Source organism: Dendrobates tinctorius, unplaced genomic scaffold (genome assembly GCF_039654945.1).
Source record: "Dendrobates tinctorius isolate UK_male_01 unplaced genomic scaffold, ASM3965494v1 ptg000005l, whole genome shotgun sequence".
NCBI lineage: Eukaryota > Metazoa > Chordata > Amphibia > Anura > Dendrobatidae > Dendrobates > Dendrobates tinctorius.
Genome location: NW_027361673.1, coordinates 25,027,566 through 25,158,199, shown reverse-complemented (window position 1 = coordinate 25,158,199; position 130,634 = coordinate 25,027,566). Strand labels below are relative to the sequence as shown.

Sequence of the window (130,634 nt, the reverse complement as noted above, 5' to 3'; positions counted from 1 at the left end):
CACTGGCGTTTTGCGTGTACCATTTAATGAAGCTGCCAGTTGAGGACCTGTGAGGCATCGATTTCTCAAACTACAGACTCTAATGTACTTGTCTTGTTGCTCAGTTGTGCAGCGGGGCCTCCCACTTCTCTTTCTACTCTGGTTAGAGCCTGTTTGTGCTCTCCTCTGAAGGGAGTAGTACACATTGTTGTAGGAAATCTTCAGTTTCTTGGCAATATCTCGCATGGAATAGCCTTCATTTCTAAGAACAAGAATAGACTGTCGAGATTCACATCAAAGTACTTTTTTTTCGGGCCATTTTGAGAGTTTAATGGAACCAACAAATGTAATGCTCCAGATTCTCAACTATCTCAAAGGATGGTCAGGTTTATAGCTTCTCTAATCAGCTTAACTGTTTTCAGCTGTGCTAACATACTTGCATAAAGGTTTTCAACCATCCATTAGCCTTCTTACACAATTCGCAAACACAAAGTAGTATAATAACAATGGAGTTATGGTTGTTGGAAATAAGCCTCTATACACCTATGAAGACATTGCATTACAAACCAGACGTTTGCAGCTAGAATAGTCATTTACCACATTAACAATGTATAGAGTGTATTTCTGAATCATTTAATGTTAGCTTCATTGGAAAAAAACTGTGTTTTTCTTTCAAAAATAGGGAAATTTCTAAGTAACCCTAAACTTTTGAATGGTAGTGTACACACACATAAATCCTACAGTATCTACATATCATAAACTCTACAGTATCTACATATATATGTACACAAACCCTACAGTAAATATATACACAAACATAAACCTTACAGAATCTACATTTATATATATATATATATATATATATATATATACACACACATAAACCCTACAGTATGTACTGTACATATATATGTACACATAAGCCCTAAAGTATCTACTGTGGTAGGGTGATTACTCGTCTGGACACAGAGGTAAATCTGGAACACTGTCTCTTTAAGGAAAGGCTTGGTTTATTGTATCAGCATATACCAAGCTTAAGGCCGGGGTCACACTTGCGATTGTGAAGCAAGAAACTCGCGCATTAATAACCGACACTGCCGCCGGCACTCGGGACCGGAGTGTGCGGCTACATAGAAATAGATAAAAGTTAAATCAGCCGCACTCAATTTTATTCTTTGAAAGATGATTCTTTTAATGATTGCAGAGAAAACAGCACCACCAAAAAGCAAGGTGAAAAAATATAGCGTATATGTTGTGACTTTTTGACCAATCTAGGTCTTAAACAATGCTAAAAGACAAACAAAACAAAAATATACCGTACAATATTTCACCAAATAACAATTGAAAAATAGAAATAACAATTTACATATTGTGGGTATACAGACAATGGTAAATTCCAACAGTTGCATAATTGACAAAGTGTCTGCTAGCAAATATACTGCACAAAATACGAAAAAAATATGAATGCACATAGAATATAAAGTGGAACACTAAAGAATAACATTCACTGAAACAAAAGAATATCTCACATGGGCTTGTAAGAAAAAAAGACAATAGAAAACAGCAAATGCATGTCACATATTATGAGCTCATTTAAGTAGAGGACTGACCTATAATGTGTCAGTCTTATGCACCATTGATTGCACAGCGGCAGAAATGTGAGGTAGCATTGGGAACTTTAAGCTGAGAAGAAATGAAGGAAAGAGGGTTTTAATTATGGTCCAATACAGTTAAAAATGGTTCTGGAGGGAATGTAACCCCTGAAGATAATATACTGTTAAGGGCACAGTGAATATGAAAAAGTGTAAATAGTCCAACTGGTGGGTATGTCCCCTGAAGACACTTAAGGGTTAAGGGCTTAATGCCAGTCAAATCGAATGTTATAATTAGATTACTAACCTTGCTGGTATGGTGACTGAGTGAAGAGGTAGGAGCGCATAGTTGCGCTATTGCTGCCAGGGTGCCGTGTCATTGGTGGCAGTGGATCGCCATAAAAAGGTGCCAGGGACATTGCTTCCGGTTTGCATAACAAGGAAGTGTATGTAGCACAGTGTATGCGCAGTAGGAAGCATGCGATCGAGGCTTGGAGTGCGGTGCGCATTGCGCATGCGCAATGCAGAAATTCATGGGTTAGGACTAAAACAGAAGCTTGGAGCACACCAGGTGGTGCGCAGACACACTGAGTGGCAGGGGGCCGATGTATGGGTACTGTTACACTTAGCGATGCACCAGCGATCCCGACAACGATATGGATCGCTGGTGCATCGCTAAGTGGTCGCTAGTGAGCTGCCACACAGGCAGATCTCACCGCAGGGTTCGGGGGTCGCTACTTACCTGTCAGACACGGCGATCCTGACGTCCTCCCGCCCGCGTCCACGCGTCGCTTGTCGGCGCCACAGGAAGCCCAGCAGGAAGCGCCTGACGAGAAATGATCCAGGACCTTCTCGCGTGATCAGCGATGAGCAGCGGGGGAGCCGGTCGGAGGTAAGTATCAGACATAGCGATATCGCTAGCAATATCGCTGCTACGTCACAAAATCGGTGACGTTACAGCGATATTGCTAGCGATATCACTATGTGTAACGGGGCTTATGTTGTGTGTGTAGGAAAAAAGGATGTTGAATAAAAACTTCAAACCTGGGTTTTGTGTACATAGTATGTGGGGCAAATGAGGGACCTATTGTTAAGAAGATAGAATATAACAGGATAATAGGAAAAATAATGGATGAAATCGGGAAAAAAATGGGCTATTGTTAGTGAAAAAAGCATGAATCCTGTAACAAATACAGATAAATATAATGGAACAACAATTTTAATGGTAATATAATCATAGAAAAATAATCATGGAAAAATAAAAAATAAAAATAAATATGAGAATAATGAAAATTAAAGAGGGTAGAATTACTGCCAGAAAATAAAAAATATGAAATAAAATTAAAAAAATATAAAATGAAAAATAAAAAAGGAGGGAAATAGAGAAATGAAGAAAAATAAAAATGAAATAAAAATATAAGAAGATAACAATTGGAAAATGAGAGAATATTTTATGTTCAATCTATTTTATTGAGCATTTTACAAACAAAGAATATATTATATGCAAACATATAATATATAGAATCATAGAAAATATCTAGTATTCAAAAATGAGAATACAACCATCTATCAGTAAATCAAACATACCATGGTAGACAATAACAGTAGCCATTTGGCGAACGCCAACAAGGTATTCAAGAGAGGAAGTATCCTCTATATTATGCAGAGGACAGACATAGGGTAAAAAAAGAGGGAAAGACAAAGGAAGAGGGGGAAAAAGGAAAAAAAAAAAAAAAAAAGGTTATGGATAAAGCAGTCCTTAAAATCATGTATATATTAATGTGCAAATTCCTATGTAACTGAAACATTCAGCGGAAGAAATTATGGAAATCAGGTGAGTCCTGAAACAAAATCCATCCACTCCAAATCCTTCTAAATTTATCGTTTGTACCATTGCAGTCTGCAGACAGCTCCTCCATTCTACACAGATTGACCATTTCCTTATACCAGTCTAATATGTCAGGGGGGTTTGTAAGTTTCCAAAACCGCGGGATTACCATTCGTGCTGCTGTTAGACAAAACCGAAGAATATCTCTCTTCTGAGTCCCTATTGAAGAAGGTAAAATTGACAGAAGAGCTATTTCAGGGGACCTTTCTACACGGTTTCCCGTGATTCGTTGATAATTGTCGAAAACCTTCTCTCAGAATGGCTTGATCTTAGAGCATTCCCACCAAATGTGAATCATAGAGCCCACCTCCCTCTCGCATCGCCAACAAACCCCTGAAACTGCTGGATATATTGCATGTCGTTTAGAAGGGTAATGATACCATCTCATAAGTATTTTATAGTTCTTCTCTTGTGCAATCCCAGCACTAGCAAGTTTATGAGTGAAGAGAAACCCCCTTTCCCATTCCTCAGGAGACAAGCTTATCCCCAAGTCTCTCTCCCACGCCTGCTGAAATGTTAACTTCTCCGCTTTTCCCCCTCTGCTTAATCCCCCATAAATCACAGATATAGCATGTGAAGGCTTATTTTCCTCTACGAACAATTTCTCAAAAAAGGTGAAGTTTGAAATCGAAATTTTATCAAAATTATGTGTTACTAGGAAGGATTGTAATTGCAAGTATTCAAACCACCTAATTTTCTCATTTGGAAACTGAGCCTGTATAGAGACAAAAGAAGGCAACTCCCCATTTTCTAGCACCTGAAACAATCGGGTATCCTCCAGTGCCCTCCGACTGAGAAAAGATCCGCGCAAGTATCCAGGGAGAAAGGATGGATTGAAAAACAATGATGTAAGTGGGCTAATATTCCTATCCGGGAACCCCTTCTTTCTCAGAGTGTGCCATATTTTAAGTGTGTCTCTAGTTAAATTACAATTGACAATAGTCAATGACTCCCCAGAACACCACGGCAGATGTCTTAAAGGGACATCTAAACCCTCCTGTTCCACCCTCACCCATTGTTTAGCATCAGCCCGAAAGTGCCAGTCTAGAATCCTAAGTAATGTAGTAGCCTGAAAATACCTCTTAAAATTGGGAAAACAAGCACCACCTATAGATTTAGGTCGAGAAAGGGTCTGTATGCTTATGCGAGGTTTGAGTTTACCCCATATGAATTTGATTAAAGCTGATCGTAATTTACAGAAGAAACTATGAGGGGGGGGAAATCGGTATAGTTTGGAATATGTATAAGAAACGGGGTAAAACGTCCATTTTGATAGCATTCATCCTTCCAAACCAGGATAGTTTAAATTTACTATAATTTGCAAGGTCTCTGTATGTTCTGCTTAATAAAGCTTGATAGTTAAGCTTGAACAATTTATTAGGATCAGAAGGGACCACGACCCCTAGATATTTCAATGACTCTCCTTGCCATTTAAATGGAAATTTATTCATGATTTCAAGGACCTCATTCTGAGAAAATGATATATTTAAGGCTTCTGATTTGGAATAATTGACTTTAAAATTACTAAGCGATCCGAACCTATCAAATTCTTTTAAAATCATTGGAAACGATATTTGTGGTTGTGAGATATAAAGGAGTAAATCATCTGCATACACAGCTGTTTTATAAGAGTTAGGTCCTATCGTGTATCCATGAATATTGATATTATTTCTGATAGCGTTGGCTAGGTGTTCCATTACCACTACGTAAAGTAATGGAGAAAGTGGGCAGCCCTGTCTGGTTCCATTGTTGATCTTAAATGGGCTGGATAATGAACCATTTATGAGAGAATATTTTATGAAAAAAAAAAGGGGAGGACATAATGCGGGAAAATACAAAAAAAAAAAAAATGAAAATATGGAATAAAAAATAAAAATAATAATTGGAAATGAAAAGGGTGAAGGAACTCATAAAGGGTACTTACTCTGTGTAGGATAAAGGTATTAATGGGTCTGAAAAGAGAAAAACATATGAGTGAGGAAGTAAACAGGTTGAAGTTAACAATCCAAAAATAAGGAAGAAAAATTATCACTCAATAACAGAACCAGAAAAATAAAGGACAGGATATATCCTTAGTGAACCAGAAAATCTAGTTCCCTATTGAGGCCCTTTGGAGTCAATGTTTGTAATGTGTGAATCCAAAATGATTCCCTCTCCTTTAATAACTTCACATGATTGTTGCCCCTACAAGGTCTAGCTACCTGTTTCAAAACTTGGAATCGCAATTGAGATACTGTATGGTTCATGGTTATGAAATGTTGAGGAAGTGGAAGCCAAATCTTTTTGCATCTGATAGTGGACTTATGACTTGCAATTCTATCCCTTACGTGTTGGGTTGTTTCATCTATAAATAACAGACCTCAGGGACATTTAACAGCATAGATTACGAAATTACTGTCACAAGTGAAATAATTGGGTCGCCCTCCTAGGGCCGTAGGGTACTCGGTACCGGGCTGTGTCACAGCGGCGGTGATCCGGACCGTTGCCCTGGGCGCCCAAGTAATAGGAAGATGTGAATGGTGAAATATAGTTATATGAATAGTTCGTGACACCACCTGTGGTGCTCGGCAAGGGAGGTGTTAAGCCGACGCTGCAGACAGATCCTCCGGGACAGATGGTGTGGAACTTACAAATTTTTGTAATGCTGAATAAACATTTCTTATACTAAACTTCCTAATGTGAGAGGCACTCATTCTTGAACGTTGCAAACAATTTTTATTTAACTATCTAAAATCTTAAGTCAAAAGTGCAATTTTCCATACTATACTTAATTCGAGGTACTATTGTCTGTTACTCACTGTCACTTCAGTATTCTTCATCAACACATTTCTTTTCTCTTTTCACATTTTCTACTTTCTCTTAACTCTGAGTGACAACCGTGGTGCCTGATTCATCATCTACATTTTCAATTCTTTATTATTCTCTATCCAAATCTCTTATCTCTTTATTTTAAACATTCTATATATAAAAGCCATTTACTCTCATAAAACACATCATTATCAAATACTTCACATTAAACTCTTCAATAATTCTTGTAAGTGCTGGACACTGCTCCCAGCCGGGATCTCTTGCAGTGTCCTTTGATTGGAGTCATGCTCCAAATGAGGTAGACGTCATCTTCGCAAAGTGTCTATGTAAAACCAAGAGAGGGCACCTAAAGAGGTGCAACTATTTACAATTGCAGTTCTGGACCATTCAACGTTCATGATCTCCTTAGTTCAATGGAAAGGCTGCCAACAAAACAGGGCAACACTGGAAAAACAAAAACTAAAACATAATAGAAAAAGCACAACTGTAAAAATACCCTCCTGGGTAACGAGAGTTAGTTGTAGGTTACTAGTGCTGGTCCCCTACTGGGGTTCTGGAAGCTGCTGATTGGGAACTGCTACCAGATGTGATACTTTGGGTGTCTTCATACTGTTGTTGGTTGCTTGCTAGTTCCAGTGCTCTGCTGTGTGGCCTAGCACCGAGGGATGCCGCAGCTTGTTGGCGCTGATAGGCGACTACATGAGGACTTGGCAGCCAAGGGATCCCGAGGTCACTATCCCAAAGCGATCTAGACTCCTCCAATCCCCGAAGATGCTGAATCATGCCCGCATGTTCCAGCCGTACCCTTCTCAGTAGAGACCTCCTCCACCTCCCCATTTCCGACAGTCTAGTGCCCCCAGCTGACTCTTCCAACTGCCCCATTTCAAGTTCCCGCAAGCCTGCCTCTAACAACGTGAATTCGGGGGGCAACCTATTAGGAGGGCTGGGGTGTATACCTGGTACCTCCCGGCGGTGCGGTCTCTGCTCCGGCGCAGGCGTAGTGGCAGTGGGCGCTGCCCGGTGGGACAACGGGGATGGTGGTGCAGCTAATGGCGGCTCCGGGTCCACAGGGGTCTATGCAGGGACCTGCGCAGACGCGTCAGGTCCGGATGGGGGATTCTCTTCCTCCGCTTCAGCTCCCTGTGCTGTGTACAATTCCTCTGGTAGTAGCGGCAGGGAGGGAACAAGGTACGCTGCCGGTGGCATGGCAACTGTTCCAGGCTCCCCAGGGTCCGCCTGGAAGAGGTCCGGTGCAGCAGCGGCGGTTACCGCCGGTGTAGGCCCCTTCCAGGCGTGCTGCCTCCACAAGGCCTCCTGCCTCAGTTGCAAACTGAGCGTCAGCTGGGCAATTTCGTCCTCCCGCTGCTGGCGGTTCATCTCCAATACTGGGTTGGAGCCTTCATCCATGGCGCCAGGGAGATCCACTTCCCCGCGCTCCGCAGGCCTCCTCCCGTCTCTCTCCAAGATGGCGTTCTGGCGTTCTTCTCCCTCCTCTCTCGGCCCCTTTCCCGCCACTGGCTTCTGCCCCTCCTTCTTGGGGCGGTGTCTTCTTCCAGCACCTCCATACCAAGCCAGTATACAAACCCCTCGGGGGGCGGGCCATGTTGCTCTCACATAGTAACTCAGGCAGGGGAGGCCCAAGACTGTTCGCGGTCTTTTCCTAGGACCTCCCATCTCGTCACGCCCTTCTTCTCCACGCCAACGGCCATTTTTAATGTTCATTTTACAGTCTATTAAATTGGGTCTTCTGCACATTCTCAAAAGTTTTAAGTCCAACAAATCCTAGGCACACAGAACCCGATGGCATCAGGTCTCGTCATCCTGTTCGTGACGCCAAGTTGGGTCACCCTCCCAGGGCCGTGGGGTACTCGGTACCGGGCTGGTATCAGCGGGATGTGTCACAGCGGCGGTGACCCGAACTGTGGCCCTGGGCACCCAAGTAATAGGAAGATGTGAATGGTGGAATGTAGTTATATGAATAGTTTTTGACGCCACCTGTGGTGCTCGGCAAGGGAGGTGTTAAGCCGACGCTGCAGACAGATCCTCCGGGACAGATGGTGTGGTGCAGCAATGATGTTATAGTCCTCCACAGGCAGGGCTGTTGTCCCAGGGCAGTGTAGATGTGGAGACTCTTAAATGGTGTAGTGTTTGGCGCAAGGGATGTAGCAGTGCCAGGCGGATGGACGCAGGAAGGAATGGAGGACACCAGGGCATGTAGTTCCAAAGCTTTACTCACAGTCTGTAGTGCCCGCTTCTGTGCCGTGTCCTCCGGGTCAGGGACTCAGTCAACCTCCAGGCAAGATGGAATGCTCCCTTCCAACACTCCGCCAACTTATGTACCTTTTCTGAACGTCTCCTCTATAGCACCTTTAAGTGTGAAGATCTCCTAGTACTGAGTTACACTGGAGTTCCTCCTGACAGATGTTCCCAAGAACTCTACTTGTACGGCAGACAGCTGTAGCCTGCTTCGGGGACTCTCTACTCCTGAGTCCCGGCTCTCCATCCGTGTTGCTGTTGTGCCCTCAAGTCTTATATGGGAGTAGTGCATTTACAGCCCACTACTCCACCGGTGTCTGCTGCAGAACCATTAGTGTCCATACAACCTCGGGGACCGGGCCCCGGCCTTGCGCTTAGAACTTCTAGGCAGGGTTCTTCCTCTAACCCACGTCCTCTGTGTTCCCTTTTACTCCTACGTTCCGTACTTGTCTTTCCCTCCTATGGAAGCTCACGCTTCAGTTCAATGTCTCTCTCCTTTCCTTTTCCGTGCCAGCTGGCTCAGATCACTGAGGCAGCTGCAGCACTCCTTCCTCCATCCCTCTTCCAGGGATCCCCACTCCTCTCCGAGTGGCTTCCTCTCCCTCAGACTCTCCGTCTGACTGAACCTTCTCACTGACTTGTAATCCTAAACCATCCCGCTCTTTTACGTATTCTAAACTCCACCCACCTCCCAGCACGTCTAGTATTCCAAGCAGGGAACCACCAAAGGTGCTCTGCTTCTCTCTAAGCAAAGAGCCGCAATGTGGTTTTGCTGAACTACTCTATTGTGTGGGGTGCGAGTGTTGGAGCGTGGTCAGGAGCTTCCAACTTACCTGGATGGTGGGGCACCACACCTTAGGAGAAGGTGCAGTACCTCTGTGGCGACTGAGCGTCAGGGGCGCCACATAATTCTAAATTGGGTAGTATGATATGACTAGATTTGATGACATTTGAGCAGGCGGCAAATCCTAAACAGGGAATGGTGCCCATCCGTTTTGTACCAAGAAATGTTTGCCTGGGATGTTTCGAAGAACTACCAATGTCTGCTCTAACCAGGTGGTCTTTAAGGTTGCGTGGTCTACGAGTGCACATTAGTGCAGGATTTCTGAAAGCCTCAATCTGTGGATAGGCTTGATTAAGAAGAGGCCAATGATTCCGTATCACACCGTAAATTCTGGGCATTATAGGGTGATACGTGTGAACAAAAGGGATAAGTTCTGGATGACTAGGTCGTGATACTGATGGTGGTTGACTCAATACTCTATTCCTTTCCTTTATTAATCAAGTGGAGGGATAGTCCCTGTTGATGAATTTTGTGTCATTTCGGTTAAGCGAGTGAGCAATCTCTTCACAGCGGAAACTATCCTCAAAACACGTTTAAATTGTGAACGAGGCAGACTGTGTTTGGTGGATTTGGGAAGACAACTTGAATAAAGTAGAAGATTATTGCAATCAGTGGGTTTCGTGTAAAGATCTGAGCTGAGTTTGCCCCAGTTATCTTTTTCAATTAATGTGTCCAAGAATGGAATCTGTATGGTGTTGTATGCCAATGTAAATTTCAATTAAGGTTGGATGGAATTAAGATATTGATGGAAGAGGAGTAATGAATTTTAAATTGTCAGTCCATATACGGAACACATTGTCAATGTAACGTAAACAGCATTTTGAGTGTTGTATAAAATGGTTATTGTGTATATGAATTCTCTTTCAAACGAATCCATATAGCAGTTTGCGTATGAAGGAGACACATTTGACCCCATAGCTGTACCACCCGAGTGCCGGGTATTGATGCTTGAGTTTCTTGCATCACACTCGCAAGTGTGACCCCAGCCTAAAAGTAAACACAGCCCTCTGAGGAAAACAAAGAAGCAAAAGAAAGAAACACAGTCCTTTTCCTAGTGGGATCAGCCCGCTAACAGGCAGCAATGTGCACGGTTCAGTTAGAACTTACCACTCTCTGGAGTCCTATCTCTCCAGGAAGCACTGAACACTGGAAGCTCTGCCAGTCAGCCATTTAAGCTGACCTTGTGACTGATCATGTGACCTGACCTTGTGACTCCATCATGTGACTGATCACATGATTTTGACATCACATAGGGCCTTGCAGTTTTTCAGGAGGAGATGCGCGGACATTCTCCCTCCCGCTCTATGAATGTCCACTAAAACCAGCCCATCATATAATTTTATACAGTGGGGCAAAAAAGTATTTAGTCAGTCAGCAATAGTGCAAGTTCCACCACTTAAAAAGATGAGAGGCGTCTGTAATTTACATCATAGGTAGACCTCAACTATGGGAGACAAACTGAGAAAAAAAAATCCAGAAAATCACATTGTCTGTTTTTTTTTCATTTTATTTGCATATTATGGTGGAAAATAAGTATTTGGTCAGAAACAAAATTTCATCTCAATACTTTGTGATATATCCTTTGTTGGCAAAGACAGAGGTCAAACGTTTTCTGTAAGTCTTCACAAGGTTGCCACACACTGTTGTTGGTATGTTGGCCCATTCCTCCATGCAGATCTCCTCTAGAGCAGTGATGTTTTTGGCTTTTCGCTTGGCAACACGGACTTTCAACTCCCTCCAAAGGTTTTCTATAGGGTTGAGATCTGGAGACTGGCTAGGCCACTCCAGGACCTTGAAATGCTTCTTACGAAGCCACTCCTTCGTTGCCCTGGCGGTGTGCTTTGGATCATTGTCATGTTGAAAGACCCAGCCAAGTTTCATCTTCAATGCCCTTGCTGATGAAAGGAGGTTTGCACTCAAAATCTCACGATACATGGCCCCATTCATTCTTTCATGTACCCGGATCAGTCGTCCTGGCCCCTTTGCAGAGAAACAGCCCCAAAGCATGATGTTTCCACCACCATGCTTTACAGTAGGTATGGTGTTTGATGGATGCAACTCAGTATTCTTTTTCCTCCAAACACGACAAGTTGTGTTTCTACCAAACAGTTCCAGTTTGGTTTCATCAGACCATAGGACATTCTCCCAAAACTCCTCTGGATCATCCAAATGCTCTCTAGCAAACTTCAGATGGGCCCGGACATGTACAGGCTTAAGCAGTGGGACACGTCTGGCACTGCAGGATCTGAGTCCATGGTGGCGTAGTGTGTTACTTATGGTAGGCCTTGTTACATTGGTCCCAGCTCTCTGCAGTTCATTCACTAGGTCCCCCCGCGTGGTTCTGGGATTTTTGCTCACCGTTCTTGTGATCATTCTGACCCCACGGGGTGGGATTTTGCGTGGAGCACCAGATCGAGGGAGATTATCAGTGGTCTTGTATGTCTTCCATTTTCTAATTATTGCTCCCACAGTTGATTTCTTCACTCCAAGCTGGTTGGCTATTGCAGATTCAGTCTTCCCAGCCTGGTGCAGGGCTACAATTTTGTTTCTGGTGTCCTTTGACAGCTCTTTGGTCTTCACCATAGTGGAGTTTGGAGTCAGACTGTTTGAGGGTGTGCACAGGTGTCTTTTTATACTGATAACAAGTTTAAACAGGTGCCATTACTACAGGTAATGAGTGGAGGAAAGAGGAGACTCTTAAAGAAGAAGTTACAGGTCTGTGAGAGCCAGAAATCTTGATTGCTTGTTTCTGACCAAATACTTATTTTCCACCATAATATGCAAATAAAATGAAAAAAAAACAGACAATGTGATTTTCTGGATTTTTTTTTCTCAGTTTGTCTCCCATAGTTGAGGTCTACCTATGATGTAAATTACAGACGCCTCTCATCTTTTTAAGTGGTGGAACTTGCACTATTGCTGACTGACTAAATACTTTTTTGCCCCACTGTATGTATCACTGACGCGATCCTACACACATATCTCCCCTCCATCACTTCACCACTGACTCTGCCACACTACATATATATTCACATAAACCCTAAAGAATATATATATATGTACACATACACCCTACAGTTTCTACATACCATATTTTTCAGATTATAAAACGCTCCGGATTATAAGACGCACCCCAAATTTTGGTGAGAAAATAGGAAAAATGTTTTTTTAATAAAATGGTGGTGCTTCTTATAATCCATGTGTGTTATTGATTACTGAGAGCGGTGGCTATGGTGAAGCGGGGTACCAGGGTCGCTGCTGGAGGAGGCAAGAGTGGGGTGATGCTGCAGGCCGCAGGCTGGAACAAGGGGGTGTTCCGATATGTGGCGTGCCGCTGCAGGTAACTGGTACTGCTGCTGTGTCCGATGCTGCTGCCGTGTCTGATGCTGCTGCAGGTGGCCGGCGATGCTGCCCGGTGCTGCTGCGGGTGTCTCCGGTGCTGCGGGTGCCCGGTGATACAACGGGGGTGTCCGGCGGTGCTGCCCGGTGCTGTGGGTGTCTGCGTTGCTGTGGGTGCCCAGAGCTTCCGGAGCTCTGCTGACATTTTGTGAAAGGCCAGAGCCCCGGAAGTTCCATGGTTTCCTGTGCGGTGGACTCTGAGAAAATGGCTGCCAGGGGTGGCGCATGCGTGGATGGAGATCTTGGCACCAAGATCTCAAGAGATGAGATTTCAACTTTTCCAGGAGTCCACCGCACAGGAAACCATGGAACTGCTGGAGACACCGCAGCAGCACTGCCGGACACCCCTGTTGCGCCGCCGGGCAACCGCAGCTCCTTCAGACACCCCCTCATCCCAGCCTGCGGCCTGCAGCAGCAGTACCGGTAAGGTATATAGGCATTATGAGACGCACCCCCATTCTCCCCCCAAAATTGGGGGAAAAAAGTGCGTCTTATAATCCGAAGAGTATATGCACACACAAACTCTAAAGTATATATATACTGTATATATACACACAGTGGGTACGGAAAGTATTCAGACCCTTTTCAATTTTTCACTCTGTTTGTTTCATTGCAGTCATTTGGTAAATTCAAAAAAGTTCATTTTTTTTCTCATTAAGGTGCACTCTGCACCCCATCTTGACTGAAAAAAAAATAGAAATGTAGAAATTTTTGCAAATTTATTAAAAAAGAAAAACTGAAATATCACATGGTCATAAGTTTTCAGACCCTTTGCTCAGTATTGAGTATAAGCACCCTTTTGAACTAGTACAGCCATGAGTCTTCTTGGGAATGATGCAACAAGTTTTTCAAACCTGGATTTGGGGATCCTCTGCCATTCTTCCTTGCAGATCCTCTCCAGTTCCATCACGTTGGATGGTGAACGTCGGTGGACAACCATTTTCAGGTCTCTCCAGATACTCAATTGGGTTTAGGTCAGGGCTTTGTCTAGGCCAGTCAAGAATGGTCACAGAGTTGTTCTGAAGCAACTTTTTTATTTTACCTGTGTTCTTAGGGTCATCGTCTTGTTGGAAGGTGAACTTTCAGCCAGGTCTGAAGTCCAGAGCACTCTGGAAGAGGTTTTCATACAGGATATCTTTGTACTTGGCCGCATTCATGTTTCCTTCAATGACAACCAGTCGTCTTTTCCCTGCAGCTGAAAAACAAACCTATAGCATGATGCTGCCACCACCATGTTTCACTGCTGGGATTGTATTGGGCAGATGATGAGCAGTGCCTGGTTTTCTCCACACATACTGCTTAGAATTATCACCAAAAAGTTCTATCTTGGTCTCATCAGACCAGAGAATCTTATTTCTCATATTCTGGGAGTCCTTCATGTGTTTTTTAACAAATCTATGCAGGCTTTCATACTGTATGTCGCACTGAGGAGAGGCTTTCGTTGGACTACTCTGCCATAAAGGCCTGATTGGTGGAGGGCTGCAGTGATAGTTGACTTTGTGGAACTTTCTCCCATCTCCCTACTGCATCTGTGGAGCTCAGCCACAGTGATCTTGGGGTTCTTCTTTACCTCTCTCACCAAGGCTCTTCTCCCACAATTGTTCAGTTTGGCTGGACGGACAGTCTAGGAAGACTTCTGGTGGTCCCAAACTTCTTCCAATTAAGGATCATGGAGGCCACTTTGCTCTTAGGAACCTTGAGGATTGCAGAAATTCTTTTGTAACCTTGGTTAGATCTGTGCCTTGCCACAATTCTGTCTCAGAGCTCCTTGGCTTGGCCAGTTCCTTTGACCTCATGATTCTCATTTGGTCTGACATGCACTGTGAGGTCTTATATAGGCAGGTGTGTGCCTTTACAAATCAAGCCCTATCAGTCCAATTAAACACAGCTGGACTCCAATGAAGGAGTAGAACCATCTCAAGGAGGATCACAAGGAAATGGACAGCATGTGACTTAAATATCAGTGTCTGAATACTTATGACCATGTGATATTTCAGTTTTTCTTTTTTAATAAATTTGCAAAAATTTCTACATTTCTGTTTTTTTTTCAGTCAAGATGGGGTGCAAAGTGTACACTAATGAGAAAAAAGTGAACTTTTTTGAATGTACCAAATGGCTGCAATGAAACAAAGTGTGAAAAATGTAAAGGTGTCTGATTACTTCCCGTACCCACTATACACACATAAACCTTACAGAACCTACATATGTATTGTAGCGTGGCTAAGGGTCGTATAGTCGATGGGAGGTATGTGAAACAGAGATGGCTTGTCTCTGTGATGTAGCCCGGAGTGTTTTCTTTAATGCACATAAGCACAAAGGGACGTCATCGTACCTCTATGTGTTTGAGGACCTGCGTTGAAGTCACGGTCATGTGACTAGTCATGTGATAAGTTCCTTGGTGTGGTTATACCTATATAATGTAGGCTACTGCTTAACACAGGGCTGTATGTGGGGAGGGGGAAGCCTCCTGTGTGTGTTGAGGCTCCAGGACCGAGCCTGACGTACTGAACACTTGTACTTTGTTTTGCCTGAGCTAAAGGCTTTTTTTTGTTCTGTTTTGTGGGTTTGTGAAGCACTAAACCCCGTGAACTTTAAAAGAAACGTGCCTCCTGATTGCCATCCATTGCACCCGAGCGAGTACAATCCCTGCAATTGGTGCTAGACATGCGGGCAGTGTTCCCAGCAGAGACGAGAGACTGTTACTGCATGTCCTAGGTCAAGTCTGTAGCAAGCCAGCAAGCATTGCCGGAAAAAAATGGAGGACCTGCTGAAACACTTGGTCCAGTCGCAGTCACAGCAGCAAGAGACCAACAGGCTGTTGTTGCAACAGATACAATAGCGTCAGCAGGAGCAACGGTGTCACGCTCATGCCCTGACTGGTGGGCGTGAGTCAGGGGGTTGTGGCCCCACTGTGCCACAAACCAGACTACCCTGGAAGGGGCGGGACTAGGACAGCTACCTTGGTCTTCGCTGGTGAGGTCAGGCTTGTGCGGCAGGTAGCTGACAGGTGCCACTCCAGGGTGGTGTCTGGCTGAGGCTGCTGATCCCATTGGGGAACAGGACGCTTGGAGAGGAGTGACAGACAGGCAGGTGAGCACGGCAGGCACGACAGGTAGTCTGGCAGGCGGGGACGGCTGAGACACTGGCAGTGGGCACGGCTGAGACTGGTAGGCGGGCACGGCTGACTGGGAAGGAACAGGGACACGGACAGGAATGAGTATGGTATGGAATAGGTATAGACTTGTTCACACAGGACGTGTAGGTACTAGTACGGGAAGGATGGAAATATGGATGGGTATGAAGGAACAGGTTTGGACCTGTTCACACTGGAGAAGAACCACAAGGCTGCGTAGAGGAGCTGCAGTTAGCAGCAAGGAGGTTCTGCAACAGCAGTAGCAGAACAAAGCAGATCAAAGCAGAACTGCAGGAGTGCGGAGCATAGGGAGAGCCGCAATAATGCGGAGCACAGGCAGAGCTGCAAGAATACGGAGCACAGGCAGAGCCGCAAGAATACGGAGCACAGGCAGAGCCGCAAGAGTATGGAGCAGGCAGAGCCGCAAGAATACAGAGCACAGGCAGAGCCGCAAGAGTATAGAGCAGGCAGAGCCGCAAGAGTGCGGAGCACAGGCAGTGCCGCAAGAATGCGGAGTGTTGTGATAGGGTCACCGAGGAGGAAAGGAAGACCAAGCTAAGCCACAGAAAACCAGGGAGGTTGGTAACTAAGCGGATTGCAGACCCCTGATCCTATCCACACAACTAGCAGTAGCCGTGGAGCGTACCTATGATGATTCTAGGCGCCTCGACAAAGCAGAGAACTAAATAAGCCTAAAGCAAGAAAGGGGAAATCTAAACTGCCCCAGAGCAGACCCCAAAGGAATAGATAGCCCCCAAACATATATTGTCGGTGAGACAAGATGAAAACACAAATGCAGGTAGGAAAATAGGCTGAGCAAACGATGGGGCCCAAACTAACAAGACAGGAAAGGAATGACACTGTCTGCAATCACGCAAAAAACCCTGCAAAAAATGCCCAACACGTCTGATAGAAAAAATACTGAAGTCACTAGACTTCGCCCACTATATCAGCACTCTGGCCTCTCTGTGCTCTGTTTTCAGAATATACCAATCTAATAAGGGACAAAAACAAACTGGGACAAACAATAACATAAGGATGAAAATTCAGCACAGCCCCAGCCGGGGCTGGCTGACCACACAAAACTGAAATAGACAAAACCAAATCAAATGTGAACAATAGCAAAAGAACACTTAGCTTGAGTATGCAGGGACTGAGCTGGATACTAAGACCTCCGGAGGCAGCAAAAAAATCACCAGCAGGGAGAGAGTCGGCTGTCTTAAATCCAGTCAGAAACTCCTAATGTTCAATCGTCCTCCTCATTATCAGGTGGCAGGCCTCTTAATTAGATCAGCTCCATTACCTCCTGTAACCATGAGAGGGAGCCCGGAAAGAGAACACGTGACCCCTCTGTCAATACAACCATCTCCAATAACTTCACCAGCAACCAGAAGTAGGCCAGAAAGTGAATTCATAACAGCGGAGCATAGACAGAGCCGCAAGAGTACGGAGCACAGGCAGAGTCACAAGAGTACAGAGCAGGCATTGCCGCAAGAGTGCGGAGCACAGGCAGAGTCACAAGAGTACGGAGCAGGCAGAGCCGCAAGAGTGTGGAGCACAAGCAGAGCCGCAAGAGGACACAAGGAAAGATACAGCAGGGAAAGGAGCCACAGACGAGTCAGAGACAGAGGTAGGACTGAGTTCAGACAAGGCAACGGTACAAAACAAGGTACAGGAACAAAGACACAAGGACCGGTACAAGACAAGGCAAGGAGCAATAGCACAGGGACTTGGATATTCTGCCTCCTGGAGGGCGGTCAGACAGGTACAAGGCAAGACTAGGATCAATAACACAGGGACCAGGGTATTCTGTGTTATGAACGGGTCGCCGAGGAGGAAATAAAAACAATACAAGCTAAGTCTCAGAAATCCAAAGAGGTTGGAAACTATGCAGACTGCAGACCCCTGATCCTAACACGCAACTAGCAGCAGTCGTGGAGCGTTCCTACGGTGGTCCTAGATGCCTCGTCACAACCGGAGAACTAAATAAGCCTAAAGCAGGAAAAAAGAGGAAAACTAACTGCCCCAGAGCAGACCACAAAGGAAAGACAGCCCCCCACATGTATTGACGGTGAAGCAAGATGAAAACACAAACAAAGGCAGGAAAATAGGCTGAGCAAACGATGGGGGCCAAACTAACTAGAAAGGACAGGAAAGGAAAGACACTGTCTGCAATCTGCCAAAAACCCTACAAAAATGTCCAACACAACTGATAGCAAAATTAACCCTGAAGTCACTAGACTTCTCCCACTATATCAGCACTCTGAAATATTCTGAGACAGAGCAAAAAGAGGCCAATCTAATAAGGGACAAAAAAAGGCAATTTGGCAAATACAGATAAATAAGAGTGGAAATTCAGCACAGCCCAGGCAGGCTGGCTGACCACACAAAAAAACTGAATTGACCAACAAGAGCAAGTGTGAACATTGGCAAAAACAAACTTAACTTGAGAAGACTGGAACAGAGCTGAGTCCAAGACCTGAGAAGCAGACTGAATCACCAGCACCAGGATAGGACGTCGGCTGTCTTATATCCAGTCTGATACTCCAGAGATCCAATCGTTATCTTCCTTACCAGGTGGCAGATCACTACCAATTAAAACCAACCTCACTACCTCCTGTCACCACCAGAGGGAGAACAGAAAGGGAACTCTCAACTGGTGGAGCAGAAAATGAGCTCATAACAATTCTGCCTCTTGAAGGGCAGTCAGGACAGGTACAAGGCAAAGTTAGGAACTAGCCTTCTGAGAAGGTGAAACACAGGACAGGACATGGCAGCTCAGTAGCAAGACACTAACTGTGTAAAGGCATTGCACAGGCAGCTTCCACCGGGTGGAGCTTCCCTAAATACTAGAGGCCTCTTGGTGATTGGTCGGGAGCATATTAGGCAGGTGCACACTGATTCCATAAGAACCAGAGTGCCGACGCCACCCCCTATGCACACAGCCAGGAAGCATGCTGAGAGCAGGCAAGAAGCAAAAGGCACAGCATGGAGCAGGCAACAGACAGAACCCACAGCATGGCCTGGAGTAGTGGTTACATTGGTGTGTAAGGCAGGTGGGGATGGGAGGCCATGCAGTGAAGCCAGCAGGGTTGTTACAAATGGCAGCAGATGCAGCTTCTGGCAACCGCCATCCAGGGCAAGACGTGCGCCCCAACTGCAGGTCTGGCTGATGACGCCCATGTCCGGAAGGCGGTAAGATGCGAATTGCAGAAAATGGCCCCTGAGGATGATGTTGAGGCCTTCCTGACGGTGTTTGAGAGAGAAAAAATTCCACCAGAGCAATGGGCAGAGGTACTGGCGCCATACCTGATGGGGAGCCCCAGAAGGAGTACTATGACTTGACTTTGCAAGACGCCAAGGAGTATCACAAATTGAAAGCAGAGATTCTCGCACATTTGGGGGTGACAATGACTGTCAGGGCACAGCGAGTTCACCGCTGGGCCTATCACCGGGACAAACCGCCTCGCTCCCAAATGTTCGACCTGTTGCACCTGGTCCAGAAATGGCTGCAGCTAGAGTCCTCTACACCTGCGCAGATGGTAGAATGAGTGGTGATGGATCTGTTTGTGCATTCCCTGGCGAGAATCCTACAGACTTGGGTTGTCCAGGGTGATCCCCAGAAAGCAGATGGACTGGTCAAGAGATACCAGGGGATGGAAGGCTCCTTGGGGAGGCAGCTCATTTCATGTCGGGGGGTCCCAGCAGGGGGCGGAGTCCCAAAAAGGGGTGGGGCGCCCAAGGTCAAAAGGGACGGGGGAGGTGGTGCCCAAGGGCCTACGGGTGATGTTATTTGTTGGAGGTGTCATGGGCCAGGACATATAGCTGCCTGTTGTCCCCAGACCACCGAGAAGATGGACTGCAGCATGGGACGCCATAGTTCATACTATACATATCCAGCCTGCAGTGTGAACTCTCCACCTAACGGGCCTCAAGTGTGTCCCGTGAAGTGAACGGTTGAGCAGTAATGGTGCTGCTAGACTCTGGGAGCTTGGTGACCCTAGTGAGGACCACTTTTCCTCTCAACCGACTCCTGGGAAAAAGGTCAGCTTTACATACATGGTGATGTAAAGGACTACCCTATGGTCAGAGTGAACATTGAAATGGCGCATGGCACGGAGTCCCATGAAGTCAGCGTAGTTCGGGACTTGTTGCACCCATAATTATAAGCCAGGATTTCTGTTTGTTTTGGGATCTGTGAGGAAAGGGTTCCGAGGTCGCTAGCAAGAGCAGGGAACCAATGAACCCTAATAAGGTATCGCCACAACCAGAGGCAGACGGGTTTCCTTTTTGTGTCCTTGTAGGGGATGAGGGGGAAGTGTCCCCTGTATCTGATACTCTGGAGTTAGGGGTGGCTGGTGAGAATTTTGGGACTGCCCAACATAGGGACTCAACTCTGAGGGAAGCCTTAAACAATGTCACCGTAATTAATGGGGTTGCACAGGAGACAGGGGCTGACACAAGATTTCCTTATTTTATGATGAGTGGGGAGTTGTTATACTAAAATAAGGGAGGAGTTGGTAGAGTAGTTGATAGTGCCAGCCCCTATAGATGGAAAGTGTTGGACATGGCCCATTCACACATCCTGGGGGGACACCTGGGGGTGATTGTGCAGAGATTCTATTGGCCTGGGTGTCACCGGGAAATAGTAAACTATTGCAGGTCCTGCCCTACATGTCAGTTAACTGACCCCACCTTTCATTTCCAGAGCCCCCTTGTGCCATTGCCCATTATGGAGATACCATTTGAGAGAATTGCCATGGACTTGGTCGGTCTCCTAGTTAAATCAGCCCGGGGCCATCAGTAAATATTAGTCATCTTGGACTATGCCTCACGCTATCCTGAGACAATTCTCCTGAGAAATTCCTCCGCAAAGAGTATAGCCAGCGAGTTGGTCCATGTGTTTTCCCAGACAGGTTTGCCGATGGAGATCCTGACCAACCAGGGGACACCTTTTATGAGCAAGGTGATGAGGGAGTTGTGCAAGGTTCTGCAAATCTCCCAATTGAGGACTTCAGTGGACCATCCTCAGTCAGATGGCCTTGTTGAGAGATTTAACAAGACACTGAAGCGCATGCTAAGACAAGCCATAGAGAAAGACAGAGACTGGGACTGTCTCTTAATGTATCTGCTGTTTTCCATCCGTGAAGTTCCACAAGGCCTCCACGGGGTTCTCATCCTTCGAGCTTCTCTATGGCCGACATCTGCAAGGTCTCCTGGATATAGCCAAGGAAACTTGGGAAGCCGAAGTCACACCCCACAGAAGAGTCATTGAGCATGTAGCACTGATGCAGCAGAGTATTGCGAAGATGATGCCCATCATGAAAGAACACCTCCGCCAGGCACAAGAAGCTCAGGTCAGAGTCCATAACTGGTCAGCAAGAGTGAGGCAGTTCAATCTGGGAGACAGAGATCTCGTTCTAGTTCCGACGGTGGAGAGCAAGTTCATGGCCAAATGGCGAGGGCCGTATGAGGTGGTGAAGCTTGGTGAGGTAAACTGTTGTGATTGGGTCACCGAGGAGGAAAACAAGACCAAGCTAAGCCACAGAAAACCAGAGAGGTTGGTAACTAAGCAGATTGTAGACCCCTGATCCTATCCACACAACTAGCAGTAGCCGTGGAGCATACCTACGATGATTCTAGATGCCTCGACACAGCCGGAGGACTAAAGCCTAAAGCAAGAAAAGGGAACATCTAAACTGCCCCAGAGCAGACCCCAAAGGAATAGATAGCCCCCAAACATATATTGTCAGTGAGACAAGATGAAAACACAAACGCAGGTGGGAAAATAGGCTGAGCAAACGATGGGGCCCACACTAACTAGAAAGGACAGGAAAGGAAAGATACTGTCTGCAATCATGCCAAAAAAACCCTGCAAAAATGTCCAACACTTCTGATAGCAAAAAAAAACCCTGAAGTCACTAGACTTCACCCACTATATCAGCACTCTGGCATATTCTGAAAACAGAGCAAAAAGAGGCAAGTCTAATAAGGGACAAAAAGCAAACTGGCACAAACAGGAACATAAGAATGGAAATTCAGCACAGCCCCATCCGGGGCTGGCTGACCACACAAAACTGAATAGACAAAACCAAATCAAATGTGAACAATAGCAAAAGAACACTTAGCTTGAGAATGCAGGGACTGAACTGGAAGGCTAAGACCTCAGGAGGCAGGAAAAATCACCAGCAGGGGTAGAGGGAGTCGGCTGTCTTCAATCCAGTCAGACTCCAGATGTCCAATCGTCGTCCCCATCAGGTGGCAGGTCTCTGTTAATTACATCTTCATTACCTCCTGCAACCACCAGAGGGAGACCAGAAAGAGAACTCACGTCTCCTGTCAATACAACTAGCTCCACCACCCTCACCAGCAACCAGAGGCAGACCAGAAAGTGAATTCACAACAGTAAACTATAAGATTAACCAACCAGAAAGACAGAAACCAAACCAGGTTTACCATGTCAACCTCATCAAGCCATGGCAAGATAGAGAGCCAGAGGTAACTCCATGATTGCTGGGCAACCCAAAAGGTGAGGTTGGAGAGGTTACTTTAGCGGAGATGCTATTGAAGGCCCAGAGACAGCAGTGTCGGGAGTTGCTCCAGAAGAACAAGGAGCTGTTTTCAGAGTTGCCGGGATGCACGAAGGTAGTTGAGCACGAAGTTCTGACAGAGTCACATGTGTGGGTGAATGTGAAGCCTTATCGAATTCCTGAGGCCCGTCGATAAGTAATCTCCAAGGAGGTGCAGCGTATGTTGAAGCTCGGGGTCATGGAGGAATCCAAGAGCGGTTGGTCGAGCCCAATTGTTCTGGTCTCAAAACCTGATGGTGAATGGAGGTTCTGCAATGACTATCGGAAGCTGAATGAGGTCTCCAAGATCGACGCATATCCCATACCACGCGTTGATGAGCTCATCGAAAGACTTGGGCCCACCAAGTACATAACCACCTTGGATTTGATGAAGGGATATTGGCAGATCCCCATGGCACAGGAAGCCACGTAGAAGACTGCATTTTCTACACCAGACGGATGCTTCCAGTATGTCCGGATGCCGTTTGGCCTGCAGGCAGCACCGGCGACCTTCCAGAGGGCTATGGATAGAATCCTTGCACCTCATAAGCTATACGCCACTGCTTACCTGGATGATATCGTCATCTTAAGCCCGGACTGGGAGAGTCATCTGGAAAAGGTCCATGCAGTGTTCAATGCTCTAAGGGAGGCAGGGTTTACAATAAACCCGAGGAAGTGTGCCTTGGGTAAAGAAGAAGCCAAGTACCTGGGATATGTAGTGGGTCGAGGCGAAATAAAACCCCAAGTTAGTAAAGTGGAGGCAATTCAAACATGGCCGAGACCTTTGTCCAAATAGCAAGTTAGAGCCTTCCTCGGGATTGTGGGATATTACAGGAGGTTCATCCCAAACTTTGCCATGGTGGCTGCGCCTCTGACCGATCTTCTTAAGGGGACAAAATCAGTAATGGTCAGATAGTCCGAAGAGGCAGAGTCAGCCTTCCAAGAAATGAAAGGGGCTCTGTGTAAGCAACCCGTTCTTTATAAAAGAACCCGGACTTTAAAAAGAGAGTTTATTCTTCAAACAGATGCCTCAGATGTCGTGGTAGGAGCAGTCCTTTCCCAGGAGCATCCTATTCTCTACCTCAGTAGGGTTATCTTCATGTGAAAGGAATTACTCAGTCTTAGAGGAGTGCTTGGCCATAAAGTGGGCGTTGGATACATTACGGTACCATCTGGTGGGACATAAGTTTAGGATGGTATCTGATCATGCCCCACTCAGATGGACGAGGGAAACAAAGGGTAGAAATGATAGGGTCACTGCTGGTTCTTAGCCCTGCAGGACTTCAGCTTCCATGTAGAACAGAGGTCAGGGAATCTACATGGTAATGCCGATGCCCTCTCAAGAATCCCTTGTCTAGTGGGGGAAAGTGCCAAGCCCCACAGCTTTAGGCAGAGGGGGAAGTATGTAGCGTGGCTAAGGGTCGTATAGTCGATGGGAGGTATGTGTCACAGAGATGGCTTGTCTCTGATGTAGCCCAGAGTGTTTTCTTTAATGCACGTAAGCACGAAGGGACGTCACAGTACCTCTATTGCTTACCGGGGGTAGTGGCTGCAGTGAAGCGGAGTCACGGGTCGCTGCTGGAGGAAACAGGAGTGGAGAGTTGCTGCAGGCCGCGATGAGGGGGTGTTCCGATGTGTGGCATGCCGCTGCGGGTGTCTGGTGCCGCTGCTGCGCTGTGTCCCGGTGGGCGGCGCATGCGCAGATGGAGATCTCTGCACCAAGATCTCGGGAGATGAGATTTCAGCGCTTTTAGCACCTCTCAGTACAGCGGTCACTCTGCAGACGGCGGGGCCCAACCAATGCGGCCCGTCACGGTGCCGGCACTCGGGGGACGGAGCGCGCTGCTCAGCTGACTGCACGCTGCTACGAGTTGGCACCAAACTGCCTGCTGCTGCGCGCGCTTTTCTTTTTATGTAACCCCAGGTCATGAGGTTTGTCCGGGTCCTCATTTCTTTCCCCATGCAACATGAAAGGCAGCATCAACAGTTCCGGACCAGCACAGGTAATCTCAAGTCCAGTCCCTCTCCTTAAACTCCCACTCTCCTTTAGCTCGCCATTCCACAGGCGAGAGTTTTTGAGGTAGATGTCGACACTCCACTTCTTGGATGATTCGCTGCCAAATAAACTGATCTTGCTCATAATGATTGGGGGGTATTCCAGCTGATGTGTCATTTGGGGCGGCTTAAGTCAGGTTGGGTAGTCGAGTCAGGTTGGGCAATTGTGGATGTGGACGAGTCTGGGTTCAATGGAACAGCCATCTTGGGAGTTTCAGGTTCTCGCACTTCCCCCGGGCTAGTGGGGAGAGGGCCTTAAGGATCAAGGGGTAAGGCAGGTTTTTCTTCATCACAATCGAAGGTCACTGGAGTGGACACTTCGGGAACACTTTTTTGGGATCTCGTGACAGGCAAGGACGTAACGTGCTTCGGTGGACTACTCGGGTAGGGGCTCCTTGTACCCCCCTCAGGCTGAACTTCATAGACAAGACCATAAGATCCAATCCCACGTTTTACCCGATACGGGTTTTGTTCTCATCGATGATCCAACTTGCCTCAAGGTCACTTGTCTCGGACCAATATTCTGTCTCCCACCTTGAGAGCTGTCCCTTGCTGGGGCTTCATCTCATGTGGTTCAAGTTCCCGGAACCTGGTCTGTAACAGTCGATATAAGGTCTGTAAGCGATGATGATGTTCACGGACCCAGGTGGGTAGTGGGTAGTCTTCCTCTGGGTCCAACTTCACCTCGGTAATCTCTTTCGACCAAACAGCAGGGTTTATATCCGGTTGTACTGTGCACGCGGTTGTTGTACACCCAGACCAGCTCAGCTACATACTCGGTCCAGTAGACTTTCTTGTCTTCCTCCAACATTCTTAACATCTGAATCAGTGTCCGATTGAAATGTTCGCAGCCCCCATTTCCCTGCATGTGATAAGGCGTTGTTCTGGACTTCTCAATCCGATACAGACGGTGGCGCTTCTCCATCACTCGACCTTGAAAGCAAGCACCTTGGTCAGAATTGATTCTTTTCAGGCATCCATACACCCAGATTAAATCTCAACAGATGGCCTGTGCAGCTGACTCGGCCGTCTGATCCCGTGTCGGAGTCACTACAGCAAACTTAGTGAAATGATCAGTCATCACGAGGCAAATGTTCATATCCAAGATGAGCTGGACCCATGGTCAAGTAGTCGATCATTAGCAATTCCAGGGGAGCGGAGGTCACAATGGTCTGGGTAGATGCTCTCTGCACAGGAGGTTTAGCCAGTTCACAGCTTCGGCATCGTTGACAGGCCTCTTCCACTGCAGTCTTCTGTCTGGAATGATAGACCAGCTTCTGCAACCACTGGAACGTCTTCTTCAGACCAAAGTGAGCCCATCTTTCTTGAGCTTCTGTGGCCACCTCGCTGATCACTTTTTCGGGGAGTATCACTTGCCAGGTGACTCCCAATTCCCGCACCAACTGCACCTTCCGATACAGCAAACAGTCTTCCAGCTGAAGCCTCTCCCATTGTAGGAGAGTCTGCAGCACTCCAGGGGACAAGGTGTTCCACTCGCTGTGGCTAGGGAGTTGTTTCAGTTCCACCCATTGTCTCAACTGAGTGAGTTCTCTGTCTTCCTGCTGAAGCTGCACTCAGTCTTCTCGAGGCTGTCCCAACAAATGCTTCCCCGATGCCTCTTCGATCTGTTCCTGCATCATCGCCAATGTCCTGGTGAGGTTCCAGAACCCAGGGATCTCTTCTGCCTCCAACTCTTCATCTCGGTCACGACCAGGTCACTCGTGAGTCACTCTGGACAGGGCATCGGCATGCGTATACTCAGCTCCTTTTCTGTATGCAATTTTGTATCGATATTTTGCCATACGGGCCACCCATCTTTGCTCCAGGGCCCCCAGTCTTGCATTTTCTAGGTGGGCTAGAGCAGAGGTCTCAAACTGCATTCCTCAAGGGCCACCACCAGGTAGAACGTAGCCACATGGTTTAACACATGTATTCAATATCCTCCATGTGTATAATAGGATTAGTAATGCCTATCATCAAACTATCATATATATAGAAAGAAAAAGATGATCAAAAGGCCAAAATTACAATAATCAATATCGAAATATTTATTTTTTTAATTATAACAATGATAAAAAAACCCATACCACTAACATTAGGAGAGACAATAGAAAACACTTACTAGTGCGGTTCCACATGCATACACAAAGGAACACACTCGTGAGGCATAGAAATAATGAGTATCACATGAACACTTCAGCCTATGTGTATAACAATGAAGTAGTTTAAAACAGCATTTAAATAGGCTTACACATATATCCTCAATTCTATTAATATGGCACAATGTCCAAAATTCCCATAATTATTCTCATATACAAGCACATTAGCATACATATGGAAGAGGATCAGAACCGCTAAACTACCGACCTCCCATAGCCATATTACCCACAATGGGAAGGGACAATGCCCGAACAAAGTATAAAATTACCCGTGGATGTCAGCAGGTAGCGGCTGTATCAATGCCCAGATGGAGTGCGTCTGCCCCGATGCGCGTTTCAGACTTTCCTTTCTCAAGGGGCCCCACGGGTAATTTTATACTTTGTTCGGGCCGTCTTGGGCCAGTCTTGCTCAGCCATGGGCACTTGCCAGTATCCACTGGCCAGATCTAATGACGAGAAGTACTTAGCTTTTCCTAGGGCAGACAACAACTCCTCAGTTCTCGGTAGAGGGTAAGAGTCCCGGACTGTGCAGGCTTTTAGTCGCGATAGTCAACACAAAAGCGCAGGGTTCCGTCCTTTTTCCGAACTAGAATGATAGGGGCTGCCCTCCGGCTCTTGCTCTCCCGTAATGAGAAGCCCTAAAGGTAGTTGGTCCATTAGGGCTGGCTCTATCTGAATCTCTACTCCTTTGAGGAGTGTACAAGCTCGCACAGGCAGCGTGAGCATAGTCTGGCAAGGCGGTAAAATGAGTTTGGCAGCGGCTGGAATGATCGCCATCCCCAGAACTTTTCCTTTTCTTGACGTTTCTTGAGCCTGGGCTACCCGTATTAGTTGTTGGAACACCTTCCTTTGGGGAGTGTGAGGGCTCTATCGGTTGAGAAAAGTATTTGGTGCCTCACTGACCAGGATGGTCCAGAGTTCCTTCAGCACATTCATCCCTAACACCACTGTGGGGCCATTGCCAGGGTCTCTGGCAACCAACACTACTCCTTTTTGGCCCACATCTTTGCCACACATGGTAATTTGCATCCAGACCACCCCTGCGACCAGGATGGGTAATTGGTTGGCCGCTGTCAGCTTGATCACTTGGCCCCATCGCCCCAGAAAAGTGACATCTGAAATAAATTTCTAACATCGTGGTCTCTTGAGAACCAGTATCAACTAGACAATGGACGGCCCAGCCATCCATCTCAGCCCATACGAGGGGGCAGATGGAAACTATACCTGCTTCTCTCCTTGGCAGTTCAGGCTCCGGGCGGCGTCCCCCAGCCATGGGACCCACTAGTTTAACGTCATAATGTCCAGTGTCCCCGCAGGTAAACAAATTGGAGGTCTCTCTGCTCAGGGTTGCCCCCATTCCAGACAGGGCTGGGGGTTAGTTCTGCTCCCGGAAGAGTTCGGCACCTCCAAGGGTTTTCTTTTCAAGCCGGCCCATTCTTCTTGCATGTCCTGGATTTCGTTCTGAATTTCTCCAACTCAGCCTGGCTCTGCTGCAGGCGGAACGGGCTCCTCCATGCTCCGGCCCTTCCCCGTCGAGGCTGCCATCCCTCACTCCTGCTCGCGATTCCGCCCCAATTTCTAGAAAAGACATATGCAGATTATCTCGCAAGCACTCTCGCAGGGCCTGTTTAAGCAGTGCATCCCTGAGGCCTGCCACTAGTTGGTCTTTCAAAATTACATCAGGGGGGCCCTACACCCACATTGACAAGCTTTGCGATCGCGGCGTGGATCTCTTGCAGCGCATTCATATATTGAGTCACAGACTACTCCTCCCTTTGGACGTGGCTAAACAAGTGCATTCGCAATTCACCGATATCCGTGGGGTCCCCGTGCATCTCTTCCAAGATCTGTAACACTTTGGTGAATGTATCCCGCTTGTGCGGGGGTCAGAACGTAACAGAACATCTGGCTTCCCCATTTAGGGCCATCACAGCAATCTTTGCCTGCATAGTGGGTGTCATGAGGTGCATCCTTAGCATGCCCTTAACCCGCTCAGACCAGTCCCATAACAGTGAATTGCTCCCTAAAGACAAAAAAAGTCCACAATGCAGAGGTAATAAGCTCAAAAATACAGTTATACAACAAAAGAAAAGAGCATAGATACCAAAATTAATAAATCTTTTATTTTTTCAAATATTAACCCCTTCCCGACCTTTGACGCCACATACAGTGGGGCAAAAAAGTATTTAGTCAGTCAGCAATAGTGCAAGTTCCACCACTTAAAAAGATGAGAGGCGTCTGTAATTTACATCATAGGTAGACCTCAACTATGGGAGACAAACTGAGAAAAAAAAATCCAGAAAATCACATTGTCTGTTTTTTTTTCATTTTATTTGCATATTATGGTGGAAAATAAGTATTTGGTCAGAAACAAAATTTCATCTCAATACTTTGTGATATATCCTTTGTTGGCAATGACAGAGGTCAAATGTTTTCTGTAAGTCTTCACAAGGTTGCCACACACTGTTGTTGGTATGTTGGCCCATTCCTCCATGCAGATCTCCTCTAGAGCAGTGATGTTTTTGGCTTTTCGCTTGGCAACACGGACTTTCAACTCCCTCCAAAGGTTTTCTATAGGGTTGAGATCTGGAGACTGGCTAGGCCACTCCAGGACCTTGAAATGCTTCTTACGAAGCCACTCCTTCGTTGCCCTGGCGGTGTGCTTTGGATCATTGTCATGTTAAAAGACCCAGCCACGTTTCATCATCAATGCCCTTGCTGATGGAAGGAGGTTTGCACTCAAAATCTCATGATACATGGCCCCATTCATTCTTTCATGTACCCGGATCAGTCGTCCTGGCCCCTTTGCAGAGAAACAGCCCCAAAGCATGATGTTTCCACCACCATGCTTTACAGTAGGTATGGTGTTTGATGGATGCAACTCAGTATTCTTTTTCCTCCAAACACGACAAGTTGTGTTTCTACCAAACAGTTCCAGTTTGGTTTCATCAGACCATAGGACATTCTCCCAAAACTCCTCTGGATCATCCAAATGCTCTCTAGCAAACTTCAGACGGGCCCGGACATGTACAGGCTTAAGCAGTGGGACATGTCTGGCACTGCAGGATCTGAGTCCATGGTGGCGTAGTGTGTTACTTATGGTAGGCCTTGTTACATTGGTCCCAGCTCTCTGCAGTTCATTCACTAGGTCCCCCCGCGTGGTTCTGGGATTTTTGCTCACCGTTCTTGTGATCATTCTGACCCCACGGGGTGGGATTTTGTGTGGAGCACCAGATCGAGGGAGATTATCAGTGGTCTTGTATGTCTTCCATTTTCTAATTATTGCTCCCACAGTTGATTTCTTCACTCCAAGCTGGTTGGCTATTGCAGATTCAGTCTTCCCAGCCTGGTGCAGGGCTACAATTTTGTTTCTGGTGTCCTTTGACAGCTCTTTGGTCTTCACCATAGTGGAGTTTGGAGTCAGACTGTTTGAGGGTGTGCACAGGTGTCTTTTTATACTGATAACAAGTTTAAACAGGTGCCATTACTACAGGTAATGAGTGGAGGAAAGAGGAGACTCTTAAAGAAGAAGTTACAGGTCTGTGAGAGCCAGAAATCTTGATTGCTTGTTTCTGACCAAATACTTATTTTCCACCATAATATGCAAATAAAATGAAAAAAAAACAGACAATGTGATTTTCTGGATTTTTTTTTCTCAGTTTGTCTCCCATAGTTGAGGTCTACCTATGATGTAAATTACAGACGCCTCTCATCTTTTTAAGTGGTGGAACTTGCACTATTGCTGACTGACTAAATACTTTTTTGCCCCACTGTATGTAGATCTCCTCTGTTATTTCATTGCCTCTTTTTGTGGCTCTAAAAATAATTTTTCATATTACATAATTTTTAATATTTGAAAAAATAAAAGATTTATTAATTTTGGTACCTTTGCTCTTTTCTTTTGTTGTATAAGTGAATTGCTCCCTGTAAACTTTGGGCGATTGCCGAGCATGGCCCCCAGCGGTAAGCTGGTCCTTAGGACACCCACAGCCGCTTGGTCTGCCACCTCTGTGCCTGTGGACTGCATCCTGCCGACTACGCCAAGTGTAACCAGGTTGTGGGATGCAGTGACAGGCAGAGAATTCAAAGTTTTATTGGCAGGACCAAATAAACATTAGTTTTACCAAAGGACGTGTACAGTAGGGTGTAGTCTAGCAGGAAGTGGGTCTCACCCTCAAGGTCACAGTGTGGGCAGTCTGTCCTCCCTGGGCTTGTAGCTCTGTCTGTGCCAGCCGGACTCGATGGCCCGATTGTGGGCACTGATTCTATACCAAAAAATAAACGACGGAAAAAAAAAATAAATAAATAAAAAAAAAAAAAAATAAACAAAGAAATGTCCAATGATTGAATATACAAAATAATTTTATCTGGTATTTGTTCCCCACCCCACCTTATGGCCTGTGTATTTCATAATAAATATTCTGTATATTGAATCATTGGACACTTGTGTTTTTTTTTTTCATCGTTTATTATAATTTCCAATTTGTCCCTTGCACTGTCCAATGGTGCACACATGGTGGTGATATTTCTTATGTTTATTGAATTATTCATTGTGTGCACCTTGCCTTGAATTTTTTGTGTGTTTAATCTTTTGCACAAGTCGCTTCTTTACTTTAAGGTTATGGACCTTAAAGCCAAGGAACAGTCCTGGCTAGGCTGGGTAAATCAACTGTTCAGTAGCGGTGGGTCTAATACCAACGGCTCAGATGGTCAGGCATCTGTTGACTTCAACTTTACCATTAAAAATCTTTTGTATAAACGGACACGTTTATGGTGGAATAAAGCATTTCTTCAGAACTATATTACTAAAGATTTGATTCCTAGGGCTTTACGGATAAGGGTCATACACTCATCATCTTCACTGGGGAATGAGGGTATTTCTATGCAGCCGCGCGCTCCAGTCCCAAGTGCCGGATATTGACATGCGAGACTTGTGGGGGCTTCTTGCAAGTATGATGCCAGCCTTAGGCCACGTTCCCACGCTCAGTATTTTACATCAGTATTAATAAACCAAAGCCAGGAGCAAGTGAAAAATGTAGCACAGGGGTGCACGTGTTTCTATTATACTTTTCCTCTGATTGTTCCACCTCCGATTTTGGCTTACAAATGCTGTTGTAAAATACTGATCACATACTGGCTGTGTGGACATGGCCTTACACTCTCGTATAGGGATCCATCCTGCCAGGAATAGTTTGATCCCAGGTATCTACTGGAGGTGCGAGTTTAGCTCGGCCACCTACTGAGAATGTTTTCCTGTCTCAGATTCACATTTTGAAAGAGGACTATAACCTTGAACCAAAATTAATAGTTGATTGGCAAGAACTTATAGCACCCATATTCTTCACGGTTCATAATTCCCTAAAGTTCCAGTTGCCGAAAAAAATCCCAAAAGCATAATGCTGCCTCCACCACACTTAACTGAGGGTACGTTGTTCTTTTGGTGATATGCAGTGTTGGCTTTGCACAAAACATACCTTTTGGAATTATGGTCAAAAAAAGTTTAACCATGGTCTCATAACAGATTATAAAACATGTTTTCCCACATGCTACTGGCAGTCAAAAGTAGGTATTAGCAAAACAACCAGGATTAAGGTTTTCCTTTGACCTGTGGAGCAAGGTGGCAAGACCTTACAGACATATGAAGAATATGGGTGATTGTTGTAGCATACATTACCCAATTAATATCTGCCAGAAATTTCTGCAGCTCCTTTAATGTTTCTTTAGGACTGTTGACATTACGTTAGAGTGACGTCCAGGTCTACGTAATGTCACTTATCTCAAATTCAAGACACTTTCATGACAGTCTTCACAGTATCCCATAGTATATCTAATGCCAAAGAATTTTTTTATAACCTTATCCTCACTTGATAGCAAAGGGAACTCATCGTTGAAAGCGGTGTTGTAAGTGGTTGACGGACCATAGATTTTGCTGTAAAATTCAACTAAAAAAAATAAGAGTCAGGAAACTCCTACTAGAACAGCTAAACTTTATATGGATTTAATCAGAATCACTGTATCTGATATCAGCTGTGTACTGACTACTATTTAACGTGAGTTAAAATGTGATTGGCCGATTCTGAACACAACCACATCCCCAATTATTATAGAAGACAGTGTTCACACTATGCAACCACATTATTTCTGAATGGATTTGTTCAGACTATGGGTGACATTAAGATGGAAAAACTTCTGAAATTTTTATTTTTGGTAGGATTTTCTTTTACATGCCAAAAACTTTTTATAGGGTTTATATTCTATATACACAGTGCAGAGATGTCTTTGCATCAAGACAAGGAATCCTACATTGCATCCATAATATTAATAAATAATACACATCATTCATAACTATTGTGTGAGCCTCAAATTACCTTGATAACGTTGGCCTTCAGTCATTGCCATGCCGGTTAATAAAATTGAAATGTGTAATATGCAATGAACATACAAACAAGTGGCAGCACGCCATTTTTCCCCAAGTTCTTTTATTACAGCTTTTTGTGGCACAATATATATTTGAACCAAGTAATTTTTCACGTTAGGCGTTAAAGTACAGAACTTAAAAAAGAAATCAATCTTACAAACACTCTCTAGGCTTAGGGAATAAGTATTGCAAATATTTATGCCCTCAAATTCCATCCTCTGTATATTAATAACTACTCTGTAAATCTAAAACACTAAATATTATGGAGCTGAAATTATTTTGTAGTGCGGCTTGCACAAAGTCGGCTTTCTGCAATATGAAGGATTTGACAGATTGTGAGCAAGAAAATGTCTTAATTCCTTGTCCTCCATGACTGAAAACTGAAATAGGTGCTTATGCCATAACACACTGTGACCATGAATGCAAAAAACTGTAAAGATAAAAGAGGGGGGAAAAAAAAAGGAAATATTCAGTTTTTAAACAAAACATGCAAACATGTTCACACACACATGAATACCTTGTCATAAAAGCTAGGCCTGATTCCAATTAAAAGTGGACTATTTGCCCAAAACTCATTTTTAATCAAGTATTTCATATTTTATTTAATTGAATGTACTTTGCACTCAGTGGATTTTTGTTTAGCAGCATGTACAAGAGAAATGTACCAAAAACTTTGTAAAAAAAAAAAAAAAACATTGCAAACGCTCAGCAAAACCTGCTTTTTTGACGTTGGTCTTTTATTGCCAAGAGCAGATTTCGCATGTGAAAAAAAACACGCATCAAAAACTCAACGTGTGAACATAGCCTTAGACTCCTCGTGTGACTAACCAAAGTAAGACTAGATTTATAAAATATATTACATTTTAGAGGTGTTGTAATATCTCGCTAAATGGGTAAAATTGCAACGTGCTTGTAAATATTTGCGTAATTATAAATGCTTTCCATTCTCAAGAGTGGAACTGTATTGTATTGAATGTGGCTGGTTTGCTAGGCAAGGAACGCACTGTTACAAATGTTTTGTTTTAGGGTTTGCAAGCGCTGCTCTGAAAGTAGCCAGATCCAGTTAACATCTATGCCCCGGCACTTCTCCATGCTACAGAGCCAATGCTGCTTCTGCTTGCAGCACAGGATAATGTACATCCATGCAAGTGGTCCAACTATTCTGCTGGACAGTACCATCAATCATCAGCAGCACATTGTCTCCCGACAAGCAGGGAGGCTGGGGAATGGTGAGCTTCTGAAGACTGAAAATGAGACATATCCTTTAAATCTACCAGTTTGCAAATAATTAGTGCAGTGACATCAGACAATGGGTGTCATTGAAATGATACACGCCAGTGTTGGGTGATGTTTAGGGAGATGGGAGAGGAAGGAAACTAATGTAAAACTATGCTTTACTCAAATAGCTATAAAAAAAAGTATTCATTTAGAATTTTGTACAATTTAATGTTCACTCACTGCAGATGCCGTCCAACTATTGTAGTTGTGATGCTGGTGAACATCGTTGGTGATTGAAGTTGCATCCACTATAGCAGCAATAAGGTAAAAAACAAACGCACTTCCATTAAAGCAGAGACTCTGTAATGAAAAGAAAAAATGGACGCGTTGTGATTGCTCTGTATATACATTTATACAAAATCCCTCTCCACCTCAAGTATAATAATTCACAATTTAAAAAAGGTCTCAATCTCAAAATAAAAAGTAAAACAAAGAACCTGGCATAGAAACAGGCTCCTTCACATTTTTATAATTTTGGATGGTTCATCATAAAGAGAATTTCGCTAAGCAATTTGGTGCCCAATAAAGCGATTACGACAAAGAGGGAGAACATTCTGCACATGAATCATAATTGACAACCAACACACAAAGAACAGCTCAGTCCCTGTCAGAACACCACTGATCACATCACATTTATCCCCTAAGTGACCACCAATACGTCTTTTTATTGACCTGCAATATAAGAGACTAGCATTCCCATACAGGCGACAATCCTGTAGCTGTCGGCTGTCCACTATAGCTGACAACTTGCTGCATCAGCCACGACCAGTGTTGGTACTGACTATTGTAGTTTAACCCCTGCTGTAAATAGTGACTACAGCATGTAGATGGTTAATAGAGTGGCAGATCCTTCTTAAACCCCATCGGCACCCTGAGATTTTGATCATGTGGTACTGATGCTTTCCATGGCAATTCATGGCCAAATAATGGCCTTAATGTCTGCTGACTACAGTGGCCTGTTCAGATGTCAACATTTAGGTGGTAAAAATAAAGGTCTTCATTCGTGTTAAGCCATTTTGCATCAATTCCTGAAAAACACGTGAAGGGTTAATAAAATACCTGAAAACAATTTTGATTACGTTGAGAGGTGCTGTTTTGAAAATGGGATTTTTGGGAGTTTCCAATAAATAGGACCCCCAAAGTTACTTCAAAACTTTATAGGTCCCTAAAAAAAAAATATATAAAAGTTTTGTAAATTTTTGTAGTGGATCAACACAGCAGATGACATGGCTCCCCAAACCATCACTGATTGTGGAAACTTCACACTTGACCTCAAGCAGCTTGGATTGTGCGTCTCTTCACTCTTAAGGCCCTTTTACATTTAGCGATGCACCAGCGATCCGACCCGGTCAGGATCGCTGGTGCATCGCTAAATGATCGCTAGTGAGCTTTCATACAGAAAGATCTCACAGCGATGCAGCAGCGACGCAGCGCACGATACTTACCTTTCACACACAGCGATCCTGGCGTCCTCCCGCCCGCCTCCACGCGTCGCTCGTCGTCACAGCAGGAAGCCCCAGCAGGAAGCTGACGACGAGAAATGGAGCCGCCCAATCTCGTGCGATCAGCGGTGGACAGCGGGGGAGCCGGTCGTTGGTATGTATCACACATAGCGATATCGCTAGCAATATCGCTATAACGTCACAAAACCAGTGACGTTTTAGCGATATTGCTAGCGATATCGCTTAGTGTAAAACCCCCTTTACTCCAGACTCTGGGACCTTGATTTCCAAAGTCTAGTGTGAAGTTTCCACAATCAGCGATAGTTTGGGGAGCCATGTCATCTGCTGGTGTAGGTCTACTATGTTTTATCAAGACCAAATTCAGCTCAGCCGTCTACCATGGAAATTTCATTCTCCAGTAGGACTTGGCACCTGTCCACACTGCCAATGACGTTTGAGTTTTCATTTGCTGTAAACCATAATCATCATCATTAACAGAAATAAACACAAAATACATCACTGTGTTTGTAATGACTATACGAGTTTCATTTTTTGTATTGAAGAACTGAAATAAATTTTTGGAAGTGCATTGCACTGCAGGGTAGATTGTAGCTGAAGGGAAGAAGAAGAAAAAAAACTCTTTAAATCTTCTGTCTGAGTGAGCTGAGTGTGACCGGAGCGCAAGTGTGAATGGTGGTAAGTGTGAGACTTGTGATTCAGTGACATTGGATTCAGGGAGTTTCCAATGGAGGAATTACTTAATTGCTGTTATATTTTATTAATACTTTTTATTTCTTTTTAACTTAACTTTTCTGTCTGGTGCAATCCCCATTAGGAAATGTGCTCCATTATTGACAATGCCATCCAGTGTACACAGGGCTGTCATCAGGGAATTACTGCCCTGACTGGCGTATGGGCCCCGTCTCTTCTGCTGATCTGTCCCCAATGGCAGGATTCTCTAGTGCAGTAACTGAACCTCTGCGTCCGAGACACAGGCTTAGTTACTCTATTGCATTGCGGGCCCGTGCAGGCCCGCACACCAATAGTTAAAGCCACCAGCCAATCGGAGGCTGGTAGTGACGTCAGCGCGCATGTTGCCGATGTATGACGTCATTGTCATTCGCCAGCAAGAGCGCGCTTGAAATGCCAGGAGACATCATCACCGCAGGAGCGCGGCCAGGTAAGTTTTTTTTTTTTTTTTTATTGAAAGCGGCAAGCCCCACGATGTTTCATCGGCAGGATGTAGACACATGGACCATATGTCTCCATCCTGCCCGGGGCATAATGGAGACATGGGGTGCAGAATTGTAGACCCGGAGGGGCAGGATGGAGACACGGGGGGCAGGATGGAGACAGATGGTGCAGGATCATGGGGCAGGATGGAGACAGATGGTGCAGGATCATGGGGCAGGATGGAGACAGATGGTGCAGGATCATGGGGCAGGATGGAGACAGATGGTGCAGGATCATGGCACAGGATGGGGAGATCATGTGAGGCAGAATGGGACATCACATGGGGGCAGGATAGGAGAACATATGGCTGGAGCCAGGAATGAGACACACGGGGGCCAGGATGGGGGATATTATTACCATAGGGGCCAATTAAGAGATATTATTACTGCAGCGATGTATTTTATTTTTTTAGGATACAGTTTTAAATAGGGGTGGGCAGTCCTCTTACTGTGCAGAGGAACACTGTCACCTTTTTTTGCGATCTGTGCTGGATGAAGATTAAATGCAAAGATGAAGGACTTCACCTAGAGACGTCACTGGTGAAATCATTGTGTTACCTATACAGTGACACTATACACTGTATACGATATACAGTGGTCCTGTGTAAAATATCACCAGTGATCCCTGTATTACCTTTACATTATACACTATATACAGAGTTCCTGTGTATAATGTCACCAGTGATCACTATATTACCTGAACACAGACACTGCATATTAAGTACAGATCTCCTGTGTATAGTGGCACTTATGTTGACATGAGTTATGATTGGGTCACCGAGGAGGAAAGCAAGATGATCAAGCTAAGCCACAGAAAAACAGAGAGGTTGGTACCTAAGCGGATTGCAGACCCCTGATCCTATCCACACAACTAGCAGTAGCCATGGAGCGTACCTACGATGATCCTAGACGCCTCGACACAGCCGGAGAACTAAATAAGCCTAAAGCAAGAAAGGGGAAATCTAAACTGCCCCAGAGCAGACCCCAAAAGAATAGATAGCCCCCAAACATATATTGTCGGTGAGACTAGATGAAAACACAAATGCAGGTAGGAAAATAGACTGAGCAAACGATGGGGCCCACACTAACTAGACAGGACAGGAAAGGAAAGACTGTCTGCAATCACGCAAAAAACCCTGCAAAAAATGCCCAACGCGTCTGATAAAAAAAATACTGAAGTCACTAGACTTTGCCCACTATATCAGCACTCTGGTATATTCTGAACGCAGAGCAAAAAGAGGCCAATCTAATAAGGGACAAAAACAAACTGGCACAAGCAGTAACATAAGGATGGAAATTCAGCACAGCCGGAGCTTGCTGACCACACAAAAACTGAAATAGACAAAACCAGATCAAAACGTAAACAATAGCAAAAGAACACTTAGCTGAGCATGCAGGGACTGAGCTGGAGACCTCAGGAGGCAGGAAAAATCTCCAGCAGGGATAGAGGGAGTCGGCTGTCTTAAATCCAGTCAGAAACTCCAGATCTCCAGTCATCCTCCTCATTATCAGTTGGCAGGCCTCTGTTAATTAGATCAGCTCCATTACCTCCAGTAACCACCAGAGGGAGCCCGGAAAGAAAACTCCCGACCCCTCTGTCAATATAACCAGCTCCACTACCTTCACTAATAACCAGAGGTAGGCCAGAAAGTGAATTCACAACAGACATGAGTATTGTGTTTTTATTACTGATCAGTATTGTGGTATTCAGTCACTATGTGGTGGTAATATGTTGTCTGGCCATGGAGTGGCGGCATTTGTTCCTTGTATGTGTTATTATTTGGTCACTATGTGGTGGTAATATGTGGTCTGGTCATGGTGTCATGGTTTTTGTTCATTGTATGTGGTATTATTGGTCACCATGTGGTAATATTTGACCTGGCCATGATGTGGTGGTATTATTGGTCACCATGTGGTGGTAATATGTGGTCTGGACATGGTGTGGTGGTATTTGTTCCTTGTATGTATTATTTGGTCACCATGTGTTGGTAATATGGTGTCGGGTCATGGTGCGGTGGTATTTGTCCCCTGTATGTCACATTATTGGTCATTTCATTTTAAAAATTGATGTGAGCACGTTGTGTATTTAGAAGCGCAGATACTGGATCTAAATGTGCAGCAACACTTAGATCCATAGACAATATGGAAAGGAGTCTGCTGCTCACTGAGCAGATGTTCAACGGGATAGATGTGGGGGAGGATGGTAGTAAGGAACTGCAGGGCAGTCAGGCAGCTAGATGGGTGACAGTTAGAAAGCAGGGTAGAGGGAAGAGTGCCAGGGAGGCTAGTCCTGATCTGGCACACCCCAATAAGTTTGCCATGTTGGCAGCTGAGGGGAGTGTCAGTACAGAGGTAGCACTGCTGCAGCAAGGCATGTCCTCTGAAAGCCGGAGGAAGGTCTACTCCAGTAAGGGGGGGGATAGGAGAGCAGGGCAGGCCAGAAAGGTGTTGGTAGTGGGGGACTCTATTAGGGGAACACATTGACAATCCCTGTCTTTGTGACAGATTGGCCTAACAGTGTGCTACCTACCTGGCGCTCGAGTCCGACACATCGCTGATCGGGTTGACAGATTACTGGGAGGGGCTGGAGAGGATCCAGCGGTCATGGTGCACATTGGCAAAAATGACAAAGTTAGTGTTAGGTGGAAGGTCCTTAAAGATGATTTCAGGGAATTAGGCCGCAAGCTTAAAGCAAGGACCTCCAAGGTGGTATTCTCTGAAATACTGCCTGTATCACATGCCACACCAGAGAGGCAACGGGAGATTAGGGCGATAAATAAGAAATTGGTGTAGGAAGGAGGGGTTTGGGTTCCTGGAGAACTGGGCCGACTTCTCAGTTGGCTACAGGTTCTACGCTAGGGACGGGCTGCACCTCAATGGAGAGGGTGCAACTGTACTGGGGGAGAATGGCTAGAAGGTTGGAGGAGTGTTTAAACTAGGGATTGGGGAGAGGGTATTCATTTTATAGGAGGGGAAGATAGTGCAACTAGAGACCTGGGCACAAAAAGAAATTGGGGGTGGCGTGAGGGGTGGGGTTAGAACAGTTAAGATTTTAAAGAATAGAGGTAATGAGAGATACATAAAGTGCATGTATACTAATGCCAGAAGCCTCACCAACAAAAAGGTGGAATTAGAATTAACTTTGTTGGAACATAATTATGACATAGTTGGGATATCTGAGACATGGCTGGACGAGAGCCATGACTGGGCTATTAATTTACAGAGTTAAGAAAAAAAACAAAAAAACACTAATACATATCAATTCATGAAGTCAGAAAAATGTATATGTCTATTTTCTGGACAAACAGTAACCGTGGACACTCCAATAGATATAGATCCTACAAACAAAAAAATGGAGCAAAAAGTCCAACTGCATATATATGAAAATATCAGAAAATTTTATTAATCACACAAATGACATACAAACTAATAAAAACAAAGCGTATCCAAATGCTCATGTGTGAGGACACACAAAACACTGTAATAACAGTAATAGGCAAAACTGCCAAACCTCCATATAATAAATATATAAATAATTTTCTCTCTCTCTCTCTCTCTATATATATATTAGTGAATGTTGTTACAAAGCAAGCTTTCGGACATAAGCAGTCCCGAAAGCTTGCTTTGTAACAACATTCACTATTATTTGTTAGCCATTAAAAGGTATCATACCCACAAGATTCCTATTTTGTTTCTCTCACTGAGAGCACTTTATATATTTTTTTCTACTGGCTAACACGGTACCAAACCACTTTTTTCGTTTTGTCAGACTAATCTGATGAGTTTCTATGAAGAGGTAAGTTCCGGACTGAACCAAGGGAACGCAGTGGACGTGGTGTACGTGGACTTTTCAAAAGCTTTTGATACGGTGCCACACAAAAGGTTGATACATAAAATGAGAACAATGGGGATAGGAAAAAAATGTGTACGTGGGTTAAGAGCTGGCTCAGGGATAAGAAATAAGGGGTGGTTATTAATGGAGCACACTCGGACTGGGTCGTGGTTAACAGTGGGGTCCCGGAGGGGTCGGTGTTGTGCCCGCTTCTTTTTAACATTTATTAATGACCTTGTAGGGTGCATACAGAGTAGAATTTCAATATTTGCAGATGACACTAAACTCTACAGGGTAATCAATACAGAGGAGGACAATTTTATATTACAGGGAGATTTATGTAAACTAGAAGCTTGGGCTGATAAATGGCAAATGAGCTTTAATGGGAATAAATGTAAGGTCATGCACTTGGGTAGAGCAAACAAGATGTATAATTATGTGCTTGATTGGAAAACACTGGGCAAAACTGTCACTGAAAAAGACCTGAGTGTATGGGTGGACGACAAACTCACATTTAGTGGCCAGTGTCAAGCAGCTGCTGCAAAAGCAAATAAAATAATGGGATAAATTAAAAGAGGCATAGATATTCAAGAGGAGAACATAATTTTACCTCTGTATAAGTCACTAGTGCGACCACACTTAGAATACTGTGTACAGTTCTGGTCCCCAGTGCTTAAGACAGACAAAGTTGAACTAGAGCGGGTGCAGAGAAGAGTGACCAAGGTTATTAGAGAACTGGGGGGTCTGCAATACCAAGACAGGTTATTACACTCGGGGTTATTCAGTTTGGAAAAACGAAGGCTTAGGGGTGATCTTACTACAATGTATAAATATATGAGGGGACAGTACAAAGACCTTTCCAATGATCTTTTTACTCTTAGACCTGTGACGGGGACAAGGGGCATCCTCTACGTCTGGAGGAAAGAAGGTTTAAGCATACTCACAGACACAGATTCTTTACTGTAAGAGCAGTGAGACAATGGAACTCTCTGCCATATGATGTTGTAATGAGTGATTCACTACTAAAATTTAAGAAGGGACTGGAAGCCTTTCTTGAAAAGTATAATGTTACAGGTTATATAGACTAGATTCATTAATAGGGCGTTGATCCAGGGAAATAGTCTGATTGCCATATGTGGAGTCAGGAAGGAATTTTCTTCCCCAATGTGGAGCTTAGTTTTCGCCGCATAGATTTTTTTGCCTTCCTCTAGATCAACATGTTAGGCTATGGGTTGAACTAGATGGACTTAAAGGGAATCTGTCACCTATTTTTTCGAGTATCAGCTGCTGGCACCACCATCAGGGGCATTCTGTAATGCTGTGTATAAGTCCCTGATGTAACCTGAAAGATAAGAAAAATGAGTTATATTATACTCACCCAGGGGCAGTCCGGTTTTGATCCGATGGGTGTTGCCGTCCGGTGCTTCCCATCTTCTAACGGTGATGTCCTCTTTGCTTTCCGTCGTGGCTCCTGCGCATGCACACTGCTCTGCCCTGTTGAGGGCAGAGCAGAGTCGTACAGTGTGCAGGCGCCGAACCGGACCGCGACACCCATCGGACCAAAACCGGACCCGGACCACCCCTGGGTGAGTATAATATAACTCATTTTTCTTATCCTTCAGGTTACATCAAGGGCTTATCTACAGCATTAAAGAATGCTGTAAATAAGCCCCTGACGGCGGTGCTGGCAGCTGATACTTGAAAAAATAGGTGACAGATTTCCCTTTAAAGTTTCCCTTCAACCTTAAATACTATATTACTATGTTAATTTACTTTTCAATGATATTCTGATTTTGTGAGATGCACCTGTAGAATTAATACTAGCAGAATTTTATTTAGGGTTCAACCAAATTGTTTTAAAAGTACCCCTAAATATATGGGTCTTCTACACAACTTTTTTGGATGCGTTCTGGGATGCCAAATATATAGTTTTATTTAATAGCAATAATGTACATATGATTAACTGGGTGACTGCCCCAACCTGGCTTTCCCAATGTGGGTCCATCTTATATGTATTAAACTTGGTAACATTTTCCCTTTAAGAGGATAGAAAAAATTCAAGAATGTAGTATGTAAATCTTAACTGAAAAAATGACACTTATTAAATTTACATTTCCTTAAAATTAACAACCCACTCTCTAGCTTCCATTGAAAATCAGATTTTGTGTGTGGGTAGGAAGAGCTGAGAGTGTGAATTATTAAAAATAATGCATCAAATGAGTCATGGCCTAATTCTTTCACATTAAAGATGAGAATTGAGTGCTGGATGACTAAGAAAATCCCACTCAACCATCTTCTCCCCAGATTTAATTGTTGTGGTCTTAGAAGGAAAGGCAAAAAACGCAATACATGTATGTATTCACATCTTCAAAGTGCATTTAGATATGGACACATTTCTGTATAGTCACAAAAAAAACACTATATTCTACATTTGCAAGACAGTAATCAGCGATGCAAAAATATAGGTTTAGTATTTAAGTGCAAAGCTAAAAAGAGAAGCTTCATTTGTATGTAAACATACAGTGGAGTAGGAGTGGTCGAAAAAAATCATACTGTCCTACATTCAAAAGGCTACTCTCTCTGAAAGGCCATAGATCCTTAGATCTATCTATAAATCCATAGATTCTTCAGAGCATACAATGACCAAACGTATTAAAAAGTTTTCAGGTTTAATATAAAAATACAGTGCTTACAAGAAAATTTATAAAAAAGGGAAAAAAAGCAAAACAAATAATCAAAACCATTCTAAAAGTAAAAATGGCAAAATAAATATCTAAAACTTTCAGTTTAAAGGCATTCTTATATTTCCTTGAGTGCAGGAGGAAGGTAGTATGGATCACAATCAGCTTAGGCCAAACCTCACATGACAACACCTTACCACTGTTCAGTCCATTTTTTATATGTCTGGTCCTGGGCTTTTTTCCAGGACGGCCTATATGGAATTAAAATCACAGGTCTGTAACTGGATTGTGGGTTAATTAGGGGCCAGTAACTTCCCTATCAAATACATTGTTTCTTCCAACAGCCTATTTCCTTACATTAGATGTCCAGCCTGGCCACAATGGACCATCTGCACAAGATTGGAACCCTTGGCTCACCATGTGGTGTCAGGAATGACACCTTTTGTAGTCTCAGTGAAACCATTTGCCCCATTGCCCTTTGTGTAGTCTTAGGCTACTTTCACACAACCGGAGTGTGGGGTCCGGCGGCGTGCAGTGAAAAGCCGGGCCGCCGGATCCGGACTGCAGCCGTGACACCGGATGTGTATGTGGTGAGACATACGGCTCGGACACGATTTAAAGGAGCCGCAGGAGGAGGTGGACAGAGGCAGCCGCTGAGAGACAGCTGCTGAAAGGGAGGTGAGGTGAGGGGAGGGGAGGAGAGGAGACAGAGGAGAGGGGAGGGGAGAGGAGAGGGGGGTGGAGAGAGAGAGAGACATGGGGGGTTAACACTTTGTGTCCAGGCGAGAGACTCTTTCTCTCTTGCCGGGCACTTGTGGGGTTAACCCCACAGAGAGATCTCTCTCACCCAGACACTTAGTGTTAACCCCACAAGTGCCCGGCGAGAGAGATCTCTCACAAGTGTCCGGGTGACAGAGAGAGATCTCTCTCTCGCCGGGCACTTGTGGGGTTAACATTCACAGAGTCTGGGCATGCGCTGTGGAAAAAGCCGGTCCGGCGCTGACAAAAAACGTTGCAGAGAACGTTTTTTGCAGATGCCGGACGGCTAATTTTTGCCGTGTCCGGCAGCAACCGGACACGACGCATAACCATCCGGCATGAACCGGACACGACGCATAACCATCCGGCACGATGCGGCGACCATGAAAGCTTATGGGACAAAACCGGATCCGGTGCTGGATCCGGTTATGAAAAATTTTGCCGCATCGTGCCGGATTACAAAAACCGGATGTGTGAAAGAGGCCTTAGGGTCCCGTTTCACTTAGGGATGCACCAGCGATCCCGACAACGATACGACCCGGTCAGGATCGCTGGTGTGTCACTAAATGGTCGCTAGTAAGCTGCCAAACAGGCAGATCTCTTCAGCGACGCAGCAACCATGCAGCGATCCTCGGCAGTCGTTGGTACCTTGTCACACAGCAGCTTTTCTGAAAGATTACAGCCTGCGTCCCCGAATTCTGAGTCGCCAACAAGGTCGCTCGTCGGGTCAAACACAGCGATGCGCGCTGGCCAGCGGGACACAGACGATGAAAAAAATGGCCCAGGACATTCGAGCACGATCAGTGATAACCCGCGCGGGGGGGTTTTTCCGGTCGCCGCTGCGTGTCACATGTAACGAGATTGCTGGCGCATCACAAAACCAGTGACACTTCAGCGATCTCGCTACGTGAGACGGGGGGCTTTAATCATGTGAATGGCAAACTTAACATTTAGGTTAGTTTCCAAGAGAAAAAGGTCGCGCTCTGTGGGATAATGATGAATGTTTATTGACACTGAATTACATGTCAAGTCGGAGATGTGAAGGAGAGTGTGTCAAATGGCTGACTATGGCCGTTTCACGCTACTCGAGCGCTTCCACGGGTCACTTGGACCCGTGGAAGCGCTCGAGTAGCGTGAAACGGCCATAGTCAGCCATTTGACACACTCTCCTTCACATCTCCGACGTGACATGTAATTCAGTGTCAATAAACATTCATCATTATCCCGCAGAGTGCGACCTTTTTCTCTTGGAAACTACATTCATCTAGCTATGAGGTCAAGCACCCGGGAGTCCTGGATGTGAGCTCTCTGCCTGCTGCCAGCCATGGACCTTAACACGGTAACAGCGGTGCCGTCCGCTCTCTTGCATTGACTTCATTAACATTTAGGTTATTTGACTGACGTTATAATTTCGCTTACAGTACATAACAAAAATCTCCATTGTTGCCTACGGCAGCCAATCACAATACATTTCACTGTTTCAGCGTAGATCAGGACCAGGCACATTTTCGAATTTTATCATAAAATATTCACGTTCCAATACTCAAACAATTTTTGCCTCTTCACAGTATATGGAGATTAATTTTTATGTAATTCTTACATTTTTCTTCTTTATTCAACAGGTTTAGAAAAAAAAAAAAAAAGTGCTTTATTCCCCCCCCACACTGTGACCATATAAGGTCTTAAAAGACCTAGTTGATTGCGTTTGCATTTCAACATTGCATACCAATGCGTTCCCATAGCTGTGTATGCGTTGTTTTGACGCACTTCAACCGCAATCATCCGCATATTTGGCGCCTTGAAAAATGCAACATGTTTTGGTTACCGCACACCGCGAAACGACGCATGCATACTCATCCGCAAGCGAACGCGTGCAAACGCATGTTCCTGCGTACACCATGTTAAAGATATGTACACATGACGCATGCGGATCAAACGTTGCGCACAGATACACAAATGTGAAACCAGCCTAATATATTTTTTTTTAGTTGCTACTTTCCCCTGTAAGTGAGGCTCGTATATTAGTGCTTCCTACACAGCGCTTGTTCAATACTGTATAGATAGCAATCAGGAAGGCAGATGTAATAAACCATTTCCGCCTTCTCTATGGGGCTACCAGCTCTTGCAGCTGCATAATCTTGTGCAAGCAGCTTACTACGCATTGACTTTTTAGAATGTTTAGAAGTTATCTCCCCGATTCCTTAAAGCGATTATGCCAGAATTGTGGTCTAAATCACTTTATAAAGGTCACAAGTCTTTGCAAAACGCTGAGATGGGCAGTATGGATGTGGTACGGGGGTGTGACGCCACAACTAGTCTAATGCATGATGAGTTGTGGCACACGTTACGGTAGAAATAATGCTCCAGTCTCAATATTTTTCTCAGAGCCCCCACAATATTTCATAAATTTGAAATGCTCAGAGCAGAAAGTGACAAATAAGTAGAATCGTGTTGTAATAGCCAAAAATTTAACTTTTGCTTTGTAATGTCAGACATTGGAATACGTATACAAATCTTAATACATTTAATGCAGCAAATATTAAAGAAACGCACTTACTACTATTGTCCATGGAACTTTGTGGATTCTGGTATGTGCTCCTGTAGCATGTATAATGAAAAGAAACGCAGTCAGGACCCAGTAAAATACAGCTACAAACATCACCCAGCCAAAGGCAGGAAAATGGAAATATTCAGAACCCGCTATTAGAGCCCAGACCAATAATCCAAAAACCTAAAGGAGAAGCAGAAAGTAAAATAGATCAGATAATTGTCTTGATCTAGTTTTAAACTGAAAACTATATAAAATAAAGTGATAAAAATCTTTAAAACGATAGAATTGCAACCAGCAGAGACGTCTAGGCCAACCACGGTAGTTGGCAACTAAACGTCTTATGAGAAGGGTTGAAGAAAATTGCATGCAAGCTCACTGCAATTTGTTAATGAACCAGGAAGAAAACAAATAGCAATGGCCCAAAGTCCAAGCTTAAAGCATCCCAATGCACATGTGTAAATAAACCAAGAAAAAAAATGTGCATGATATAAGTGCCAATAAAAATAATATAATCTAAAATGCCAACATACACAAAAAATGGGTGGGGGTGATCTTTCTGTATAAAGCCAAACTGGGATGAGCGGTACCCGTAACACAATACAGTAGAATGTCATGCATGGGTGTAATTGACGAAGGAATCCTCTCAAACTCATGGAAAAGAAAAAAAATAACTACAATTTGCCATGGACCATGCTGCTGATGAAGGCTACTGAGATGCTATAATCTGAAGTGATGAGACCAAGATCAATGTTTTTTGGAACTAATGGATTAAAAACTATACGGCATTGCAACGGTGGAGTAAAAAAGAAAAATCCATGGTGCCTACAGTGAAACATGGTGGAGACAGTGTCCTTATGCAGAGCTGCATGAGTGCTGCTGGTGTCCAGGAGCTACATTTCATTGATTATATCGAATTCACAGATGTACTGCTCTACATTAAAAGAGAGCAGGCTACCCGTTTTTTCTTTCCCCATATCTGTTTTATTAGACTTAGCAGACTTTCATATAATGTGTTTGGGTGCCTTTAAAAAAGTAAACAGTGACATTTTTTATTTCATAAATCAATAGTACACAAGTATCTTATTAGATAAATCTGCTTCTTTCTCCTCAATTGTTCTTTAAATTCTCAAAATTTTCAATACACAGGTAATTGTGCATGTTCAGAATTTGAGTAAGGACAGACCCCTATAGACCCAGAAGATGTCAATTGTGTCGTCATCTTCTAGGCATTTTTTCCATCTAAATATGAAAGTGCAAAAGGGGTTGTCAGGCATCTAGAGGAAAAAATATTGTAGGGCATTTTCTAGATGATGGTTTAATAACAGTCGCAATTTATGCAGTCACTGTATAGATAGTTAGGTTATACATATGTTATCCTTCAGTCTAAATGCTAAAAAATACTTTTTCACTATATAGTACAAAGAATGTCACTTTTTATCCATGGGCATGAAAATCTTCAATGTAGCAAACATGCAAGCAGGACAATACTCGGTTCAACTGTACAAGAATCTAATTAATTGAAGAGACTCTTGATTTAAACCACATTTCTTCCCAATGAATGGATACAATGGCCCAGAAGATAAATAAGTAGTTACACGGGATTCAGAAAAGAATTGCAATGACACCCACGCACACTTTTCATTATATATGTTATCTTAATCCAATATCCATCCATAAATTAGAGCCATTCTACAAGCAATTCTGCTACGGACTGCAAAGAACGCACATTCATTCATTCTGGCGCAATGCATTCTAATTTATTTCTCAGCTGCTAAATAAGACTATTCTTCTTGATTCAGGTACGGCATTATGCGTTCTATACGGTCACAATCTTCTATACAAATGGCAAATCCTCACTAGTCACACAGCTTCTGATCCTTCCAGGAGAGCACCCACATATATAAAGCCCAACATGGAATAAGTATTTGTCCCAACATTGCATACATTTTCTTCCCCTTTCATTCAATTTCTAAACTCTCAACATCTTGGTTCCAAGATCCATTTGGAACACCACAAGTCCCAGGCAATTTAAAATGTTTGAAGGGTCAGTTTTAAACATCTAGACATTTAATATGTCCGAATGGTCAGTTCTAAAGATCTAGACCTTTAATATGTCCAAATGGTCAGTTCTAAAGATCTAGACATTTAGTGTTATGACAACTCACTGCCATCTCCCATACTCATTGCTCAAAACTAACTGGTCAGCATATGCCATTGTCGATATTAACAGCAGTATATATTATTCATATCCATATTTATTCATCTGGGAAAAAGCTAGTAAAAATATATACCGTAAATATATTTTATAAATGTAATTACAAGGTAATAAACCTGAACATGTAAAAAAGTAAAAGTGATGATTTGTCTGTCTTAGGAGAATATGGGAGTATAATTATTAGGTAACTATTAGTTGCCTTAATAATTCTGCACACAAATTGAAAAAAAAAATAAAAAATGAGAATAACCGAAACAACTAAATGTACAAAATACAATTCAGACAATTCACAAAAAAGATCAGTGACCAATATAGCACCCCCTCTTTTCAATAACATTCATGAGTCTGACAGTTTCTCAATCTGTTGACTATCAACTTTTTTTTACAGCATCCACTACATTCTCCAAAAAGCTTTAGGCCGGGATCACACTACCGTTTATGATGCAAGAAACTCACATGAGTCTCTTACATCAATACCCAGCACTGCCGCCGGCACTCAGGACTGGAGTTGCAGATGCATGTATTTCTATGCAGCTGCAGCTCCAGTCCTGAGTGTTGGCGGTAGAGCCGGGTGCTGATGCGAGAGACCCATGCGAGTTTCTCGCATCACACACGGTAGTGTGATCCCGGCCTTAGAGAGGAGCTCAGTTTTCCTTCACCGTAAAACTCCTGTTTAGAAAGGGTCTACAAGTTCTCAATAGGGTTTATGTCAGGTGAGGAATTGGTCCATGCCATTATCCTTTCATCTTTAACCCCTTTACCCCCCCCAAGGGTGGTTTGCATGTTCATGACCGGGCCAATTTTTACAATTCTCACCACTGTCCCTTTATGAGGTAATAACTCTGAAACACTTCCATGGATCCCGGTGATTCTGACACTGTTTTCTCGTGACATATTGTACTTCATGTTAGTGGTAAAATTTCATTCAAATAACTTGCGTTTATTTGTGAAAAAACAGAAATTTGGTGAAAATGTAGAAAATTTTGCAATTTTCCAACTTTGAATTGTTATGCCCTTAAATCACAGAGCTATGGCACACAAAAAACTTAATAAGTAACATTTCCCACATATATAAAGGCTTAAATATCTGCGCTCATACGTAGATCTGTATAGAGGATGAACTCGCCATTAGTATAAGGGTGGAAAACTGAGTTCAGGACAGAATAGAGAAACATTCAGAGTAAGGTACCGCCCTCTTGACACTTTCACATGACCATAAAAATCAAAAATAGCGAGGTGTACTCCAACCCACATACATAAGCGGCATATAAAAAATCACTGTTTGGAATAAACAGAAGAAACTGTCCGCATGAAGGTAAAGAAATTACCTGGAGGTCAGCAGCTTTAGGATAAAGTGATTCCCAACACAGGTCCTAATAAGGAGGGATCCCAGTGTAGAATATCGGTGTCCGGTATAGTGTCCACGGATGTTGTAACCAAATTACGAGCAGGGAGCTGATGCTTAGGGTAGTGGACGCTGTCCCGGCCGGAGACAAGCGTCCTGTCTGCAGTGCGGCCGCTACAATTAGGAGCGGTAGCGTCGCACGCAGTGTATAGCTGACAAGGTACACAGGACCTTGCGTGACGTCACAGTCACGTGATGACTCACGTGACTAGCTATGGAGAGCGGGGAAGCTCAAAACATCCAACGCGTTTCTGAATCAACGGATTCCTTCTTCAGGGATACTCCATAGCGGATAGACAGCATTTTTATACCCTCCAGCATCTCAAATTCCAATTCAAACATTGAAAGCAAAAAGCTCGATTTCGCTGTTTAACCCATTGGGCATCAGTGTGTCCATCGTGAAGATCCATTTGCTCTCCTCTTTAGACATCTGATGGATGAAATTACCTCTCCTCCAGTCTTTATTAACCACTTTGATACCTGTTACTATTATACCTTTCATTGAGCCCCCATGGTGAATTAAAAAATGGTTTGAAAGGGGGTGGCCACTAAATTTATTCTTAATATTACGCAAGTGTTCCGCTATTCTTATATATAGTGGACGTATAGTACGGCCAATGTATAATTTTCCACAGGGACAAGTGATCCCATAAATGACTCCCTTAGTTTCACAAGTAATAAAATCCTTAATTTTAACCTCCAGAGATTTATTTGTAATGGACAATTGCTTTCTAAGCCCTAGTTTCCTACAGGGACCACATTTTCTACATGGGAAAAACCCTTTTGGTGGTGTATACAAATGAATATGATTCATTGACATGGGTTTAGGAATAGAGGGGGCTACTGCGTTACCAAGGTTGTTTGCCTTCCTGAAGACAAATCGGGGATGAGTTGGTAGCGTTTCTCCAATCACTTTATCATTCTTCAATATATTCCAATGTCTATTAACAATCTTTCTGAGAATTTTACTATTGGCATTATACTGCATAATTATGGGAATATCCTCGATAGTGGGAATATATTGAAGAATGATAAAGTGATTGGAGAAACGCTACCAACTCATCCCCGATTTGTCTTCAGGAAGGCAAACAACCTTGGTAACGCAGTAGCCCCCTCTATTCCTAAACCCATGTCAATGAATCATATTCATTTGTATACACCACCAAGGTGCTGGAGGGTATAAAAATGCTGTCTATCCGCTATGGAGTATCCCTGAAGAAGGAATCCGTTGATTCAGAAACGCGTTGGATGTTTTTTGAGCTTCCCCGCTCTCCATAGCTAGTCACGTGAGTCATCACGTGACTGACGTCACGCAAGGTCCTGTGTACCTTGTCAGCTATACACTGCGTGCGACGCTACCGCTCCTAATTGTAGCGGCCGCACTGCAGACAGGACGCTTGTCTCCGGCCGGGACAGCGTCCACTACCCTAAGCATCAGCTCCCTGCTCGTAATTTGGTTACAACATCCGTGGACACTATACCGGACACCGATATTCTACACTGGGATCCCTCCTTATTAGGACCTGTGTTGGGAATCACTTTATCCTAAAGCTGCTGACCTCCAGGTAATTTCTTTACCTTCATGCGGACAGTTTCTTCTGTTTATTCCAAACAGTGATTTTTTTATATGCCGCTTATGTATGTGGGTTGGAGTACACCTCGCTATTTTTGATTTTTATGTTCATGTGAAAGTGTCAAGAGGGCGGTACCTTACTCTAAATGTTTCTCTATTCTGTCCTGAACTCAGTTTTCCACCCTTAGGCCGGAGTCACACTGGAGAGGAATACGGGAGAGTGAGAGGCGCTAAAAGCACGCATTAGACACAGACAAATGATTCTCTATGGGGTCCCTCGCACCAGGCGTATATTTCTCCTCCGTATCCTACGCTCCGTGCCACTCGCAGCATGCTGCGATTGTCAGCGTACTACGCCCGTAGTACGCCAATGTAAGTCTATGGGTGCACAAAAAATACGCATTACACACGGAACACACGTGTGACCTGCGAGCAATACGCAGGTCTTTTGGCTGGTGAACAGGAAATGGGCCAATCCATCATCAGGAAGCGTAGACATGCAAATGAGCTCAAAAAGCGCTCCAAACATCCAGGAAGTACGCCTCCACGGAGTATAGCAGCAGCATGGCGTCCACATATATTAATGTAGAGATGCTCATTGTGCTGGTGCAGGAGCGTCCAGAAATATGGGACCCACGCGACGCAAACTATGCGAACCGCACAAGAAAGGAGGCGTCATGGAGGCGCATCTGTCGCCAGATGTACCATGACTTTGGTGACAGACCACGTGATGAGCAGCATAAAATTCGTAAGTGCAACCATAAAAATATAATTAACGTTAGCGCGCGCTATAAAATGAATCTACAATCAGCCCCCCCCTTCCTGTGCATGTACTTTTATTAGCCTCATGAGGCCGTTACATTAGGATGTGACACGTGGCTTCACACAGCCATAACTAGGGGTTAGGCCACAAGCTCCTCATCCTCCTAGCCACTAAAATTAGTTTCAGGGGAGCTAATGAGACCCTGGGTATCGGCCCAATTACATATGCCACCATGGGTAGAACGCACACCCCATAAGGCCCCATGCCTAGACTACTGTTTGAAAATGTGACCTCTCAAATATGTGATTTTGACAATCTTTCCTGTCACATTGCAGTGGAAGATGTGATGAAACGGTGGAGAAGCATCCGGGACCAGTACCGCCGGGAACGCCAGCAGCGGTCCAGGAGTGGGGATGCTGGCCATGTAAAGCGCAAATATATCTACTATGACCGGCTGAACTTCCTCGCCCCAATTCTGGCTCTGAGACCGTAAGTACATACCTCACACCACATGACACAAAAACATTACACAAATACTTTACAGGGACAAAAATATTGATGTATTTTTGCCTGTGTTCTATTTCATAACAGAACTCAATCCAACCTTACGGATCGAGGAACGGCCTCAGAGGCAGAGCCCATTATAGATCCTGTAGGGGATGAGGTGGCTGGCCCATCTTCTCCCCCTACAAGAAGGATGGCTGAAGAGGAGGCATCACCAGAACACACAATGGCTGCCCTACACAACACACCACCAGGACGGTCTGCAGCTGCAACCTCACCCATCCTGGAAGAGATGGGCAACTTGAGCAGCAGCCCAACTGCCCAGATCAGGCCCTCCCCACAGGCTGCTCTAGCATCACGGCGAATAAGAAGAAGGCGCCAGGTCACCATTCAAGAGAGCAGGACCAATGTGGACACTGGGGTGCTGAATTACTTGTCCAGAGTCACTACAGATGATGGTGAGGAGGCCTATGCACGTAGCCTCACCCTTTATCTCTGTGCCCTTACCCGTGAGGTCAGGCTCCGTATTAGGGGATGTAGTCAGATCCTGCTTGATGCAAGCACCCCCCCCCAATACCCCATATGAGGTGTTTGAATTTCTGGAGAGGTGGCAGCTCTCACCAAGAAATTTAATGCGCATGAGACCATCCACACAGATGCTTGCTCAAGCAGGGTCTGAACAGCCCCTAATACGTGGGCCAACACCTCAAGCCCTTCCTCCCCCTACCCATCCTTCTATTCCGCAGCCCCAAATGTCTTCCTCAAGCCAACCCCACCAATATGGCCACTTGTACCCACCCAGTGTTGGAGGCTGGTCCCAACCTGGTTGGGGACGATCTGGCTATCTTGGTGGGTATGAGCCACGGGCCTACCATAGCCAACAAGAAGCCCCTCACCATCATCATTACTCTGGCCAGTATCACCAACAGGCCCAGGAGGCTGGACAACAACAGCATCATGGGCAACAGTATGGCCCCACACAGGGCGATGTTGCCCACAATGTCCAGCAGCACCCACAGGCTGTTCCTCCCCGTTCCCCTTCCCCTACATATGAGGATTTATGAATCAAAAATTTGGAGATGTCCAGTTACATGTAACTGGTGCTTCTAATCTAGACAAAAAAACAGGTGTTCTCCTTCACCAACATTTAGAACATAATTTAACACTCACATTTTTAAACAATGTTTTACAAACATATGAAACAATCCATCATGACAGGCAACGCTACCTCACGCCTTTCACACAGATATTACATGTGTGTATAAAAGAGAATATTTAAATGCGCTATACTGTTACATGAAAGGATGAAAATACACTACTCACTTGCTAATGCATAGGAAAGGCGTGCTTGCCTTTAGTTAAGTAGTCAACTTTGTTATTAGCAATCTCTAGTAAACCAATTTGAGGCGACCAGCATTCACAATATCACGCTCTCTCTATGTCTTAACAAGTGAGTTTTGTATTTTCATCCTTTCCAGTATAGCATGCTTAAATATTGTCTGTTCTACAGACAGGTAATATCTGTATGAAAGATGTGAGGTAGCCTTGCCTGTCATGGTGGAATCATTCTATGATTGGAAAACATTATGAGGAAATGTGAGTGTTATCTTATTGACTTTATTTAGGTGATGGAGCTCACCCTTTGTTGCCTAATCAAGGTTAATGTAGGCATGCAGCAATGTTGTTATTGCATAATGTTTGTTGCAGTTTTTTTCTGTAATGTTAATGTTGCACCAAGTTAAAGAAGGCACAAAAGGTCATTTTGGCCATTGCCAAATTTGTGTTATGGCAAAATTATGTTTGCCTTTAAGCAAAACAAAAAAAAAAAAAAAGGCAAAACTAAAAATTTGTCTACTCTAGTTAACGTCTCTGTGTGATTTTTCACTATCCCTCACAACATACTAACAGACACCAACCAATGCAATGAAACACTCATAGAATCATAAAGGCTTGAGTAATATATATTTAGACACACTTAAAAAAACAAATTATAACAGACACAGCATTCTCTTGCCAAGAAGTTGCCCCCTCAGGTGAGATAAAGTAATTCGTGAATATATCACGCACTTTGAGGCCAGAGAGCGGTCTACGTTGAGGGATGATAGGTGGTCTCACCCTGCCCACATTGTCTGGCCTACGCACAACACCATCAGAGGAGGAACAATCATGTATCCTGGTGAAGTTATGCAGAACAACACAGGCTTTCACAACTTCATTCACATTTTGCTCACTCAACTGAATGGCAGACTGGAGTACCCGCCATTTGGCACAAAGAATCCCAAAGGAACACTCCACCAGTCGCCTAGCACGTGATAGGCGCAAGTTAAAAATTCTGCGCCTGTGGTCAAGGTTGCGCCGGGGATATGGCCTCATGACATTACGTGATAACTGAAAGGCCTCATCTGCCACAAGGACATAAGGGACTGATTGTTTGGGGGAGCCTGGTAGCTGGCGTGGTGGTGGTAGATCCAACTGGTTGGTGCGTAGCCGCCGACCCATTATGGAAGTATTGAAGACTCTAGAGTCTCCCGTCCTTCCATAGGCCCCAATGTCAACAATTATAAACTTGTATTGAGGGTCTACCAGAGCCAACAATACAACAGAAAAGTATTGCTTATAATTGAAGAATTGGGAGCCTGAGTTCGGCGGCTTACGCACCCTGATATGTTTGCCATCCAGGGCCCCAATACAATTTGGAAACTGGCATTCCTCCTCAAAGTCCCTTGAAATCCTTAACCAGTCTTCCATCCTGGGCTCGGGTAGGACCACCTGATGGAGTCTTGTCCAGATTTCTGCACATGTGGACCTCACTATGCCTGAAATGGTTGACTTTCCAATGAGAAACTCATGGTGGAGGGCGGCATAAGACAGGCCAGTGGACAGGAAGCTGTAGAACAACAGAAATAGTACAGGTTAGAATGGCTAAAGTAAAAAAAAATCAGTTACATGCCGACCAAACTTGGTAGGAAATGAGAGAGAACAACACACACATATTTGGTGGCACAATGACTAAGTGATATGCAGGACATATTAGATGTAACATTCTGCTGTGTCAGGTGAAACATATTTTGAGTAAGATGAGGGTATTAAACTTTGTCCAAGAAGGCCAAAAAACATAAATTAACACACACATTATGAACATAGAGAATGTGGTTGTGTAGTACATACCGTATTGTGAGTAGAAGTCGCTCCTCTGCAGATATGGCTTTGCGCATCCTAGTGTCCTGAAAGGTGATCCCAGGGCGCACTGTCTCCAAGAGGCGATCAAATGTGGAAATGCTCATTCGACAGTACTGGTAAAATTTCTCCGGATGCTCCCGCAGAGACGAATAGAGGCGGTGAAAATGACCTCTTGTGAGTTGTTGCCTCAAAAGTGGATGTACCCACATGCGTCTCCTCCTCCGCGGATCCACTATCACAGGATATGGTTGGCCAAAGCGCCGTGACAAAAGCCAGGTAAAGAGAACCTGCTCGGTTGTATTGAATGTCAGACCCTCTGCCATGCTGCACAAAGAACACCAACACACCTCGTGAAAGCAAGGTGCCAAATGTACAGAATGTAGGCAGCCACCTGTTTCTGAGTGTCTAAATAGGGTGCAGGCTAATGATTTAAATTGTTTGCAGGCCTCAAAACCGTTAAATGTCCATTTTGCAAGGCTGCGAGAAAATCTCGCCATACGGATTGCATACGGATTACATACGGATACACACATGCGCAAAATACGCGACCTCACCTTGCTTACGGATGACCTACGGACCACTATTTAGTGGTCATTGATCCGTATTACGCATGTAAAATACGGAGCGTATTTTGCGCAGGTTAGTGTGACTCCAGCCTTATACTAATGGCGAGTTCATCCTCTATACAGATCTACGTATGAGCGCAGATATTTAAGCCTTTATATATTATCATTTATTGGACTAATTTTGTGGTATTGTCCTAATATCTTGCTGCTGAGTAGTCTGTAGCGCTAGCGCTGTCGGCTCAGTTATGAACATTTCCCACATGTTTACTTTACATCAGCACAATTTTGGAACCAAAATTTTTTTTTTGTTAGGAAGTTATAAGGGTTAAAAGTTGACCAGCGATTTCTCATTTTTACAACACCATTTTATTTTTACGGACCACATCACATTTGAAGTCACTTTGAGGGGGGTCTATATGATAGAAAATACCCAAAAGTGACACCATTCTAAAAACTGCACCCCTCAAGGTGCTCAAAACCACATTCAAGAAGTTTATTAACCCTTCAGGTGCTTCATAGGAATTTTTTGAATGTTTAAAAAAAAAAAAAATGAACATTTAACTTTTTTTCACAAAAAAATTACTTCAGGTCCAATTTTTTTTTAATTTTACCAAGGGTAACAGGAGAAATTGGACTGCAAAAGTTATTGTGCAATTTGTCCTGAGTACGCTGATACCTGATATGTGGGGGGAACCACAGTTTCGGCGCATGGCAGAGCTCAGAAGGGAAGGAGCGCCGTTTCACGGTTTTCAATGCAAAATTGGCTGGAATTCAGATCGGATACCATGTCACGTTTGGAGAGACCCTGATGTGCCTAAACAGTGGAAACCCCCCCACAAGTGACCCCATTTTGGAAACTAGACCCCCCAAAGAACTTATCTAGATATGTGGTGAGAACTTTGAACCCACAAGGGCTTCACAGAAGTTTATAACGTACAGCCGTACAATTAAAAAATCATTTTTTCCACAAAAATGATCTTTTCACCCCCAATTTTTATTTTTCCAAGGTTAACAGGACCCTAAAAGTTATTGTGCAATTTGTCCTGAGTACGCTGAAACCCCACATGTGGGAGTAAACCACTATTTGGGCACATGGCAGAGCTCAGAAGGGAAGCAGCAACCATTTGACTTTTTTGGCTGGAATTGAGATCGGACACCATGTCGTGATTGGAAAACCCCTGATGTACCAAAACAGTGGAAACCCCCCCACAAATGACACCATTTTGGAATCTAGACCCCCGAGCAAACTTATCTAGATGTGTGGTGAGCACTTTGAACCCCCAAGGGCCTCACAGAAGTTTATAACGCCCGGGAGTGAAAATAAAAAAATCATTTTTTCCACAAACATGATCTTTTAGTCCCCGATTTTTTTATTTTCCCAAGGGTAACGGAGAAATTGGACCCCAAAAGTTGTTGTCCAATTTGTCCTGAGGACGCTGATACCCCATATGTGGGAGAAAACTACTGTATGGGCACACGTCGGGACTCGGAAGGGAAGTAGTGACGTTTTGGAATGCAGACTTTGATGAAATGGTCTGTGGGTGTCATGTCGCGTTTGGAGAGCCTCTGATGTGCCTAAACTGTTGAAACTCCCCACAAGTGACCCTATTTTAGTTTATAACGCCCGGGGGTGAAAATAAAAAAATCATTTTTTTTTTCCACAAAAATGTTTTTGCCCCCAATTTTTTATTTTCCTAAGGGTAACAGGAGAAACTGGACCCCAAAAGTTGTTTTGCAATTTGTCCTGAGTAGGCTGACACCCGATACGTTTGGGGTAAAACACTGTTTGGGCACATAGAGCTTGGAAGGGAAGGAGCACCATTTGACTTTTTCAACGCAGAATTGGCTGGAATTGAGATCAGACGCCATGTTGCGCTTTTATTGGTACCATTTTCGGGCATGTGACATTTTTTGATTGCTTTTTATTCCGATTTTTGGGACGCAGAATGAACAAAAACCAGCATTTCAAGAATTTCTTTTGGGGGGTGCATTTACACCGTTCCGCGGGTGGTAAAATTGATAAGGCAGTTTTATTCTTTGGGTCAGTATGGTTACAGCGATACCTCATTTATATCTTTTTTTAGGTTTTGGCGCTTTTATGCAATAAAAACAATTTTATATAAAAAAATTATTATTTTTGCATCGCTTTATTCTGTGAGCTATAACTTTATTTTTTCACTGATGATGCTGTATGGCAGCTCGTTTTTCGCGGGACAAGATGACATTTTCAGCAGTACCATGATTATTTATATCTGTCTTTTTGATCTCGCATTATTGCACTTTTTGTTCGGCGGTATGATAATAAAGCATTATTTTTTGCTTTATTTTTATTTTTTAAGGGATTAGTTAAAGGGGGTTAACTAACGGGACAGTTTTATCGGGCGGGTCGTTACGGACGCGGCTATACTAAATGTGTACTTTTATTGTTTTGTTTTTATTTCCAAAAAATGAATTAGGGAATATTTTTTTTTTAATATTAGTGATTTTTCATAAATTATTTTTACACTTTTTTATTTTTTAGCTTTATTACAATATCCCAGGGGGGACATAACTGTCATGTGACAGATCGCTGATCTGTCACATCACAGGTACTGCTGCAGGCTTCCTCATGCCGACGCTTTGCAGGCATGAGGAAGCCGCCTCCCTGCAGGCCCCCCGAAGGTCCCCTCTGCCATTTTGGATCCGGGGGCCTGCAGGGAAGGAGGCCACGCAGCAGCGCTGCACATTGTGCTGCTCATCGCGCTGTTGCGGGGGTCTCAGGGAAGCACGGAGGGAGCCCCCTCCCTGCCGATGCTTCCCTAAATCCCCAGTACACTGCGATCGTGTTTGATCGCAGTGTGCCAGGGGTTAACATGTCGGGGGCGGTCCGTGACCGCCGCTGACACATTGTGCCGGGTGTCAGCTGTGATAATCCGCTGACACCCGGCCGTGATCAGCGGCACTCACCACGTGAGCGCCGCTGATCTCTATGACGTATTGTCCCGTCCATGGGCATAGGGGCCCGGGTCCCATGGACGGGATAGTACGTCAGCTGTCAGAAAGGGGTTAAGATCTTTACTGGCAACCAAGCAGTGGAGTAACTCGATGTATACGACACAGCCTTGTCCTGCATAAAAATTATGATTTTCTTGAAAGATGCAGACTATCCTCTACCACTGCTTGAAGAAAGTTCTTCAAAAAATTGGCTGTTGGTTTGATAGTTGATTGAATCCATCTTCAACCTGAAAAAATTCAGACTAGCTCATCTTTAATAATACCAGCCCATAGCAGTAACCCACCTCCACTTTACTGATGTCCGAGTTGAAGTGGAGGTCTGTGTGCGTTACTGATCCAGCCATGGGCCATCCACCTCATCTGTCAAGAATCACTCATCTCATCAGTAAAAATAAAAAAAACCTTTGAAAAATCTGTCGACATTTCTTTGCCTAGTCTTGACATATAACTTCTGTGTCTTGTTCAGTGGTGGCTGTGTTTCAGTCCTCCTTACCTTGGCTAAGTCAGCATTGGAGGATAAGGGGTTCCTGGTTGCGTCACACTTGATTGTTCTCTAATTCTTGTCATATAATGAGAGTTTTTGGCGACCCTGTTGACCATTTGCAACAAAAAATTTGGATGGTTCTTTGATCACTCCCTAATATCTAAGCAATTCCAACAGTGATGCAACCCTCTAAGACTTCATATTGGCCTTTTCAGTGTCTGTTAAATTTTTTTTTTGCCCATTTTGCTTTAGGAAGACAAACTAATAATTCCGCACTCCTTGATAGAGGGTGTTGTAGCCTAATGGCCTCACCGCTCTCATTACACAAAATACACATCATCTGATCTGCTCCGTCCAATAAGAAATCAAGTTTATACAGCTTGGAGTAGTTGGAAAACCTGCATAATAATGATGATCTAGTCAAAATACTCACCTAATAATTCCACACACTGGGTATTGTGATTGAAATGGATATTAAATTCTCACACTGCCATGTCGAATTTGTGAGCTATCGCATTTGTATAAATGAAAATTGTTAGTTATCTTTTAAAAAAAATAATATATGAGTGAGTAGTAAAAAGTTTGAAAAATAAAACAGACCAATTTCCTTTTTATTGTTAAAACATAAGAAGGGAAGACTACTGAACAGAAAACAAATTATATGAGGTAACATTTTACGGAGGATGGAATGGAAGGGAGGTAGTGAAGATGAACGCATCATTTATAGCTTTCTTTGTTGGCAGCTGTACAAGTGGAAGAGGGTTTGAAATGGGTTCCCAAATTATCTTGCACAAGGGTACCTAAACAGCCAAAAGGCCAATCTGACTGTATCCGCGTAGTAAAAGCAACAGGATGTTTCCGTCAGCTACAACAGAAAGCTGTGCAAGGTACACTTTCAGGTTTTATCACTAGGGGGCGCAAGCAGATCACATTTTGTAAAAGAAACAAATCTAAAAAAACTTCCAATCATTCACATCATTGTTGGCCAAACTGAAACGCAGATTTACGGAGCATCCTCTCTAGGCATATATATGTTCACCTAAAGACAATTATAGTTTCTCATCATTAAAAAAAAAATACATCAGTTATAATTAAAGCACAAAATCTTGTGTGTGATGAAATTAAAATACCGTAAGTTATAATTATTTTTCATAACTCTTAAGTTATCACATTTTACATGACCCCATATAGACAAGTAAAAAATTAACAAAAGCACAGTGCAATAAAAGCCATTCTATAATCTACAGGTTTTCCTTGTAGAATCAGGAGATTTATAAAGCTGTTGCACTATTAACCAGGCAGAAAAATTGGCAAAGAAAAAGTTATCTTAATTTTTAATGTTTTCCACATTACATTCTGTTCCTTACGCCCTTCACGACCAAAGAATTATAGTTACGTCATCGGCCACATCCTTGCATTCCAGCAGGGAGCGAGTCAAATATCCCACCCATCAGCGTGCCTGTCAAGTGATGGCGGGACACCGATGGGTTGTCATGACAGATGGGGTTCTGCTGAAGACCCCTGTGCCGGTCATCATGATCCTTCTGTAAACGTTGGCCCTTGGCTGACGCACTGCTATATATAGCACAGGCGATTGCAGCGTCAAGAATAAATCACCCCCTTTTGCCCTATTAAAAAAAAAATAAAATAAATGGAAAACACACACATTTGGCGCATCTGTATTTTGAAATGTCCGGTCTATCAAAATACAAAATTAATCTGATCAGTAAAACAGCATAATGAGAAAAAAAAAAACCTGAAAAATTTTTTTTTGTTGCCTCAACAGATCAATAAAAAGGCGATCAAAACACTGAACCTACCCCAAAATGGTATTCGTAAAAATTACAGCTCAGAGTTCAAAAAAATTAGCTCTCAGACAGCACCAGATCCCAAACTATGAGAACGCTACAAGTCTCAAAAAAAACGGCGACAAAAGCAAAAAATTTTCAAAAATTTCTAAATTTTATTTTTTCAGCATTTAAATAAAAAACAAACTGGTGAATGTGTACTCATACTGACCTGGGGGGGGGGAAATCATATTGCCAGGTCAGTTTTACTATATATTGAACATGGTAAATATACAAAATCATTGGAGAATTGCACTATTTTTGTAATTTCACCCCACGTGATATTTTTTCCCCCTATTTCTAGTACACTGTGTGGCAGAATGAATGGTATCATTCAAAAGATCAACTCTTCCCACAAAACAAAAGCCCTTATATGGCTACATGGCTGGAAAAAAAAAAAAAAAAGTTTTGGCTCTTGGACGAAGGGAAGGAAAAAACAAATATGAAAAACGGAAAATAGCCAGAGGGTGAAGTGGTCAAAAAGGTGTTGGTTACTTTTTTGTTGATGGTCTCTCTCAATCAATCAATGCCAGTGCTTCACCTGGCACCCCCGCCGAACAGATGTTACTGACTGCTGCTGGAAGTACTCTAATGCTGCCAGAACACAGTAGTTCAATCATCTAAATAGTGGGTGAATCTGCAGTAAACTGCTGTGGCCACTATAGAATTGATGGCGCTGATGTGTTCTGGCATCATGGAACTAGCCGTCGATGCTGATAACACTCTCCGATCAGATATTGACAGCCTACCCCAAGGACAGACCATTCATAAAAAAAAGGCCAACCTCCTTAACATCACAATGTAATGCAAAGTGCAGTTGGTTGACGTAAATCCATGATGTGTACCTCTAGCAATTTTTACTAGTGTGTTCACAGAAAGTTTTCAATCTACTACCATGATGACAGGTATTTCTAGAATCACATAAAAATAGTGAACTAATTCATGTACCACAGTGACAAAAACTAGGATTTACACAGAGTTATAACATCGGATCATCTGCAGTAAAGTCAGGAAATCTGTGTTCCGGCCAAAACAACTAGGTGGGAAAAAACAGACGCGAGTTAATTTCCTTAAGCCATTTTGTTTAGTTACTTAAAATAGTTTGTTTCTATTAGATTATTTGTACAAATGTATTTATACTGGTCAAACAGAAGCCATGTAAGTTTCATCTGAAACGTTAAGAACCTTGAAGGGATGCATTCTCAGAAATCAGTTTGAAATTCTAGTTGTTTTTTTTACTTGCATTATCAAAGGCTCTATTGTGATGTTCACAATTAAAACAAACCGTGTAAAAAAAGAAAGTATTCAAGGATATATTCACATTGAAGACACACATTTGGCAAATAAGACTGTGAATACTGTGGAATCTGACGACACAGCATCAATTTGGCCACTGGTATGGGGGTGATTTATTTTTAAATAAGACAGATGTACTCTTCATTTGTTCATTAGGTAAAGGGACGTGACCCATCGTTTCATATGAGACAGTACATTGACCCTTGTTCCATAAATTAACATACAACACCTGCTGATTAACATGTTGCATCGGTCCGATGCAGGGTACTAATCTGCACAACTTGGAGGACAAATATGCAGTCTAATTCAACATTCAAACAATGAGGGTTTATCTCCCGCCAACTTTCCCCAATCCTGTGGGACAATTCCCTGAAATGAGCGCTATGCGATATAATAGGGCCCTGCTTCTGTCACCGGTATGACTACCACAGTTCCAGCTGATGGAAGAAAGATCTGCTTGACTGCCCATTCGGTTTGTCAATTAAGTCATTTAGAGAAACCAAGTTAGGACAATCAGGTCACCTGGCCACATACCTTGCTGTGCAGGGTCAGTTTCCAGAGTTCTCTGCTACCTCTTCTCTGTGGGTGTCCACCAAAAGTGGAATGCTTCTGGTTGGAATAGTTGGCTCTGGATGTCCCAAAGTCATGCAGGTTTTAATCCCCGCCGAGCCAGCGGGAGGGCGAGTGTCATTTGTACCATCTTTTTTACTTGCTGGGAATGTACTACATATTTTTCACTGCTGGTGATTCAATAACATATCCATGGGGTTGGAGTACAGGTGGTCAGTGGGATGAGCCCTGACCCGTGCGGTCTTTCTAAAGACAGCCACGCCAGTGGACGACAGCACTGACTGACCATGTCACCCCAAAAACCTCTGGGTGGTCTATGGAATTACAGGTAAAGTTTAATCAAAAATTGGTTCAAAATGAAATTCAGATTTCCTAATGTATCTATATAAAGTTGGAGTTCCATTTACTGTTACAGAGCTCCAATTTGCCTGCCTTCCATTTACGCAGACATAAGAATTAACAGGTGCAGTTCTGGCTGCCTAAATCCACCATTGCTTTCGCTTATGACAGATTTAAAACAGGTACTCATGAATTGATAAAAATAAACTTAAGCTGCAAATCAAATAAACAAAAGGGAAATTAAAAGCAAATATTTAATGTGACCACCTTCTGCCTTCAAAACAGATTCAATTCTACTAGGTTCACCCATACATAGGTACTGAAGGAACTCCACAGGGAGATTGTTCCAAACATCTTGGGAAAACTAACCAGAGATCTTCTGCGGATATAGATTTGCACAAATACTTACGTTTTGTTTTGTTTTTTTTAATGTGGGGGCCACATCTCTTCCAGGACTCCTTGTTTTTCTTTAAGCTAAAGATAGTTCCTAATGACATTGGCTGTATGTTTGGGGGCTTTGTCCCATTGCAGAATACATTTTGTGCCAGACGCCTCCCTGATGGCATTACATGATGGATAAGCATGTCCATGCATTTCTCAGCATTGAGGTCATTATTAATCCTGACCACCATGTTTCACTGCTGCCTGTCCTTCAGACACTAATTTTTGTAGTTCTCCAACCCAAATTTAGTCTATTGCAGGACAAAGACACCGACCATATGACCAATGTCATTAAGAACCATCTTCATCCTAATGCATAAGAAGGAGCCCTGGAAGTGGAGATATGGCCCTCACAGAGCCCTGATCTCAACATTGTTGCATCTGTTTGGGTTTACACTCCCTGACAGAAGTTATGTCGCTTATCCATGTTATGTAAATAAAAACTTATAACCTGATGTTAAATTCATCCATTGGTTGTATAAACTATTCTTTTGAAAGCTGAAACCCTCCAAAATGAGGTTTAGGTTAAGAAAATAAATTGGCATCAATGCAGAAATATTGATCATTTAATGGACACAGAATGGTCAGATTTTGGCAAGACAAAAGTTTTGTCGGCCACAGAAAGTAATGTGATATTGAAACAAATAATTAACTTAAAATACAAATATATGTTGCATAACATTGGTGAATGAAGTTGTGGTGCTGTTAGAGTCATATTTAATATTTTGTGTGACTTCCATGACCTTGAAGGACTGCATCCATGCGGTACAACAATGATACATACAATTCATTAAATCATCAGGAAAAGCAAAGAATGCAGTCTTACATGCCTCCCAGAGTTCATCTAGTTTCCTTGGTTTTGTATTCCAAGATTCCTCTTTCATCCTACCCCAAATGATGTTCATGTCTGGTGACTGGGCTGGCCAGTCCTTGACCACCTTGATCTTTTTTGCCTGGAGGAACTTTGTTGTAGAGATGGATGTATGAGCTGGAGCACCGTCCTGCTGCAGAATTTGACCCCTTTTGTGATTTGGAATATAAGAGGTAGCTAATACTTCTTGATATTTTAGGCTATCGATATTGCCTTCCACCTTGCAAATGTTTCGCACACCCTCATACTGAATGTAACCCCAGACAATGATCTTCCCACCACCAAATTTAACTTTTTTCTGGGTGTATTTTGGATCCATACGGGCTCCTGTAGATCTCCTGCAGTATTTGCGGCGGCTGTGGTGTAATTCTACTAAAGATTCATCAGAGAAATCTACCTTCTGCCACTTTTCCAGCATCTGTATAGCAGGCTGTGGGACTTTGCAAATGCCACACGGTTTTTTTTATTTGCCTTTTGTTTAGTGCTGGCTTCTGGGCACTGATTCAACCATGGAGGCCATTTTGAGACAGAATCCTACAAACTGTTCTAGTTGACACAGGGACTTGAGGTGACCAGGCCTGTTGGAGCTCTGCTGCAGTGGAAGAGGGGCTTGCTTTGGATTTTCTAACCAACAAACGTTCCTCCTGAGCATTTGTCTTGCGGGGTCTGCTGGACCTGGGCTTGTCAAACACATCTCCAGTCTCGTCGAAATTTTTTTAATTCTTTGTACTTGATGCGGAGACACATTAAAGGTGCCAGCCACCTCTGCAGTGGATCTGGTCTTCAGCCTCTTGATATTCCAGGCTTTGGTGGCAGGGTGGATTTTTGGCATGTTGTCAGAGCTAAATTTGGAGCTCAAGTGAAGGTCTGTGGTGCGGTGTTTCTTTTTATACACAACCACTAATTAACCGATCATTTACTGAGCACAGGTGAGGATGTAAACTAGGATTGGGTGCTGTTGTGAATTCACTTTCTGGCCTCCCTCTGGTTATTACTGAAGGTAGTGGAGCTGGTCAGATCGACAGAGGGGTTGCGAGGTCTCTTTCTGGGCTCCCTCTGGTGGTTACTGGAGGTAATGGAGCTGATCTGATTGACAGAGGCTTGCCACCTGATAATGATGATGATTAGAGATCTGGGGTTTCAGATTGGGATTTAAGACAGCCTACTCCCTCTATCCCTGCTGGTGATTTGCTTCCTGTTCCTCCTGAGGTCTGATTTCTCCAGCTCTGTCCCTGCATGTTCAGCTAAGTGGTTTATTTGCTATTCGGTTTGCATGCGATCTGGTTTTGTCTCTCTCTTCTTGGTGCGGATCAGCCAGCTCCAGCTGGGGCTGTGCTGAATCACTGCCCATGTGTTACTGCTTGTGCCAGTTTGTTTTATCCCCTGTTAGATTGGACTCTTTTTTGCTCTGCTTCAGAATATACCAGAGTGCTGATATAGTGGGGGGCGAAGTCGTGTGACTTCAGTGATTTTTGTATCAGACGTGTTGGACTTTTTTGCAGGGTTTTTTGCGTGATTGCAGACCGTATCTTTCCTTTCCAGTCATGTCTAGTCAGTGTGGGCCCCATCGTTTGCTCAGTCTATTTTTCTGCCTGTGTTTGCGTTTTCATCTTGTCTCACCGACAATATGTGTTTGGGGGCTATCTATTCCTTTGGGGTCCGCTCTGGGGCAGTTTAGATTTCCCCTTTCTTGCTTTAGGCTTAGTTAGCTCTCCGGCTGTGCCGAGGCGTCTAGGAACATCGCAGATACGCTCCACAGCTACTGCTAGTTGTGTGGATAGGATCAGGGGTCTGCAATCCGCTTAAGTACCAACCTCTCTGGTTTTCTGTGGCTTAGCCTGGATCTGCTCTCCTCCTCGGTGACCCATTCATAACAGGGTGCATTATATGACCAGGCGACAAAACTTTTGTCTTCCCAAAATCTGACCATTCTGTGTCCATGAAATGATCAATATTTCTGCATTGATGCCAATTTATTTTCTTAACCGAAACCACATTTTGGAGGTTTTCAGCTTTCCTAAGAATTTATACAACCAATGGATAAATTTAATGTCAGGTTATAAGCTTTTATTTACATAACATGGATAAGCGACATACCTTCTGTCAGGGAGTTTACATGAAAAGACAGAAGATCTGTGGTTAGTTCTCCAAGATGTTTGGAACAACCTGCTGAGATTCTTCAAAAACTGTGTGAAAGTTTGCCTAGAAGTTTTTTGATCACACCAAATATGGATTTGAGTTCTCTTTTGTGCAATCAGTTAGTATTTTGCTAAATTGATAAGTATTTAATGCTTTCATTTTTTAAAGGATTTTTACTTTGCAGACGTTTTAAGTGTGGAAAAAAAACACATTGTATTTTATACTACCCTATCAGAATAATCATCATTCAATATCTTGTGGTACTTCTATTTCTGAAATATTACAATACCTGGATATTGTATTCCATACCCAGTGTTCCAGCCATGCAGTTTATTACCATTATAAAATGAATGAGTGCATAAAGTATGGCTTGTTATACTCCTGAGGGCATATTCAGAACAGCCAGCACTACTTATATTAATCCCTGCACCTGGTAGGCCATTAACAAACAATAATTGCAACATATACAATAAACTAACTGCCTACCCGTGAGAACACTACAAGAATACCCTGTCATTTTGCCACAAATATCTCTTCCAAGAGGAAATATTAACTGAAATAAAAAACCTAATTACTGGGAAAACATACTTCTACTTGGATTTGAGAGCTTGTGATAATGCTGCGATTTTAATTGTTTATACATTACTATTATATTAAACCAATATAAAACATGTTTAATCAATGAGTAGCTTTCACAGACAATTATTTGTATATAAACTAGTGTTTTTCTTCACCCCTCTTAAGATATTGCCCCATCACGATGCCTGCCAAGCTGAATACTAGTGATCTACAGCCTCAGTACAACCATGTTCACACAATCCAACTTTGTATAGGTTTTTTTTTTTTTTTATTCCGATATATGTTTTTTCCTCCCTTCTTATGGCACCTAGGATTTTGGATGGCAATAATTATGATTTTTTTTAAAATCATTTTGTATACAAAATTTTGCAATGGTATGTGCTGTGGCTTACTAAAATACATTAGAGAAAAGAAAAAAACAAAAACAAGCAAAACAGTGATCATTAAGTTCAATCAATTGCATTTTACAGAAAAAAGCGAAGCTGCAAATAGTTATTGGGGAGACTGTATTGACTTCATACTAATCCTTAGCAGCAGGTTACAAAATACATTCATATGAACAGAAGATATTTCTGAGTTTTTTTAAAGCAAAATAAGTAATTGTGGTGGGTGACACTTGTCTACTGAGCCGTGCTAATTTCTTGGTGCCGCAGAGTGTACTGCACAAGAGTTACACAATGAAACGCCTGTCTGAAAGATTAAGCAGTCAAATCGAGCAATTAAGCATGTGCCCCGCAATAGAAGAAGCTTCATTATACTTTAGAGAAAAGAAAATAGAATCTGTAAGAAAAAAATTGTAATTAAATTCTTTTTAACACTGATGCTAATGGTTCAGCGTTAGTGTAAGCAATAGTCAATGGATCTTCAGTCGTTTAGACAAGTAAAATAGCTAACATATTAAAGTATTGCTCCATATATTTTAATAGCCATTTCAATCAAATTTATTCTAATTGACCCCAACAGAGGAGAGTCGAAGATACCAATAAGTATCAGAAGCAGGCCATGCCAGTAAAACACAGGTTGTCAGCCAAGTACAATGGGGCATATTTATGACGTCAGGGGGCTTTCACATTGCATTTAGTACACACTTGGTGGGCCTGCCGATAGGCCCATAGACCATAATGGTGCCGGCATAGTGAATATGTCTTAGGTAAACTATTCCAGACAAAGTCAACCCTCCTCCGCTGTTACATTTGTAATTACTGTATATACTCAAGTATAAGCCGACTCGAGTATAAGCTGAGGCACCTACTTTTGCCACTGAAAACTGGGCAAGATTATTGACTCGAGTATAAGCCAGACATGCATTGTCCCCTCATCCCTGTCCTGGTATGCATGGCTCCCCCATCCCTGTCACTGTATGTATGGCTCCCCCGTCCGTCCCTGTATGCATGGCACCTTAACCCCTATCCCTGTTTGCATGTTTCCTATTGAAAATAAACAAAATCATCCTACTCACCTACCTGCGCACCCTGGGTGCTGGCACTGCATCTCATTCTGGCCGCCGGCGCCTGGAGCTCTTCCGGCCAAGCGATCACATGGCCCCGCTCATTAAGGCAATGAATATGCACTCCACGCCTATGGGAGTGGAGAGCAGTGCATATTCATTACCCAACCTGGGAAGCTGGCATGCAGAGCGAGGCCAGCAGCACTGAGGGGGCAATATCGACAGCAAGACAGACAGGAAGAGGCAGTCGGATGACCAAAGGGAAAGGGTGGGCAACTGGACCACAGAGTACCGACAGTCCTGAATTTCTCTGTCAAAGAGTTAGATATTTTTAAAGAATTCTGAGATAAACAAAAATGGCCATTTGCAACCTGTGTCATGCCAAGATCAGCAGTGGCCTGCCACTAAAAATCTAACCATCAACATGATCAGGCACATATCATCGAAGCACCCACATCAGTGGGCAGAAGAAAGCCTGTTTTCACAATTGGTGACATCGGGTGATACCACTGCCTCTTCCCCTGTGCTAGGCGCTTCCCAATACCAGGTCAAAAATACTGCCGCAGATGCCTCCTGCCCTGCACCTATCCTTGCACATTGTGACTTGCCATCATCAGGGACTTCAAAATCCTTGCCCCAGCCCAGCATTCAGCAGTTTTTATCCCAGGACTTTGAACAAAAAAGAAAGTTCCCAGCCACCCTCCGGCCAAAATTCCAAATGGTCACATTTCCAAGTCGATTGCTGTGGAAATGTTGCCATTTAAGCTGGTAGACACTGAGGATTTCCGCCAACTCATAGCAGCAGCGTCCCTCGGAACTTGGCACCCAGCAATTCTCTTCCCCCTTTATAGGAGGTGCTGTTAAAGATAAAAGTTGTGACTCTGCCATCTGAAAAATCTGATCAGGAAGTGTCATTAAGGATCTTGGCAGAGTTGCCCCCAATCATGTAAATTAGAGTTACCCTGTTGTATGACAAGACCTTTACATGGCGACCTTGTTATAGATGAAAGGAGCTTTGCTATATACTGTCTAAAGCTTCTTTAGGTTAGAAGAACAGGATCTTTCATTGCAAAGCACGTGTGACCATGCTACTACTAGAATGCAGGTTAGAGTATCCAACAGCGATACTGCATGCCTTAAGGGGGTTTTACACTAAGCGATATCGCTGGCAATATCGCTAAAACGTCACCGGTTTTGTGACGTTATAGCGATATTGCTAGTGATATCGCTATGTGTGATACTTACCAGCGACCGGCTCCCCCGCTGTCCATCGCTGATCGCGCGAGAATGTCCTGCTGTGACGACGAGCGACGCGTGGAGGCGGGCGGGAGGACGCCAGGATCGCTGCGTGTGAATGGTAAGTATCGTGCGCTGCGTCGCTGCTGCATCGCTGTGAGATCTTTCTGTATGAAAGCTCACTAGCGATCATTTAGCGATGCACCAGCGATCCTGACCGGGTGGGATCGCTGGTCGGATCGCTGGTGCATCGCTAAATGTAAAAGGGCCTTTAGAGTTGTGCCCAGACTGCTTATTATGGTGCTTGAACCTCTAGGTTCAAGCAACATATTGTAATCAGATTTCTTATATTTATAGTGCTTTGAAGAAAGCACTATCTTGTAATCCGAACGCTGCTACAGTAACTTATTCTTATTATTTCAGTTGATTTCCGCAATTAATGCTGCCCGAACTGCTACACGCACAGACTCCGTTGAGGTGTTGTTTCGAAGCCAGCGTCCACGAGTGGTGTGCCAAGTATTTTTCGCGTCGATCGGATTTGTAGTTTGTGCGCAATTTGCGCTAATTTTTTTTTCCCCGTCATTGGAATGCATTGTCTCAAAGCTTTTCAAATGGGGAAATGTTGCCACAGAGAAAACATGCCCTAAGGCGATTGAAATGGCAGTTAAGCTCACTGATATGCGCAGGGAGACCCAGTTACTATGCCAACGCCTGTGAACTTCACATGATGCCCCCAGGACACAGATTCTGGCAGATATCAGCTCTTAAAGAGTAACCCACAGCACAAATGCAAATCTAGCTTCATCACATGACGCACGCCCCTGAGAGAGAATGTGCTCCAAAGTGGATTTAGAAGCCCAGTGAGCCAAACTAGCTCTTAAAGGGCCGGCGCGCCAAATCGAAAGCTAAGTGACCCCAGGCTCCAAATCGGAGGCTGAGCAACCCCGGCCTCCAAATCGGAGGCTGATCGAACCTGGCCTACAAATTGGACCCAGAGTGGCCCCGCCCACCAAATTGGACCCAGAGTGGCCCCGCCCACAAAATCGGACCCAGAGGGGCCCCACCCACAAAATCAGACCCTGAGGGGCCCCACCCACAAAATCGGATCCCGAGGGGCCCCACCCATAAAATCGGATCCTGAGGGGCCCCACCCACCAAATCGGATCCTGAGGGGCCACACCCACCAAATCGGATCCTGAGGGGCCCCACCCACCAAATCGGATCCTGAGGGGCTCCACCCACCAAATCAGATCCTGAGGGGCCCCACCCACCAAATCAGATCCTGAGGGGCACCCACAGTTAAAACGGATCCTGAGTTGAAAGTCTTGCAGGGGCAGCAGGCAAGTCTCTCTTAAACGGGCAGCCCAGGCACCATTTCAAAGCACTATCTGTACTTCCTTCAGGAAATACACATCTAGTTATTATTATTCAGTTGATTTCCGCAATTAATGTGGCCCAAACCGCTCGGCGCAGAGACCCCGTTCAGGCGGCGTTTCCAAGCCCCCGGTGGAGACAGGGGTGCTATGTACTGTATATTTGGAGTTGATCCGATTTGTATTAAAAAAAAAAAAAGCTTTCAAGCAAAAATTTTCCCACAGGAATTAATGGCGACCTTTCCATGACCCCCAACTGACATGGATTGAGGCCACAGCACAGGTGCAGTGACCTTAAGCCCCCGTTACACACTGCGATATCGCTAGCAATATCGCTGTAAAGTCACCGATTTTGTGACGTAGCAGCGATATTGCTAGCAATATCACTACATGTGATACTTACCTCCGACCGGCTCCCCCGCTGGTTATCGCTGGTCGAGCGAGAAGGTCCTGGATCATTTCGTCGTCAGCTTCCTGCGGCGCTTCCTGCTGTGACGACGAGCAACGCGTGGACGCAGGCGGGAGGACGTCAAGATCGCCGCGTCTGACAGGTAAGTAGCGACCTCCGACCCCTGCGATGTCGCTGGTGAGATCTGCCTGTGTGGCAATTCACTAGCGACCACTTAGCGATGCACCAGCAATCCATATCGTTGTCGGGATCGCTGGTGCATCGCTATGTGTAACGGTACCCTTACAAAGATGGCAGCTATGCAAAGGCAGCTTCCACACATGACCCGTATTAGCTAATAGAAGCAGACAGATCGCTGATTCAAGGTCTTAATGCAGTACGCCAATGGCTTCTGAAAAGCCCCACCCAGTGATGGCTACCCTTGGCATTCCAGCTGTTGTAAAGCTACAACTCCCAGCATGCCTTGCAACCTGCAGCAGTTAAGGCAGCAGTTGAGGCATGCTGGGAGTTGTTGTTCTCCAACAGCTGGAGTGCCAAGGTTCGCCATCACTGAGAGTCGGACGCCAAAGTGACTTTAGAAGCCCAGTGTGCCAAAGTGGCCCCCGAGGCAATGTGGCAGCATGTTTCAACATGGCCAAAGTGGCTACCAAGTGGCCAAAGTAGCTACCGAGGTGCCAAATATGCCAAAGTGGCTACCAAGTGGCCAAAGTGGCAACCAAGTGGCCAAAGTCGCTACCGAGGTGCCGACTGTGCCAAAGCGGCTACCAAGTGGCCAAAGTGGCTACCGAGGTGCCGAATGTGCCAAAGTGGCTACCAAGGTGCCAAAGGTGCCAAAGTGGCTACCAAGTGGCCAAAGTGACTACCAAGGTGTCAAATGTGCTAATTGGCTACCAAGTGGCCAAAGTGGCTACCAAGGTGCTAAAGTGGCTACCAAGTGGCTGCCAAGTGGCTACCGAGGGACTGAATGTGCCAAAGTGGCTACCAAGTGGCCAAAGTGGCTGCCAAGTAGCTACCAAGGTGCCGAATGTGCCAAAGTGGCTACCAAGTGGCCAAATGTGCTAAAGTGGCTACCGATGTGCTGAATGTGCCAAAGTGGCTACCAAGTGGCTGAAGTGGCTACCATGTGGCCAAGGTGGCTACCGAGGGGCAGAATGTGCCAAAGTGGCTACCAAGTGGCCAAAGTGGCTACCAAGGTGCTGAATGTGACAAAGTGGCTACCAAGTGGCCACCGAGGGGTTGTGTGCACCAAAGTGGCTACCAAGGATTCCTGCATGCCAAAATGGCTACCAAGGGGCCAAAGTGGCTAACAAGGGGCCCCGCACATCAAAGTGGCTAACAAGGGGCCAAAATGGCTACCCAGGGGCAGGGCCCTGCATGCCAGGCTTGCTCCTGATGTTCATTGGCACCAAAGTGGTTTCTGAGGGGCCCTGGGAACCAGACTGGCTCCTGCGGCAGCCCGCACAACAAAGTGGGTCTTGGGCTTCACATACTGAAGTGGCCCCTGAGAGGCCTCGCATGCCAGACTGGCTCCTGAAAGGCCCCGACATCATAGTGGCTGTAGAGGGGTCACACCATGCCAAAGTGGCTTGTGAGGGGCTGTACTATGCCAGTCGATCTGGCTTTTACCAACCTAAGATGATTTGCACCACAAGAATGTCCACAAAATATTTCCATGAAAACGCGATATGCGCTTTTGTCCATTTTTATTTTTCAGGGGTACAGCTGCAATTAAATGGTTGCCATCATTACTAAGGTCCCCATCACACTGAATGAGCATCCGATCCATGACGTTTCAGCAATACCCCGCTGTGACGGTGGCAATTGCTGCTTGGGACAGTGGGATACAACATCGCAGGGGGCATTCCTGAGCATGGCAGATCCCAGTCCCAGCCGTTTTCATCGCTGGGGTGTCATGCATAATACACTCCCAGCGAAGCAAATTGTTCATTGTGACCGCTGCGCTTGCAACGCTGCGATGTCGGGTTTGCGACGTTGCAGCGTCACAATCATCAGCAGTATCATTCAGTGTGAAGGGACCTTAAGGACTGAGGCTGTGTGCACACACTGCGGATTAGGTGCGGATTCATCTGCGCGGATTTTGTAAAATCCGCAGGTCAAAATACCTGCGGTTTTACCTGCAGATTGCTCTGCGGTTTTTCATCTCCTCAATGGAGGAGATGGCAAACCGCGGGGGAATCCGCAGAAAGAATTGACATGTCAAATCTTTCTGCAGATTGAAAACCGCAGATAATCCGTGCGGAAAAATCCGCACCATCTGCATTGCGGTTTTTGATTCTCATAGGGAATCATGGTACTGTACACCGCAGCAAAAACTGCTGCGGGTCCGCAGCGGCCAAAACCGCTGCGGAACCGCAGCAAAATCCGCAGCGTGTGCACACAGCCTTAGTAGTCCATTAATTGTACAATTTTATTGAGTAAATAGGGACCACTGCACTGCTATAAGAGATGTATGTGACAAGGTTCCCTGATTCTTATAACAAATGTTAGTGGCCTGATTAATGAAAATTGCCTCAGAATAAAACCATTTTGGTTGTCCATAGCAACCAGAGGTCAGCTTTCATATTTGAAACTGCTGAGGTAAAATGAAGCAAATGGTGGTGACATCACACAGGTCCTTTAGCCTGCACCCAATATTATATGATGGTGACATCACTACATCACCCCCATTGGCTTCATATACAACCCATCCCAGGTTATGCTATCGCTATACACAACATTCATATTCTAACTTTACTTTGACACCTGATACACTGCTGTAAAACTGGCAGCGCTGTTCAAGCACCATGTATTTCCTTCAGGAAATGCCCTTATAGTTAATTTTGACACTTAGCAGGACACCTTCTCCCTTGGGATACAACTTTGGCTCGCTGAGTTTATGAGAAGAGAAGGAAGATCTGCACTCCTAGGTGCTATTTTTTTTAATTATTTTTAGTAGACATCATGTACCCCATCAAGGTGGTCCCCAACTCTGCCAATGGAGCTCTGCAGTGCTTGACTGGTCTGCCCATAATCCAGAAATCGTTAAGGCATCACCAATTCTTCTTCCTTCCATAGTAGGAGTTGCCATTACTACTATAATCTCCATAAAGCCAAAAGGTCACAGTGAAAACTGAATGGAAAGAGCCAAACCGAAAACTTGATTTCTCATTTCATGCTGAGAACTCCGGAATTTTGGTGTTTCATGTGAATTTGAATGATATACATTTACTTCAACACCCAGACTACCATATAGCAATCTGGAACCAGAGGTTTAATATCCGATCTTATATGCTCCATCTTAAATTATCTAATTTTCAGGAATCTGTGCAACCCCTTCAGGTTGTTGCAAACCCAGGTAGAACTGGGTTAAATTCTCACTAAACAGGTTTTGATTAGGGGCACCCGGAGAGCTCTGCACATGAGCAGGCTATGTGTTCACCCTAGTCAAACTGCTGGAAAGCAGAGCAGACTGGATGTGTCTTGGAGCTAAACAGACGCCACCTGAGCAGAGTTTGCACAGGCCGTGTGCAGCGAACTACAAGTATCAGTGATTGCTATGGACAAATGCTGTTTTGTTTGATCAAGCTGGGGTTAACTCAGATGTATACGAGTTGTCAAGGTCTGTCCTGTTTAGTAAGAGCCTGGTCAAGGTTAGAAATCTTATGTTTATTACCTCTGTGCAACTTGTAGAAAACAATAAAACTGCACTTGTTTTGATCAAAAGCACATTGGCTGTATGAAAGCTACCTAATGCCTCCTACCTTTTAGAGTGAATCCCTACAAGGATCATTATTATTAACGTGCAAAACTAGGGAAGCTCTTATTATCACCTGTATAATCACCAGCAGCGGATAGCATGGTGATTACATGGTGGCATGGGCCCCCCAATGTTTAATTTTATGTGGTTTGTTTAATAGCTTGTGCTATTTGGCAGTGCTGAAGTCAGTGTGGGCATTTAAGGGGTAATGCCCTTCATGTGGTAACACGAGCAGGCTGCTGTGATTGGTCAGCCTGCTGCGTTGTGTTTAATGGTGTAGCTATGGAAGATTAATTTTGGGGTTAATCTGCCCTGAGTAACGCGAGCAGGCTGTGTGATTGGATAGCCTGTTACGCGCCCATTTTTGATTTATGCTATTGGTGGAGAAAGAAAAAGCGCGGGAGCCTTACCTTTATAAGGAGCCAGCTGTGGGTCAACTGTGTCAGTGACAGTTGTGAAGCAAGAAGAATCCCCTGCCCACCCTCCCATTGTTAAGATTATGTTTTTTAACGTTTCTTATTTTTGTCGTGTTGTTTTATTAGTTGGGGTAAAATCGCCCAACTATGTTGGGTGGATTGTGGTTTGTATATGTGTTTTGGTATTTATGAATTTTTATGGTTATTTATGATTTTAATAATATGGTGATTTATTCTAAATTATAAAGTTACCAATAATAAAACACCACGGCCATTTTTTATTCCAAAAATAACGTGTCTGAGTATTTATTTATTTAGTGACAGTAATTTAAAGGGTTATGGTGGGCTCTATGCCACCATGCCTTTCCCAAGATATAATCCAATACTAGTCCAATAGGTATTACATCGAGTCAGCTGAGCATCAGCCAGGAATACAGCCAGCCTCTGTCTCAAAGTAATAGCCCCTGAACTTGGCAAATTCCAAATACCCAGCGTTGACCACAGCAGAAACTGTGCCCTGCCAGGAAACCAACTGGCCCAGGTCTGGGAACAAGCCCTCTCTTCTACCTTTATTCTGCAGCTGCCAACCCTCCCCCATGACTAGTCTAACCATTCCGCGCTCTGATTGTTCCTTCGCAGTATCTTCTCTGCAGGTCTGGGCAAACACCATTAATTTTCTTACTTGCCCATCGTGGACAAGTCAAGTTTAGCTTTTTTTTCCCCTCACCTCTTTATCATCCCCCCCCCCCCCCCCCCGATTTCCTGTGTCACTATGTTTTTCTTGCAGCTTCCTCTTCTAGGATCAGAGGAACCTTTACAGGTATGTTTTATCTGTAGACAGCAGAGAGCAAAGAGTCTTTGGATGTAGCAGATTCATAACATGCTATAACAAATCTGATATCTGATATAGTATAGTATTAATGTATAGATGATAAATTTGAAATGTTTCAAGATTCTTAAAGTACATCAATCACCTGACTAAGCTGCTCTACGTAAGCCCATCATTTTTCAAGGACAGGTCAGCTCTCATTAGCCCAAATGGCATTAAAAATGGTCTCTGTATTCGAGAAGCGCCCCTTCACCTTCCTCAGACATTGACAGGCGGAGGTGTTTCTGCATAAACTGCAGCTAGCTGTCAGTCACTGATTGAATAGATGGAGGAGTCCTCTCCTATTAGCCTAAATGGCACACAGGAAATAAGACTGGTCCCGGTAAGAAGCGGCCTTTACACAAGGCAACATATTCAGGTGACAGATCCACTTCAAAAAGCTGAAGCACTGTTTTCTGTCAGTAGGAAGACTTGTTTTCAGCGAATCCAAAGAGCAGTAAGCAGTCTTTGATTCCAATTGGCAAAAAGCGAGATATACAATTTTTCTATCACATTGCATTGTTAGCTCTCCGATGAAAATCACATCCACTACTGTATATTAACCATTTGCTTTGTCTTTCTATTTCTCCAATTAGTGACACTTTTCAACCTCAGATACAAACCAGAAAGCAGGGAGCAGTGCAGTCTGGTGCATAAAAGATGGCACAGCTCGTGAATTTTACAAAATAAAAAAATTAAAAAAAAAAAAAAAACACATTGGAAAGCGGCTGCAATCCTCTAGGGTCGTTTTATCTTTATTCGATCATGATTAAAGGAGTTCCCCCAGTTGCTACCTGATAACTAGCTATGTATAGATCTAGTGTAGGGAAGGTGACCTGACGGACTTGTTAGTAAGAAGGAAGGAGTGTTTGCACAGTTTAGGCAGATAGCAGTTATGACAGTGGGGAAACAGCTAGGAAAGTGTAGATGACATGCAGTACCTTGGGTTGACCACTAGATGGCAGTGAGGAGTGTAAAGGTATTGTCACACTTAGCGATGTACCAGCGATCCCGACCAGCGATATAACGCGGTCAGGATCGCTGGTACATCGCTAAGTGGTCGCTAGTGAGCTGCCACACAGGCAGATCTCACCAGCGACATCGCTGGGGATGGGGGTCGCTACTTACCTGTCACACTAGGCGATCCTGCGTCCTCCCGCCCACGTCCACACTCGTCGCTCCACAGGAAGCGCCGCAGGAAGCTGACGACGAGAAGCGGTCCTGAACGTTCTCGTGCGATCAGTGATAACCAGCGGGGGAGCCGGTCGTTGGTAAGTATCAGACACAGCGATATCGCTATAACGTCACAAGTTATAGCGATATCGCTTAGTGTGACAGTACCTTAAGTTCAGGACTTAGCAGCTTAGGGCTTTAGAAACTGTTGGTCATGGGGGCGGAGTTACAGGGAACCAGGAAAGTTATACATTTGACAGGAGGGTTCCAGAAAGTTCCAGTCCCCGGGAGGTACTCAAGAGACAAGGAGTCTGTGACAGTTTGTGTGCTGTGAGGAGAGCCAAACCAGGGGACTGAGGAGAGAGAAAGTCAGGGGGGGTGGTCCTGACAGGGAGTACCGCAGTACAGACAAGGCCTCGGAGAAAAGCGTACCGTATTGAAGGCGATAACTGACCAGTAAAAGTGCTGATGGTGAACGGGCCTAAGGCGGCCACAGTGACTGCGCTGACAGGATAGTCACCAAGTGAAAAAGGGACGGTACGTGTAATTACGTCCCTGGTGGAAAAGTACGGTGTGTGAGTGTGTAACGGGGCTTGGACACGGAGGGCCGTGTTGAGAATTGCGGTGTATCGTGAGGGCCGTCAGTCGAACGGCGGAAAATAAACTTGGACCTGTTGCACCAGAAATCTGCCTCCATCTTTTGACTGTACGTCACTGCGCGGTATACAGAGGGACCACCCCCCAGCCCGGCCCACGACTCTACACTAACACTACCATAAAAATTACTAATGTTACTACCAACAATAGAAACTGGCAAACCAATGAAATATTTAAGCAGCAATAATGATACTATGACAATCTTCATGTATTGGCTCTTGGACAGCAGAGGACTTGCACACACTTTCCTTCTGCCATCTATGCCTGCCCCTTACATTGTACATTCACCTTTAGAATTATTGGTCAAGAATTGGGGCAAATATGAATGATATAAAACAATTTATATAATTCAAATATTCCTCAAATACGTTGCATCTTTTTTAATGTACGTTGACATCCATAGTAAAGACTGACAGACGAACCAAAGACTAATGAAACTGGGATCCAAAACACTGATGACACTTATACCATTTATTTGCATATGTGAGCAAACACAGCACAGACATCTGATTAAGGCCTTATTGGATCCGTCACATTATAGCTAGAAGTATATCAGCCAAAAGCGTTTATCACCCGTTTCATAGTGAACTGGACACAAGATATAATCGTGGATGGAGGGCAGAATAATACTTTTTAATAATTTTTTTCTTCTAGCAATCAAAGTACTTGGTACAGTTCAAAACAGTTCAAGTTTTTTTAATCTAAATGGGTACTACAAGAGATTTCACTGGGGGCGTGTACTTCTTCCACTTACTATTGCTGACCAACCATAAATCAGGCAGCAACATACTGGGTAAAGAACACGCCCCCAACAATAGCTTAGAAAAATAAAGCATGGTACTCCCGTATTCAGTGCCCCAGTAGGATCCTATCCCTTTAAGTATGTAATGTAAACTTGGCACCAATACGAAAACGGTAGATATTTGCGCAGGCGATCCAAAACAGACATTTCAGTCCTAAAACGAACCTTCTTCAGTAATACTGCATATAAAAGTGATGCAACATTTAGTACACATTTATATTATATGCAGTGTTACTGATGATTGCCTGCACAAATAAAAATCTATTGTTTTCACATCAGAGTACCACGTTTACATTACATAGCACAATAGCTTAGAACAGACTCCTGTTTTAACCTAAAAATCCGAAAAAAAAACAGGGAAGTTTTTACCAAAAATAATTCAATTATTTTAATTTCAATTTATATAAGGCATTAGTGCAACAAAGGTATAGGTAGGGACAATAATACAATTAAAAAGCCGCATAGAAATTCATGGTATAATGTAAACATGGTACATATTGCACAAAAACAAATTACAAATGGGCATAAAAAGGAAGTATTCCAGATACTATAAAAAGCCAAGTGCCAATCAAATATATAGGGAGCAATACAATGCTTCTCAGCATAACTATCACTTATGTAAAGTGCATGTGCAAAAAGTGACCAATGCAGAAAAGACATAAGGTGCTATAAAATGCAATGGCTGCCCAGGATTCCATACATGTGCTAATAACGGGTTAAATGAATATACCTGAAAGTGTCAGGCAGGCGTTTCGCGTCGGGGCTGCTGCTGTCCACCTACACTAACAGCTACATATGGGTAAGACATGCACCTCCTTTTCTGTGACTCTATGCTTGATTTACATCATGATCTTTTTAAGTTAACTACTTAATAGTCGTGGAGACCACTTTGCCACTATGCCTGCACTTTATATGCACTTGGCACTTTTCTTTACCTCTTTTGTAGATATATACTGCCACTTTTTGTGGCAATTTTCATGGAGGATTGTGAAGTTTTGCCCATACTGTGATTACATTGTTTTGTGTGTCCTCACACATGAGCTTTTGGATACGCTTTGCTTTTTTATAAGTCTGTATAATATATGTTATTTATGTGACCAATAAAATTTGTTTGATATTTTTTATATGGCAATGGCCTTTTTTTCTCCGGTTTTCGCTTGTAGGATTTATATTTATTGGAGTGTCAACGATTATCAATATGTCCAATTTTAGGACAAATGGTATTTCTTCCTATTGTTGAATTGATATGTATCAGTGGATTTTTTTCTTATGTTTTGGCTGTGTGCAATACCTTGCCCTCTCCTATGTAGTTTACCCAACTCTTCTCCACGGTGTTCCCCTCAGTTGTCTGTGAGGGTAAATTTGTATGTTTGGTATTTTCATTTATCCCTGTAAGTTCTTCTTTGTCTGGTTTGTGTATTTACATACACTATTCCTCCCCACTTCCTTGGGTAGGGGAGAGGACAGATCAGGGCAGATTCAGCAGATCAGCAAGGTATGTGGCCCCAGCATCTTCACCATCAGAAGTAATCTGGGGAGCAGGGATAGCTAGGGCGCCTCTAGCGTTAGGGACAGAAACGTGACACTTTGTACTACTAAGTCCATAGCACTAACTTGTTCTCACCACTGACAGAAGTCACCACTGCTGCCTGACTCTCATCACTGTAAATAGTATCCAGCAGTGACAACAGCCTGGCATAATTGATGACCAAACCTCAGCTCTGCTATACCTTTATTCACATGTCTGTATATCACGGTCTGTCTACGAACAATGATGCAGGGAACTGGTCACGAGTTTCCTGACCCAAACTTGACAGTCATGTTTACACAAGGCTGTCAGGTCCAGGTCAGGAGACCACCGCGACAAGTCCATGCATTATGGTCTGTAAACCGACATCTGAATGAAGCTTTACTCTACACAGTGCAGAAGTGAGATCACCATCGTTGGCTATAGTACACACTGCACATTTTACATATCTTAATATAGTTAATCAACCCCCTTCCCTTTTTAACACATTAACCCTTTCCTTAACAGGAAATGTTTCCATTTTTTTAACTTTCATCTTTTTTATATCTCAGTCGTCATAGCAATGTTTTTTTGCTTGTTTGTTTTTTTCATAATGAGTTTAGTTTTGAATGAAACTATTCACAATACTATGTAATGTATTGTAAAGCAGAGGGGAAAAAAAAAACATTGCATGTGATAAAATAGCGGAAAATGCATTTCTCACAGGTTTTTTTGCCGTTTCGTATATATGTTGCTTGACAAAATTATATCATTTCAGTGTACATACGACATTTTGATCTACTTAATTGAAATTTTTGCAGGTAGTACAGTCAGACACATGCAAGCAGATCCTGCACACATAGGCCCTGTGCACACGGTGCGGTTTCTACCACGGATCTGCAGCGGATTTGCCGCTGCGGATCTACAGCAGAACTGCAGGTGATGTACAGTACCATTATAGCCAATGAAAAAAAAACAAAACGCTGTGCACACGCTGCAGATTTTTCCGCACGGTTTTTGTGCGGAAAAAAAAAAAAGCAGCATGTGACTTCTTTTGTGCGGTTTTGCTGCAGTTATCCACCTGCTCCATTCTACAGATCCGCAGGTGGAAAACCGCAGTAAAACCGCGAAAAACAGGAAGAAATCCGCAGGAAAAATGCAGGTCATTTGACCTGCGAATTTCTTAAAATCTGCGCGGAAAAATCCACGGGAGGATCCGCACTGTGTGCACATAGTAATGCCAGCTAGTATTACACTTCATGTCACATCTCTACAGCTGCTCCCTCTAGTGTTTAAAAGTTAAAAATATGAAAATGTTAAAGGGAATATCCACTAGTTTAACATTGATGACCGATCCTTATGATAGATCATCAATGTCTGATTGGTAGATGTGCGACACCCAAAACCTCCATTGATCAGCTGTTGCCGATGTCAGACGTAACGGCACAGAGCAGCTCCACCAACTGTATAGTGGCTGTGGCCAGGTACTGCACATCTGCCCCCATTCAAATAGAGGGCAAACGCGCAGTACCCATCCGTGGCCACCATACACTAGATGGAGCTGCAACGTGCAGCTCCGCAGCTTGTCAGTTAGAGCCGTTGACGACATCGGGAACAGCTAATCTGCCGGGGTTCCAGGTGTCGCACCACACCAAGTAGACACTGATGACAAATCCTAAGGATAGGTCAGCAGTGTTAAAGTAGTGGACAATCTCTAAGCAAGGTTTCACATTTTACACCATAAAAAGTTTATATACATCTTTCTAAAATTAATACTTTACATTTTTTAAATGGAGTTTGCAATTTTTTTTTATGATAATACAATCCAATTAGTTATAAAAAGCTCACCAGTTGCAGAAACTTCCCATTGGTATGTTTTTTCCTTGGTACAGTAGTATATGGCTATAGAATCAGGAAACAGTAGGTGATGTAAAAATGTACAAAACTGTTAAGGCTATGTGCACACGCTGCGGATTCACCTGCGGGTTTCCCCGTGCGGAACCGCAGGTAAAGTGACCCGCGGTTTTCCTGCGGTTTGGCCTGCGGTTTCACACCTCTACTATGTTAAAAGGTGTGAAACCGCAGCGGAATCCGCAAACAATTGACATGCTGCGGTTTATAAACCTCAGCAAAACCGCGTGGAAAAAAATGCAGTGTGAGCACAGCGGTTTTTAAAACCCATAGGGTTACATGGTACCGTACCATGTCTGCGGAACTGCTGCAGTTCCGCAGGGCCAAAACCGCAGCGGAACCGCAGCAAAAACCGCAGCGTGTGCACATAGCCTAACAGTTTCAATGGTTCCAAATCTGAAATAATTAAGATTTTACATAAGGAGGAGTTAAAAACCGTACTTGCACGATTATGTTGCCATGTTACCAGGTCGCTGATCACCTTATGAGCAAAACACTTGCAAAACCAAGCGCTAAAGATAATCGTTCTTGGTCGTGCATGGTCCTGTGTAATCTGGACTCGCACTGCCGAGAACCATGGCAGTCTATGCGCGCTGAGCGGGTCTATCGTAGATCACTTTGTTTACACCAGCAAATCAAAGAAAACAATGCATTTATTTAAACGACGACCGATCGGTGAATGTTTACCAATCGGTGGTCGTATTACGCCACTGGTCAGTCCATGTAAACAAACCTACTTACAAAGTACACCGTATTAAATTTATTCAATCATCAAGGAACAAGAAAGAATCGCAAAAGAAACTAAAACATTGAGGACATACTGTACACATTGTAATGGCAGAAGAATATTTGTAATAGAAATATTATAATAACCACTGAAAAGTTAGTCATCATACAACTGTAAAACGTGACAAAGGATAAGATATTTTTATTTATTTATTTATTTTTTTTAAAAAAAGGGGTCCACAGTATAGATTAAAAAAATGTCTAATTACTGGGAAAAACCGCTTACGCCCCTTAGTTACAAGGCTTGGTTGGTCTCCAGTCTTATAACGACGCACCAGCGATCCTGACAACGATACAACCTTGTCAGGATTGCTGTTGCCTCGCTACATGATCGCTGGTGAGCTGCCAAACAGGCAGATTTCACCAGCGATCAGGACCAGCAAGGACGCTGGTATCCAAGGTAAATATCGGGTAACTAAGCGAGCGCGTCGCTTAGTTACCCGCTGTGTACCTTGGATACCTGCGTGCTTGCACTGGACGCTGGTATCCAAGGTAAATGTCGGGTAACTAAGCGTGCGCGGCACTTAGTTACCCGTTGTGTACCTTGGATACCAGCGTCCAAGGTACACAGCGGGTAACTAAGCGACATGCGCGCTTAGTTAGCCGATATTTACCTTGGATACCAGCTCCCAGCATCTGCTTACAGCGCTGGGAACTCGCTGATCGTTGCTCTCCCGCTGGCACACGCGATGCGTGCTGGCCAGCGGGAGACCAACGATCAAAAAACGGCCCAGGACATTCTGGCACAATCAGCGACACCCGACGGGGGGCCGGTCGCTGATGTGGGTCACACACAGCGAGATAGTTGGTGAGATCGCTGATGCGTCACAAAATCAGCGATCTCGCTGTGTGTGACAGGGCCTTACAGAAAAGGAAATTGTAATGCAGAAGTCTGCTCAATAATACATTTTCTACATTTAGTAGCCTGCATAGTCTCAAATGCTATAGAACGGAATACAATTGCGCAGCACTGGAAAATGCAAACCTAGGATCCCCCCCCGGACTACAGCTAGTTTGTGCTGCCATTTATACCAGAATCCATAGTGAAACGATTCTTAACGCTCCTGCGCGGTCAGAATTTTTTCTGTTGAACTGGAGGTACAGCAGTTTAAAGGGAACCAGTCATTGCTTAATCCCACCAATTTTGGCAAACTTTCTGGTTTTTATTTGGGCCTCCAGAGTCTCGTGATGTGATGGTAGAGCAGGATTGAGCAGTTGGAATTTCAATACCTGCTCCTTTTGCCACTCTGGCAGCAGCTTGTCTGGTAGCACATTTCTCTCTGCCTTCAAAACACAGACTTTCAGACAAGCCGACTGCTCATGTGTATGTAGGAGTTCTGGTGTACATATAATTTGTAGACTTTATAAAAAAAAAAAACACACACACAATCTAAAAGGCAAATACTAACAGTAGAACTGGGGACCCCCCCAACAAGTCCCCTAGCGGCATCCAAAAATCACACTGTAGAGCTCTATCGGACTGATAGCGGGAGTCGTTTCACATCTATCAAACACCTTATATACTACAGTGATTACTGAAGTCATTGAATTACTTTGGATCTGTATATAGACACACCAAATTCAAGATGACTTAGGCCTCTCTTTCACACATCAGTTTTTCGCCGTCAGGCGCGATCCGGCTTTTTTTTGTAAAACCAGATCCGGCAAAATGCAATGCCGGATCCAGTTTTTCCCCCATTGACTTGCATTAGCGCCGGATGGCATTGCGTTTCATCCGTTTTTTGCCGGATCCGGCTACTTGTCTCATTCCGGCGTCTGGAAAAAACGGCTACTGTAACGTTTTTTGTCTCCGGCGAAAAAGCCGGAAGCCCCGGATCCGACGCTTCAGGCTTTTTGCCACAATGAAAGTCTATGGGCGCCGGAATGCGCCGGATCCAGAAAAAGACGGATCCAGCCACCGGATCCGTTTTTTGAAGTCTGCGCATGCTCAGATCCAATTGGCCAGCCCCCAGGAAACAGATATAACCTGCTAGACGGATCCGGCAGAAAAACGGATCGGTTTCTACAGTTCTCCAAAATTTATGCCGGATCCGTTTTTTCTAAAAAATAGCCGGATCGTGCCTGACGGCAAAAAACTGATGTGTGAAAGTAGCCTTAGGAGCAGTTAAAATAAACTATAATGATCACATTTCGGCAACTCATTTTTTGCTTTGCTAAGGGAACCTGAAGGCCATCATTACCAACCTCAAATTACTGAGGCGGCTGGCATTTCTATAAGGCGATGACAAGAAGTTTTAGAACGGTAACTTGGGCCCAATGCAGAGCCATTGAGCAAAATTGTGATATCTCTGGGCACGTGAACAAGAATGCTTTCAGAGAAGTGAGGGGCACTTGTAAAGACCTTGTTATCTAGTATACACAAAATGAACGAATGAATGACTCAAACTATAGCAGGTATTGTGAAGTTCCCATTGATAAATGGTGGTTCTTCAGCTTCTGCTAACTAAACTGAGCAATGCCAGTATATCCGCTCTTTTCAACCAGTTACAAGCAGTGTCTGCTACAGAATAAAGGGTCTTTTTCACAGCAGAACATTAGTTCCTGATCATTGCCCAGTGTAAACCTGCCTGAAGTTACAATGAAATAACGCTTGCTTGTGCTTTGATTGGATCTTTTATGCTGACATAAAATGGATTGCTGGTTGGCAGAAAATCCTAATGTAAAAACAAAATGTGCTGCCAACAATAAATTAAAAAGTGAAGGCGGCATAAGTGAACAATTGCAAAGATGGTCATTCCTATGAACCCCTCCGTTGCCCAATCACTGTTGCACGCAAATGACCACTGATTGACCTGGCCCTGGAGAAATGATTGGTGAACACCGGCCTTTGTAAAAAAAAAAAAAAAAAAAAAACCACACAAACCCATTTCAATAAAGATTTGGGGGCAGATTTAAATATTTATGCCTAAAAATTGTATTAAAAGCTTTAAAATGTTGAAAAAAAATCCACGTTGCACAAAAAAATTATAATTACTAATAGTCAGGGTTCGCAACTTGACTTTTTTCTGGACCGCTCATCCAAAAATCACGGACAGAGATTTTTTAAGGACAAATATGGATAACCATAATACACAATGATAAGTGTTATAGCCCATAATTCAGATATGAAAACATTGGCTACATTCACTGTAAAATTATGACAATTACAGTTAAAATAACCTATATACATTTTTTCAACTTCGGATGCCTCACTTTTTTTTTTTTTTTTTTTTTTTTAACACGGAGAGGGCAAAAAAGTTGCCAATTTTTATAGACTGTCCTAATTTCTGGACGGTTGGCAACTCTGCTTACAGGCAATTTGATTTTCCAGAAACCTATGACAGCACCCATGAGAGAGGGATTTGGACAGGATGCCTGCTGTGTTCCACGAATGTAACGTATATTTCTCTGCGTTGAGTTTTTTTTTTGCTCCAATCAGCAAAATTCCCTGTTTGCTAGGCAGAATTAGACTGTGTGAAGATTGTGCCTATGTCCCTCCCGTAGTTGGGCTCTGTATTAGGTTTCTCCTCCCTTCTTCCTCAGTTTGGTCTACAGCAACCATTACTAAAGACTCATGTGTACTCCCCTGTACAGATTAGTCCTTTTTACCTACTGTTGCATTGTAACTAATACAAGGTTTTGGAAGAAAACAGCATCGTTTCTCCAAGTCTTTTTATAGTTGCAGTGTCGGTCGAGTTAAACTGATGTGAATTCTCTTTCTGGTCTCCCTCTGGTTATTACTGAAGGTAGTGGAGCTGGTCAGATTGACAGAGGGCTTGCGAGTTCTCTTTCTGGGCTCCCTCTGGTGGTTACTGGAGCTGATCTGATTGACAGAGGCTGGCCACCTGATAATGAGGATGACGATTGGAGATCTGGGGTTTCAGATTGGGATTTAAGACAGCCGACTACCTCTATCCCTGCTGGTGATTTTCTTCCTGTGCCTTCTGAGGTCTGATGTCTCCTGCTCTGTCCCTGCATGGTTCAGCTAAGTGGTTCATTTGCTATTCTGTTTGCATTTGATCTGGTTTTGTCTCTCTGCTTTGTGTGGGTCAGCCAGCTACGGCTGGGGCTGTGCCGAATCACCGCCTATATGTTACTTCTTGTGCCAGTTTGTTTTGTCCCCTGTTAGATTGGTATATTCTAAAGGAAAAAGCAAAAAGAGACCAGAGTGCTTATATAGTGGGGGCTGTTATGAACTCATTTTATGCTCCACCAGTTGAGAGTTCTCCTTCCGTTCTCCCTCTGGTGGTGACAGGAGGTAGTGAGGTTGGTTTAAGTGGTAGTGATCTGCCACCTGATGAGGAGGATAACGATTGGATCTCTGGAGTATCAGACTGGATATAAGACAGCCGACGCCCTATCCTGGTGATTCAGTCTGCTTCTCAGGTCTTGGACTTCAGCTCTCTTCCAGTCTTCTCAAGTTAAGTTTGTTTTTTGCTAATGTTCACACTTGCGCTTGTTGGTCAATTCAGTTTCTTGTGTGATCAGCCTGCCCCTGCTGGGGCTATGCTGAATTTCCACTCCTATTTATCTGTATTTGCCAATCTGCCTTTTTTGTCCCTTATTAGATTGGCCTCTTTTTGCTCTGTCTCAGAATATTTCAGAGTGCTGATATAGTGGGAGAAGTCTAGTGACTTCAGGGTTAATTTTGCTATCAGAAGTGTTGGACATTATTTTGGTAGTTTTTTTTTGGCAGATTGCAGACAGTATCTTTCCTTTCTAGTTAGTCGGGCCCCATCGTTTGCTCAGCCCATTTTCCTGCCTTTGTTTGTATTTTCATCTTGTTTCACCATCAATACATGTGGGGGGCTGTCTTTCCTTTGGGGTCTGCTCTGGGGCAGTTAGTTTTCCTCTTTTCCTGCTTTAGGCTTATGTAGCTCTCCGGTTGTGACGAGGCGTCGAGGACCATCGTAGGAACGCTCCACGACTGCTGCTAGTTGTGTGGTTAAGATCAGGGATCTGCAATCTGCATAGTTACCAACTTCTCTGGTTTTCTGAGACTTAGCTTGTTTTTTTTTCCTCCTCGGTGACCCATTCATAACAGGGGGCGAAGTCATGCGACTTCAGTGTTTTTTGTGCATCAGACGTGTTGGACTTTTTGCAGGGTTTCTTTTCTTTCCTGTCCTGTCTAGTCAGTGTGGGCCCCATCATTTGCTCAGTCTATTTTCCTGTCTGCGTTTGTGTTTTCATCTTGTCTCACTGATAATATATGTTTGGGGGCTATCTATTCCTTTGGGGTCTGCTCCAGGGCAGTTTAAATTTCCGCTTTCTTGCTTTAGGCTTAGTTAGCTCTCCAGCTGTGTCGAGGCGTCTAGGATCATCGTAGGTACGCTCCACGGCTTCTGCTAGTTGTGTGGATAGGATCAGGGGTGTGCAATCTGCTTAGTTACCAACCTCTCTGGTTTTCTGTGGCTTAGCCTGGGCCTGCTATTCTCCTCGGTGACCCATTCATAACATTAAACTGTCTGCAGACACCTGGTGGTGCAAGTACGAATTACATAATTATCTAAAAAGTTGATAATTAGAACGCTTGGGATTTGCAGCCATTAGGAAGAGGAAGAACAAAGCCAAAAGCACAAATTAAAAAGGCAACTCCCACTTCCTTCTTTTGTGGTTTCTAAATAGTCAAATAGGAGTCATCCAAATGTATTACCGTCATCATCCTTCTTATTTACATACTCACTCAAGATCATTCTCCACCTTAAGAGGCGAAAATGACAACTTGTCAGCCAACCACAAGCAAGAGGGGGTAATAAAGTGAGCTGTCCTGAGTCTTGTGAAGACAAAAAAAAAAAAAAAATAAATTTACCAGAATGCAATTATCATTTTTCCCCATCACGCATGACAGCACCTGTTAGAGGGGGTAGCAAAGGAACACTGATAGGGAGGGAACACCCCTTGCATGATTCTACACCTGAAGAAAAGATCCAAACAATATCCCACTTCAATGGATAGTACTTAAAAAGGGGTTGTCCACTACTGTCCACCCATTCTTGATCTAAATTTTTGGATCCGATATAATAAACCCTATATTCTCCTCCCATGCAGGCACTTGTGGTCCTCGGGATCTCATGTGGTTGTTGTGACCCATGAGGCTTGTGCCAAATCAGTACTGGCATCACTGTGATTGAACAAAATGAACATGAAGAGGCAGCGAGAGTGCAGTCGAAGCCCTGACTTTCTTCATGTGCAATTCGTTTTAAAGGTAGAGACATTGACGCCAGCGCTGATTGAGCACCAGGCTCCCGTGTCACAACAACCGCATGAGAGCGCCAGGACCACGAGTGCCGACACCGCTGGAACGGCACAGGAGGAGAGTATAAGCTTTATTATTTTATCAGGGTCAAACATTTAGATCAAGAAGGGATTGCCCTAGCCCAACAACTGCACCTGTTCAAAATTATTTCAAGTCAATATGAATCTCAACATTTTTACCTTGAAATAAGGGCCCTTAAGCCAATAGCTGAACCTTGCAGAAAACATTCTATTGTCAGTGTCAATCACAGTATAACATAATTCCAATCATTACCAAGTTGCAAACTGGATTTAACAAGAAGCCCCTATGAGCTTGGAATATCCAAATTCTAAGCCATCAAGTGTCACTTTACATTTACATTAGTATACCAAAACTGGTTAGAGGAACTAGAAGTTCATTACTTAAAGTACCCAGAAGACTTTAACCTAACCAACCATTCCATAGGGTTGTCTATTAAGTTAGATCAATAAGTCATCTAAAGAAAATTAAATCATGGTTTACAGATAAAATACTTCTGTAGTTAAAGAATTCAATCTGGGAGTACTTCTAGTTACCGCTTTCCAGCCAAAGAACAAAGATCTGACATAACCAGAACAAGCAAAAAAGTTGTCCAAGCCTAAATACACACATAATATATGTATGTAAAAAGTGATCCAATACTCATTTAGGCTGGTTTCACATTTTCGTATCTGTGCGCAGCATTTGATCTGCATGCGTCCATACACTATGTGGAGTAAACAGGACCCATTCCTCCCACGTCACCAATGTGACGCAACTACACAGCTCTCCGGCACCCCCTTTGTCTCAGGTCAGTAAGGGAACTGCACCTAGAGCAAATGGCCGCCGGGGAGGATGTCCTGTTACCCGCTGGGTATTCTAAAATTCGTAATCAGAGTAAAAGCATCAGCCCAAGATTAATTTTATGGTTTAATTGCCTTAAGGGCGCAATAGATAATTACAGAAATATACAGTAAGCTATACAATGGAATTAGTGGATTTGCAGTCAGTAAAATATAACAATAAAAGTACAAGAATTAGAGATATTAAGCTGGAGGTCAATTTACCAGATTGTAGGTTGCATGTGGGTTTCGGGAGCTCTGCAGTCCACAGGCACAACAATCTTACTTGCCAGACAGACCCCATAGCATGGGCCGCTGCTCCCCTTGGCAGGTCTGTCCCCAGTTCCTTCTTAGATCATAGTCTGTTTTTTCTGTGAGAGAGACCCTCTGCCATGGGCTGCTAGTTCTTAAGCACGCTAGGTCCCTCCCCCTGTGTCAGAGGGTGGGCTAATAATCTCCACCCTGTAGCTCCCTGCAGAACTTATTCCCAATATCTAAGAAAGGGGGTAACTTTCAACAGCATGATCGGATCAGGACATGAGAGGTACCAGTGAATGTGGTTTGTTTTGCCTGTCGTGTGGAGAGCAAACATGGCCCCATTGGGTTGCTGTGGAGGGCCAATCTATGTATCTCAGGCCCCAGAACCCTCACCGCCTCAGGAGTCCAGTGGTCGGCGCTCATAGCAAGTCAGCAATTTTGGTCAAATCGGGTTATGGCAGCTTCTAGTCTCCTATGGAGACTATTGAAGCATGCAAAATTAAAAAATGTTTTTAAAAATAAAAAAAAAATATAAAAAAGTAACAGTTCAAATCACCCCCTTTTCACTTCATTCAAAATAAAAAAAAAAAAAAAGAAAAGAAATTCACATATTTGATATCGCCTTGTTCAGAATCGCCCGATCAAGCAAGCTATAAAAAGAATTAATCCGATCTGTAAATGGCGTAGCGAAAAATAAAAAGTCAAAACACCAGAATTACGTTTTTTTGTGCAACACTGCATTAAAATGCAATAACGGGTGACCAAATGATCGTATCCACACCAAAATGCTATCATTAAAAATGTCAGCTCGGCATGTAAAAAATAAGCCTATACATGTTTGGGGGTCTATGAACTTGTAATGACATGGAGAATCATAATGGCTGGTCAGTTTAAGCATTTGGTGAACATGGTTAAAAAAAAAAGTTATGGAATTGCACTTTTTTGGCTATTTCACTGCACGTGGATTTTTTCCCCATTTTTGAGTATGGTAAATCCAATGGCGCTGTTGAAAATTACAACTTGTCCAGCAAAAAACAAGCCCCCACACAGCCATATCGACAGAAAAATAAAAAAGTTATGGCTCTGGGAAGAAGGGAAGCAAAAAAACGAAACGCAAAAACGAAAAAGGGCTCCATTATAAAGGGGTTAATCCACATATGGCCAACAAATAGAATTACATCAAAGCAAACTATCAAGAATAAAGCAGATTTATTTAATGGCAAAACAAAAAGTAAAAAAATGCACGTTACCCAATATGTGCAGAAATTCTGTACATTAAAAGCAGATCATGGAAACTTATTCTGAAGGTCCATTTACACTGACGGACAAGTGGTACTAAAAGACCGCCAAAAGATAAATAACTAGCAATTGTGGATCGATTAATAAACCCATGTATACAGGCAGACCTCTCGTTAAGAATTCGAATCGATCTTTCAGTGGACATAGAATCACAGGTCTTGTTGACACAGGACGGTGTACATCCAAGAACGATCTTTAAGCCTGATAAAAATAATTTCACCCAGTGAATGAGCCATTTGCTTCCACTTGTTATTGGCAGCCTGTTCACACTGAAAGAATATCATAAAATAAGTGCTCCTAGGAATGATCACTCAGGATCGATAGTTTACCAGTGTAATTGTACCTTTAAATTTTACCATGTACAATGATAACCCTGATACACAGTAATTTTGGTGCCAACGATGTCTGAATGGTTTTATATTAATTTTGTGGTGCTGATTAAGAGTATTATTTATTATTATAGCGCCATTTATTCCATGGTGCTTTACATGTGAGGAGGGGTATACATAATACAAGTACAGTAATCTTCGAGTAAGACTTCTGTTTTGCCAGATTGGCTCTAATTTCTGATGTATTTATTAGTTACTTTTAAAGCCGGAATTCTACCGTATCTTTTTTAATAGCATTGTAAGCCTATAATTTGAGATACAAAATAATTATATGGATTATTTCATTATCCAAGACACTGTTAACCCACTTCATGACCAATGACGTATAGGTACGTCATAGGTTGTGTTCCAGGACTTGATGTGGGCTCCGGCGCCGAGTCCGTTTCTTTCAGGCACATGACCAGGGGCGCATCTATCATGAGGCAACTTGAGTCGGTTGCCTCAGGGGGCACCACCTGCTGATAGAAAGGGGGGGTGGGGGGCGGCATTGGGAGCAGGAGATGGAGGTGCGGCCTCAACTGCCCTGTTCATGTGAGCAGCAGCTGTGGGACAGGAGTTGGCAGGAAGAAGGGCAGAGGTAAGCTGGACTGGGGGTAGGGAGGCATTTATCCCCGGACCGTCACCCAGCTCCTGCGCAGAGTCGGGGGAAAATTTACATACCTCTCTAGGAGGCTGTGGGAATCGCAAGAATGTGGGATGTTGTCAGGGACAGGAGGCAGATTAAGAGTTAAAAGTTTTATTTAATAATAAGTGCACTCCACTCAGGGAGTAATAACTTGCAGGGTAGTGGTACGGAATGGGGCAGAACTAGGAGAGTGGCAGGGTAGGACAGGGACAAACGATAGTTCAGTAATTAAAGAGATTAAACTTATCAGACTGTAATCTTCTTGTGTGCAGCATCTCAGGGTTCCAACAGTGGCACGTGACGTCTCGATGAAGTCTGTGATGGACGGGGATCCAACGGTGGCACCGACATGAGTGGAACGTGAAGTCTTGACGTAGTCTTTGAGGAGAAAGTAGTGCATGCTCAATGTGTACAGTGTTTATATGTACAAGTCATCTGTAGTTTGTAAATATATATACACACACACACACACACACACAGTGTCTTGCGAAAGTATTCGGCCCCCTGGAGCTTTTCAACCTTTTCCCACATATGCTTCGAGCAAAGATACCAAATGTAAATTTTTGGTGAAGAATCAACAAGTGGAACACAATTGTGAAGTTGAACAAAATTTATTGGTTACTAGATGAAGAGCCCGGCGCTGCCCGGGCATAGTAACTAACTGTGGTTAATTATAGCAAATTATAATTATCCTCCATTCCATAGTCCCGTGCCCATATACCCATCATACATATCCTCCATCCCATAGTCCCGTGCCCATATACCCATCACACATCCTCCATCCCATAGTCCCATGCCCATATACCCATCATACATCCTCCATCCCATAGTCCCATGCCCATATACCCATCCGCCATCCCATAGTCCCGTGGCAACCATTATGACATCATAATGAGGGGCGGGGCTTGATACACACTCCCGTCCCCCCCATTATGTGGATAGGGGCAAAGTTGTTTGGTGAATTGGAAAGCGTAGGGTTAAAATTTCGCCTCACAACATAACCTAGGACACTCTTGGGGTCCAGACGTGTGACTGTGCCAAATTTTGTGGCTGTAGCTGCGACGGTGCGGATGCCAATCCCGGACATACACACATGCATACACTTGAGCTTTATATATTAGATTTAAAAAATTTTGTGGAAATTCAAAAACTGAAAAGTGGGGCGTGCAATATTATTCGGCCCCTTTAGTTTCAGTGCAGCAAACTCACTCCAGAAGTTCATTGTGGATCTCTGAATGATCCAATGTTGTCCTAAATGACTAATGATGATAAATATAATCTACCTGTGTGTAATCAAGTCTCCGTATAAATGCACCTGCTCTGTGATAGTCTCAGGGTTCTGTTTGAAGCACAGAGGGCATCATGAAGACCAAGGAACACAACAGGCAGGTCTGTGATACTGTTGTGGAGAAGTTTAAAGCTGGATTTGGATACAAAATGATTTCCAAAACTTTAAACATCTCAAGGAGCACTGTGCAAGTGATCATATTGAAATGGAAGGAGTATCATACCACTGCAAATTAACCAAGACCCGGCCATCCCTCTAAACTTTCATCTCAAACAAGGAGAAGACTGATCATACATGCAGCCAAGAGGCCCATGATCACTCTGGATGAACTGCAGACATCTCCAGCTGAGGTAGTGCAGTCTGTCCATAGGACAACAATCAGTCGTACACTGCACAAATCTGGCCTTTATGGAAGAGTGGCAAGAAGAAAGCCTTTTCTCAAAGATATCCATAAAAAGTGTTGTTTAAAGTTTGCAACAAGCCACCTGGGAGACACACCAAACATGTGGAAGAAGGTGCTCTGGTCAGATGAAACCATAAATCGAACTTTTTGGCAACATTGCCAAACGATATGTTTGGCGTAAAGGCAACACAGCTCATCACCCTGAACACACCATCCCCACTGTCAAACATGGTGGTGGCAGCATCATGGTTTGGGGCTGCTTTTCTTCAGCAGGGACAGGGAAGATGGTTAAAATTGATGGGAAGATGGATGGAGCCAAATACAGGACCATTCTTGAAGAAAACCAGTTGGAGTCTGCAAAAGACCTGAGACTGGGACGGAGATTTTTCTTCCAACAAGACAATGATCCCAAACAAAGCAAAATCTACAATGGAATCGTTCACAAATAAATGTATCCAGTTGTTATAATGGCCAAGTCAAAGTCCAGACCTGGATCCAATCGAGAATCTGTGGAAAGAGCTGAAAACTGCTGTTCACAAACGATCTCCATCAAACCTCACTGACCTCGAGTTGTTTGCCAAGGAAGAATGGGCAAGAATTTCAGTTTCTCGATGTACAAAACTGAAAGAGACATACCCCAAGCAACTTGCAGCTGTAATCGCAGCAAAAGGTGGAGCAACAAAGTATTAAGTTAAAAGGGCCGAATAATATTGCACGCCCCACTTTTCAGTTTTTGAATTTCCACAAACATTTAAAATATGCAATAAATTTCATTCAACTTCACAACTGTGTCCACCAAAGCAAAAAATTTACATTTGGTATCTTTATGTTTGAAGCATATGTGGGAAAAGGATGAAAAGTTCCAGGGAGATGAATACTTTCGCAAGGCACTGTATATATATATATATATATATATATATATATATATACACACACACACACACACAATATGTGTGTATGTGCTGTAATGCTGCAGAACCACAACCCCTCAGGCTGCCCACCCTTTATTTCTGTAACTATTTTACTGCTCTGTGTTGCAGATTTGTGGAAACAAGTATATTTTTGAAAGGGAACTTATCACCAGTGTTTGAGTCTTTAAACAAATGCAGCCACCTTTATCTGCTCTGTGCTGCATTACACCAACATGTACAGTTGTGGCCCAAAAGTATTGACACCCCTGCAATTCTGTCACATAATACTCAGTTTCTTCCCGAAAATGATTGCAAACACAAATTCTTTGGTATTATTATCTTCATTTAATTTGTCTTAAATGAAAAAACACAAAAGAGAATGAAGCAAAAAGCAAAACATTGATCATTTCACACAAAACTCCAAAAATGGGCCAGACAAAAGTATTGGCACCCTCAGCCTAATACTTGGTTGCACAACCTTTAGCCAAAATAACTGCGACCAACCGCTTCCAGTAACCATCAATGAGTTTCTTACAATGCTCTTCTGGAATTTTAGACCATTCTTCTTTGGCAAACTGCTCCAGGTCCCTGATATTTGAATGGTGCCTTCTCCAAACTGCCATTTTTAGATCTCTCCACAGGTGTTCTATGGGATTCAGGTCTGGACTCATTGCTGGCCACCTTAGAAGTCTCCAGTGCTTTCTCTCAAACCATTTTCTAGTGCTTTTTGAAGTGTGTTTTGGGTCATTGTCCTGCTGGAAGACCCGTGACCTCTGAGGGAGACCCAGCTTTCTCACACTGGGACCTACATTATGCTGCAAAATTTGTTGGTAGCCTTCAGACTTCATAATGCCATGCACACGGTCAAGCAGTCCAGTGCCAGAGGCAGAAAAGCAACCCCAAAACATCAGGGAACCTCCACCATGTTTGACTGTAGGGACCGTGTTCTTTTCTTTGAATGCCTCTTTTTTTCTCCTGTAAACTCTATGTTGATGCCTTTGCCCAAAAAGCTCTACTTTTGTCTCATCTGACCAGAGAACATTCTTCCAAAACGTTTTAGGCTTTTTCAGGTAAGTTTTGGCAAACTCCAGCCTGGCTTTTTTATGTCTCGGGGTAAGAAGTGAGGTCTTCCTGGGTCTCCTACTATACAGTCCATTTTCATTCAGACGCCGACGGATAGTACGGGTTGACACGGTTGTACCCTCGGACTGCAGGGCACCTTGAACTTGTTTGGATGTTAGTCGAGGTTCTTTATCCAACATCTGCACAATCTTGCGTTGAAATCTCTTGTCAATTTTTCTTTTCCGTCCACATCTATGGAGGTTAGCCACAGTGCCATGGGCTTTAAACTTCTTGATGACGCTGCGCACGGTAGACACAGGAACATTCAGGTCTTTGGAGATGGACTTGTAGCCTTGAGATTGCTCATGCTTCCTCACAATTTGGTTTCTCAAGTCCTCAGACAGTTCTTTGGTCTTCTTTCTTTTCTCCATGCTCAATGTGGTACACACAAGGACACAGGACAGAGGTTGAGTCAACTTTAATCCATGTCAACTGGCTGCAAGTGTGATTTAGTTATAGCCAACACCTGTTAGGTGCCACAGGTAAGTTACAGGTGCTGTTAATTACACAAATTAGAGAAGCATCACATGATTTTTCGAACAGTGCCAATACTTTTGTCCACCCTCTTTGTTATGTTTGGTGTGGAATTATATCCAATTTGGCTTTAGGACAATTCTTTTTGTGTTTTTTCATTTAAGACAAATTAAATGAAGATAATAATGCCAAAGAATTTGTGTTTGCAATCATTTTCAGGAAGAAACTGAGTATTATCTGACAGAATTGCAGGGGTGTCAATACTTTTGGCCACAACTGTATATTGACTCCTGACCCCTTGTTTACCCCAAACAAAATATTTGAGTTGTTCCCACACTGTATTTAAAGTGAACCTGTCACCTTGTTTTGCCGCTATAAAGGCCCCGTCACACACACAGCGATCTTGCCAGCGATATCGCTGTGTGTGACATGTATCAGCGACCGGCCTCCCTGCCGGGTATCGCTCATCGCACTCAAACGTCCTGGGCCATTTTTTTGATCGTTGGTCTCCTGCTGGCAAGCGCGCATCGCTGCGTGTGGCAGCGAGAGACCAGCGATCAGCGATGCTGGTTTCCAATGTAAACAGCGGGTATCTAAGAGCCGCGTGGCTCTTGGTTACCCGATGTTTACATTGGATACCAGCTTGCTCGCTGGTCCTGATCACTGGAGGGGCCGTCTATGTGACAGCTCACCAGCGATCAGCCTAAGTCCCAGCGATCCCATCCATGTCGGATCGTTGGTGGGATCGCTGGGACATCGTTGTACAACATGAAAGATGAGAATTTTTTTTTTTTTATTATTATACTCACCCGGGGGGGGGGGAGGGTCCGATGGGTGTCACAGGCCCGGGTCCTTCGCCTCCCATCTTCATGCGATGTCGTCATCCTGCTAGCTTCGTGTTGCGCTCCAGCGCAAGAGTAATGATCTGCCCTGTTGAGGGCAGAGCAAAGTACTGCAGTGCCTGGGCCTCTCTGATCTTTTCCGGTACTTGCCTTTTAGCGTTAATTTGCATTGCAACTAATTAGCAGTGCAGCCAACATTCAAGTTAAATCTAATCAGGGTCGTCTAGATCTATAATTATCACTATTTGGCTTGATAAAGAAGGGTCACCGTTGATACGTCGCCACCTGAGGATCAGTAAAGTATCCACTTTTTTCACATTTAATTTGGAGTGCTGCCTATTTTTTTTTATTTTAGAATTATCACTAGGGGTCATCCTCAATTCATATGAATATGTCTGGATTGAGGCGAATTTTAAGGATTGATATTTATGACAAATTGGTATTATGAGGCTATCATTTCATTAACATAAAAGATTCCTTAATGTAGTTTTATAACCTTTCATCTTTTGCAATTTATTGCAAAAGTTTTTTACAACCAAGTTCCATTATTATCAATAATCTAATCTAGACCCTACTGTGGATTTTATCAAGTAGTGTTCCACCTATGTAGATGACTATTCCAATTCTATGTTTTATATGTGGTTTTATCCTTTTTTAAATTCACCGTTTCATAATAATTTTAATTTATTTTTTACTTTTGACCTAATATTTATATATTTTTTTTTTACAAAACTACCGTAATAAATCTCACTTTTCCATTTCTTTATAAACTGACACCTGTGCCAGGTAGAATGTGTATGAGACGAAATACTCCTCCCCTTTCATTTAGCTATGTATTAATTTATTCATGGATTATGCTTTTATGTATCCACTACTTTCCATTCAGAAAAACACACAATAGTCATTAATCCCAACATTCAACACTTGTCACCCCGATAGAGGGTTTTCACCCTTATGAGCTAGTTACTTGACTAAAGGGCCTGTCACACTAAGCGATATCGCTAGCAATATCGCTATAACTTGTGACGTTATAGCGATATTGCTAGCAATATCGCTGTGTGTGATACTTACCTCCGACCGGCTCCCCTGCTGATTATCGCTGATCGTGCGAGAACGTCCTGGACCGTTTCTCATCGTCAGCTTCCTGTGGAGAGACGAGCGTAGATGCGGGCGGGAGGACGTCAGGATCGCCTAGTGTGACAGGTAAGTAACGACCCCCGACCCCTGCTATGTCGCTGGTGAGATCTGCCTGTGTGGCAGCTCACTAGCGACCACTTAGCGATGCACCAGCGATCCTGACCGCGTCATATCGCTGGTTCATCGCTAAGTGTGACAGTACCTTTACACCAGTTGCAGGTGGGTTTGGCACACCAGGGGTTAGACAACCAACAATGGGTGCACAGTAGAGTTGAGCGAAACGGGTCGAAAAAATTCAAAAGTCGCCGACTTTTGGCAAAGTCGGGTTTCATGAAACGAAACCCGACCCTAGGATGAGGTCGGCCACGAGGTCGGCGACTTACGCGCCGAAGTCGCGTTTCAAAAGTTTGTTTTGCGCTCTTTTTCAGCCAATCAGGATCCACGGACACTGTGGGCAACGTGATGACATAGGCACGGGTCACCACCATCTTTCAGAAGGGCATGCAAGTGATTGGCTTGCTTTGGTGGGCGTCACAGGGGGTATAAAAGGGCGTGCACGCCGACCGCCATCTTACTTCTGCCGATCTTAGTATAGGGAGAGGTTGCTGCTGATTCTGTAGGGAGAGCGTTAGGCAGGGAAGAAGACAAAAAAACTGCTTCTGCTGCTAGCGATTTGGCCTGCACAACACACCAGTCACTGTGTGTGCAGTGCAAGGGGAGGCTATATAGTGGTGTATCAGTGGTGTTGGTTGTTGGGCTTCCTTTTAAGGCTTCCTGACAGGCTGGCATTGCTGTTTACCCACTGCTCCGCAAACTGCTTTTTTAAAAGCAATCCCAATTTTTTTTTTTGTCCTGCTGAGAAGAAAAAAAAACTGCTTCTGCTGCTAGCAATTTGGCCTGCACAACACACCAGTCACTGTGTGTGCAGTGCAAGGGGAGGCTATATAGTGGTGTATCAGTGGTGTTGGTTGTTGGGCTGCCTTCTAAGGCTTCCTGACAGGCTGGCATTGCTGTTTACCCACTGCTCCGCAAAATGCTTTTTTAAAAGCAATCCAATCTCCCTTATCCTCTAGTCACTTTTGTCACAGCTGTGCCATCGAGCCTGTCACATAGCGCTCAGATATTCATTGGGCCTCACACAATCCAAAAGTGTCCAGTGTCCAAAAGTGTGTGCAGATATTCAAAATCTCCCTTATCCTCTAGTCACTTTTGTCACAGCAGTGCCATCGAGCCTGTCACATAGCGCTCAGATATTCATTGGGCCTCACACAATCCAAAAGTGTCCACTGTCCACAAGTGTGTGCAGAAATTCAAAATCTCCCTTATCCTCTAGTCACTTTTGTCACAGCTGTGCCATCGAGCCTGTCACACAGCGCTCAGATATCAGTGGGCCTCACACAATCCAAAAGTGTCCAGTGTCCAAAAGTGTGTGCAGAAATTCAAAATCTCCCTTATCCTCTAGTCACTTTTGTCACAGCTGTGCCATCGAGCCTGTCACATAGCGCTCAGATAGCAGTGGGCCTCACACAATCCAAAAGTGTCCAGTGTCCAAAAGTGTGTGCAGATATTCAAAATCTCCCCGCCCTATAGACACCTTGTACCTTGTTTTACATTACTATATAGTTTGTTGGATTTTGTCTACATTTCTACCAAAAATGAGGAAGGCTGGTGGAAGAGGCCGTGGAATTGGGTGGGGGTTGGCAGCTGGTAATGATGGTGTTGGTGGTGGATCTGATGGTAGTGGCAAGAGCAAAATAGGACCGAATGCAGGAGGTGCTGACCCTGCGTCATCGTCTGGCTACATAAGGCCTCGAACGCTTAGTTTTCTAGGAGTTGGCAAACCGCTTTTAAAGCCAGGGCATCAGGAAAAAGTTTTGTCTTACATTGCTGACTCAGCCTCCAGCTCTATCGCCTCCTCTTCTTCAGTTGTAAAAAGTAAAAGCACTGAGTCGTCATTGGAGGCTCATGTTCATGAACCACACCTTTCCTTGTGTCCTTCACCCCAACCAAGATTGAAGGATGACGCAGGCCATACTACTGATTACTCCATGGAGCTGTTTTCACATACCATGCCTGGATTATCAAGTCAAATGGTGAATTACCCAGGCCAAGATGAATCTGACATGGAGTGCACTGATGCACAGCCGCTGATGGAGGATTCTGCTGGTACATTCACTCAGAGCACTACATTGTCCTCGCAGTGTACAGAGCCAGATTCTGACCCTGATGAGACTCAGGTGCCCCTTCCCGCACACTATACCACCATACACGGTGACACAGAGGAAGGTGCACATGACATAGAAGAGGAGGTGATGGATGACCCAGTTGTTGACCCAGATTGGCATCCATTGGGGGAAGAGGGTGCTGCTTCCAATAGCTCAGATGAGGAGCATCCACAGCAGACATCAACATCGCAACAGCTGTTATCTAGCAGGCCCGGAGCACTCCAAAGACAGGTTCCAAACATCAAAAGAGTTGCTGGACAGCTTGTCCAGAGGGTCAAAAGATCACAGCGTGCTAGGCCGCAAAATGTCTGCCAAAGTAGGAAGAGTGCAGTGTGGCACTTTTTTGAACAAAATCCTCATGATCAGGCCAAGGTTATCTGTAAGAAGTGCGCAAAGACCTTTAGCCGAGGGAAAAATCTGAAAAATTTGAATACCAGTTGCATGCTTAGACATTTAACCAGCATGCACTTGCAAGCGTGGACACAACACCAAACCTCAAGTGCCACATGTGCAACTGATCACAACAAAGGTAGTCAGCAACGCTACATTGTTTCCCCCACTGTAAGCCCACCGGTTAGAACAGCAGCAAATGTTGAGGTGTCGTTGCAAGACCACAGCAGTCAGGGAATCCCACTGTTATATCAACGAAATACTGATTCTAGGCCATCAGAAAGAACACCAACTCCATCACCATCATCAACCCTCTCTCAGTCCGCCCTGTCCACCGCTACTTCCACCATATGCAGCTCTCAAGTCCAGCTCACCCTCCCAGACACTATGAGTAGGTCAAGAAAGTACTCAGTCTCTCATCCGCGTACACTGGGTTTGAACGCCCACATTGCCAAACTAATCTCGTTTGAGATGATGCCCTTTCGGTTGGTGGAAAGCACAGCTTTCCGCGAACTCATGGCTTATGCAGTACCACGCTATGACCTACCCAGTCGCCACTTCTTCTCTCGCAAAGCCATCCCAGCCCTCCACCATCATGTGAAAGACCGCATTGTCCATGCACTCAAGCAGTCAGTGAGCGGAAAGGTGCACCTCACAACTGATGCATGGTCCAGTCGGCATGGCCAGGGCCGTTACGTGTCCATCACTGCGCACTGGGTTAATGTGGTGGATGCAGGGTCCACAGGGGACAGCGGTGGTGGGACAGTGCTGCCTAGCCCACGTTATAGGAAACATTTGGCTGTAGGCGTTCGACCCTCCTCCTCCTCCAGAAGCGAAAGCTCGTCCACAGAGCGCAGTCGTACGAGCACTCCATCTGCAGCTGCCACTGTTGCACACGATGTGTCCCCCTATCGAGCAGCTAGTGGAAAGCGTCAGCAGGCTGTGTTGCAGATGATGTGTTTGGGCGACAGACACACCGCCGAGGTGCTGGCCGAGTACTTGAAGCGACAAACTGAGTCATGGCTGGGCAGTGTACATCTTGAGGCAGGCAAGGTAGTTAGTGATAACGGCCGTAATTTTGTGGCAGCCATAGCCCTTTCAAAACTCAGCCACATACCTTGCTTGGCTCACACCTTGAACCTGGTGGTGCAGTGCTTCCTCAAAAATTATCCGGAGTTAACAGCCCTGCTCCAGAAGGTGCGAAGACTGTGCGCGCACATCCGCCGGTCGCCTGTACACTCCGTTCGTATGCAGAAGCTGCAGCGATTGCTCCACCTTCCCAACCACCGCCTCATTATCGACATTGCAACAAGGTGGAACTCCACCCTGCACATGGTGGAGCGGCTGTGCGAGCAGAGGCAGGCCATAATGCATTTGTGGGAGGATACACGGCCAGGCACTTTGAGAGCAGACATGGAGTTGACAGGTGTGCAGTGGTCGAAGCTGAAAGACCTTTGTAAAGTCCTTCAGTGTTTTGAGGAATGCACACGGCTGGTAAGCGCAGACGACGCCATCCTAAGCATGAGCATCCCACTTATGCGTCTGCTCATGCAAACTTTGACGCACCTTAAGGAGCAGGCGTCTGCAGCCAATGTTGATGAGGAGGAAGAAGAGGAGGGAATCCTTGATGACATTCAGCCATTGTCTGCTCAGGGACCTCTCCTGGACGAGGTGGAGGAAGAAGAGGAGGAGGAGGAGGATGATGGGGATGATTACTTAGGGGAGGAGGATGCATCTCGTGGGGCAAGTGAAAATGTTGGCGTGGCAAGGTCTGGTACAGGGTTTGTGCGTGACTGGAGGGATGTGGATTTGCCAGAAAGTGCTCCTCCACCCAGCACTCGCAGTGCATCATTGACACCGGGAACATTGGCCCACATGTCAGATTATGCCTTGCGGATCCTAAAAAGGGACCCCCGCATTGCCAAAATGATGAACGATGACGACTACTGGTTGGCCAGCATCCTGGATCCACGCTATAAAGGCAAATTACAAAACATCATGCCACAGGAGAACCTTGACCTAATATTGGCTAATAAACAAGCAACTCTGGTAAATCGGTTGCTTGAGGCATTCCCAGCACACAGCAGCGGTGATGGTTCTCACACGAGCCGTACGGGCCGGGGGGCAGCTTGGCAGAGGTGTTCGTGGTGCACACAGCAGAAGTGGCGTTGGAGACAGGGGTTTCATGACAATGTTGTGGCCTGATTTTTCAAATACCGCTCACACAACTGGTAATACTGCATCGATGGAAAGTGACAGGAGACAGCAGTTGTCAACTATTGTAACAAACTACTTTTCCTCCCATATCGATGTTCTCCCACACAGGTCATTCCCCTTTGACTATTGGGCCGCTAAACTGGACACCTGGCCTGAATTGGCCCAATATGCCTTACAGGAGCTCGCTTGCCCAGCTGCAAGTGTGCTATCGGAAAGAGTCTTCAGTGCAGCTGGATCAATCCTGACAGAAAAAAGGACCCGTCTGTCAACCCAAAATGTGGATGATCTAACCTTCATTAAAATGAACCACGCATGGGTTTCCAAGGATTTTGTCCCACCTTCCCCTGATGACACATAGGGTGACAGAAAAATGGCTTGCTTTGGTCCACCTCTTCCTGGTACTTCACCTATTTCGCCTTTTCCATCAGCTGAATGTCCAACATCAACATATGCCACTTTCTAAAACTCCCTAACTGTGCTGCCTCCCCCCCCCCCATGGCCGGGGTCACCACCTACCGCACGACACCGTGCGAGTGCCGTTGCCCTGGACAGGTGGGTAGGCCGACTCTTGGGCTCGGGCACTGGCACAGGGTCCCTCATAGTGCAATCAAGTGTCTCTGACGGTGGTGGTGCACACCCGCCGTCAGACACACCGCTGTACTATGAGGGGCCCAGTGCCAGTACCGATGCCCACGAGTGGGCCCCCCTTGCTTGGGCAGGGCCCCAGCATTTGCAATCTTTACCTCTCCCTGCTCCTCCGCTGTGTAATCTGGGCCGTCAAATCCATACTGTGCCTGACACCGTCTGAGCCTGCCTCCTGAGACATATATTTTGAATGTGTACGCTATCCATACATGTTATCCAGGGATACGGTACCCTTTCTAACCTTTGTGCAATCACGTGCAATCCATACTGGGCCTAACACCGTCTGAGCCTGCCTCCTGAGACATATATTTTGAATGTGTACGCTATCCATACATGTTATCCAGGGATACGGTACCCTTTCTAACCTTTGTGCAATCACGTGCAATCCATACTGGGCCTAACACCGTCTGAGCCTGCCTCATGCTGTATAGACATATATTTTGAATGTGTACGCTATCCATACATGTTATCCAGGGATACGGTACCCTTTCTAACCTTTGTGCAATCACGTGCAATCCATACTGGGCCTAACACCGTCTGAGCCTGCCTCATGCTGTATAGACATATATTTTGAATGTGTACGCTATCCATACATGTTATCCGGGGATACGGTACCCTTTCTAACCTTTGTGCAATCATGTGCAATCCATGCTGGGCCTAACACCGTCTGAGCCTGCCTCCTGAGACATATATTTTGAATGTGTACGCTATCCATACATGTTATCCAGGGATACGGTACCCTTTCTAACCTTTGTGCAATCACGTGCAATCCATACTGGGCCTAACACCATCTGAGCCTGCCTCATGCTGTATAGACATATATTTTGAATGTGTACGCTATCCATACATGTTATCCGGGGATATGGTACCCTTTTAACCTTTGTGCAATCACGTGCAATCCATACTGGGCCTAACACCGTCTGAGCCTGCCTCCTGAGACATATATTTTGAATGTGTACGCTATCCATACATGTTATCCAGGGATACGGTACCCTTTCTAACCTTTGTGCAATCACGTGCAATCCATACTGGGCCTAACACCGTCTGAGCCTGCCTCATGCTGTATAGACATATATTTTGAATGTGTACGCTATCCATACATGTTATCCAGGGATACAGTACCCTTTCTAACCTTTGTGCAATCACGTGCAATCCATACTGGGCCTAACACCGTCTGAGCCTACCTCATGCTGTATAGACATATATTTTGAATGTGTACGCTATCCATACATGTTATCCGGGGATACGGTACCCTTTCTAACCTTTGTGCAATCACGTGTAATCCATACTGGGCGTGAGAACGGCTGGCGAGCTGTTAAGCAAGCTACAGCACCTGTCCAGACAAGTACAGGGATTCCCTAGCGAGGAGACTTATTTGATTGTTTTCAATGTTGGGACAGCAATTTTTGGGGAGCACTATACTCTGGAGAATGATTGTAAGGTACACCTGGGGTGGACCCGCGAGACCGTGGCAACGAACCTCCCGGGGGCGAGCTAACCAGGTGGACCACCCCCTATACAGGGAGCGTTTGGGGCAAGCCCGCGGGTAACTATTACCACGGCAGCTGGTACCCTGGGAGGTAACGACAGACAGACTGCTAGAGCCGAGTTGGGGATACAGGACTGACGGTACCGGCTGGGAACCACAGGACAGACAGCCACGGCTTAGAGACACGAGACAGGTGGATACGGCCTGGGAGACACAGGACTGGCGGCACGGCTAGGAGACACAGGATAGGCGGGCACGGCTGGGAGACACAGGATAGGCGGGCACGGCTGGGAGACACAGGATAGGCGGGCACGGCTGGAAGACACAGGATAGGCGGGCACGGCTGGGAGACACAGGACCTAGGAGAGAGGAAAATGGAGAGGTGAACGAGCAACGGATGGACAGGGTGCGAAGGCGTGCAAAGAGGACGGCCGGAATCACTAGGAAAGAACAGTGATACTCAGGCACCGCTGGCAGGGAGAGGCGGCCAGATATAGGGACTGGTAGGAGGACTTCCGGGTCGTGACCTAAAGGAGAGAGAGCAGGCGCGCGTCCTCAGTAGGAGGAGGAGGGGGAGGCGCGCGCGTGCCCAGGCACAGTATGTGCGCGCGCCCGCCGAGCAGGAGGGGCGGGGGCGTGCACCCGGTGCGGTCCGGAAGACCGGACGAAGGGGACCGCCGGACGGAGAAGAGGAGCCGGGGAGGACCGTGGAGAAGACCGCGGACGCCGGCGCAGAGGGAAGCAGGATGCCGGAGGAAGGGTAAGCTGCGGCCGGGAGGAGGCAGAGAGAGGAGCGCGCGGCAGCCGCCGCGTGACAGTACCCCCCTCCTTACGCGCCCCCCTCCGCAGTCCGGAAAAGAATTTGGCCAAGATTCGAGGGGCCTGGATGTTCTCTTGGGGCTCCCAGGACCTCTCCTCGGGACCAAAGCCCTTCCAATCAACCAAGAAAAAGGTTCTCCCCTTTTGCTTCCTCATGGCCAAAATATCTTTAACCTCAAATACATCGTCTGCGGAGACAGGCGGAGGTGAGTGAGGGGCCTTAGAAAGGAAACGATTGAAGACGACTGGTTTTAGCAAGGACACATGAAAGGCATTAGGGATACGGAGAGAGGCAGGAAGCCGTAGTTTATAGGAGACATCATTAATACGGGACAAGATCTCAAAAGGTCCAATATAACGGGGACCCAGTTTATGGGAAGGAATCTTGAGGCGAATAAACTTGGAGGCCAGCCAAACTTTATCACCAGGGTGATATGGCGGAGCATCCAGGCGTCTTTTGTCGGCGTGTCTCTTAACTCTGTTACGTACCAACTCGAGAGCGGCTTTGGTCTCCTGCCAGATCCTGGAGAATTCCCCGGTCAGAAGGTCAGCCGCCGGTACACCCGAGGCAGGAGGAACCGGTAGAGGTACACCAGGATGTTGCCCATAGACGATAAAGAAAGGGGACTTGCCTGAAGACTCGCTGGCGTGGTTATTATAGGCGAACTCAGCCCACGGGAGAAGTTCAGCCCAGTCGTTCTGGTGGACATTGGAAAAATGCCGGAGGTAGTTCACCAAGCACTGATTTGTCCGTTCGGCCTGACCATTGGACTGGGGGTGGTAAGATGAGGAGAAGTCGAGAGTGACATCCATTGATCTGCATAGGGCTCTCCAGAAGCGAGAGGTAAATTGGACTCCTCTGTCAGAAACAATATGTTGGGGCAGTCCCTGAAGACGGAAGATGTGCTGATCAAAGATCTTCGCCAAGGCTGGGGCCGATGGCAAGCCGGAAAGGGGAACGAAGTGTGCCATCTTAGAAAACCTATCAACCACCACTAGGACGACTGTACAGTTGGCAGAGTGGGGTAGGTCCGTAATAAAGTCCATGGCAATGTGTTGCCAGGGGGACGAGGGTATAGGAAGCGGGTGTAGAAGCCCAGAAGGCAGCTGCCTAGGCACCTTGATCTTGGCACAGGAGAGACAGGAGGCGACGAAATCCCGGACATCCTGGGGAAGAGTCGGCCACCAGTAGTAGCGGGATACCAGGTGAAGTGTCTTCTTAAGCCCGAGATGGCCAGCCAGCTTGGAAGCATGTCCCCAGTGGAGGATTCGTCCTCGGTCCTTCTCCGGCACAAAAGTCTTGCCAGGTGGAGGTGAGAGAAGAGAAAGTGGTGCCACCGTGATGAGCCGGGATGGATCCAAGATATGCGTGGGTTCTTCGACATCTGCGGGAAGGAAGGACCTGGACAAGTCGTCAGCTTTGAGGTTCTTGTTGCCTGGGCGAAAATGTAGATCAAAATCGAATCGAGCGAAGAACAGAGACCACCTGGCCTGGCGTGGGTTGAGTCTCTGCGCAGACCGAAGATAAGCTAGATTCTTATGATCTGTGAAGATTGTGAAGGGATGTGCGGCGCCCTCCAATAAGTATCTCCACTCTTCTAGAGCTAACTTGATGGCCAGCAGTTCTCGGTCCCCTATGGAATAATTCCGCTCTGGGGTGGAAAAGGACTTGGAAAAGAAGCCGCACGTGACGAGTTTACCGGAAGAAGATTTTTGAGACAAAACCGCTCCGGCTCCAGTTGCTGATGCATCCACTTCGAGGACGAACGGTTTGTTGACCTCAGGACGATGGAGTACGGGAGCCGTGGTAAAAGCTCGTTTTAGAGATAGGAAGGCCTCCTCTGCTTCAGGGGTCCAGACGTGCGGGTTGGCTCCTTTACGAATCAAAGATGAGATAGAGCCGGCCAATGAGGAAAAATGAGGGATGAACTGCCGATAATAATTTGCGAAGCCGAGAAATCGCTGAACGGCTTTCACCCCTTGGGGACGTGGCCAGTTGAGCATGGCAGACACCTTCACCGGATCCATACGCAGGCCGAAGTCGGAGATGATATATCCCAAAAATGGAAGGGAGGACTGTTCAAAGACGCACTTCTCCAATTTGGCGTACAGGCGATTCTCCCTCAATCGGAACAGCACTCGGCGGACATCTCTTCTGTGGGTGGACAGATCGGGAGAGAAGATCAGGATATCGTCAAGGTATACAACCACACTGGAGTACAGAAGGTCTCGGAAGATGTCGTTCACGAATTCTTGAAAAACTGCGGGAGCGTTGCACAACCCGAAGGGCATGACGAGGTACTCGTAGTGTCCATCCCTGGTGTTGAAGGCGGTCTTCCATTCATCTCCGGAGCGAATACGGACAAGATTATAGGCTCCACGGAGATCCAATTTAGAGAAGATTCGCGCACCTCGCAGCCGGTCGAACAGCTCGGGGATGAGAGGCAGAGGATATCTGTTCTTGATGGTAATCTGGTTAAGACCTCGATAGTCAATACAGGGGCGGAGAGACCCGTCCTTTTTCTTAACAAAAAAGAAGCCAGCCCCAGCGGGAGAAGAAGACTTTCGGATGAAGCCTTTGGCCAAATTCTCTTGTACATATTCAGACATGGCCTGGGACTCGAGTGGACTCAATGGATAGATTCGCCCCCGGGGCGGAGTCGAGCCGGGTACAAGCTCGATGTGGCAATCATATTGCCGGTGCGGTGGAAGAGCCTCTGCCTCTTTCTTATCAAAGACATCTGAAAAAGCCCAATAGGCCGAGGGCAAATCCGCAGGACCCGAGACAGGAGACGAGCATTTGAGGGGTTGTACTGGACGAAGACATCTAGTCTGGCAAACGCAGCCCCAGCGAAGGATGTCTCCGGTCCGCCAATCCAGGACAGGTTCATGCATCCTCAACCACGGAAGGCCCAGGAGCAAGGTGTGGGATAGAGACGGCAGCACGAAGGTTATTCTCTCACGGTGCAGGACCCCGATCTGTAATTCCAGCTCTTCAGTGACCAACGTTACGGTCTCGCGCAAGGGAATCCCGTCGACTGAGGCTAACTGCCGGGGAACCTCCAAGGACCTAACAGGTATCCCCAATCTCTTCACCGCCTCGAGTTGGATGAAATTACCAGCAGCCCCTGAGTCAATATAGGCTAGCTCCGAGAAACGTTTGGATCCCTGGATAAACAAAACAGGAAGGGTCAAAGGTAGAGAGGTGTCGAAGGCACCTAGGGAGGCCTCTCTTACCTGTCCTAGGCGGAGGAGTTTCCCGGCCTCACAGGGCAGGAACGTAGAAGGTGGGAGGCACTGCCACAATAGAGACAGAGACCATGAGTGAGTCTCTCCTGGCGGCGTAGCTCTGCGGGCCTGAGTCGGTCAACCTGCATGGGTTCAGGGGCTGACGCCGAGGTGGAAGGCCGAGCGCGGGGAGGACTGTGCATCGGAGGAGAGAACCGAGTGGGTCTTCTCTCCCTGACGGCCTCGCGGGAACGCTCCCGGAAATGCAGGTCAATTCGCGTTGCCAGCGAGATGAGATCTTCCAAAGACGTAGGTGTATCCCTGCCTGCCAACTCATCTTTGATTCGGGGCGACAAGTCACGCCAAAAAGCCCCTACTAGAGCCTCATTGTTCCATCCTAGTTCAGAAGACAACGTACGGAACTGGATGGCGTACTGTCCCACAGAGAGAGCACCCTGGCGAAGGCAAAATAAGGACTCGGTAGCGGAGACCAGACGCCCGGGCTCATCAAAGACCTTGCGGAATGTCTCCAAGAAGGTTGCGAGCTGGGAGACTATCGGGTCATCTCGCTCCCACAAAGGATTCACCCAAGCCAATGCCTCACCCTCTAAGTGGGAAATCATAAAGGCCACCTTGGCCCGGTCGGAGGGATACTGCAGGGATGCCAGCTCGAAGTGCAACTGACACTGGTTAATAAACCCCCGACAGAGCTTGGGATCCCCACTATAGCGTGGGGGTTTAGCCAAGCGGGGCGAGGACTGGGAAGCTGCCGCAGGCGCAGGGACAGCGGCCGCCATCTGTAGAGCTAGAAGGCGGTTATCTACAGAGGCTATGTAGTTTAAAATATGGGCCTGGGTGTCGCGCTGCTGAGCAAGCTCCTGCTGTAAGCCGGAGATTTGGGAGGCAATCCCCGGATCGGAGGTTTGCAGAGATGAAAGTCTGGACTCCATTGACTTGAGGAATGACATGATCCTCGCCTGATTCTCACGAAGGAACAAAAGTTCCTTTTGGGTCGGGGTCGGGGTACCAGCGGAATCCATGGCCTGAGTATTCTGTAAGGTACACCTGGGGTGGACCCGCTAGACCGTGGCAACGAACCTCCCGGGGGCGAGCTGACCAGGTGGACCACCCCTATACAGGGAGCGTTTGGGGCAAGCCCACGGGTAACTATTACCACGGCAGCTGGTACCCTGGGAGGTAACGACAGACAGACTGCTAGAGCCGAGTTGGGGATACAGGACTGACGGTACCGGCTGGGAACCACAGGACAGACAGCCACGGCTTAGAGACACGAGACAGGTGGATACGGCCTGGGAGACACAGGACTGGCGGCACGGCTAGGAGACACAGGATAGGCGGGCACGGCTGGGAGACACAGGATAGGCGGGCACGGCTGGGAGACACAGGATAGGCGGGCACGGCTGGAAGACACAGGATAGGCGGGCACGGCTGGGAGACACAGGACCTAGGAGAGAGGAAAATGGAGAGGTGAACGAGCAACGGATGGACAGGGCGCGAAGGCGTGCAAAGAGGACGGCCGGAATCACTAGGAAAGAACAGTGATACTCAGGCACCGCTGGCAGGGAGAGGCGGCCAGATATAGGGACTGGTAGGAGGACTTCCGGGTCGTGACCTAAAGGAGAGAGAGCAGGCGCGCGTCCTCAGTAGGAGGAGGAGGGGGAGGCGCGCGCGTGCCCAGGCACAGTATGTGCGCGCGCCCGCCGAGCAGGAGGGGCGGGGGCGTGCACCCGGCGCGGTCCGGAAGACCGGACGAAGGGGACCGCCGGACGGAGAAGAGGAGCCGGGGAGGACCGTGGAGAAGACCGCGGACGCCGGCGCAGAGGGAAGCAGGATGCCGGAGGAAGGGTAAGCTGCGGCCGGGAGGAGGCAGAGAGAGGAGCGCGCGGCAGCCGCCGCGTGACAGTGATAGATGGGGCCCACCATACACTGGAACATTCCAAAGGTGGACATCAGACACTGGAGCAGCATTTACAGGGCCCATTATACACTAGAGCATTAGAAATGGGGCCCATTATGTTTGGAGCATTATTTGAGCCCATAAGACAGTGGAGCTTCATCCATGGGGACCAACATATACTGTAGCATTATGTGGAGCTCATCATATACTGTTTCAAACATTATATGGGACCAATGATTCTGTATGGAGAAATAGATGGGCCTCATCATGAGATGTAAAAAGTGAGGTATTTTTCATTGTACTATACCGCTATTTCTCTGCCGTATCGGAGCATGATGAGTTGTGGTATGTGTTAAAGGGGCGCTCTTTCGCCCAGGGCACATGAAAACCTGGAGAGCCAGCCCTCCCCCCCCACAGTTTGTAGCCAAATAACCCCCATTTTTCAGTGCGTAACTTGTATTATGAAGTTAATTAAGGTTGACAAGCTTAAGAAAGAAGAATTGATGCTTTTGGCATTCAAATGGGCACTGTAGGTGTGTTTCCTGTCCTCCTCTCACTGCCGACTTTTATTCCCCATTGACTTACATTGGGTTTCGTGTTTCGGGACGACCCCGACTTTTCCCTATAATCGGACGATCTTGTTCGACCCGACTTTTGGAAAAGTCGGGTTTCACGAAACGAAACGCGACCCTAAAAAACCAAAAGTCGCTCAACTCTAGTGCACAGTATATCTGGCAGCGTTGAGAGGGGGCGGCAACCCTGACGAAGGTGGTCATATTCCGTTGAAACGCATTGTTTTTTTTTCGGCCCCAGCCAGGCTCCGTAGCCTAGTGACGTCACACGCTGTCAACCAGTGTCGGCCATTTTTCGCCCAGCATCCAACGACACCACCGGCCGGGGCGTCTCTGGCTCTGCACGGCTCGTCTAAACACTCCTACTCTGACACCGGAGTGTCCAACCAATACAGCACACGCTCCACTAGCAGGTGTTAATGGTAGCAACTGCAGTTCACCTGCATTAGTGACACGATAATCGGGAACCAGGGATTGGTTTAATCTGAAGCTGGTTAAGCACTTATTCATTCTATTATGTTATTAGATTGATCCCTTATTCTAACACCAATCCTGATTGTGTGCACTGTAGTGTTGGACCAGCTTGCCCAACTATGAGTAGACTTATTAGGGGCATCAATACTATTTATGAGAGCCAGCATTTTGTCTGTAGCACGGTACCTTTCATTTCACAACTTTTATTTATGGTTACAACACATACGTCTAAATGAGGCCTTAAAAACACATGTGAATTTGGCTTTAGGGTATGTGCACACCACACAACATCTCTTTCAAGATCAATCCAAAACCTGCTTGAATAAGCTCAAAAGAATGAATATGAATGTCTATGTAAAAATAACATGATGTTCAGCAGGGCTGTGGAGTCGGTAAGCCACAGTTGCGACTCCGACTCCTGGATTTTATCAGGCTCCGGCTCCGACTCCTTCATAAATGGCCAATTCATAACAACAAATTTACTGTTGTAAAATATTAAACATCGTGCTTATTCAGTTTCTCACTATCATATAAGTAATCAGACCACTTAGAGCAAAAACTACATTTATTAGAATACAATTAGAATATAGCAAATAACTTTTATAAACTTTTATAAACTGTAAGTAAATATGCAATAAACACTTTTATGCAGTTAATAAGAAGAAATCTATAAATTTGTCCTCAGAAAAAGTATTGCCTCTGTCAGATCCTCTTTCATGGATGCCCTCAAATCTGATCTAATTATTTTGAGAGCAGAGAACAACCTCCCTACACTAACTTGTGTTGGTGGCAAAGCAGTAACCACTCGGGCAACATCTCTGACAATGTCAGGATACAGAGGAATCGCTTGTTGCACTGTTATTTTTGATGAACGGTCAAATTTCTCAATTTCTTTTAGTGCACATGAAAAATTCTGCTGAAATGTACTGGCTGTGTTGCTTGATGGGGATGACTTCTTCTATGCGGGAACGCTTTGCACGGTCCTTGTGATCAAAATATTTTTCGAAATTAAATTCTTCATCAGTTGATGATGAGGGTGAAGATAGAATCATAGAATCGTAGAGTTGGAAGGGACCTCCTGGGCCATCTGGTCCAACCCCCTGCTCAAAGCAGGATTCGCTAAATCATCCCAGTCAGATGTCTGTCCAGCCTCTGTTTGAAGACTTCCAATGAAGGAGAACTCACTACTTCTCATGTCAGCCTGTTCCACTCATTGATCACTCTGTCAAAAAGTTTTTTCTAATATCTAATCTGTGTCTCCTCCCATTCAGTTTCATCCCATTGCTTCTAGTCTTTCCTTGTGCAAATGAGAATAAAGTTGATCCTTCTACAATGTGACAGCCCTTTAGATATTTGTAGACAGCTATTAAGTCTCCTCTCAGTCTTCTCTTTTGCAAACTAAACATTCCCAAATCCTGCAACCTTTCCTCATAAGACAGGGTTTGCAGACCGGTCACCATTCTGGTCGCTCTTTTCTGAACTTGCTCCAGTTTGTTGATGTCTTTTTAAAAATGTGGTGCCCAAAACTGGACACAATATTCCAGATGAGGTCTGACCAAAGAGGAGTAGAGGGAAATAATGACTTCACGTGATCTAGACTGTATGCTTCTGTTAATACATCCTAGAATTGCATTTGCCTTTTTTGCTGCTGCATCACACTGTTGACTCATATTCAGTCTGTGATCTATTAGTATACCCAAGTCTTTTTCACATGTGCTGTCACTTAGCCCTATTCCTCCCATTCTATATATGCTTTTTTTCATTTTTATTGCCCAGATGTAGTACTTTGCATTTCTCCCTGTTAAAAAACATTCTGTTAGTTGCTGCCCACTTCTCCAGTTTATTTAAATCTTTTTGAATCCTCTCTCTCTCTTCTCTAGTATTAGCTATCCCTCCTAGCTTTGTGTCATCAGCAAATTTAATCAGTTTACCCTCAATTCCTTCATCTAAGGAATTGATATGGCAGGACGACCAAATTCTTCTTGTTCCTCCTGACTGTTCTGCAACCCTTTCATCCTTACTGCTATTTCAAACAGAGCTTCTTTTCCTTTACTTAGCTGTTGATCATCTAGAAGAATCCGATGCATTGGGTCTACATAAACAGCTGCCAAAAGAATGTTATTTTGTAATAGTAGCTCCTCTCTCCGTTTCATTGATGTAGCAATGCCACTTGCAATTAACCCTCCTCTTTGGGACAGGCGAAACATCAGGTTCTTCCACTCCTTTAAGAAAATACCTGGAGTTAAGTCCTCTGCTTGTAATTTTTTAGTCACTGTAAATGGGTGCTCTAGCAATTTTTCCAGCTCAGTCACCTGATTCCACTGACTTTCATTTAGCATCAGTTGAGGGTTAGCCATGTCTACAAGAAAGGTTTTCAGTTCAACCAAGCGCTGAATCATTAAGTAAGTACTGCCCCATCGTGTGGCTTGATCAATAATTGCCCCTTTTCCAGCACGTCTCTTCAAAATTGAGTCAACTTTAGGGGTTCTGGCAACAGTAGCCAATTTTCTCACCTTGCCAATCAGTGCAGCAGCATGTCCTTCTTGCAGACTGTCTCTTATAGCCAGCTGTAGCGTATGCACAACACAGCGCATGTGATGAATGAAAGAACATATTGACACAGTTTCAACAAGATCATCTAAACTATCATGTTGCTGTTCATCTGAAGCAACTTCAGTTTGCTCCTCAGTTACAATACTGTGTTCCTCTATTTCAAACATTTCTGTGTCTGTGGACCCAGAATGTTCTTCTAGCTGCTGGTCACCATCATTACTCTCATTCATTAGCTTAATAGTACTTATCATATTTGAAGCATTGTCAGTTACGACAGAAAGAACTTGCTCTTTTTTAAGTTCATAGTCTTGCAGAACCTTTTCCACCAAGACCTGGAGAAACTCACTGGTGTGATGAGCTTTGGTGTCTTTTACTGCCAATGTCTTGGTAACTATTTCATTTTTGTCACAAACAAATCGGACATTGATGGCAAAATAGTTCACTCTGTGACGTGTGCAGGCATCCATTTTAAGAAACAGAAAGCGTCCCTTGAGAGTTTTTTTAAGTTCTTCCTTTTGTTTAAAAGCTTCTTCGATTACTAATTTTCTAATACTCTCTCTCTCCAGAGAAACACCAAGCTTGCGGGCCATTTCCCCATTCAGACACATAAAAGCTGGTCGTGAAAATAATGAAATAGGCACACTATCCTTTACAACAAGCTCTATGATCTGTTTTTTAAATGTATCTACTGTCATTGTCACAGTAACTTTGTCACTGACAAAATATCTTGCAACTGATGGCTGCAAAGTTCTCTGCTCCTTTGTTTGGCTGGAAGAGCTGGGCACTGGTTCATTGGTTTGGATGCAGTCTCTCATCCACTGCTTTCAGTACTTCTGGATGAAAGCGCTGTAAATGTCTCTTTAGATTAGAAGCTCTGGTAGGAGCATTTTTATCTTTGCCTGAATATGCACTCATCTTGGCTTCACAGCATTTGTTTTCGTCTGGATCATTTGTCATACACTGACAGACATAATGTTTTCTATCTTGAGTGATGGTGAAATGTTCAAATACAGCTGATTTAATGTCTCAGGTTTTTAATTCTGCATTCACAATCCAAATGACAATTGTTTTTCCTAAAAACAATTGTACAAAATTATTGCCAGGTCGTACAACTGATATAGTGGTCAGTAATACTGTTATTATTCCTCATGTACTCACAGTTAACTGATGCAAAGTTTGTTGAAAGGATAATACTTCTTACAGTCTTCCTCTTCTGAGTAGCAGGCAGCTGTGAGATGCTTGGAAGACGCACACCTAGTATGATCTAGTCTAGAGGAGGAGCTTTACTACTAAGAATTTGCAACACATTTTCACTTTCAGTTTCATACATTGTAAGTAGGGGGGTTGGGGAAGCATGAGGTTAACCAAGTATAAGATTAGATAAGGGCAGTGGAGAACAGTGACACACAAGAAGTAAGAAATGTCTCTATCTCCAGCAGAACTGCTTATCACTGTTGTTCATAGTTTGATAGAACATATATATTTGAGTAACATTTATAAAATTCATATGAAAGTTCAATTATGAAATATTAATACATTTTTTTTAAAGCTGGAGTCGGAGTCGGTACATTTCTACCGACTCCGACTCCAACCAAAACTAACTCCGACTCCACGACTCCGACTCCACAGCCCTGATGTTCAGTCTTATGCGTGTCCTAATAGTTTTAGGTGCGGTTTTAAAATGGTTTCACTTTTGGCGGTTTCCCAATACATAGGACCCCCAAAGTCACTCCGAACCTGGATAGATCCCTCAAAAAAAAAAATAAATAAATAAATAAATAAATTGTAATTTTCTTTGAAAAAAGTAAAAATTGCTGCTACATTTTTTTTTTTTTAACATCCTAAAAGGCTAACAAAATAAAAGTACATTTTATAAAATGGTGCTGATGTAAAGAAGACATGATGGAAATGTTATTTATTAATAGATTTCTGTGGTATGACTACCTGGATTAAAGGGATCATTCAAAGGTTGAAAATTGCAAGTTTTTTACATTTTTGACAAATTTCTGATATTTCTTTATAAATAAACACAAAACATATCGATCTAAATTAACTATTATCATAAATTATGATGTGCCACGAAAAACAATATCCAAACCACTGGGATATGTTGAAGCGTTCGAGAGTTATTACCACATAAAGTGACATTGGTCAGATTTAAAAAATTAGGCCCAGTCACTAAGGGGTTAAAAATGTATCAGTGCGAGAGTGTTCAGACAACTGCGTACATTTGTTACAGCACCACTCCAGCGTTGTTTTTTTTTTTGTTTGTTTTTTAAATGCAGCGCTGGAGTGGTGCTAGTTTTGTACCAGCTGCTGTCTTCATCTTTTATCCTCAGCTTTCTGGTTGGTCTCCAGCAGTTTGCGACCTGCCAGATTGCTCCAGTGTTTGCTGGACGAGCCGGAGGTCACTTTTCACTATTCTATTATTGGTGTAATAAGTTGGTTCTGTGGCCAGATCACATTTTTATTTGTGTAGTGTTAGGGCTTGTGATGACGCTGTATTATCAGTCTCAGTGTGATCCGTCAGAAAAAAAAACATTGGATCCCACTAGAACCAATGTTACTGTAGGGGCCCTGCACATACAGGTGCATCTCACAAAATTAGAATATCAAAAAGTTAATTTCAGTTCTTCTATACAAAAAGTGAAACTCATTATATAGTCTTTCCAAACAGAGTGATCTATTTCATGCCTATTACAGTCAATGAAAACCCAAAAGTCATTATAAAGTATTCTAATTTACTGAGATAACATCAGCTTGAAACACATGATTATAAAATCCGAAATGTTGGCCTACTGAAATGTATGTTTAGTAAATGCACTCAATCCTTGATTGGGGCTCCTTCTGCATCAATTACTGCATCATGGCGTGGCATGGAGGTGATCAGCCTGTGGCACTGCTGAGGTGTTATGGAAGCCCAGGTTGCTTTGATAGCAGCCTTCAGTTAGTCTGCATTGTGGGGTCTGGTGTGTCATCTTCCTCTTGACAAAACCCCTTAGATTCTCTATGTGGTTAAACTCAGACGAGTTTGCTGGCCAATCAAGCACAGTGATACTGTTGTTTTTACACAAGGTATTGGTATTTTTGGCAGTGTGGACAGGTGCCAAGTCCTGCTGGAGAATTAAATTTCCATCTCCAATAAGCTTGTCGGCAGAGGGAAGCATGAAGTGCTCTAAAATTTCCTGGTAGAAGGCTGTGCTGACTTTGGTCTTGATATAACACAGTGGACCTACACCAGCAGATGACATGGCTCCCAAACCATCACTGATTGTGGAAACTTCACACTAGACCTTGGAAATCAAGGTCCCAGAGTCTGGGGGAAGAGTAGAGTGATAGACAATCCAAGTTGCTTGAGGTCTAGTGTGACATTTCTAGCTGAAAGAATTACAGTCAAAACGGAAATCACATAATAAAAGATAAATGTACAAAAAAAATGCATTTGCATATTTTTACCTGCAGTGACCCACTCCCCCCCGCATCAGTGTTATAACCTTGTTTGAATAAAGCAGAGTTTTACCCGATACAGAGTGTCGCCCATTCATTTCTGCACCTGGAAAAAAGAAATGCTCACCCTCCCTCCTGTCCCACGCTGCGTAGCGTCTTCTTGTGAAGCCGGCAGCTGCCTTCAGTGTGTGACTGGAGCGTCACGTGCACGCAGTCGTCAGCTGCTGGTCTCTGGTCGTTAGTGTGTATTGGTTGTGCAAAGACTCCAGGACGCATATCCAGTTGAAGTTTCTGCTGGTGTCGATGGGCCCCTGACTCATCGGGCCCAGTTGCAGCGACAACCGAAGTTGTGCACCCCCCCGGCTACGTCATGGCAATCCTGCGTTTACAGGAGCTGTGCCCACGCAATCGTTGCCGGGAGCTTGGCTTACATTAAAGCACAGCCCTGGGCATTTTAACCACTTAAATTCTGTGATCAATATCGACGGCAGCATTTAAAAAGGAGGGAGAGGGAGGGAATCCCCACTCTCTGATTGGCGCCCCAGCCACATCATCATGAAATCCTGATTTTTGCCATGGCTAGGTTGCTAGGCTATGGAAAGCCTGTTAGACCATGGTCAGAGCAGGTATAAAGCATTGCAATGCATTATAGCAGCAACTGAGTGAAAAAAAAATTAATAAAAAAAAGCATGGCAAAGAAACAAAACAAATAAAAACAAAGCATTTTTATCATTCCGCTAAACAAAAAGTGGAATAAAACGCTATCAAAAAGTTGAATGTAACTAAAAATAGTGTCATTGAAAACGTTATCTTGTCCCACAATAAAGAAGCCACCATACAGCTCCATCAGCGGAAAAATAAAATAAATGATACTCAAAGAATAAAGCAGCCTTATCAGTTTTACAACATGCGAAATGGCATGACAAAACAAACAAACAAAAAAAAAAAATCTTGAATTGCAGAAGTTTGTTCATTCTGTCTACCAAAAACGGAATAGAAAGCGGTCAAAAAGTGTTTTGTGACAGAAAATTGTACCAATAAAAACATCAACTCATCTCGCAAAAAACAAGCCCTCACATGACTAGCGGCAGAAATAAGGAAAATAAAAATTATAGCTCTCAAAATGTGGCGATGCGCAATAAAGAGTCTTTTAGTGTGTGACAGCAGCCAAACATGGAAAAAAAAATAAAAAAATTTTTTTTTTTATATATATATATATATATATATATATATATATATATATATATATATATATATATATATATCTGCTATTGCACCGAACTGGAGAATAATGTCGTCTATTCACTTATACCTCATGAGAAACGGTGTAAAAAATACCGGCAAATAAAACCATCTCTTGCAATGCTTAGGACTTGTTCATTCTACCCCCAAAGATCGCAGTAAGGCTCGACTCACATTTATCCTGCGCTCTATGCTGAGCGTTTACACCAGGGTTTCCATGTAAATCTCTGAAATAAGTGATTCAAACAAAACCCCAGGCAGAAGATTCCATACAATGAGGCAGATGGAAACCCCCAGCCCCAAGATCTCCGCGGGGTCCTTCCAGATCCGGCAGGTAAGGTGGCTTCCCAGTGACTGCAGAGAGCAGATACTGGCATGCCTCCTTCCCTGTCTGGTAGATCGCCGATCTGATACTCTACATTGCAGAACATCAGATCAGCAATTTGATGTTAGAAAGTAATGTCCCATCCTGGGACAATGTAAAAAAGTAAAAAAAACCCCCCCCCCAAAAAAAACCATTGCATAGTGAGCCACATGCGGAAAGTAAGCAGAACAATGCATTCCTATGCGGGCGGAATCACCACGATTCCACAAAATTAATGAGCATGCTGCATATTTTTTCGCGATGCAATTCTGTCACGGGAAAATCCGCAGCATTAGCACAGCATTGCGGAATCCCATAGGATGCTTTTTTTTGCCCAGGAAAACCACATTTTAACTTCCTGCAATTTTCCCACGGAAAAACTAACGATTTGCAAGCGTAATTAGCTGGAAACCATAAAGTAAGTGGTCAGTGTAGAGCGCCGGATACATATGATTCCAAATGTTATGTAAAATGTTCCCAAAAAAACGAAGTCCTCACTCAGGTCTGTCATCAGTTAAAGGAAATATAGGGGGCTTCCACATTACTGGTAGCACAAAGGCTCCTCACCCACCAAAATAAATTGAGCAAATTCTCAGCTCCCAAATCCAAATGCCCCCCTCCCTTTTGAGCCCCAGTGTGCCTAAACCACATTTAGCGCCCACGTTTGGCATTTCTGTAGTGATGAGAGCCTGCCTAATTTACAGGTGCGTGTCTCCAGAAGCATGAGCTGGGCATAATGTACTGTTCACTACAACGTCAGTTTGCAATTTTCACTCCGCAACATCCACTGCTGCCTGTTTCCAGAAAATATCCATGGTGTCAAAATAGTCACTACATCTGTAGATAAATTTCCAAAGATTTCTAATTAATGGGGGGGGGGATGGATTCTGCTTTTCTAGCACTTAGGGCCTCTTTATATGGAATCTAAAAACTAGTCTAGGAAAATCTGCGCTCCAAGAGGCAAATAGCGCTCCGTCCCTCCCGAGTCACTCCGTATGGCAGAGTAGTACTGTACCGCCACATATGGGGTATTTCTACCTTCAGCAGAAATTGTGGAACAAATTTTAGTGCCATTTTTACTCATTTCCCAGTGTGAAAATGTAAAACTTAGGGCTAACACACAATCTTGGTAGTAAAAATGTAAATTATTTTTTCGCTGCCCAACGGTATAAAGTCTGTGACACACCTATGGTGTCAATATCAATATAATCACTGCACCCCTCGTTGAATTCATTGAGAGGTTTAATTGGTAAAGTGGGGTCACTTATGGGGGTTCTGCTGTTCTGGCACCTCTGGGGCTCTGTCAGTGTAACATGGCACCCTCAAACAAGTGCAGCAAAATCTGCACTGTAATATGGCGCCCCTTCCCTTCTGAGTTTTGCGCTGTGCCTCAAAAGTAGTTTTCGACCACATATGGGGTATCTGTGAACTCATGGAGAAATTGCACAACAAACTTTGGGGTCCATTTTTTCCTTTTGCCCCTGTGAAAATACAAAATTTGCAGCTAAATAGATTTTTGTGGGAAAAATGTGATTTTTTTTTTAAATTTTCACAGCTTAGGCTATGTGCACAAGTTGCGGAATTCCTGCGGGAAAACCGCATTTTAAATACCCGTGATTTTCCCGCGGAAAAACTAGCGATTTGCAAGCGTAATTAGCTTGCAGAATGTTGGCGTTTTCCAAGCGATCTGTAGCATCGCTTGGAAAACTGATTGACAGGTTGGTCACACTCGTCAAACACAGTGTTTGACGAGTGTGACCAACTTTTTACTCTTGAGGCCGCCTATGCAGCATCAGTAGTAAAAAGATCTAATGTTAAAAATAAAAAAAAAAAATCGTTTTTTTCCTCACCTTCTGACGTCCCGCGCTGCGTTCCCGATTATCGCGACCTGCCGGCAGGTCCGGTTCCCAGTGATGCCTTGCGACAATGACCTTTGATGACATCATTCCATTCTCGCGACGTTATCAAAAGTCATTGCTGCAATGCATCACTGGAAATGGGACCTGCCTGAAGCATCGCTGAAGCCTTGTGACGCTGCGAGAGACATCGGAAAGTGAGAATATGACGATTTTTTTTATTTTAATTCTATTTTTTTTACAGGGATATGGTACTCAGAGCCCAGAGGACAGTCTCCTCTCCTCCGGACCGTGGATACCATCCGCAAATGTTCTGCTTACTTTTCGCATGGTGGGCACAGCCATATGCAGAAAGTAAGCAGAACAATGCATTCCTGTGTGGGCGGAATCACCGCGATTCCGCAAAATTAATGGGCATGCTGCGTATTTTTCTGCAATGCGATTCCGTGGCGGGAAAATCCGCAGCATTAGCACAGCATTGCAGAATCCCATAGGATTGCATGGGATGCTGTTTTTATGCGTTTTTGCGAAAAAAAAAAAAAAAACGCTACGTGTGAACGCAGCCTTAACGTTATAAACTTCTAGGAAGCACCTGGGGGTTCAAGGTGCTCAATACACATCAAGATAAGGTCCCAAAGGGGTCTAGTTTACAAAATGCTGTCATTTGTGGGGGGGGGGGTTCCACCGTTTAGGCAAATCAGGGGCTATCCAAATATGACATCCGCTAATTATGCCAGCAAATTTTACATTCAAAAAGCAAAATGGCGCTCCTTCCCTTCCGAGCCCTGCCATGTGCCCAAACAGTAGTATTCCCCCACATATGGGGTATTGGCGTACTCTGGAGAAATTGCACAACAAGTAGTATCGAGCAATTTCTTCTATTACCCTTATGAAAATGCATTTGGAGCTATAAATTATTTTGGAAAAATGTGATTTTTTTTAATTTCATGGTTACATTATATGGTCCATTTTTTCCTGTTACCCTTGCAAAAGTAAAAAAAAAAAAAAAATTTAGGTCTAAAGGAAAATTTTTGTGAAAGAAAAGTAAATACTTTTTTCTTTCCACATTCCAAAAATTCCTGTGAAACACCTGAAGGTTTATTAAAGTTCTTGAATGAGGTTTTGAGTACCTTGAGGGGTGCAGTTTTTAGAATGGTGTCATTTTTGAGTATTTTCTGTCATATAAGGCCTTCAAAGTCACATCAAATGTCAAGTGGTCCCTAAAAAAAAGGTTTTGCAAATTTTGTTGTAAAAATTAGAAATCACTTGTCAACTTTTAACCCTTATAACTTCCTAACAAAAAAATTATGTTTTGAAAATTGTGCTAATGTACAGTAGACATGTGGGAAATGTTATTTATTAAGTATTTTGTGTGACATAACTCTGATTTAAGGGCATAAAAATTAAAAGTTTGAAAGCGTTAACATTTTCCCCAAAGTCCCGTTTTTTTCACAATTAAACGCAAGTTATATCAAAGAAGTTTTACCACTATCATAAAAGTGCAATATGTCACGAGAACATGTCAGAATCACATCAGATCCATTGAAGCGTTCCAGAGTTATGACCTCATAAAGGGACAGTGGTCAGAATTGTAAAAATTGGTCTGGTCAGGAAGGTGAAAATAGGCTTCGGGGTGAAGGGGTTAAACAAAGACTGGGGGTGCAGAGAGAAAAAAGCAGGTGGGAAGGTGTATTTAAAGGATTAGCCCTGCCATGAATCAACAGTGATCAGATTTAGTTTGAGCAATCATTCTGTGCTAAGAGTCACTTTAAAGGGGCAATCCAGCATCATTTTCATATAGCGAGGTGAAAGGGGGCCGTGACTTCAAGTTTACAGATAAAAAGGCCCCTTTACATTTAGTGATGCACCAGCGATCCTGACAACGATACGACGCGGTCAGGATCGCTGGTGCATCGCTAAATGGTCGCTAGTGAGCTGCCACACAGGCAGATCTCACAGCGATGCAGCGGTCGTTACTTACCTTTCAGACGTGGCGATCCTGACGTCCTCTGCACGCGTCGCTCGTCGGCGCCAGCAGGAAGCGCCCGACGAGAAATGGATCTGCGCGATCAGCGACAGACAGAGGGGGAGCCGGTCGGAGGTAAGTATCACACATAGCGATATCGCTGCTGCGTCACCAAATCGGTGATGCTTTAGCGATACTGCTAGCGATATCGCTATGTGTAAAACCCCCTTAACTCACACACACAATTAGCAGGCGTCACACACTTGTGCACCTGTCCGATTCTGACAAAGAAAAGATTATTAAACGTTGTAGGTGTACCTGTGTCATTTTAAATATTGCCAGTTTTAAAAGGAGGTGTCCCTGCACACCAACAGGAAAAACTAAAAAAAAACAATCAAACAAAAAAACAAACAAACACACTATCAATTTATTCATGCACATCACCGTCAGCTGCAGAGTATATATACATATATGTACCCAGAGTGAGTTACAGTCTGTCTCATCTTGCTTTTCTGCTCTTATTTTGGGCTAAATATACAGAGCCTGAATACAGACTGTACATATCGTGTAAACAAATCCTATGTAAATCATTAGACGTGAGCGTTTGTGCTGCCCCTTGGCAAAATTCACATAGACCCAGACCATGTTTTTACAAAACAGTGATTGCCACTGTGCTCCTCATAACAGCCACAGGGAAACATGTTCTCTGTACTGCTGTGAGACCGTGAATTAGAGCTGCTGGCAAAAAAAAAAAAAAAAAAAAAAATCACCCTCCGGTCTCCATGATCAGGGTAAGTTTAAAGGGAATCTGTCACCCCATTTTAGCCCTATCTGCTGCCGGCACTGCCATCAGGGGCTTATCTACAGCATTCTGTAATGCTGTAGATAAGCCCCTGAAGTTACCTGAAAGATAAGAAAAACAAGTTAGATTATACTCACCCGGGGGTCCAGTGCAGTCCGATGGGATTCCAGTCCTGCGCCTCCCATCTTCATACGATGCTGTCTTCCTTCTTACTTCTCCTTCGGCTCCTGCGCAGGCGTACTTTATCTGCCCTGTTGAGGTCAGAGTAAAGTACTGCAGTGCGCTGGCCCTCTCTGACCTTTCCCGGCACCTGCGCACTGCAGTACTTTACTCTGACCTCAACAGGGCAGATAAAGTACGCCTGCGCAGGAGCCGAAGGAGAAGTAAGAAGGAAGACAGCATCGTATGAAGATGGGAGGCGCCGGACCAGACCGCGACACCCATCGCCCCCCAGCGAGTATAATCTAACTTGTTTTTCTTATCTTTCAGGTTACATGGGGGGGGGGGAGGGGGCTTATCTACAGCATTACAGAATGCTGTAGATAAGCCCCTGATGGCGGTGCCAGCAGCCGATTGGCTGAAAATGGGATGACATTCCCTTTAAAGATCCGTTTAAATAATGCATCAGTCAACGATTACAGATTATTGGCCATATACACAAGTGATCATAAAAGTTTGCCTGGGGAATTGGGAAGTTTATGACTGAAGAAAAAAATATCACTAGTGGCAGCGTATGGCTACTCAAACACAGTGGATGCGCTGCCCATGATGTTACATGGGGACAGAACAATTGTAATGGCCCGTCTGCATGGAGAGTTAGGCCATGTGCCCACGTTAAAATTAGATGTGGAAAACTTGAAGGTAAAAAAAAAACAAACGCACATACATTATTTTTACTGTGTTTCTAAGGCGGAAATGCGTAAAAAAACAAACAAACAAAAAATCCTCTATCAATAAAGTTGTCAAATACCAGAAAGTAAACAAAGCAGCTTTATTTAAAACGTGAGACAGCAACAAAAGCCAAAAAACACGATAGAATGCAATGAAAAAACTGTAACAGTTAAATAATAAGTACAGAAACGCCGCAGAATCAAAAACTCACCAAAAGTTAATCGTGGAAATGTAACCTTAGCGTACAAGAGCACTTACAGCAAAGACACGGTGCATTAACACTGCCATCATTGGTAGGGTTTCTAGAAACGTTCATTTACTGTTCATAGCACAGTGTACACAGGCTGCTGAGCACCCGAAAAACAAACGCTTTCAATCTCTTGGCAGGATTGAAAAAAAAAAAAAAAAGAAAAAAAAAACATTGTTACAGTAGCCCATCATCAGATGTAAACAGGATAAGTGCTCCCAAAACCAATCACCGCCTGTGCACACTGAATGATTCATTACCGAGTACTGATGCAAAATTGGTGGTCACAGACTGCGGAAACATGAATCTGCTCTAATGCACAGGATAGTGGGGGTAGAGTGGAAGAGGTCAACTTTGAGGCTAATATGGCTAATCCAGTACCCCCCCCCCCCTCCTTCATGTTCTAAAAATATATCGAAACGCTACTGGACAACCCCATAAATACCAGTTTCCTAGATTATAAAGGAGAAAAAAAAAAAAAAAATTCTACCCCACCCTGCCCCTCCAAAGTATACTCAACTTGTAGATGGATACCTTTCCAGCAACCACTGATCGGCTACAGTGATCATCTGACAATGTCACGTGACTTCTGGGACACGGGGGTTTTTGCCTTTTTTTTTTTTTTTTTTCTCCCTTCTTCTAAAAACGTTATCTGGTGTACTTTGAAATCTAAGAAGAGGTTGTGGGGAACTCCTTTATCATGTTTCTTATTAAGTCGTCAGTAGTGTCTACAATACATCCTGTGTATGATGACAATCTCTGTACAGCGCTGCTCAATATGTTCCTGCAACATCAGCAACTGGTCATTAAATACTTGTCTAAAAACTAACTGAGCCACAGTCTGCAAGTCTGACCGGAGCGGGGAATGCAACAAACAATTATTTATAGAATGTAAAATATACAGCAATTTTGGGCATTTTCATTTAGACAGAGCTGAGGGAAAGAGAGGATTTGTAATCACACGTGAAAAGAAATGAATAAAGGCTGTGGAATTTCCTAGTTATGAATGTTTGTAATCAGCTACTAAACATGATGATGTATTTTGTGATGAACTTTTTCACTTTTCAGTTAAAGCTGGATTAACCAGAAGTGTTCCAGAAAATAAAAATTATATATTTATTTATTTAAGGAGCATTGTGAAATATTGTTTTCCGATTATGAACATATTACATTTAATAAACAGTACTGAAACAAAACTTAAAATGAATAATCTATAATACAAGTCTATTTGCCCATTGTCCTTGGCCGCACACACAGGTATGGGGGGTACTCACTATTTCTGCCAGGAGGAGGACCCCAGCTGGGCTCCAGAAGAAGCTCCTGTCATAGGACAGGCTGGTACTGCTGGAGAAAGCCTCGCTGTAGGAGCTGCTGGTGGTGGTCACAGTGTTGGACCTGGGTCTTTCCGCTTCCATGTCTCCTGAAGAAGTCCTCACATGTCCCTCCCCGGGGGCACAGTAATGCTGACCGCTTCCTGCCCAGGTGATTGTGCCCAGAGCACAATGGAGCAGTGAGCTCCTGCCTGGCCTCCTCCTCCAGGGGCGGACCTCAGGTAACATTCCTGCTGCACATGGCATGGCTGTCTGTACCTGTCCTCTCCTGCTGGAAAGTCTCCTCATCCTCAAACTTAAAGGAGACTGATGGAGCAATGAAGGGAGATCGAGTAATGATAAAGTCCTTGCCCCAACAAGCTGCAGGAGGGTGATGCCCCTGGTCATACAGAGCAGGTGGTGGGCACTGGGAGCCTCTGCCCTTCTCCATGACAGGCTGCAAACCCTGGAGGCTGGAGCTTCAGCTTTGTAAGGGCAGGTGGGATGGAAAAACCGGGATCTGATCACTGGACCAGAGATCCTGGACTATCAGCAGTTCACAACTCACTGTTATCTGCCTTGTCAGACATTATTCACACTGTGCTGTCACAGCATTAATAGGAACACACATGAGATTGTATTTGATTATGTTTTAGGTTAAGTTCCCACCATGAGTATTTGGTGAATTTTCTGCAGCATTGCTGCACCTACTAGATTTTATTAGGTTACTTGTGTTTTTTGTACGTTACGTTTTTGGTATGTTATGTTTTAGATTAAGCTGCTATCGCTTTTATACTTTCCTGATACTTGGCTTTGACAAATCTTGATTCAGTCATGTGTGAATTAAGGGCTTTTTAGGCTATGTGCCCACGTAGCGTTTTAAAACGCTCACTAAAAACCGCACTCCTTCCCAGAAATCACGCGTTTTTTTCCGCGCGATTTCACCGCGATTTTACCGTGATTTTCGCGTGCGATATTCAAGCACTTTCCAAGCGATTTGAAGCATCGCTTGGAAAGTGATTGACAGGTTGGTCACACTCGTCAAACATAGTGTTTGACAAGTGTGAGCAGCTTTTTACGCCTATGCGGCCTCAATAGTAAAAGATAGAATGTTAAAATGCTAAAAAAAAATAAAAAAAATCCGGGTATATTT

The 130,634-nt window shown here is 44.4% G+C and overlaps 1 protein-coding gene across 2 annotated transcripts; it reads right to left on the bottom strand.

Moving 5' to 3' along the window:
* Window positions 1-33,144: 33,144 nt before the first annotated feature.
* Window positions 33,145-129,713, bottom strand: CMTM8 (CKLF like MARVEL transmembrane domain containing 8). Of its 2 annotated transcripts, XM_073568710.1 has the most exons (4): window positions 129,446-129,713; window positions 46,882-47,055; window positions 34,559-34,678; window positions 33,145-33,530 (listed from the first exon to the last, which is right to left on the bottom strand). In XM_073568710.1, exons 1-4 carry the CDS (start codon window positions 129,584-129,586, stop codon window positions 33,453-33,455), a joined length of 513 nt encoding a protein of 170 aa, XP_073424811.1. In that variant the 5' UTR covers window positions 129,587-129,713; the 3' UTR covers window positions 33,145-33,452. The 2 variants fall into 2 exon arrangements, with proteins under 2 accessions (XP_073424811.1, XP_073424817.1); XM_073568716.1 differs by lacking the exon at window positions 46,882-47,055.
* Between the last annotated feature and the right edge of the window lie 921 nt (window positions 129,714-130,634).

Coding starts and splice junctions, on each gene's coding strand:
- CMTM8 (XM_073568710.1), bottom strand. CDS start 129,586: ATGGAAGCGGAAAGACCCAGGTCCAACACTGTGACCACCACCAGCAGC. Junction 47,056..129,445: donor TCCTCCTCCTGGCAGAAATA/GTGAGTACCCCC, acceptor CTTCTCCTTTAG/GTTTTTGGATTATTGGTCTG. Junction 33,531..34,558: donor ATAGTTGGACGGCATCTGCA/GTGAGTGAACAT, acceptor TTATCTTTACAG/TTTTTTGCATTCATGGTCAC.